General features: G+C 41.3%; 1 protein-coding gene across 1 annotated transcript; it reads left to right on the top strand.

Moving 5' to 3' along the window:
* The first annotated feature begins 34,871 nt into the window (after positions 1-34,871).
* ABCC2 (ATP binding cassette subfamily C member 2) lies at positions 34,872-111,780 on the top strand. Its single transcript, XM_060100904.1, has 32 exons — positions 34,872-34,904; positions 36,513-36,686; positions 44,811-44,936; positions 46,517-46,651; positions 46,858-46,965; positions 47,377-47,432; positions 48,632-48,866; positions 50,801-50,964; positions 51,791-51,968; positions 55,009-55,263; positions 56,316-56,381; positions 58,371-58,508; positions 59,044-59,190; positions 60,593-60,677; positions 61,442-61,508; positions 62,985-63,111; positions 64,616-64,792; positions 87,056-87,223; positions 89,765-89,945; positions 95,368-95,488; positions 95,768-95,900; positions 96,590-96,809; positions 96,959-97,113; positions 98,761-98,916; positions 100,408-100,607; positions 102,097-102,223; positions 103,821-103,922; positions 104,368-104,511; positions 105,582-105,740; positions 107,158-107,324; positions 109,740-109,934; positions 111,258-111,780. Exons 1-32 carry the CDS (start codon positions 34,872-34,874, stop codon positions 111,385-111,387), a joined length of 4,629 nt encoding a protein of 1,542 aa, XP_059956887.1. The 3' UTR covers positions 111,388-111,780.
* Positions 111,781-114,149: the final 2,369 nt, after the last annotated feature.

Raw genomic sequence — 114,149 nt, 5'->3', positions numbered from 1 at the left:
CACTTTGTTCTATAAACTGAGTCCAGCAACATAAAAAAAATTACAGTAAGTCCCCTACATATACGAGTTGTAGGTCCAGTTTGTTCATACGTCCAACAAAGTTAGCCTAGGTACCCAACTAACACAATCGGCTATATAGTACTATACTGTAATAGGTTTATAACACTTTTCATACAAATAATACATTAAAAAAATACAAAAAATAAAGAGAACATTTTTAATCTTACAGTACAGTACCTTGAAAAGTACAGTTGTACAGTACAACAGCTGGCATACAGGGGCTGGCATCAAGTGAACACCAGACAAGAAGAGTTACTGACTGGAGGAAGGAGAGGAGGTGGGAGATGGTAGAGCTGAAGGATCGTCAGCAATAGGAGACAGAGGGCAAGCTGCCATTTCACTCATGCCTGATGTTCATGGCACAGGTTCTGGTTCCTTGCTGGATTCAATTTTATCTACCCTCCTGAAAAAACAATCCAGTTATGTCTGGGTAGTAGCTCTTTTTTTCTCATCATACCAGTACCAGCTACATCACCACTGCTTTTATGCTTGCTTCCGGACATCCTGGGCTTGAAATAAAGATACTGTACTACTATACTCTAAACAGAACTGTACGGTAAAGTACACAAAAGCACAAGCACTTGTAGAGGGTGCACACATGTGACAACGTACACCAGACAGGTAAACTAATTTACATGATTAGACATGGGAATGCGTGTTCACATGTTTGAAAGTTTGCAACTTGAAGGTTTATATATAGGGGACTTACTGTGTACTCTATGACCAAATAGGATTTATACCAGGAATGCAAGGCTGGTTCAATATCCAAAAATCAATCAATGTAATACACCATATTGATAGAATAAAGCACAAAAGTCACATGGTCATCTCAACACTTAAAAAGCATTTGACAAAATCTAACACCCTTTCATAATAAAAACACTCAGCAAACTTGGAATAGAAAGGAACTTCCTCAACCTGATAAAGATCATCTGTAAGAAAACAGAACATATAGCTAACATCAAACTTAATATTTTCTCCCTAAGATCAGGAATAAGACAGGATGTCCACTCTTACCACTTCTACTCAACATTGTACTAGAGGTCCTAGCCAGGGCAATTAGGCAAGAAAAAGAAATAAAAAGCATCCAGATTATAAAGAAAGAAGTAAAACGTCATCTATTTATAGGTGACAAGATCTTATATATGGAAAATACTTCTGTGTGGAAAAGAATCCACACAAAAATTTTTTAAAGTTGAGCAAGTTTGCAGGATATAAAAATCAATTCACAAAATCAGTTGTATTGCTATGCTAGCAATTAACAATCCTAAAATGCAATTAAGAAAATAGTTTCATTTATGATAGCATCAAAAATGACAAAATGCTTAGGAAAAAATTTAATCAAGTGCAAGACCGTACATTGAAAGCTACAAAGCTTTTCTTTTTTTTTTTTTTTTAAGTTTTTTGGCTGCACCCAATGGCATGTCAGATCCTAGTTCCCCAAACAGGGATTGTACCCACACCTTCTGCATTGGAAGGCACAGTTTTAACCACTGAACCACCGGGGAAGTCCCTACAAAGCATTTTTTAAAGAAATTTTTAAAGATCTAACAAATAAATAGATGGAATGACATCCCATGTTCATAGATTGGAAGACTTAATATTGTTAAGGTAGCAGTATTCTCCCATTGGTCTACGGATTCAAGGCAATCCCTACCAGCATCCTAACTGCCTTTGTGGCAGAAATTAACAAGCCAATCCTAAAATTCATCTGGAAATGCAAGGAACCCAAAATAGCCAAACAGTCTTAAAAAGGAACAAAGTTGGAGGACTTACACTTCCTGATTTCAAAACTTACTACAAAGCTACAATAATTGAGACCATGTGTTACTGGCATAGAGATGAATATATAGCTCAATGCAATAGAATTGAGAGTCCAGAAATAAACCCTTTTACTATAGGCAATTGATTCTTGACCAGGGTGGCAAGATAATTCCCTGGGGAAAGAATAGTCTTTTTAACAAATGGTGCTGGACCACTGGATATACACTTGCAAAGGAATGAAGTGGGACCTTACATCATGTACAAGTTAATTCAAATGCATCATAGACCTAAGTAAAAGAGCTAAAACATAAAATTCTTAGAAGAAAACTAATAAATCTTTGTGAGCTTGGGTTAGGCAAAGCCTTAGATACGACAAGAAAAGCACAAGTCACGAAAGAAAAAATAATGCTTCAAAGGGTAACATCAAGAAAGTGAAAAGACAACCTACAGAATGGGAGAAAATATTTGCAAATCATATATCTGATTAGGGGCTTGTATCTAGAATGTATAAAAAATACTTAGAATTCAACAATAACAAGACAACCCAGTTTTAAAATGGACAAGGATTTTTGTAGACATTTCTCCAAAGAAGGTGTACAGTTGGCCAACAAGCACATGGAAAGATGCTCAAAATCATTAGTCATTAGGGAAATGCAAATGAAAACCCCACTGAGCTGCCACTTCCCACCCACTAGAATTACTATACACCCCAAAAGACTGACCGTTATCAAGTGCTGGCAAGGATGTGTAGCAAGTAGAACTTTTGTGTGATGCTGGTGGGATTGTAAAATGGTGGAGCTGCTTTGTAAAATAGTCTGAGAGTTACTCAAATGTTAAACCTAGAGCATAGAGTTTTATGTTACATGGCCCAGCAATTCCATTCTTAGGTTAATATAATATTATATAATATAATATAGCATAATATAATATTTTATATATATGTATATATATATATATCTCCAAGAGAATTGAAAATATGTCCACGCAAAAATTTGTACATGAATATTCCCAGCAACATTACTCATCTTTCACGAATTAGAGAATAACCATTTTGCAACCTCTAATGAAATAAATCAGTCAGAGACTATTAATGTTGAAACCATTAGGTAAAAGGTTGATTGGGGACTGAATATCCAAATGGTGCCAAAGTATCACCCTATGGGTTATTTGCTAGTCATGAAAGTAGAAACTTGACATTATAATGGAGCTATATGGTTGTTACCATCTTAACCCAGTAATCAAATTTAACATTACCAGCAATGGAAGAGTATACTGCTGAAAGACAGGATTTGAGAGGGGTAGAGGTCAGCCAGTGCGTATAACCTGTGTTAGGAAATTGCAGTTGGGAAGTCACCCAGGTGCCTTAAAGAAGAGCTAAGGGTTGGACCACCTGGAAAGTGGCAGTAACAAAGTGTGATGGTTAGCTATTGATCAAACAAGGGTGAACTATAAACAGCACCAGCTCAATACGGTGACTAACCATCCCAGTTTTCTTGGAACTTTTTCAATTTTACCATTGAAAGTCCCATATCGTAGGAAATTCCTCTGTGCCAGGCAAACTGGGCAAGTTTGGTCATCCTACCAGATCAGTAAAATTACCTTTGCCTCTTTTCCCCGGGTCCTCACCTCCCTGCCCCAATCCTGGAATTTGTAGGGAAGAAATTGAATAACAAGGAAAAATGATAAAAAGAATGACACTTCCCTCCCCAGCGGTAGCTGGTCCCTGAGCCAAGAAAGGGGAGGGACTTTAAATTGGGTGTGAGTTTCTTTTGTGGGTGGTAAAAATGTTCTAAAATTGATTGTAGTGATGGTTGCACAACTCTGTGAATACGCTAAAAACCACTGAATTGTAAACTTTAAGTGGGTGAATTGTATGTAATTTATATCTTAATAAAGCTGCTTTTTAAAGGGAGGGGATATGGGAACATATGTATATGTATAACTGATTAAATTTGTTAAATAAAAAAAAAGTAAATGTGAGAGAGTTTTAAATTAGATTAAATTAGCTTAGACCTTTTAAACCTGAAAGAGACCAAAAAGCTATAGGATCTGCCTGAGATGTGGTCAAGGGCAGAGAAAGAGTTTTGATACAGCATGGTTGAAGACAATGGTAGAAGCAATATATCGTTTCTTATTTGTTTTGTATTTAGTTTACAGCTCTCAGTAAGATGGCTACACTGGTTGAATGGATTTCTGTTCCCTGCAACTGAGAGTTGTGACTAAGACACCTGAAGAATATTCATTCCATCTGTTCCTGTATAGATGATAAATTTTATCCTTGGATAAAATCACAAAGAGCTCTTTGTTTGGATTGCATTGCTCTAGTCCCTCATAGAATTAAAAAAAAAAAAAAGAACCACATTGGCATTATGCCACTGGTCTATATTGGAAATGTAATAGAAGACAGTTGTACAAAATACAACTGTGTTGTTGAGGTCCTAGAGGAGACATTTTTTCTTAAGTGTTCGTCTGGGGAGTAGCTGGGCTTCTGAACAATTGGTTTGTTTATATCTTATGTATATGGAATTACGTTGTTATCAAGACATTTTGTTTGCCTATCTTTTCCTTTCTGAAGCTTCCACTGAAAGATAATGCTTTCCTGATAGGATTGTCAATCATATAGCTCTCCCTGCTCATGGGAGAGGGCACATTTACCCAGGCTAACAAGTTAGAATGCCTCATTCCTTTGTCCACATTGTTTAGTCTGGAGATGGGAACACAACACAAAGAGGGCCAAACAGAATCCAACCAAGGATTTTCTTCTGGTGCTCTCTTTTCACTAGAATCACCACTGGCTGTAAGACCTGTGAAACCATAGAGCTTTTGAGGCCATCTTTGCCAGCAAGTGAAAAGAGACTACTTGAGAATGAAACCAACACAGAAGTAAATGTCCTGAGAACCTTGTTTGAGTTTCTGGACCCATCTGTGCCTAAAGCTAGTTCCATTCACAGAGTGTTCTATTAAATGAGCCAATAAGTTTCCTTTTTGTATTTATGCCTGTTTGATTTGGATCTTTGACACTTGCAACCAGAAGAGGCCTGACTGATACAGCTACTGATTCAGAGTTCCTCTTTCAACTGACGGAAGCTCAGAGTCAAACTTGTATCCCACAGGTAAGCAGGATCATATTGAATAAATTTTGTGTAGTGGCTTGTCCCTTGTTTTATCTTTTTCTATCCTTTTTTTTCTTTACTCATTTTATCTTGTTATATTTTGTGTATTTTTGTAAGTTGCTTAAAATCCTTTTTATAATAAGACACTAAATAGTAGACATTGTTTCCCATATTATCCTGAATCTGAATTGGAAAAAAACTAAGAGTTTATTCCTAGTGAACATCATTGATTTCCTACCGAAACTTTCTCTCTCATTTCTTCTAGTTCTGATTTTGTTGTAGCAATCACTCTGCATGTAGCCCATGTGATTTAGGAAAGGCCAACCTCACCCACAGCTTCAGGGATGGGCCTGAGTAATCTAAGGATAAACTTATTTTCCTTGTCAGGCATTGATTCAGAAATTTGGGCGATTGGGATGCCAGGAGAAGTTTGCTAGTGGCTTCTATTTCTAGGACACTTGCTGAAAAATGACCCTTTCTTTCTTTTCCTATATGTTATGTGTGAATATGAGTCTTGAAACTTGCAGCTGTCCCACTACCTGTTTGAGAATAAAACTGATGCCAAAAGAGAGCAAAGCCAAAAGAATGAGAGGGAAATGGAGCACAACCATTGGAATAAATCAACCCTGAGAACTGCATTATCTCTGGGCTTTTGGTTATGTGAACCAATAAATATTTTCATTCGAGCCACAGTAAGTTGGGTGTACCCTTTATAAGGGTTCTAATATAATTGGAGAATGAATTTTTGGCAGTGTTTTTTTTTGGATTTGATCAAAAGCAAAGACAACAAAAGCAAAAATAAGTGGGACTACATCAAACTAAAATCTCTATACAGCAAAGAAAAGCATCAACAAAATGAAAAGGCAACTTATGTAATGGGAGAAAATATTGACAAATCATATAACTAATAAAGGGTTAAAATCCAAAATACATAAAGAGCCCATGCAACTCAATAGAAAAAACAATTTGATTTAAAAATGGGCAGAAGAATCGATCCAAATAGACATTCCTTTGAAGAAGACAAAGCAAAGGTCAATAGGTACCTGAAAAGGTGCTCAACATCACTAATCAGGGAAATGCAAATCAGAACCACAATGAGATATCACCTCATACCTGTTAGAATGGCTATTACCAAAAAGACAAATTATTGTTGGTGGGGTATGGAGAAAAGGAAACCCTCTTGCACTGTTGGTGGGAATGTAAATTGGTGCAGCCACTAAGGAAAACAGTATGGAGGTGCCTCAAAAAATTAAAAATAGAACTACCATATGATCCAGCAATTCCACTTCTCAGTATTTATCTGAAGGAAATGAAACCACTATCAAAAAGATATCCATGTTCATTGTAGTAGTATTTGCAATAGCCAATACATGGAAAGAAGTGCCCATCAATGAATGAATGGGTAAAGAAATTGTAAGATGCTGTACACCTGAAACTAACACAACATTGTAAATCAACTAGACTCCAATAAAAATTTTTAAAAAAAAAGAGACCATTGGTAAGATGGCGGAAGAGTAAGACGCGGAGATCGCCTTCCTCCCCACGGATACACCAGAAATACAGCTACACGTGGAACAACTCCTACAGAACACCTACTGAACGCTGGCAGAAGACCCCAGACCTCCCAAAAGGCAAGAAACTCCCCACATACCTGGGTAGGGCAAAGCGGAGAGATCCCCACACAGAGGATCGGTGCCGAGCGGCACTCACCAGCCCGAGAGGCTTGTCTGCTCGCCCGCCGGGGCACGCAGCGCTGGAAGCTGAGGCTCGGGCTTCGGTCAGAGCGCAGGGAGAGGACTGGGGCTGGCGGCGAGAACTCAGCCTAAAGGGGGCTAATGTGCCACAGCTAGCCGGGAGGGAGTCCGGGAAAACTCTGGAGCTGCCGAAGAGGCAAGAGACTTTTTCTTCCCTCTTGGTTTCCTGGTGCGCGAGGAGGGGATTAAGAGCGCTGCTTAAAGGGGCTCCACAGACGGGCGTGAGTCGCGACTGAAAGCGCGGAGCCCAGTGACGGGCATGGGACGCTGGGGCTGCTGCTGCTGCCGCCAAGAAGCCTGTGTGCGAGCGCAGGTCACTGTCCACACCGCCCTTCCGGGAGCCTGTGCAGCCCGCCACTGCCGGGGTCCCGGGATCCAGGGGCGGCTTCCCTGGGAGAACGCACGGCGCGCCTCGGGCTGGTGCAACGTCACGCCGACCTCTGCCGCTGCAGGCTCGCCCCGCACTCCGTGCCCCTCCCTCCTGCCCGGCCTGAGTGAGCCAGAGTCCCCGAAGAGGCTGCTCCTTTAACCCTGTCCTGTCTGAGCGAAGAACAGACGCCCTCCGGCGACCTACACGCAGAGGCGGGGCCAAATCCAAAGCTGAGACCCAGGAGCTGTGAGAACAAAGAAGAGAAAGGGAAATCTCTCCCAGCAGCCTCAGAAGCAGCGGATTAAAGCTCCACAATCAACTTGATGTACCCTGCATCTGTGGAATACAGGAATAGACAACACATCATCCCAAATTGAGGAGCCTGGAGTCAGTGCTGTGCCTCTGAGGTGGGAGAGCCAACTTCAGGACACTGGTCCACAAGAGACCTCCCAGCTCCACATAATATCAAACGGCAGAAATCTTCCAGAGATCTCCATCTCAACACCAGCACCCACCTTCACTCAACGACCAGCAAGCTACAGTGCCGGACACCCTAAGCCAAACAACTAGCAAGACAGGAACACAACGCCACCCATTAGCAGAGAGGTGGCCTAAAATCATAAAAAGTCCGCAGACACCCCAAAACACACCACCAGACGTGGACCTGCCCACCAGAAAGACAAGATCCAGCCTCATCCACCAGAACACAGGCACTAGTCCCCTCCACCAGGAAGCCTACACAACCCACTAAACCAACCTTAGCCACTGGGGACAGACACCAAAAACAACGGGAACTACGAACCTGCAGCCTGCAAAAAGGAGACCCCAAACACAGTAACATAAGCAAAATGAGAAGACAGAAAAACACACAGCAGGAGAAGGAGCAAGATAAAAACCCACCAGATCTAACAAATGAAGAGGTAATAGGCAGTCTACCTGAAAAAGAATTCAGAATAATGATGGTAAAGATGATCCAAGATTCTATTTCCAAGATCCAAAATATTGGAAATAGAATAGACAAAATGCAAGAAACAGTTAACAAGGACCTAGAAGCACTAAAGATGAATCAAGCATCGATTAAAAACACAATACATGAAATAAAAAATACTCTAGATGGGGTCAATAGCAGAATAACTGAGGCAGAGGAACGGATAAGTGAGGTGGAAGATAAAATAGTGGAAATAACTGCTGCAGAGCAAAATAAAGAAAAAAGAATGAAAAGAACAGAGGACAGTCTCAGAGACCTCTGGGACAACATTAAACGCACCAACATTCGAATTATAGGGGTTCCAGAAGAAGAAGAGAAAAAGAAAGGGACTGAGAAAATATTTGAAGAGATTATAGTTGAAAACTTCCCTAATATGGGAAAGGAAATAGTTAATCAAGTCCAGGAGGCACAGAGAGTCCCATACAGAATAAATCCAAGGAGAAATACGCCAAGACACATATTAATCAAACTGTCAAAAATTAAACACAAAGAAATCATATTAAAAGCAGCAAGGCAAAAACAACAAATAACACACAAGGGAATCCCCATCAGGATAACAGCTGATCTCTCAGCAGAAACTCTACAAGCCAGAAGGGAGTGGCAGGACATAATTAAAGTGATGAAGGAGAAAAACCTGCAACCAAGATTACTCTACCCAGCAAGGATCTCATTCAGAGTTGATGGAGAAATTAAAACGTTTACAGACAAGCAAAAGCTGAGAGAGTTCAGCACCACCAAACCAGCTTTACAACACATGCTGAAGGAACTTCTCTAGGCAAGAAACACAACAGAAGTAAAAGACCTACAATAACGAACCCAAAACAATTAAGAAAATGGGAATAGGAACATACATATCGATAATTACCTTAAATGTAAATGGACTAAATGCTCCCACCAAAAGATACAGATTGGCTGAATGGATACAAAAACAAGACCCATATATATGCTGTCTACAAGAGACCCACTTCAGACCTAGAGACACATACAGACTGAAAGTAAGGGGATGGAAAAAGATATTCCATGCAAATGGAAACCAAAAGAAAGCTGGAGTAGCAATTCTCATATCAGACAAAATAGACTTTAAAATAAAGACTATTACAAAAGACAAAGAAGGACACTACATAATGATCAAGGGATCGATCCAAGAAGAAGATATAACAATTGTAAATATTTTGCACCCAACATAGGAGCACCTCAATACATAAGGCAAATACTAACAGCCATAAAAGGGGAAATCGACAGTAACACACTCATAGTAGGGGACTTTAACACCCCACTTTCACCAATGGACAGATCATCCAAAATGAAAATAAATAAGGAAACACAAGCTTTAAATGATACATTAAACAAGATGGACTTAATTGATATTTATAGGACATTCCATCCGAAAACAACAGAATACACATTTTTCTCAAGTGCTCATGGAACATTCTCCAGGATAGATCATATCTTGGGTCACAAATCAAGCCTTGGTAAATTTAAGAAACTTGAAATTGTATCAAGTATCTTTTCCGACCACAATGCTATGAGACTAGATATCAATTACAGGAAAAGAGCTGTAAAAAATACAAACACATGGAGGCTAAACAATACACTACTTAATAACGAAGTGATCACTGAAGAAATCAAAGAGGAAATTTAAAAATACCTAGAAACAAATGACAATGGAGACACGATGACCCAAAACCTATGGGATGCAGCAAAAGCAGTTCTAAGAGGGAAGTTTATAGCAATACAATCCCACCTTAAGAAACAGGAAACATCTCGAATAAACAACCTAACCTTGCACCTAAAGCAATTAGAGAAAGAAGAACAAAAACATCCCAAAGTTAGCAGAAGGAAAGAAATCATAAAAATCAGATCAGAAATAAATGAAAAAGAAATGAAGGAAACGATAGCCAAGATCAATAAAACTAAAAGCTGGTTCTTTGAGAAGATAAACAAAATTGATAAACCATTAGCCAGACTCATCAAGAAAAAAAGGGAGAAGACTCAAATCAATAGAATTAGAAATGAAAAAGGAGAAGTAACAACTGACACTGCAGAAATACAAAAGATCATGAGAGATTACTATAAGCAACTCTATGCCAATAAAATGGACAACCTGGAAGAAATGGACAAATTCTTAGAAATGCACAACCTGGGCCTCCCTGGTGGTGCAGTGGTTAAGAGTCCGCCTGCCGATGCAGGGGATACGGGTTCGTGCCCCGGTCTGGGAGGATCCCATATGCCGCGGAGCGGCTGGGCCCGTGAGCCATGGCCGCTGGGCCTGCGCATCCGGAGCCTGTGCTCCGCAACGGGAGAGGCCACAACAGTGAGAGGCCCGCATACCACAAAAAGAAAAAAAAAAAAAAAAAGAAATGCACAACCTGCCAAGACTGAATCAGGAAGAAATAGAAAATATGAACAGACCAATCACAAGCACTGAAATTGAAACTGTGATAAAAAATCTTCCAACAAACAAAAGCCCAGGACCAGATGGCTTCACAGGTGAATTCTATCAAGCATTTAGAGAAGAGCTAACACCTATCCTTCTGAAACTCTTCCAAAATATAGCAGAGGGAGGAACACTCCCAAACTCATTCTACGAGGCCACCATCACCTTGATACCAAAACCAGACAAGGATGTCACAAAGAAAGAAAACTACAGGCCAATATCACTGATGAACATAGATGCAAAAATCCTCAACAAAATACTAGCAAACAGAATCCAACAGCACATTAAAAGGATCATACACCATGATCAAGTGGGGTTTATTCCAGGAATGCAAGGATTCTTCAATATACGCAAATCAATCAACGTGATACACCATATTAACAAACTGAAGGAGAAAAACCATATGATCATCTCAATAGATGCAGAGAAAGCTTTCGACAAAATTCAACACCCATTTATGATAAAAACCCTGCAGAAAGTAGGCATAGAGGGAACTTTCCTCAACATAATAAAGGCCATATATGACAAACCCACAGCCAGCATCGTCCTCAATGGTGAAAAACTGAAACTATTTCCACTAAGATCAGGAACAAGACAAGGTTGCCCACTATCACCACTAGTATTCAACATAGTTTTGGAAGTTTTAGCCACAGCAATCAGAGAAGAAAAGGAAATAAAAGGAATCCAAATTGGAAAAGAAGAAGTAAAGCTGTCACTGTTTGCAGATGACATGATACTATACATAGAGAATCCTAAAGATTCTACCAGAAAACTACTAGAGTTAATAAATGAATCTGGTAAAGTTGCAGGATACAAAATTAATGCACAGAAATCTCTGGCATTCCTATATACTAATGATGAAAAATCTGAAAGTGAAATCAAGGAAACACTCCCATTTACCATTGCAACAAAAAGAATAAAATATCTAGGAATAAACCTACCTAAGGAGACAAAAGACCTGTATGCAGAAAATTATAAGACACTGATGAAAGAAATTAAAGATGATACAAATAGATGGAGAGATGTACCATGTTCTTGGATTGGAAGAATCAACATTGTGAAAATGACTGTACTACCCAAAGCAATCTACAGATTCAATGCAATCCCTATCAAACGACCACTGGCATTTTTCACAGAACTAGAACAAAAAATTCCACAATTTGTATGGAAACACAAAAGACCCCGAATAGCCAAAGCAATCTTGAGAACGAAAAATGGAGCTGGAGGAATCAGGCTCCCTGACTTCAGACTATACTACAAAGCTACAGTAATCAAGACAGTATGGTACTGGCACAAAAACAGAAAGATAGATCAATGGAACAGGATAGAAAGCCCAGAGTTAAACCCACGGACATATGGTCACCTTATCTTTGATAAAGGAGGCAGGAATGTACAGTGGAGAAAGGACAGTCTCTTCAATAAGTGGTGCTGGGAAAACTGGATAGGGACATGTAAAAGTATGAGATTAGATCACTCCCTAACACCATACACAAAAATAAGCTCAAAATGGATTAAAGACCTAAATGTAAGGCCAGACACTATCAAACTCTTAGAGGAAAACATAGGCAGAACACTCTATGACATAAATCACAGCAAGATCCTTTTTGACCCACCTCCTAGAGAAATGGAAATAAAGACAAAAATAAACACATGGGACCTAATGAAACTTAAAAGCTTTTGCACAGCAAAGGAAACCATAAACAAGACCAAAAGACAACCCTCAGAATGGGAGAAAATATTTGCAAATGAAGCAACTGACAAAGGATTAATCTCCAACATTTATAAGCAGCTCATGCAGCTCAATAGCAAAAAAACAAACAACCCAATCCAAAAATGGGCAGAAGACCTAAATAGACATTTCTCCACAGAAGATATACAGACTGCCAACAAACACATGAAAGGATGCTCAACATCTTTACTCATTAGAGAAATGCAAATCAAAACTACAATGAGATATCATCTCACACCAGTCAGAATGGCCATCATCAAAAAATCTAGAAACAATAAATGCTGGAGAGGGTGTGGAGAAAAGGGAACACTCTTGCACTGCTGGTGGGAATGTGAATTGGTACAGCCACTATGGAGAACAGTATGGAGGTTCCTTAAAAAACTACAAATAGAACTACCATATGACCCAGCAATCCCACTACTGGGCATATACCCTGAGAAAACCATAATTCAAAAAGAGACATGTACCAAAATGTTCATAGCAGCCCTATTTACAATAGCCCGGAGATGGAAACAACCTAAGTGTCCATCATCGGATGAATGGATAAAGAAGATGTGGCACATATATACAATGGAATATTACTCAGCCATAAAAAGAAATGAAATTGAGCTATTTGTAATGAGGTGGATAGACCTAGAGTCTGTCATACAGAGTGAAGTAAGTCAGAAAGAGAAAGACAAATACTGTATGCTAACACATATATATGGAATTTAAGGAAAAAAATGTCATGAAGAACATAGGGGTAAGACAGGAATAAAGACACAGACCTACTAGAGAATGGACTTGAGGATATGGGGAGGGGGAAGGGTAAGCTGTGACAAATTGAAAGAGCGGCATGGACATATATACACTACCAAACGTAAGGTAGATAGCTAGTGGGAAGCAGCCGCATAGCACAGAGAGATCAGCTCGGTGCTTTGTGACCGCCTGGAGGGGTGGGATAGGGAGGGTGGGAGGGAGATGCAAAAGGGAGGGGATATGGAAACATATGTATATGTATAACTGATTAAATTTGTTATAAAGCAAAAAAAAAGAAATCATAAGGTACATACACACATACATACACATAGACACAATGAAATATTATTCAGTTATAAAAAAGATGGAAAGAAATCCTGCCATTTGCAGCAATATGGTGGGATGGATGGACCTTGAGGGAATCATGCTAAGTGAAATAAGTCAGAGAAAGACAAATAGTGTATGATCTCACATGTGGAATCTAAATCAAAAAAGCAAACTCATAGACAACAGATTGGTGGTTGCTAGAGGTGGGGGTGGAAAAAATGGGTAAAGGTGGTTAAAAGAAAAAAAAATTGGAGAGTGAGTTTCCCCTCCAGCAGTTGCTATGAAGGTTTCATAGCAACCTTCTTGCATAGGGTTAAGAACTTTCCAAATCTCTATACAGTTTGAAAATTGCAAGGGAAATCCTATCTTTAGAAAAACAACCTTACTGGTAACCACTGGCTTGACTGAGCTCAAAGTCCTCTAAACCTCTTTATAGCTTAATTAAAACAGTCAGAGTTTGGGACTTCCCTGATGGTGCAATGGTTAAGAATCAGCTTGCCAATGCAGGGGACATGGGTTCGATTCCTGGTCCGGGAAGATCCCACATTCCTTGGAGCAACTAAGCCCGCATACCACAACTACTGAGCCTGCGTGCTGCACCTACTGAAGCCTGCATGCCTAGAGCCCGTGCTCTGCCACAAGAGAAGCTACAACAAGGAGAAGCCTGCGCACCACAATGAGTAGCCCCCGCTCGCCACAACTAGAGAAAGCCCGCGCACAGCAACAAAGACCCAAAGCAGCCAAAAATAAATAAAATTAAATCTTAAAAAAAAGACAGAGTTCAATGAAGTTCAGACACCTATCTTAGAGAATGCACTTTATACTTCAAAATTGCTCTGAAGTCAATTACAGTTTATGTGTTTGAAGATAGGAAGGACACCCATAAATAAGTCATCCTATTTGGAGATCTTTCAACCCATTCACAGGGGTCCACTCACAAGATGCAAAAGAGATGGCCCTTCCCTTTACAGATCAAACCCAGGTCAAAAGTAATGATTATGAGAATAGCACATCTTATTTATATAGCTCATATCCATATGCCTAGCACTGTACTTGCTGCTCTGTGGATACAACCTCCATAGTAAAAGAATTTAAAGTTGAAATTATATGATTGAAATTACAGATTTTTCCTTTAAATAAAATATGGGGCTCTTCAAACTCCTTTTGCAAATACCACTTGGTAATCTCTCTCATATATGTCCCCCAAATAAGTAAAGAAACTAAGTGCTATTTAAAGCACTCCCCAGATCTCTACATATATGTGTGAACAAACATGAACATACAGAGAAATGCATTTTTTACAGTCTTGGCAGTAGGTTTAAAGATATTGTCCAGCAAATTTTCACTAATTTGGCCATTTTCATGTTCTCAATTCACAAAACTGTCTATAATAATAATAATAGTACTAGCCCAATCATAAATTATAAGAATTCATTTGGTATTATGAATTTAAATAACTTCCTAGTAAAAAGGCCAGTGTATGTTAAGGTAGTGCTATCTCTTACTGTGATAAGAATAAACTCAGCTCTGTCTTAACAGGTTGTTTTGGTACTGTTTTGGGGGAACCAGTATTCCAAAGAATTCAACACCTTATGTGTACTTTCTTTTAGCTTATTTTATTCATTCCTCCAGTTCTTCTGAAAGCAGCCACCATTAACAATTTCTTTTGTATCCTTCCAGAAATTTTTATAATTTACTCGTATTTAATTGCTGGTAAAGCTATGTGGCTTTCCATGTGATAATTACTATTTATATTGCCCCTCCATGTTATTTTTATCAGATGTATTTCCTGTTTGGTTGCTTTTGTATTAGTACAGGTTTCCCTCAGTATCTAGGGAGGATTAGTTCCAAGACCTCTCTGGTCTGGATACCAAAATCTGCAGATGCTCAAATCCCATGTATAAAGTAGTGTAGTATTTTCCTGTAACCTACCCACATCCTCTTGTATACTTTAAATCATCTCTAGATTATCTATAATACCTAATACAATGTAAATACAAATAGTTGTAAATACAATGTAAATGCTATGTAAATAGCTGCCAGTGAATGGCAAATTCAAGTTTTGCTTTTTGGAACCTTCTGGAATTTTTTTTCTCAAATATTTTTGATCCGTGATTGGTTGAATCTGTGAATGTGGAACCCAAGGATACAGAGGCCTGGCTGACTGTATTTGTTTTCTAAAAGTCTCTTGAAAATTAAAAAAAAAAATTGTGTAGACATTTTCTGTTTTCTGATATCACTTTTTTTTTTTTCCAGGACTCAGAAGAGTATTATTCTCTCCAGTGCACATCTTTTTATGCTAGCCCATTTTCTTCTCTTGTTTTATGACCTATCAAAAATATATTTTATGGGCTTCCCTGGTGGCACAGTGGTTAAGAATCCATCTGCCAATGCAGGGGACACGGGTTCAAGCCCTGGTCCGGGAAGATCCCACATGCATGGAGCACCTAAGCCCGTGTACCACAACTACTGAGCCTGCATGCCGCAACTACTGAAGCCCGTGTGCTGGGAGCCTGTGCTCCACAACAAGAGAAGCCACCACAGTGAGAAGCCCGTGCACTGCAATGAAGAGTAGTCTCCGCTCGCTGCAACTAGAGAAAGCCTGTGCACAGCAACAAAGACCCAATGCAGCCCAAAATAAAACAAACAAATAAATAAATTTATGGGAAAAAAAGATCCCATGTCTTCCTTGAAGACATTTTAAATTTATTTATTTATTTATTTAATGGGATGATGTGAAGTAAAGATCTAAATTATTTACTTTTTTTTTTGGCCGCTCCACGTGGTTTGTAGGATCTTCATTCCCCAACCAGGGATTGAACCCAGGCCAGGGCAATGAAAGCACCAAGTCCTAACCACTGGACCACCAGAGAATTCTCAATTACTTCTTTTTTATTCTAATACGCTTCTGTCTAAAAAACATCGAACTGCTCATCCAATTCTCTCTAGTTTGTCGACAATTAAAAGCTTATTCTTTGACTCTACCAGGAACATTATTCTGTACTGTCAATAACTTTTACTATTTTTTAAAGTACATGTTCTTTTTAAAAACTACATCTTTTAGTAGTTGACTCTTTTTCTGGTAGGCTTTAAATCTAGTTCAATGAGTTTATTAATTATTTAAATCTATGCTTTGCAATTTGTTTATTCTTCCAGAAGAATTTCAATATATTTCAGGTTTTAATATTAAAAAAATAGGTTTACCATAAGTAAAAATATTTTAAAAATTAATTACTTGTACATCCTTTTTGGTCTCTGGTTATTCTAAATTGTTTTGTTTCAGCAGCGCAAAAATGTACAGATTATCTTGGGAGAGTTTGGAAGTAATTATTTGATTAATTCATATTATAGTTTTTAGTTTATGCTATAGGAGATGAATGTTAGACCCAATTAAAAAATACAAAGGGAAAAAAATATTTTTACTGTTACCACTGGATATCTATTTTAAGATATTGCACAAGAAAGAACCTTTCTTAAGTTCATATGCAATCATTAACTAAAAGTATGCAACTCTTTGTTTATCTTGAACACTGAACTTTTGTAGATTCTTCAAAGTTACTTAAATGCAACCACTTATTAATCAACATTTGCTTACTAAGTAGAAGTGATAGAGCATATTTTTCCCTGAGTCACTATGATCAAATGTTCCCTCCTACTGAATTACCTCTATGCAATCAATTATTTACAGAACACACACATTGAGCCATTAAGAAGAGATTTTTGGAAATCATTAAGAAGAGATCTGGGAGAAATCATTTTACCTAAGACCATCAGAGCTAAAGCCAGAATCCAGCCAGGTTTCCTGACTCCTTTACCTGCTGCAGTCTTTCTTAGTACAGTCTTTAAATATCAATTATTACACTTTAAAAGAGAGAATTCACAGAACACCTCATCTGACAGAATAGGAGCTTTCCTGAAAATGTGCATGTATTTGACATATTCAGATTACATCTTCAGGGCAGTAAGAGAGCTTGTGATTTAAAGAAATCCTGTGGTGTATCCTTTTGTAAAGGGAATCATCACACTATTTTTGTCTTTGTGTAAAATTTTATATACATTAAATCGTAAAATCTTGGAGATCTTCTAGTTGGACTTTCTCCCCAGAGCATATTTTCTCCAGTCTTTTCTACCTTGTAAAGGTGTGGGAGGACATCTGTTGATGTTTTTCTGTACCAATATGGAGCATTATTCTTTGTAAGTTGTGGAATGTAGGACAATTTTCTTAACCTTTCTGAACCTCAGTTTTCTAATTGGTAAAATTGGAGTAAAAATACCTACCTCATAAGATTATTGTGAGGATTAAATTAGATAAAAATTTTAGAGTGCCTAACATAGAAATGTATTTGTTATTTAAGAAACCCATGTGAGGTTGACATATAAGATGTCCATTAAATGTGAATTCTCTTAATGCCTGTAGATCATTGATAAAAATGTTGAAGGTGCTGAAGCCACTGCAGACCCTTTTGGAATGCCAGTAAAGATCTTCCTCCGGTTATATCATTTATATCATTCTGTTAATTTCTTTGAATATACAGTGGTTCAAGCAATTAAAGGTCCATGTAAATATGCTCTCATTCAGTCCATAGAAAACATGATGTATCTTGTCAGGTGCCTTGCTGAGTTCAAGATACACTACACTTGCTGCCAAAAAAGGAAATTAAATTATGTCAAAGAGTGTCCTGCCTATGTTTTCCTCTAGGAGTTTTATAGTATCTGGTCTTACATTTAGGTCTTTAATCTATTTTGAGTTTATTTTTGTGCATGGTGTTAGAGAATGTTCTAATTTCATTCTTTTTATGTAGCTGTCCAGTTTTCCCAGCACATATTGAAGAGACTGTTTTTTCTTCATTGTATATTCTTGCCTCCTTTGTTGTAGATTAATTGACCATAGGTGCGTACGTTTATTACTGGGCTTTCTATCTTGTTCTGTTGATCTATAGTTCTGTTTTTGTGCCAGTACCATACTGTTTTGATTACTGTAGCTTTGTAATATAGCATGAAGTCAGGGTGCCTGATTCCTCCAGCTAACAGTGTCTTTTGCAGAGCAGAAATTTTTAATTTCAATAAAGTCCAGCTTATTAATTTTTGTTTTCTTTCATGGGTCATGCCTTTGGTGTTGTATCTAAAAAGTCATTGCCAAACCCAAGGTCATCTAGATTTTCTCCTCTGTTGTTTTCTAGGATTTTATGGTTTTGTGTTTTATACATTTAGATCTTTGATCAATTTTGAGTTAATTTTTGGGAAGGGTGTAAGTTATGTACCTAGATTTTTTTTTTGGCATGTGGATTTCCAGTTGTTCCAACATCATTTATTGAAAATACTGTATTTTCTCCATTGTATTGCTTTTGTTCCTTTGTCTATATTTATAAGGATCTATTACTGGAATTGCTTTCTGTTCCATTGATCTATTTGTCAGTTTTTTCCATCATACTCCTGAAGTCAGATAGTGTTAGTCCTCCAACTTGGTTTTTCTCCTTGAATGTTGTTTGGCTATTTTGTGTCTTTTGCCTTTCCATATAAACTTTAGGATCAGTTTGTTGATATCCACAAAATAAGTTGTTGGGATTTTGATTGGGATTACATTAAATCTACAGATCAAGTTACAAAGAACTGATATCTTGACAATAGTGAGATTTCCTAACCATGAACATGAAATATTTCTTCTTTGGATTTTTTCATCAGGGTTTTATAGTTTTCCTCATATAGACCTGGTACATATTTTGTTAGATTTATTCCAAGGTATTTCTTTTTTGGGGTGCTAATATAAATAGTATTGTGTTTTTAATTTCAAAATTGACTTGTACATTGCTGGTATATAGGAAAGTGATTGACTTTTGTATGTTAAATCTGTATTCTGCTACACTGCTATAATCACTTATGAGTTCCAGGAGCTCTTTTTCAATTCTTTTGGATTTTTTACATAGACAATCATGCCATCTGAGAACAAAGACAGTTTTATATCTTCCTTCCCAATCAGTGTATCTTTTCTTTCCTTTTCTTGTTTTTTTCATTAGCTATGAATTCTAGTTCAGTGTTGAAAAGATGTAGTGAGAGGGTTATCCTTGCCTTGTTCCTGATCTTAGTGGGAAAGCTTCTAATTTCTCACCATAAGCGTAATGTTAACTACAGGTCTTTTGTGGTTACTCTTTATCAAGTGAGGAAATTCCCCTCTATTCCTAGTTTCTGAAAGTTTTTTCATGAGTGCATATTGGGTTTTTTCAAATACTTTCTCTACATCTATCTATTGATATGATCATGTGATTATTTTCTTCTTTAGCCTGATGTGATGGATGACATTAATTGATTCTTTTCTAAGAAATTTTTTTAACTGTACAGGCCAAACACAACACTTATAAAGGCTGAATTCAGCCCACGGACCTCCAGTTTGCAACCACTATTTCAAATATTTACTTATTTATTTGGCTGCTCCAGGTCTTATTTGCAGCACATGGGATCTTTAGTTGCAGCATGTGGGCTCTTAGTTGTGGCATGTGAGATCCAGTTCCCTGACCAGGAATCGAACCCAGGTCCCCTGCATTGCGAGCACAGAGTCTTAACCATGGGGTCACCAGGGAAGTCCCGACATTAATTGATTTTTGAATGTTGAACCAGCCTTGCATACCTGGGATAAATCCCACTTGTTTCTGGTGTGTAATTCTTTTTATACATTTTTTGATTTGACTTGCTAATATTTTGTTGAGAATGTCTGTATCTATGTTCCTGAGAGATATTAGTCTGTAGTTTTCTTGTAATGTCTTTGTCTGGTTTTGATATTTGGGAAATGTTGACTTCATAGAATGAGTTAGGAAATATTCCCTCTGCTTGTATGTTATGAAAGAGACTATAGAGAATTGGTATATTTTCTTCTTTAAATGTTTGGTAGAACCCATCTGGGCCTGGCGATTTCTGTTTTGGAAGGTTACAAGTTATTGGTTCAATTTCTTTAATAGATACAGTCCTATTTAGATTGTCTCTTCCTTCCTGCATGTTTTGGCCCACTGTGTCTTTCAAAAGTGGTCCATTTCATCTAGGTTATCAAATTGGTGGGCATAGCATTGTTGATAGAATTCCTTTATTATCCTTTTAAAGTCCATGAGATCTGTAGTGATGTCCTCGCTATTCATTTTGTTGATGTTGTTGTTAAATATTTATTTATCTGTCTGGCTATGCCAGGTCTTAGTTGCAGCACACAGGATCTTTCAGTTGCGGCATGTGGGATCTTTTAGTTGTTTCATGTGGGATCTAGTTCCCTGACCAGGGATCGAACCCAGGCCCCCTCACATTGGGAGCGCAGAGTCTTAACCACTGGGCCACCAGGGAAGTGCCTCTATTCATTTTTGATATTAGTAATTTGTGTCCTCTCATTCTTCATTATTAGTTTGGCCAGAGGCTTACCAATTTTTAAAAAATCTTTTCAAAGAACTAGCTTTTGGTTTCATTGATTTTCTATTTTGGTTTCCTGTTTTCAATTTTATTGATTTCTGCTTTAATTTTTATTATTTTTTTTTCTCCTGCTTACTTTGGCTTTAATTTGCTCTTCTTTTTTCTATTTTTCTAAGGGGGAAACTTAAGATGATTGATTTTAGGTTTCTTCCTTTCTCATACATGCATTCAATGCTATAAATTTCTCTCTAAGGACTGTTTTTGCTACATCCTACAAACTTTGATAATTTGTGTTTTCATTTTCATTCCATTCAAAATATTTTAAAATTTCTCTTGAGATTTCTTCTTTGACCCATGTGTAATTTAGTATAATGTTGTTTAATCTACAAATATTTTGGCATTTTCTAGCTACCTTTCTGTAATTGATTTCTAGTTTAATTCCATTGTGGTCTGAGAGCAGTACTGTATGATTCCTATTTTTTGAAATTTATTAAAGTGTGTTTTATGGCCCAGAATGTGGTATATCTTGGTGAATGTTCCTGTGAGCTTGAAAAGAATGTGCAACCTGCTGTTGTTGGATGAAGTAGTCTATAGATGTCCACTATATGTAGTGATTGATGGGATTGTTGAGTTCAACTTTGTCCTTATTGATTTTCTGCCTGCTGGATCTGTCTATTTCTGATAGAGGGGTGTTGAATTCTACAACTATAATAGTGGATTCATCTATTTCTCCTTGCAGTTCTATCAGTTTTTGTCTCTCTCTCTTTTTTTTTTTTTTTTTTTTTTGTGGTACACGGGCCTCTCACTGTTGTGGCCTCTCCCGTTGCAGAGCACAGGCTCTGGACGCACAGGCTCAGCGGCCATGGCTCACGGACCTAGCCGCTCTGTGGCATGTGGGATCTTCCCGGACCAGGGCACGAACCCGTGTCCCCTGCATTGGCAGGTGGACTCTTAACCACTGCGCCACCAGGGAAGCCCCTGTCTCATGTATTTTGATGTTCTGTTAGGTGCATACACATTAAGGATTGTTATGTCTTTGTGAAAAATTGACCCCTTTATAATTATGTAATGTCTCTCTTTATCCCACATAACTTTCTTTCTTCTGAAGTTGTTCTGAAATTAATATAGCTATTCTCACTTCCTTTTGATTAGTGTTAGCATGGCACATCTTTTTCCATCCATTTACTTTTAATCTATATGTGTCTTTATATTTAAAGTGGGTTTCTTATAGACATAGTTGGGTCTTGTTTTTTACTGACTCTGACAATCTCTATTTTAATTTGTATATTTAGACCATTGATACTTAAAGTGATTACTGATATAGTTGGATTAATATCTACCATATTTGTTATTGTTTTATACTTGTTGCTCTTATTCTTTGTTCTTATTTTTGTCTTCTACTCTTTTTGTCTTTTTTTTTTGGCCATGCTGTGCAGCTTGTGGGATCTTAGTTCCCTGACCAGGGATCGAACCCTTCCCCCCTGCAGTGCAAATGCAGAATCCTTACCACTGGACCAAAGAATCAGAGATTCTTTCCTTAGCTGTGTCCAGTCTACTAATAAGCCTATTACATGCATTCTTTATTTCTACTCATTTCTATTACAGTGCTTTTGACTCTAGCATTTCATTTTGATTCTTTCTTAGAATTTCTGTCTCTTTGCCTACGTGGCACATCTGCTCTTGCATGCTGTCTACTTCATCTCTTAGAGACCCTAACATATTAATCATAGTTGTTTAAAATTCCTAGTCGGATAATCCCAACATCCCTGCCATATTTGAGGCTTGCTCTGTCTCTTCAAACTGTGTTTTTTGCCTTTTAGTATGCCCTGTAATCTTTTCTTTATAGCTGGACATGACATTCTGGGTAAAAGGAACAGCTGAAAATAGGCCTTTAGTAATGTGGTGGTAAGGAGTGGAGGGAGAGGAAATGTTTTATGGTCCAGTGATTAGATCTCAGCCTTTTTAGTGAGACTGTGCCTCTGGACTGTGAACTTCACAAGTGCTTCTCAGCTCCCTCCCTTAGGTGGGACAAGAAGGCTAGAGTGGGCTGGAGTTGGGTATTTCTCTTCCCCCCAGGTTGGTTAGGCTTAACCCAGTAGATTAAGCTCTGGTTAAATAGTTTCTTCTGAGGGCAGACTTTAAGAAGAATAAAATGCTCTGGTATATTTCAAATGGTTAATTTTCCCCTCCCCCTGCCAGAAGCATTAGGAGATTTTTCTCCGATATTCACTGTGAGAACCTCCTCAAGGTAAAACTCACAAAAGTGTGCAGTGTTCCCCTATAACTGAGTCCCCGTGGATCTTTTTGATATCTCGGACTTGACTGAGACTCAGTCATCAAGTGGAGATTTGTGAACAAGATCCAGAAGCAAATGAATGCCATCTTGGAGGGATTCACAGAACTGCATCCTACTGATCTGATTAAAAATGCTGATGAAAGTAAGCTGGAGTTGCTGATGTGCAGCCTTGGCAATGTGGACGTGAAAGACTGGAGACAACATTTATATACAAGAAGGACTACTACCCAGACCACCCTGTCATTCAGTGGTTCTGGAAGGCTGTGCTGCTGATGGACACTGAGAAGCATATCCAGTTTTACTGCAGTCTGTCACGGAAACATCCTGAGTACCCAGGAATGGATTGGCCTAATTTTATGGTTCCAGTGGTCCCCAGCTGTTTACAATATAACAATGGAGAAGTCCTGAAAAACTTCCCAGAGCTCACACATTCTTTAATTGCCTTGACTTATCTCCAACTGAAACCTTTGAAGATTTATGAGAGAAACTTGTGGTTGTGGAAGATACACAAGGATTTGAAGGTGTGAATTAAGTGCCCCTTGCCTTGGGATGGTTGTTTGTGGAGCAAGTCCTGCTTGCGCTTTTGTATTTGCCTAACAGACTTGGCAGAGGCAATGGCAGAATAGCAGTTGCAGGGAGTGGCTCCTGGAGCAGAGCCTTTGCTCATGCACTTGTGTAACAGAAAGTGGGGTCCAGCTGCTCACAGCTCAAAAGCCAATAAAGAGGTAAGGTTCGTGGAAAGGAAAGTTTGCTTTATTTTGGTTGCCAGCAACCGGGGCAGGGGGTGGACGCCTGTCCAAAGGCCAACTCCCCCCCACTGACAATCAGTGGGCAAGAACCTTTATAGACAGAGGGAGGGGGCTACATGCAGAAGCAGCACAGTCAGCTCTGACAGTCATGTTGAAATTGGCCATCAGTGGTCTGATCAGTGTCATCTTGATTGTTTTAAGTACAGTTAGTCTTTAGTTCCAGGGTCGGTTTGTTCCCATTTCTTCGAGGCCAGTTCTCGGAACTGTGGCAGCTTAAGTCATGGCTACAGTCTGGTCATCATGTAGTTAACTTCTTCCACCTGGTAGGGGTTTCAGTATCTACAAGACAGCTCACAGGATATGGCTTGGAATTATTATCTATAGCCCTTGAGAGGAACTAAAAGTCCTTGACTATGCTTAATGACTAAATTATTATTATTTGGTCTCCCTTGACTGTTTCTGTATTTTCTCACTTCTCTGATTAAGCTTCTTTTTTGGCTAAAGTTTTTCCACAGACAAAAGTCAGGCTGAGAACATAGGGGGCAAGGACCATAGGGTCCTTCTCTGTTTCACTTACCCAAGTTCAGATGTGGGAACCTAGTCCCAGGTCTTGCATTTTCCACCACAAATTATCAACTGGATGATATCAACTGGCTACACTAATTACATTTCAGGAGAATTTATTGTATTTATGTCGTGCCTCTGTAGGCAAAGCCCTTAATAAGTATTTTACATACTTAAAAAAACAAAAACAAAAACCTCTCAGTGACCCTGACTCTCCGACACTGAGCTTCTATCAATTAGTCAATTATAGTTCAGCTTTTCCTACCCTGGCACTGGTTCCACAGAAATATTAGTTCATGGATTTTTGTTCTGGTAAATAGTGATTCTCTGCATTTGCCTGTCTCTCTGATTTGGGGGACAGCAGTTTGCCCTGTGACCTCACTTCTCTTATCCATCTGAGAAAAAATTTTGGCTTTTCAGTTTGTTTAGCTTTATACTTGTTAGAATGGAATAGTAACTTTCACGGCCCTTCATGCCAGAACCACACACTTCTTTTTCCATTTAATATTATATGTATATTCCACCTGTGTCAGTATGTATTCTATAATCTAAGCATTTGTTTTAATGAAATTTAGATCCTCCACTTTCTCTTTTTTTTGGCTACACAAAATGTTTAAGCACAAACAAGTACAAATCCTGCTTCCTTTTTTTTGAAAAAATATATTTATTTATTTAGCTGCACCGGGTTTTAGTTGTGGCACATGGGATCTTGGTTGCCACATGCGGGATCTTTAGTTGTGGCATGCAGGATCTAGTTCCCTGACCAGGGGGTTGAACCCGGGCCCCCTGCATTGGGAGTGCGGAGTCTTAACCACTGGACCACCAGGGAAGTCCCCTGCTTGTTTTAAAATATGATTATAATCTCTATTAGTCACCTCTGGTTCCTCTTACTTGCAAGAGACATCATGGGGGTTTCATTTTATTTTTAGAATACCACTCCTCAGGTCCTCTCCTAAATCTCGATGAACATTACCAAGCATAGCTAATTTGCTCTCACAACTTACTTGCTACACAAATGCAGTCAATAAATCCTCCTCCATTTGCTTGAGAAATAGAGGTCTAACATCATTGTCAGAGAATAACAGGTATTTTGTTAGAATTGCAATACTGGTGTTGCTTTTCAATGTTTTTTGAAAGAATAGAACTTGCTTAGAGTTTGGCAATTTATAAATCTTGATTTATATAATGGGTCCTCATTTAAATTTTTTAATTGCCTAAATTTTAATAACAGTTTCTTCTCACTCTCTTGAGCTTATTTAAAGAGTCCTGAAGGGACATGAATTGGAATTGTGTTAATTTAGAAGCTTTAGTATGCTAATCAAAGAAAGCTGACTCCTGCATGCTAGAGACTTTCTAAGGCCCCTTAGATATTGTCCTTTATTAAAGTCAAAAGTTCCTATAGAAGTTTTTGCATACTTTTATCATCCCTGGTAAAGGAATTCCATTTTGCAGATATTGACAACTAATGGGTAAACATGAAAAAAGCTAATGGTTTAGAGGAAATAAGAAGGCTCTGAGCCTTAGAATTACACACTGGTGTATAATATACACAGTGTATTCTAACTCTGATCAGAAGCACATGAAAATAACAACTTCTCAAACATAAAATTTTAAATGCCAGTAAATGTAACCCCACAGGACCCTGTGGGGCCTTCCTAGGACAGACCCCTCCCCCATATCCTCTGCTTTAGCTCCTCTCTGAAGTACCCAGATAATAGCCTTTATGCACATTTCCTGAGCTTTTTTTACAGATGCTAAAACCACCACCAAATGGAAGAAATTAACTACTTGATGATCATGAGCACGTAGCCCCCAGACCTACTGGCGCCTAAGGATTGATAATGTTAACCCCTCTGACACCGCCCTGTTACCTCACAATCAACCAATCAGAGAATTGTGCATGAGCTGATTGCATACCCTGGGAAGCCCCTCCCTCACCTAGCCTTTAAAAATGCTTTTTGAAGCCTATCGAGGAGTTCTGGTGTTTTGAGCAGCAGCGCTCCTTGCTGACGCGCTGCAATAAACGCTGCACCTTCCTTTACCACAACCCAGTGTCAGTAGATTGGCTTTACTGCGCGCGGGCCAGTAGACCCAAGTTTAGTTCGGTAACAGAAATACCAGAATTATGACAGACAAAAGCAAGCAAGCAAGGTTAACAAATGAAGATTTCCTGTTGTCTGCTACCTGCCACGGAATGGTTTCCTGTTGAATGCCACCTGACAGAAATTGCCACTGATGAATGGTCAGACAGCCAAAATCCCACATTACTGACACCAGAGGGGAAGAATAATTTGATAAATGCAAATCTGAAAAGCGACTTGGCTGGTGAGAGCCAGAAAGCTCAATCGCTATCTACACCACTCACCAGAAGATCCAGGAAAGGTGAGCTGTGGGCCTATGGGTTCAACATTGGAATGAGGTTTACCTTCAGGCTGTATACTTCTCTTGGCTCTGATGATAGATCTCAGGTGGGAAAGTCTCGGTAAACCTCTCTGGGTTGATCACCTCCATTGCTGCTTCCTGCTTTCTGTTTTCTTGGGAGATCTCATTCAGCCCTGCTGCTGCTGCCCTCCTTGCCCATTTCAAGCATGATTGGGGTGGCCTTACTCTCTGTGAAGGTGGAATTGCATTGGAGGGGTTTCTCTCAGCTCTTCTGCCTCTGCCCTAACTTTCTGTTGGTGAAAGATTAGAACATCGCGGTGTTTACTCTCAGCTCTCCTAACCGCTTTCTCCAATTTTGTTGTACTGTTCTCAGCACTTGGTAAGACCAGTGTGGCAAAGAATTGGGGACAGTGCAGTCTTGAAACCGCACAACTGAGATGGGACTTGAACCCAGCCAAAACCCAGATTGGGATTTGAACCCATGGGCTGAAACTCGAATCCACTGTCTTTTTTAATTATGGTTTTTTTTTTTTTTTTTTTTTTTTGGCTGCACTGGGTCTTCGTTGCTGCACACGGGCTTTCGCTAGTTGTGGAGAGCGGGGGCTGCTCTTCATTGCGGTAGGCAGGCTTCTCATTGCGGTGGCCCCTCTTGTTGCGGAGTGTGGGCTCCTGGCGCGCGGGCTTCAATAGTTGTGACACGTGACACGCAGGCTCAGTAGTTGTAGCGCATGGGTTTAGTTGCTCCACGGCATGTGGGATCTTCCTGGACCAGGGATCGAACCCTTGTCCCCTGCATTGGCAGGCAGATTCTTAACCACTGTGCCACCAGGGAAGTTCCTGAATCCACTGTCTTTTAATTAAGGTTGCACACCTGGTCTCAGGGCTTAATGAAGCTCAGGTTCTTTATGTCTCAGCGCAGAGGAATTCAGTGAGAGACAGAGTAATAGGTACGAAGTGCGTTTATTTAGAGAGATACACATTTCATAGACAGAATGCAGTCCGTCTCAAAAGGTGAGAGGCCCCGAAATATGGGGTGGTTAGTTTTTATGGACTGGGTAATCTCACAGATTAATGGGTGGGAGGGTTATTCCAACTATTTGGGGGAAGGGGCAGGGATTTCCAGGAATTGGGCCACTGCCCACTTTTAGCCTCTTATGGTCAGCCTTGGAACTGTCATGGCGCCTGTGGCACTGTCATTTAGCATGCTGCTGTATTACAGTGAGCATAACGAGGCTCAAGTTCTACCGGAAGTTGAGTCTTCTGCCATCTTGGACCTAATCGGTTCTAACCAGTTTATGTCGTATCCACAACGGCTATGTCATGCTTAAAGGGTTGTGCCCTGCCCCCTTCCCTCCTGTTTCATTCTGACTGTTTCTCTGGCTCCTCTAGAGTATAATCTGTCAGCCCCACACATGGCCTGGAAAAGTTTTTTAGAAGATAGTGATTTCTGCTGAACCCCCTTTATGGTAGACTACTCCCTACTCCATTCCAGGCAGAGATGAAAGCTGCTGTGACCCTCTTCTGTCTTATAAAGGTCTTGTCGTTTCTGGAGTTTAGTTGGCAAACTTTTCTTTAAAGGGTCAAATAGGAAATATTTGGGACTGTGTGACCCAAGAGGCAAAATTGAGCAGTTCTTACTGGAAGGCTGTTCATATTGAATAGTCTTTTTCACATTTTATAATTAAAAATGTAAAAACCAATCTTAGTTCCGAGACCAGACAAAAATAGGGGCAGATGAATTTGGCTCATGGGGCAAATCAACCTCTCGTTTGGTTCATTTAGATTTCTTTGTATCCTCATTGGTGGATTTTTAAAAATCTATGATTATATCATCTTTCCAGCTTGTTCCTGTTTGTACGGTCAGAGGTCTGTTCCAAAGCCACTATAATAATGTCATGCCTTTATCTGATCCTGGATCTGATCTCATGTCAAGGCCTAAATCATTTTCTGCTGTTAGAAACACACAGAGAAGTATGGAAGTCCATCTTTTTTTTTTTTTTGAGTCTTTTATTTTTTAACATCTTTATTGGAGTATAATTGCTTTACAATGGTGTGTTAGTTTCTGCTTTATAACAAAGTGAATCAGCTATACATAGATCCCCATATCTCCTCCCTCTTGTGTCTCCCTCTCACCCTCCCTATCCCACCCCACTAGGTGGTCAGAAAGCACTGAGCTGATCTCCCTGTGCTATGCGACTGCTTCCCACTAGCTATCTATTTTACATTTGGTACTGTATATAAGTCCATGCCACTCTCACTTCATCCCAGCTTTCCCTTCCCACTCCCAGTGTCCTCAAGTCCATTCTCTACATCTGCGTCTTTATTCCTGTCCTGACCCTAGGTTCTTCATGACCAATTTTTTTTTTTAGATTCCATAAACATGTGTTAGCATACGGTATTTGTTTTTCTCTTTCTGACTTACTTCACTCTGTATGACACACTCTAGGTCCATCCACCTCACTACAAATAACTCAATTTCGTTTCTTTTTATGGCTGAGTAATATTCCATTGTATATATGTGCCACATCTTCTTTATCCACTCATCTGTTGATGGACACTCAAATTGCTTCCATGTCCTGGCTATTGTAAATAGAGCTGCAATGAACATTGTGGTACATGACTCATTTTGAATTACAGTGTTCTCAGGGTATATGCCCAGTAGTGGGATTGCTGGGTCATATGGTAGTTCTATTTTTAGGCTTTTTTTTTGCGGTACGCGGGCCTCTCACTGTTGTGGCCTCTCCCGTTGTGGAACACAGGCTCTGGACGCGCAGGCTCAGTGGCCATGGCTCGCGGGCCCAGCCGCTCCGCAGCATGTGGGATCTTCTCGGACCGGGGCACAAACCCGTGTCCCCTGCATCGGCAGGGGGACTGTCAACCACTGCGCCACCAGGGAAGCCCTATTTTTAGTTTTTTTTTTTTTTTTTTTTTTTGCGGTACGCGGGCCTCTCACTGCTGTGGCCTCTCCCTCTGCGGAGCACAGGCTCCGGACGCGCAGGCTCAGCGGCCACGGCTCAAGGGCCCAGCCGCTCCGCGGCACGTGGGATCCTCCCGGACCGGAGCACGAACCCGTGTCCCCTGCATTGACAGGCGGACTCCCAACCACTGCGCCACCAGGGAAGCCCCTATTTTTAGTTTTTTAAGGAACCTCCATACTGTTCTCCATAGTGGCTGTATCAATTTACATTCCCACCAACAGTGCAAGAGGGTTCCCTTTTCTCCACACCCTCTCCAGCATTTATTATTTGTAGATTTTTTGATGATGACCATTCTGACTGGTGTGAGGTAATATCTTATTGCAGTTTTGATTTGCATTTCTCTAATGATTAATGATGTCAAGCATTCTTTCATGTGTTGGTTGGCAATCTGTATATCTTCTTTGGAGAAATGTCTATTTAGGTCTTTTACCCATTTTTGGATTGGATTGTTTGTTTTTTTGATATTGAGCTGCTTGTAAGTTTTGGAGATTAATCCTTTGTCAGTTCCTTCATTTGCAAATATTTTCTCCCATTCTGAGGGTTGTCTTTTGGTCTTGTTTATGGTTTCCTTTGCTGTGCAAAAGCTTTTAAGTTTCATTAGGTCCCATTTGTTTATTTTTGTTTTTATTTCCATTTCTCTAGGGGGTGGGTCAAAAAGGATCTTGCTGTGATTTATGTCATCGAGTGTTCTTCCTATGTTTTCCTCTAAGAGTTTTACAGTGTCTGGCCTCACATTTAGGTCTTTAATCCGTTTTGAGTTTATTTTTGTGTATGGTGTTAGGGAGTGTTCTAATTTCATTCTCTTACACCTAGCTGTCCAGTTTCCCCAGCACCACTTATTGAAGAGGCTGTCTTTTCTCCACTGTATATTCTTGCCTCCTTTATAAAAAATAAGGTGACCGTATGTGTGTGGGTTTATCTCTGTGCTTTCTATCCTGTTCCATTGATCTATATTTCTGTTTTTGTGTCAGTACCATACTGTCTTGATTACTGTAGCCTTGTAGTATAGTCTGAAGTCCGGGAGCCTGATTTCCTCCAGCTCTGTTCTTCTTTCTCAAGATTGCTTTCGGTATTTGGGGTCTTTTGTGTTTCCATACAAATTGTGAAATTTTTTCTTCTAATTCTGTGAAAACTGCCAGTGGTAGTTTGATAGGGATTGCATTGAATCTGTAGATTGCTTTGGGTAGTATAGTCATTTTCACAGTGTTGATTCTTCCAATCTAAGAACATCATATATCTCTCCATCTATTTGTATCATCTTTAATTTGTTTCATCAGTGTCTTATAGTTTTCTGCATAAAGGTCTTTTGTCTGCTTAAGTAGGTTTATTCCTAGCTATTTTATTCTTTTTGTTGCAGTGGTAAATGGGAGTGTTTCCTTAATATCTCTTTCCTATTTTTCATCATTAGTGTATAGGAATGCAAGAGATTTCTGTGCATTAATTTTGTATCCTGTTACTTTACCAAAGTCATTGATTAGCTCTAGTAGTTTTCTGGTATCATCTTTAGGATTCTCTATGTATAGTATCTTGTCATCTGCAAACAGTGACAGCTTTACTTCTTCTTTTCTGATTTGGATTCCTTTTATTTCTTTTTCTTCTCTGATTGCTGTGGCTAAAACTTCTAAAACTATGTTGAATAATAGTGCTGAGAATGGACAACCTTATCTTGTTCCTGATCTTAGAGGAAATGGTTTCAGTTTTTCACCATTGAGAATGATGTTCCCTGTGGGTTTGTCATATATGGCCTTTATTATGTTGAGGTAAGTTCCCTTTATGCCTACTTTCTGCAGGGTTTTTATCATAAATGGGTGTTGAATTTTGTTGAAAGCTTTTTCTGCATCTATTGAGATGATCGTATGGTTTTTCTCCTTCAATTTGTTAATATGGTTTATCACATTGATTGATTTGCATATATTGAAGAATCCTTGCATTCCTGGGATAAACCCCACTTGATCATGGTGTATGATCCTTTTAATGTGCTTTTGGGTTCTGTTTGCTAGTATTTTGTTGAGGATCTTTGTATCTATGTTCATCAGTGTTATTGGCCTGTAGTTTTCTTTCTTTGTGACATCTTTGTCTGGTTTTGGTATCAGGGTGATGGTGGCCTCGTAGAATGAGTTGGGGAGTGTTCCTCCCTCTGCTATATTTTGGAAGAGTTTGTGAAGGATAGGTGTTAGTGCTTCTCTAAATGTTTGATAGAATTCACCTGTGAAACCATCTGGTCCTGGGCTTCTGTTTGTTGGAAGATTTTTAATCACAGTTTTAATTTCAGTGCTTGTGATTTGTCTGTTTAAATTTTCTGTTTCTTCCTGGTTCAGTCTCAGAAGGTTGTGCTTTTCTAAGATTTTGTCCATTTCTTCCAGGTTGCCCGTTTAATGGCATATAGTTGCTTGTAGTAATCTCTCATGATCCTTTGTATTTCTGCAGTGTCAGTTGTTACTTCTCCTTTTTCATTTCTGATTCTATTGATTTGAGTCTTCTTTTTTTTCTTGATGATTCTGGCTAATGGTTTATCAATTTCGTTTATCTTCTCAAAAAACCAGCTTTTAGTTTTATTGATCTTGGCTATCGTTTCCTTCATTTCTTTTTCATTTATTTCTGATCTGATCTTTATGATTTCTTTCCTTCTGCTAACTTTGGGGTTTTTTTGTTCTTCTTTCCCTAATTGCTTTAGGTATAAGGTTAAGTTGTTTATTTGAGGTGTTTCTTGAGGTAGGATTGTATTGCTATAAACTTTCCTCTTAGAAATGCTTTTGCTGCATCCCATAGGTTTTGGGTTGTTGTGTTTTCATTGTCATTTGTTTCTAGGTATTTTTTGATTTCCTCTTGGATTTCTTCAGTGATCTCTTGATTATTTAGTAGTGTATTGTTTAGCCTCCATGTGTTTGTGTTTTTTACAGATTTTTTTCCTGTAATTGATATCTAGTCTCATAGCACTGAGGATGGAAAAGATACTTGATATGATTTCAATTTTCTTAAATTTACCAAGGCTTGATTTGTGACCCAAGATATGATCTATCCTGGAGAATGTTCCATGAGCACTTGAGAAGAAAGTTTATTCTTTTGTTTTTGGATGGAAAGTCCTATAAATATCAATTAAGTCCATCTTGTTTAATGTATCATTTAAAGCGTGTGTTTCCTTATTTATTTTCATTTTGGATGATCTGTCCATTGGTGAAAGTGGGGTGTTAAAGTCCCCTACTATGATTGTGTTTCTGTCAATTTCCCCTTTTATGGCTGTTAGCATTTGCCTTATGTATTGAGGTTCTCCTATGTTAGGTGCATAAATATTTACAATTGTTACATCTTCTTCTTGGATTGACCCCTTGGTCATTATGCAGTGTCCTTCTTTGTCTCGTGTAATAGTGTTTATTTCAAAGTCTATTTTGTCTGATATGAGAATTGTTATTCCAGCTTTCTTTTGATATCCATTTGCATGGAATATCTTTTTCCATCCCCTCACTTTCAGTCTGTATGTGTCCCTAGGTCTGAAGTGGGTCTCTTGTAGACAGCAAATATACGGGTCTTGTTTTTGTATCCAGTCAGCCAGTCTGCTTCTTTTGGTTGGAGCATTTAATCCATTACATTTAAGGTAGTTATTGGTATGTATGTTCCTATTACTATTTTCTTAACTCTTTTGAGTTTGTTATTGTAGGTCTTTTCCTTCTCTTGTGTTTCCTGCCTAGAGAAGTTCCTTTAGCATTTGTTGTAAAGCTGCTTTGGTGGTGCTGAATTCTGTTAGCTTTTGCTTGTCTACAAAGCTTTTAATTTCTCCATCAAATCTGAATGCAATCCTTGCTGCATAGAGTAATCTTGGTTGCAGGTTTTTCCCTTTCATCACTTTAAATATGTCCTGCCACTACCTTCTGGCTTGCAGAGTTTCTGCTGAAAGATCAGCTGTTAACCTTCTGGGGAGTCCCTTGCTGTTTTTAATATGTTTTCTTTGTATTTAATTTTTGATAGTTTGATTAATATGTGTCTTAATCTCTGTAGGTAGTCTGTATATACCCATAGAGCAAAGTGGGGTTTTTTTGTGTTGACAACCAAAATGGCTCTGCGTGATCCTCCAAATGATGGTGTTTACACTTTAAGATGTTGACAAGCATGTCTGGATGCTATTATTTTAGGGTGCCCTGATTTTAAAAGAACATATGCTTTATTAGGGGAAGTGGGTAATGGGGAGTGGTTATCTAATGGCTATAGAGTTTCAGTTTAGAAACACTTAGAAATGGTTAGCACGGTAAATTTTACATTATGCATTTTTTACCACAATACAAAAATTTGCTTTAAAAATATTATTACACAAATAATACCTGATAATTATGGAAACATCAGTAAATACAGATAAGCAAAAAGGAAAATAAAATCACCAACAATCCTAACAGCTGAGATTTCTTTTTTTTTTTTTTTTTTTTTGCGGTACGCGGGCCTCTCACTGTTGTGGCCTCTCCCGTTGCAGAGCACAGGTTCCGGACGCGCAGGCTCAGTGGCCATGGCTCACGGGCCAGCTGCTCCGCGGCATGTGGGAGATCCCAGACCGGGGCATGAACCCGTGTCCCCTGCATCGGCAGGCGGACTCTCAACCACTGCGCCAGCAGGGAAGCCCCAGCTGAGATTTCTTATTGCATAAATATATAAATGCATAAATTATATGTAGGTTCACATTTGGATTTGCTGCTTAATAACCTGACTTTTTCAAACAAAGTTTACACTATTTTTAACCATGTTTTAAGTTCTATGTTCTTAATTGAAAATGCAGAGAAGTAGGATGTTTCACATTTCTGTAAACTCTAAGGCCTCAAGACAGAAGTGCAGTGGCACTTTTAGGGGTACATGCTCCTCCATTGATGCTTCTCTGTTTAGGTCATGTGTCTGCAGGAGAAAGAAAGGCTCCCCACTCCTGATTTGTCAGCCAGCTCTACTGACATCTTTCGGTAGTTCCTTTAAGTATGAACCCATCTACAGAGGCTTCTGGTACTTTGGGAACTGGTGTGTCTACCTGTCCCTGGGGCTCTTCAGTCACATGTCTGTCCACTGGGGTAATGTAAATATGTGTCTCAGCAAGGTTAACGATTAAATTGTTGGGATGAAAGGTCAGAAGGCCTGCCTTTGGAACATCAGAACATCAGAATGGGAGATAACATGTTGCTACTTGCCTTCCACCTTCTCTGAGGAAAAGAGTGAATAAGAAACTACACAGTAATAGAAGAGTCTTCATTCCAGAAGTGATCTAGGAATCATGCTGGAGAAGTTCTGCAACTCTACTTTTTGGGTAAGAAATTTCACTTGTCCTCACTGTTGACTCTTCTCAACTTGGAACAAGTAGTAGATTAGTTTAGAGTGACTACTAATAAGACCTAGAAAAGTTAGATGTGCAGTTGGTCTAAAGTTCAGGGTTTCTTTCTTTCTTTCTTTTTTTTTTAAGATAAGTCATAGTATCTCCCTAGGATATTCTATGTGGGAGAGATAATACATTTCTACTCTAAAATATGTTTCTCACTCTTTTCTCTTTTCTCAGACTAGGTAGCTGTAAAATTGCCTTCTCTAAAGAGAAATACGGGAAGGGCTTCCAATTTCATCAATGTTAAGAGGGGGAATTGTTGTTTGTGGAGTATGAGGACAAAGAGAAGGTCTATGATTGAGTCTTGCTGAGAAATGTTGATGTTGAAATAATACTGATATGTTCTAGAGGAACTGGCAGTTAGTGATGTGACTAGAAGTTGAGGCTAGGGATGCAAATTTGGGCATCCTGAACACTGAAACAATTTTTGAACCATTAAAGCAGAGAATTCAAAACAGCGAGCATCAGTATCAAATGGTTTAGTGGAATAGAAATTTAGGGGTTTTGAGGAAGTGTGGTCTGCAGACTCCTAGGATCAGAATCATCTGGAGTGCTTGTTAAACTGGTTTAACTATCTTAGGTAATTCTTCTGAATTCTAAGGTTAGATAATTTTATGGAGAGAGGAGAAGAGCAGGAATGAGATAGCAGAACATGTGGACAGCACTTCCCATCCTAGAAAGAACCTGAAACCCAAGGCCCTCGAGGCCAGGACATGTATACCACGGGAAGGTAGGGCTTAACGTGCCCCAGGATCTCACCAGGCCATCTCAAGAGAATTCTTTCTGAGAATCATCTGACAGATTATCTTGGTCAGGGCACCTCTATCTTTAAAGAGTCTGTGCAAACAGCTGAACAAAGCAAAAAATATTTGTAAGAAGAGAATAATCTACCCTCACATGACTCAGATGTAAGAACTGGTGCCCCACCTTCACCTCACAAGATACTTCTATTTATTGCAGAATGCAAAGACCAGTAGAAAACCTGCTGGGAATAAGCCTTCCCTCCAATGTGCCACTGCTGCTCCTGTACCTAAGGCCTCTTCACGATCCAACATAAGCCCCTAGGGCTATAGGAGATTAATTGCCAAAGTGTGACTAAGCATTCTGCTACCTGCAGGTTAGGTTTGAGTGTCTGCCAGTGAGTTCAATCAATACTAAAAACTAGAATAAGAAGTATATATCCCAGGACTGTTCTCCCCTTTGGGTTGAGGAATGGTCCCTCTTCTTCCCACAACTTGGCAAATGTGGTGGTGAAATTAAATCATAATAGATAGTGGAGAAATTCACTTAGAATCACAGAAAGAAAGGTTTTTAGAGGATGGATTGGTCAGAAAAGTCACTAAATGACACTTAATTGTGAATTTATATCAATGGAGTTGGATAGGAAAATACAGCTAGTTAAAGGGTCAGGCTAAATATGGATATAGAACTGGGTTAAAATTGTTTGGAAGCAAGGGTAGAGATGGGTGTGGGCTGGGGGCTGGTATTCTCTTCTTTAAAATGCATGCATCCAACAATCATTCCATTTTGGTCCCCCAGAATTCCTCATTCCTGGATAGCCCGGAGGTGGACCTGCCACTTTGTTTTGAGCAAACTGTTCTGGTGTGGATTCCCTTGGGCTTCCTTTGGCTCCTGGCCCCTTGGCAGCTTCTCTATGTGTATAGATCCAGGACAAAGAAATCTTCTATAACCAAACTCTACCTTGCTAAGCAGGTATGGGAACCCTACTATTTTCTAATTAATTTTGTGGTACACAACAGAAACATTTTCTTGGTGGTTCAAAAGTCTTCTTCCCTGTCTTTAACCAGCTTTTCCAGGTAGAGCCATGCTCTGGATGTCCCTGTCTCCACCTGTCCTATGCTTCATTGGCACCCTGCCGTACTTCTTAGTTAAGTTACTTTGATTTTTGCATAAGAATAATGACTCTTTTTTTTTTTTTCTTCTTTTTTTGTGGTTTGCGGGCCTCTCACGGCTGTGGCCTCTCCCGTTGCGGAGCACAGACTCCGGACGCGCAGGCTCAGCGGCCATGGCTCACGGGCCCAGCCACTCCGCGGCATGTGGGATCTTCCTGGACTGGGGCACGAACCCGTGTCCCCTGCATCAGTAGGCAGACTCTCAACCACTGCACCACCAGGGAAGCCCAAGAATAATGACTCTTAAATCTTATGGATATTGGACTCTGGAAACACTAATGATGAGTAATCAGTCAGTTGAACAGTTATGGTCTTTTCAGCATTTGAGAAGCAAATGCTGGATTATCTATCTTCACGCTGTTCTAAGTAATCAGGAGACTATAATGCAGTTGGCATCTACCATGAGGTAAAAATGAACTATCTAATGGGTCCTCTGCTTCACTCAGCCAATCCAAACATTGCTCTTCTCCCCAGGCTTAGATCTGAAATAGGGCTTCCATTTTCCCAAAGTCAACCCTGAGTCTGGATGGTCGCTCAGAGTAGAGGGAGGAAGGGTGTGTGCTCACGGTGACATGCCTGAGTAGGGAAATAATGGAAAGAACGGGCTGCAGGAGGAATGAGGGTAGGAGCCTCTCAGCCAGCTGCACTGATTAATGCAGAGAAAGCCTTGTGAGAACCGGAAGATCCTCAACTGAGGTTGTAAAACTACCTCTTAAAATCTATCATCTGCTTCTTTTCACTAGGTTTTTTTCTAGCTGTCCTGATTATTAAACAGGGCTTTAGAGAGGCAAATTAGATTCGGTGTTCTTTAAGCATACAGGCCTATGACCTCAGGTTACTGCAGTCTAAAAAGAAGGAAGGAAGAAATTTGGCCAAAGGAAGTTGGATTTGCATTGACACTCTGAGGTGGGGTGGTGGTGTGTTTTGTCTACTCTGGATAGAAGAACAGTCTGCGAGAGCTTGGAGCAGGGCTGTTGTCTCCCTCCCTGACCTGAGTGCCCAGCACAGAGCCTACCACTTGGTACACATTTGTTGAATGTCGGTATTAAATGCACTCTAGGAAGAGGGATTGAGTCAAGAGTGTGTTAGACTGAACATTGAACAGCATGCTTCAGTACCCTTGGAGATGTGACAGAGCTTTTGGTTAGTCAGTCAAGTTAGAGGGCTTCTATCATTTTCTGGAGCTTCCAAGAAAAGGTTGGGTAATGAGTAAATTAGTATCCCATTTTTCTCATAGCTATTAATTAACTTTTAATAAACAACTTTATTGAGAAATAATTCACATATTATACAATTTCACCCATTTAAATACAATTCTTTTTTTTAAGTATTTTCATGATATGTGTAACCATCACCACAGTCACTTTTAGAACATTTTTTTCCCTCAAAAAGAAATCTTTTATCAACCCCTATCTCCCCATCTCCCCTAGCCCTAAGCAACCACTAGTATACTCTTTGTTGCTATAGTTTCCCTATTCTAAACATTTCATACGAATGGAATCATATAATACATGATCTTTTGTTATTGGCTTCTTTTACGTAGCATAAGGTTTTCAAGGTTCATGCATGTTGTTTAAGGCTCATCCATCATATTCCAATGTATGGATATATCATGTTTTGTTTAACTTTTATAAACACAAATCTCTATAGATAAAACTCTGTAGATTAAAAGAAATGTATTAGCTTTTTTTCCCCTGTAGCTAATAATCCGCTCACTCTTGCTCATAGTTTCAGGAGCTTCGTTTATAATTTATACTTTTTTTTGTCCTCCTCCCTGAGAGTGACAGGCACAGAGTAGCATCCTCTTAAAAATTTCAGAATAATTGGTTTCTCTTCTGAAACAGAAGTATAATTCCTCAGAAAGTAAATATTCACTTCTTCTATGAGAACCTTCTTCTTGGATCACTCCTCAACTTGACTTCATTTCTTCACTTCCTGTTCTACCCGCCTTTGGGCTGTTTGTTCCTCTCTGATTCTCTTGAACTATCATTGCTGTTTGGTCATTAGTGCAGTGTTTACCTCATCTGGACTAAGTCAATTTGCTTGACTAAGCTAGTGAGAGACTCTACCAGTTTGTTTAAAGGTACACCCTTACCCGAAGGACCCTGTGCATAGTAGGTAATTGAATGAATTGAATTAAAAAAGGAATGAATGAATGAGCTCATTTAGTCCCAGGGTAACAAAAGAGGAGTATTGTTCTGGAGGTTGTGGATCTGCTGAGGTCAGATGTGCAGCAAAAGTGGACTTACTGTTGAGCTAGTGAGACATGGGAATCATCTTCAAGTATTTGTAGGAGTATAGCATAGAAGACTGCCTAGCTTATTCTGAAAAGTTTCAGAGAGCAAGATCAAGGTAAGTCAGTGTAGGTTGTTCCAGGGGAGCTGACTTTAGCCAAACATACAGAAGAACTTTCTTTCTTTCTTTCCTTTTTTATGGATGATTTACCTTTTTTATCCCTTACTCTTACATAAACTTAAAAAAGACAGAAAATCAAAGATAAGTAAATTATTTTCAGCTGTACCAAAGTTTAAGAACTTAAATTTGAGACAGCTTTATCAGTTGAATTTTCTTTGAGCCGGTTTTAAATAAGTTCAGTTGTAAAGACCATTACAAAGGTGGAAGAACTTTCTTATAGTAATAACTGTCTGATAGTAGAATGGTCTGCTGGGGGATGTAGTTCCTGAAAATACTGAAACTGAAGTTAGACGTTTGTCTGCCAGGGAAGTGATGGAACTAGACACCCTCTGTAATGGGTCGAAGGTTCAACCAGAGTGCTTTCATAAAGCACTGGGAAAAGGAGGACTGTGCAGAGGTGGAAAGATATTAAATATGGCCAAACCACTTTACTTTCTTTTTTTTTTTTTTTTTTTTTTGGCTGCACCGCATGATTTGAAGGATCTTAGTTCCCGGACCAAGAATCGAAGCCACGCCCTCGGCAGTGAAAGCACCGGGCCCTTGGACTGCCAGGGAATTCCTTTTTTTAAAAAAAATTTTTTTTATTTATTTATCTATTTATTTATTTATTTGTGGCTGCATCGGGTCTTAGTTGCAGCATGTGGGATCTTTTTTTTCTTTTTTAATATTTATTTATTTTGGGCTGCATTGGGTCTTCCTTGCCGTGGGCGGGCTTTCTCTAGTTGTGATGAACGGGGGCTACTCTTCGTTGCAGTGCACTGGCTTCTTATTGTGGTGGCTTCTCTTGTTGTGGAGCTCGGGCTATAGGCACGTGGGCTTCAGTGGTTGTGGCTCACGGGCTTAGTTGCTCCATGGCATGTGGGATCCTCCTGGACCGGGGCACGAACCCGTGTACTGTGAATCCACAGGCGGACTCTCAACCACTGCGCCACCAGGGAAGCCCGGAAGGTGGATTCTTAACCACTGCACCACCAGAGAAGTCCCTGTACTTTCTTTTTTAATACCAATGATATTGTGTCTCTTTAGGAAGTTGAGTTCAATAAACTCCACGTGCACTTGAAACTCCTCCAGTGATTCAGAGATCAAGGGCAATGACTATTTATGGACTTGGTAATCATTAAACAACCACAATATTTCCCTGATTGTGATTAAGAAAAGCGTATGTATGTTTCTGATTATAAAAAGAATGCATTATTGTAGAAAGTTTATTTGATTATTGTAGAAAGTTTGTCGACTCTAGGGAAATAGGAAATCATTGATAATTGTATCACTCTGACATACTCCTGTTAACATTTTGAGATGTTTCCTTTTACTCTTTTTTATTTTTTTTTTTCTTTTTGCGGTATGTGGGCCTCTCACTGTTGTGGCCTCTCCCGTTGCGGAGCACAGGCTCCGGATGCGCAGGCCCAGCGGCCATGGCTCACGGGCCCAGCCGCTCCGTGGCATATGGGATCCTCCCAGACCGGGGCACGAACCCGTATCCCCTGCATCGGCAGGCGGACTCTTAACCACTTGCGCCACCAGGGAGGCCCTACTCTTTTTTAAAAACTAAACAAACAGAAAAACAAAATGAAAAAGACTCATTCTCACCCCTCTACCTTCTAGTCCTGTTCTCCAGAGGCCGCCATTTAAAATTATTTTGATGGTTACCTCCATATCTGCAAATAATGTGTTTATACCTGTGTTTCTTTTTTTTTTTTTTTAAGATGTTGGGGGTAGGAGTTTATTAATTTATTTATTTATGTTTGCTGTGTTGGGTCTTCGTTTCTGTGCGAGGGCTTCCTCTAGTTGTGGCAAGCGGGGGCCACTCATCGCAGTGCGCGGGCCTCTCACTATCGCGGCCTCTCTTGTTGCGGAGCACAGGCTCCAGACGCGCAGGCTCAGTAGTTGTGGCTCACGGGCCCAGCTTCTCCGCGGCATGTGGGATCCTCCCAGACCAGGGCTCGAACCCGTGTCCCCTGCATCGGCAGGCAGACTTCCAACCACTGCGCCACCAGGGAAGCCCTGTATTTCTTGATCCATCAACTTCAAAAAATATCTATTCCTGTCCTCTGTGAAAGACAAAGATTTAGCTCATTGACCCAACTCCCTAGCTTCCTTTTTCTCTATCCCTCTTTCTCTCAGCCTTTTAATTTTGTGTGATTATGTTCTGTTCTTCTGTAGGTTACCTTTATACCTAAAAATAATCTGCCATCAATTTTATTTTATTTATTTATTTGGCTGTGCCACACAGCTTGCAGTACCTTAGTTCCCCAACCAGGGATTGAGACCAGGGTTTGTACCTGAGGCCATGACAGTGATAGCCCTGAATTCTAACCACTGGATCGTCAGAGAACTCCCCCTCCCCCCCCCTTTTTTTTTGGCCATCAATTTTAGGCTCTAGTTCTTCCTTTCTTTTTCCTTAATCCACATATAACATTGTATAAGTTGAAGGTGTACAGTGTGTTGATTAGATACGTTTATATATTGCAATATGATTACCACCGTACTGTTAGCTAACACTTCTATCATGTCACATAATTATCTTTTTTGTGTGTGTGTGAAAACATTTAAGATCTAGTCTCTTAGCAACTTTGAAGTATGTGATACAGTATTATGACTATAATCACAAGTGCATGACAAACTTGCAGTTAGAAGATAAAAAGTTCTGGAGATCAAATGAGATTTTTTTTTCAGTTTATAGTCTTTTTTAAAACTGAGGCATAATTGACATATAACATTATATTAGTTTCAGCTGTACAGCATAAGAATTTGAAATGATCACTACAATAAGTCCAGTTAACATCCATCACCATACATAGTTACATAATTTTTGTTCTTGTAATGAGAATTTTCAATGTCTACTTTCTTTTTTTTATAAATTTATTTATTTTATTTATTTTTATTTTTGGCTACATTAGGTCTTCTTTGCTGCAGGCGGGCTTTCTCTAGTTGCGGCGAGCGGGGGCTGCTCTTTGTTGTGGTATGGGGGCTTCTCATTGTAGTGGCTTCTCTTATTGCAGAGCACGGGCCCTAGGCATGCAGGCTTCAGTAGTTGTGGCGTGTGGGATCTTCGCGGACCAGGGCTGGAACCCATGTCCCCTGTATTGGCAAGTGGATTCTTAACCTTGCGCCACCAGGGAAGCCCTCAATATCTACTTTCTTAACAGTACTGTATTGTATATTTGAAAGTTCTAAACTATAGTCACCATGCTGTACATTACATCCTCATCTCGATGCCCCTTTGTGTAAGACGAGATTTAGTGCTCCCAATAAAATTTTCAGAAAGAGCAATAGTAAACAAAGTCTCTAGGTTCTTGCTTTCTGAAAATGTTGATCTGACTATGGAATGCTAGGTTCAAAAAAACTTTTTTTTAAGTTTGAAGATGTTGCTATGTTGTTCCCCCAAATCCTGTGCTACCAAGTTAGAATTCTTCTCATTCCTTGTTATCCTCTCTAGAAGCTTTATCCTCTTTATTCTTGATGTCCTGAAATTTCATAAGAGTGTCTACTTGGGTCTTTTTTCATTCAATGAGTTCTATACTTTTAACCTAAAGACTCATGTCTTATCTCTGAGAAATTTTTATATTATTCTTTTCATTTCCTTTCCTCTAATTTTAAAATTCCATATCTCTAGAACTTCTTGTTAGATAGATGTTGGACTCGCTGAATTGATCCTCCTTCTCAACTCTTTAGAATTTCTTTTTCTCTTTTCCCCTCTGTTCTGAGAGATTTTCCTAATTTTTTCTTTTAATCATCCTAAAGAGCCTTTATTTTAGCAATAATGGGATTGATTATGAAGAATTCTTTGCTAAATAATAGCACGTATCTTATTAGTTAAAGGTGCTTTCTTTGCTGGTTTTCATTATAAAGGGCCCAATATATCTGCCTGAGCCATTCTGGATGAATGAGGCTTATGGAATGAGTAGCATAGATGGATGGGAGTAGGGAGGGGTGAAGGTAGGGGAGCCGATACTAAAGATCTTCATCTTGAGGGATAAGGTACTGGTGGACCTCCTCAGTGGAGGTAACAATTCTCCCTCCTGATGGGTGGGCGGTAGTCCTTTAGAACAAAAAGATGTGTATCATGTCTTATGAGCTCATAGTACAAATATTTGACAGACTTGGAGTCATCTTTGGGTCACAGAGTTGCAGTCATTAACTTCAAAGTTTATATGGGGAGAAGGCTGGGAATAATGACCAAGGAAAGGGAATAGTGCCATTCCAATCGGGTTGGAGGAATTCCCCCTTTAAATCTATTTTATTAGTTATCTATTGCTATGTAACAAATTACTCCAAAACTTAGTGGCTTAAAAATAAACTTTTTTTTTTTTAAATCTCAGTTTCCATGGGTCAGAGATTTGGGAGCAGCTTACCTGACTTCAGGGTCTGTCATGAGGTTGCTGTTATTAATATGCAGGCTCTGCCTAAGGTCACCTGAAGGCTTGACTGGGGTTAGAAGATCTGCTTCTAAATTGACACACCCGCATGGCTTTTGGCAGGAGGTCTCAGTTCCTTACCAAGTGGACCTCTCCATAGAGCTACTTGAGTGTCCTCACGATGAGGCTGGAAGTTTACCTTGCTGTGAGTGATCTGAAAGAGAGAACAAAGAGGAAGCCACATTGTTTTCTATGACCTAATCTTGGAAGTTGCACACTCACTTCTGCCATATTCTATTTATTTCAAGTGAGTTAGGGTTCAGCCCATACTCAAGGGAAGGGGAACTAAGCTATCTTTTGAAGGGAGGAGTATTGGAGGATTTGTGGATGTATTTTAAAACCATGAAAATCAACATTCCTTAACAACACTTAGCATACTTTGAACTTTATTCCATTACTTGAACTATATATATATCCATTGATTCCATAATTATTGAGTGTGTTATCTGAATCATTGCCTACCATTTTTATTGAAGTATAGTTGATGTACAATATTATATAAGTTACAGATGTACATACAGTGATTCACAATTTTAAAGGTGAATACTCCATTTATAGTTATTATAAAATATCAGCTATATTCCCCATGTTGTACAATATATCCTTGTAGCTTATTTTATACTTAATAGTTTGTTCCTCTTAATCCCCTACCCTTACATTGCCCCTTCCCTCTCCCCACTGGTAACCAACTCATCTGTTCTCTGTGAGTCTGCTTCGTTTTTGATAACAAGAAGAATATAATATAAATATAAATTCTCTAGTTTGTTATATTTTTTAGATTCTACATATAAGTGATGTCATACAGTATATGTCCTTCTCTGACTTATTTCACTAAGCATAATGCCCTCCAGGTCTATCCATGTTGCTGCAAATGGCAAAATTTCATTCTTTATTATGGCTGAGTAGTATTCAATTGTGCGTGTGCGTGTGTGTGTGTGTATCACATCTTCTTTATCCATTCATCTGTTGATGGAGACTTAGGTTGCTTCCATATCTTGCACTACCTACCATTTTTATCATCCATTACTGGGAACCATTCTATTCTTAAGAGTGATGTCTTCCTAACAGTGTTTTTTTTTTTGCCTTCTCAGGTGCTTGTTGGGTTTCTTCTTATTCTGGCAGCCATAGATCTGGCCCTTGCACTCACAGAAGACACTGGACAAGCCACAGTCCCTGCCGTTAGATATACCAATCCAAGCCTCTACCTGGGCACATGGGTGAGGCCCATCATCACTTCTATCCTGTTTATCTTCTCTCTACTCATAGCCATCCTGCTGAAATTTGCTCTTGTGGAATGAAATAAAGTCCAATTTCATCTACCTTTTTCAAGGGACCTATGATGAAGCAAAGCTTGGTTGTAATAGGGTGAAACCAATTTTAGCTTTTCATTTGCTTTTAAACACTACTTTTAATGCCTTCTTCCTAAGGTAAGTATTAGCTTTAATGATTAACATGTGTAACTTATGCCCTTGTATCTTGCCATCTAAGGATCACAGATGAAATCCAAGTTTCTTGATGTAAAAGAATTTTCTACATGCTGTAAACATTATTTTTAAATTGATTGGTGACTCTAATCAATGGATCACTGAGTCTAGACTTGTTTGTGTAAATTTGATGACAGAAACTTATGTCTCTCCTACAGGCAGGGTTTTTTGTGGGGGGAGGGAGAGCTGTACAGTGTTTAAAAAAACAATTGAATTCATTACCATCATTTTATTTTATTTATTTATTTATTTTTTTTGGCCGTGTCGAGCAGCTTGTGGGATCCTAGTTCCCCAACCAGGGATCAAACTCAGGCCCCCAGCAGTGAAAGTGCCAAGTCCTAACCACTGGACCGCCAGGGAATTCCCGTTACCATCATTTTGAAAGAGGAACATACAACCTAATTATTTTGATTCCTAAACTTTCTTGAAAAATCAGAATGCCTGGCAACTTTGGGCCGACATTCCCACAGGGCGGTGGTCAGCTAGGACTGAGTAGCAGTTGGTTGCATTAGACCAGGTATGTGCTCAGTACTGTCCTCCACCCTCACTTCACTCAGTAACATGCTCTGCTTGGCCCCTGTAAGGACTTCATTTTGTCACCGTTGTTATAAAGCAGAGAAGAGTCTAGACAGCGGTGCGCTGGAGCCAGCTCACAGAGCTGACTGCGCCTCTCTTCCCAATCCTGCGTTTGGTGACATCATGTTGGAGATTGAAATCCACCACGGTGGGAGTATTTATACCATGGTAATTCACACATGCCACAAATCATGGCTTTGTTTTCAGAATGCCAGTTTACTAGCACAGCACTGGGTCTGGGAAAACAACATTTAATTAATTATAACTAAGTGAATAATGCGAGGCAAAGTTTTTTGTTGTTGCTAATTGCTTAGTCTAATATTATTAGAAAATATTGTGATACAGACACCTTGCACCTATTCAGCAGAATCTGCCTCCCCAACCTGATTACTGTAGTGACTGAAATTATTTTCTTGGGCCTTAGAAAGATTTTTCTGGCTCCCATCTGGCTTCCATTCAGATGCAGGTGGTGACCCTCTGCGTTCTTGTCTGACTCCCTCCCCAAGTGTGGTGAATAGAGATGGGATAGGGAAGGGAGTTCCAGAGAGAGCGCTGGGGTCCTGAAAGAAAAAGTCGGATGGTATCAGGGAGGAAATGTACTATTTGGCATCAGATTAGTTGCAACAATCTCCCCCTTCAGCCCCCGTTTCTTCCCCTGTTCTCTGACATCCTTCTTGCTTCTTGTCCTTGGTGTTAGCGACAATATTTTTCGAAACATGATGTGAATTTCTCTCTAGATCCTGGTTTTGCTGATCCAACACAGCAGGCGATGGTGTATACAGAAGGACTCTTGGTTCCTGTCCCTATTCTGGATTCTCTCAATACTCTGTAGCACTTTCCAGTTTCAGACTCTGATCCGGACACTCTTAAGGGTAAGGAGGAAAGAGATGGTGTTATGAGGAGGTACCGCTGGGCAACTTCTAAGTTGGAGTAAATGACATAAGGTAAATTGAGTTGCAGGGTAGGATTGTATTTAGGGGATTTGATAATAGACTTTAATCACAAGCATTGATACATAGGGGCTGTTTAGACTTAATTCAGATAAAAGGCTCATTTTCTTTGTCCCCTCCCCCCATAGGGCAGCAGTTCTAATCTGGCCTACTCCTGCGTGTTCTTCATCTGCTATGCATTCCAGATCCTGGTCCTGATCCTTTCAGCATTTTCAGAAAAAAATGACTCATCAAAAGTGAGACTCTAAATATGACCACTTCATGTATTATTTAATTGGATGGTATCTTGACAGATGTAACTTTGAGATGTCTAGGTCTCATGAAGGTCCCACACGCCCAGAATATAGTAGTATAGTCCATTTTGTGATGTAAGGAAACAAAGTGACTAGAATTTGGAAACACTTTTATATTGACCCACCAAGCTTCAGCATAGACAGTTAATTCATACATCTATGCCAAAAAGTCTGGTTATCATTCTACTGGTGACCTTAGGGTCTCCAAACAAACACACTGACCAGCCTACTTCAGTGTCATATCTAGTTTCTAGCACAACATCATATTTAGAAAACTCAGCTTCTGATTTTAGAGTTCCATAGAATTCCTGTTTCTAATTGATTTACTGTCTGATTTTTTTGTGTGTCTTGCAGCATCCTTCAACCACAGCTTCATTTCTGAGTGGCATCACCTTTAGTTGGTATGACAGGTAGGAAATACCTGGAGTGTGGCTTGTCTATATCCCTCCCCCCTCACTCTCCTGAAAGTGATGGAAATCTTAATTTTAGAAGTGCCTGCCATGGCTTCCATTTCTCCTCTACTTAGAGTCAGAGAATGTTAAAACATCCAGATCAGTTTACTGCAGTCCCTTCACTGGGCAGATGGGGAAGCTGAGGAGAGGAAGGAGGGGGATGTGCTCTTGGTAGCCTGGGGAGTTCCATGAAAAAAAAGGAGAGGAGGAAAAGGAGGCAGTAGGACAGGAAGAGGGAAATTTGGGGGCAAGGAGTGCGGCACAGACTCGGGTAAGGGATGAAATAGCTGTTCCGGGCTTCCAGAGGATCTGGAGCAGCCATCCTTGGCCTTTGTAGTTCCATGGACCCCTTTGGCAGCCTGGTAACACCCATGAATCCCTTCTCAGATGATGTTTTAAATGTGTACAATAAAAGACATGGGATTATAAAGGGAAACAAATATATTGAAATGTAGTTACCAAATTTGTGATATAGTAATACATGTGCTTCTTTATTAATGCATTAAATATCAAGACCTAATGCTAGCTGGGTTTAATAGTTTCAAAGCAGTGATGAGTGTAAATGAGCCATGAAAACATCTGTGACTTTTGTTACCTGGTAACAAAGGCACAAGTACTCTGTTTTAGAACTGTGGTGGGTTGACTACATTCATATTAGAAGGAAAGGCTAAATTTCAGTTAGAAGCTAATAAAAGTAAAGATGTAATTTATTTTCCATCCATGTTCTAAAATCCCAGGTTGAGGAGCCCTGATCTAGAGAGAGAGAGTATTAGAGGTGGCCTCCAGGTCTGCTCAGTTCCTTAAGGGCACCGTGGAGGCTCCTCAGGGAGATGCCAGGGCAGCAGAGAGGCAGCCAGTGTTTGAGAAGGAAGGAACAGGATCGGGGGAGGTGATGCTCTTTTGGCTCTCAATTCAGTAGGACTCCTTCCCCTTCTCTTGTTTTATCCCACCTTCCATCACCCCCACCCACTCCCTTTTCTGCTCTCCCCGCTCCTCTTTCAAGTTCCAAGAGCTGGGAGCTGGGCTAGTGGAGCAAGGGAGAAGCCCCATTCTTCTATCCCTCCATCCTGGGACTGGATGGTTTTGACAGAGGCAGAGAGGAGACAGCCTCTGGCCCCACCCGCAGGGCCTCAGCCTGTGGGTCACTCTTATTCCAGCACTGTTCTGAAAGGCTTCAAGAAACCTCTGACGCTCGAAGATATCTGGGATATTGATGAAGAGACTAAAACAAAGACACTCGTCAGCAGTTTTGAAAAGTACATGGCAGGAGAGCTGCAGAAGGCCAGGCAGGCATTCCAGAAACGGCAGCAGAAGAACACCCAGCGGGACCCAGGAGCCAGGCTGCATGGTTTGGACAAGAACCAGAGTCAAAGCCAAGATGTCCTTGTCCTGGTAACTCTCCCATGAGTGTCTGTCCAAATGTGCTGTCTGTCTTAGGCAAGAGGACACCAATGTCCTGGTGAATCTGTCCTTACATTTTGACAGCACTCTATACTTTACAGTGCATTTTATATTATTAGTAATATTCGCAATACTAATAGTACCTTAGTGATGGATACATGGGAGTATAATGTAGTACTGATCTCTCTCCTTTGAGGTATATTTGAAATTTTCCACAATAAAATGATTTTTAAAATAGAAAAATAAAAGAATACCTTAGCATTACTAGAATCTGCACGTCGGTGGGATTTAGCATTAGCAGCTAATTTATTTTTTTATTCACTTGAAAATATTTATTGAGTACCACTGTGTGTCAGAGACCATTCTGGGCACAGGTATAAGGATCAGCCTGAAAGAGTCCTCACCTTTAGTGAGCTGGAAAATAAATAATAAACAAATACATACATTACTCTGAAAGAGTAGTAAGTGCTATTAAGAAAACATGTTAATGTATCTGGGGTGAAGTGCTTCCTTAGACAGTAACAGGAGAGGCTTCTCAGAGGAGATGATATTTGGGCAAAGATCCAAGCGATGAAAAGAGCCCTTCAGAAGGAAGCGTATTTCACTCAGAGGCGCAGGAGGGGGAAGCTGAGTGGGGAACATGGTTGGCTTGTTTGGAGAAGAGAAAGAGGATGTGAGAGCATGGAGAGAGAGCCTGAGTGAGGGGTGAGGTGAGCTCAGGGAAAGGGGCAGGGACTAAGTCGTGTAGACCCTCATGGGCCCTGGTGAGGAGTCTGGATTTTATTTTAACTCTGATGGAAAGCCGGTGGAAAGTTTTGAGCAGAGGAGTAATGCAATCAGATTTACATTTTTAAAAGCCCACTGAAGCAGCTGCCAGGAGAACGGATGGTTGGGAGGCAAAAGTGGAAGCTGGCAAGCAGGTTGAGGCAGTTGTTCAGGCAAGAGACCGATCAGATGGGATCCCAGTGAGAGAAATTACAAGAGGATGTCACTGAGGCTGAGAAGCTGGAACTGGGGGCCTGGTGGGGACTCCTGAGACAGGAAAAGGAAGAGGCGGGAGAGTGGGTGGTGATATCCCATGTAGTAGATTCCCGGGGTCGCTGAAACAAAGCACCATGAACCGTGTGGCTTAAAACAACAGAAATGTATTGTCTCACAACTCAGGAGGCCAGAAGTCTGAAATCAAAGGATCGGCAGGGCCATGCTCCCTCTAAAACCTGTAGGGAAGAAACCTTCCTTGCCTCTTCTACCTTCTGGGTTTTACCAGCAGTCCTTGGTGTTCCTTGGGTTGTGGATGTTTTCACTCCACTCTCTGCCTCTGTCATCATGTGGCCTCTTCCCCCATGTCTGTGTCTCTTCTTACAAGGACACCAGTCATATTGGAGTAGGACCCATTCCATGACACACTCTAATGACCTCATCTTAACTTGATTACGTCTGCAAAGGCCCTATTTCCAAACAAGGGCACGTTCTAAGGCACTGGGGGTTAGGACTTCAACATAACTTTTCAGGGGATTCTATTCAACCCATAACATCCCACAATAACCGTGAGCAAGAAGAGAATGAAAAGGCTTTTAAGCATCCGAAATATATATATATATAAAATCATGCCCGTGCCCTTCCCTCCCACGATGCCCCACAGTCCCCCAGTCGGAGGCTGTTCTTTGTTTTTACATGGTATTCTCACCAGGTTTGTTGCCTGTTTTCCTAATCCAAAATAGATCTGAAGTATCAGTTAGGAGGGGGGAGGGCAACAGTGATAGCAGCTCAAAGGGTGAATGGGACCAGGCAGTGGACAGAAGACCGAAACCTGTACAAAGAAGGCAGCAGGGCTCAGGGGCTAACACTTGGGAACTGTTCAGTAAAGACAAAGTCTTACACCATGCAGCTCTGCAAGCACTGATGTTGTTTGGTTTTGTACCCAGGAAGAAACTAAAAAGAATAAAAAGAAGTCTGAGACCACAAAAGACTTTCCCAAGTCCTGGTTGTTGAAAGCCCTCTTCAAAACTTTCTACGTCATCCTCCTGAAATCATTCCTGCTGAAGCTGGTGTATGACATCCTTGTGTTTCTGAATCCTCAGCTGCTGAAGTGAGTCCCCAGGCCCTGGGTTGTCCTTTCAGGGCCTCCTCTGCCACTCTGCTTTTTGCCCCTTGTATATGCAGGCAGGAGGCTATTATTAAGTTTCCATTTTTTTAAATGCTCATAATTTTCTTCAACCTTACAGCATTGTGTTCATGAAAAGCACAAGGCATTTTTCAAGATCTAAAATGATCTGAAAAATCACTTAGATCCTTTAGCCTCCCTCTTTTCCATGTCCTTCTCCTCATAGGAAGCCAGATGCTTCTTAGGGGTGCTTTCTTCTTAAACAGAACTTCTGTGAGCTGAGTCATGTCCAAAAGGTGGGCCTCATACCCCAGGAGAGGCTTGTACATAGTCTCTGTAACCTCATTGCTCCACAGTCAGGCATTCAGTGGGTGGTTTGGGTTAATCATGACAGGACTTCAGTCTGCCAGGATCTATGGAATGAACTATCCTCCAGGGGAAACCCTTCTAACTCACGCTGGATACATGTCCTAATTCCTTTCCAGGAATCAATCAACTTGCTACATAACAGCCTCTTTTACCAGAGGGTAGGGAAAGAGAGCATCAAAGAAAGCACTGCAGTGGCAGCTTTGTGGAGCACACGTTTTCCCGTCTCACGGTCATGGGTCCTCAACCCTTAGCCCTTGCTGCTCATCTCCAAAAAAGGCAAGAGCGCTGGCATGGCTGTGGAGCTCAGTCTTCCAAGAACATTGAACAATTCTGGTCACTTTTGTTACCAACAGGGTAGGATAGCGTAGCTGGCTGTGCACAAGCAGGGTGAAGAGCCCTCGGAGGCTTGATGGGCACCACTTACTTGGTTTTGCTCTGGCAGATTGCTGATCTCCTTTGCAAATGACCATGATATATATCTGTGGACTGGGTATCTCTATTCAATCCTCTTCTTCGCCGTGGCCTTCATCCAGTCTGTCTGCCTTCAGTATTACTTTAAACTGTGCTTTATGCTGGGCATGAAAGTACGGACCACCATCATGGCTTCTGTATATAAGAAGGTAAGTGGAATATGCCAGGCATCACCAAAGAAAATCCTCTTTGTAAACATGAGCATTTCTTCCAAGATTGAGGAAAATTTGGTGGAAATGATAACTGACCTCAACACTGGATTTTGGCTAAACATACAGCCTTCTTTAGATATTTCTTTGGAGACGAAAATGAAAAGTGTGTGTACAGACATAGAGCGTCTGTGTGTGGGGGGTGAGGTGCACTCCAGGGGAAAGCCGGCAAGCTGTTCTCTGTCCGGGATCTGCCTTTCAGCTTTGAAGGCTTGCATGCCATCCCTCTCTTCCTTCCTCTCTCCACAAGGTGACAACACCTTGGGACAGAATGTAAAGTCAGAAAAGAAGCTGGCCAAGGGCAGACTCTTAAAATCACCAACATTTAAACCAAATACTGCATGAAACTTGGCTCATAAGACCTGGTGTGTCTATCTCAAATCACAACTTTGCCATAGACTAGAACGCTCTGTGAACCAGGACTCCATCTCCCTGGACTGACTTTTGCCTAGCGACTTCTTTTTCTCAGTCTTGAGTAACGACCAACACTTCCTCTGCCTGATTCCTTTTTTGGATTTGTAAATACCTCACACTTGTTACTAAGCTCTGCAGACTTGGGAGCTATTCCATTTCCTTAAGATGATTTTGCCCATCTTCCCTCTGACACGTTGCTTTTAATATTTAACTTTCTCAGAGCAACTTTATTTCCCTCTGTCCTAGACACCAAGGTGAATTCTCATTTTTTCCCTTAAGAAATGAAAGTAGAGTCAAGTATATCTCAATTTAAAAAATAAATAAAAAGAAATGAAAATAGCGACTACAAGCCTGAGGAGAAAATTCATCCATTAGGAGATGATAATTTTTATAGGTCAGAACATCAGTCGGTTGCCTTTTCTTCCTCTTTTTCATCCACAACTGGAGTGTTCCATCATAGTGATTTCTCTGTTACAGTTCCTGATTTTATCCTTTGCTTTCCTCTCTTAAAACTCCAGTGTGTCTTTTGTCTTTCCTGAGTAGATGTTGACTCGTCGAGAGACCCAGAGAGGTGATCCAAATGTCTTTAGATCAGAAGTCTGGTCAAGTTCTTTGAACTCCCAGATACCCTCACACTGGAATTTGTCTTCACCAAAATTAAAATTTTAATCCCCTTATTCCTTCTGGAGATACTGTATTTCTGCTGGTTTGCAGGATATGAGGTCACTAACCAGGCTGTCTCAGACATTTCTATGAACATACACTTTTACAGTTGTGATGATTCATTTCCACTACTTTGATTCTTAATATTGATATATTCCAGGTTTTGCAACTGTTACAATCCATAAGGAATGTGTAAAATAGAGCCCTTAATGAGACCTTCATTCAAATAAATATTGCCACTAAAATAGAATTTTTTTAAAAGATTTTGTTTGATGTGGACCATTTTTAAAGTCTTTGTTGAATTTGTTACAGTATTGCTTCTGTTTTATGTTTTGTTTTTTTGGCCCCAAGGCATGTGGGATCTTAGCTCCCTGACCAGGGATTGAACCTGCACCCCGGGCATTGGAAGGCAGAGTCTTAACCACTGGACCACCAGGGAAGTCCCTAAAATAGAATTTAAAATTGACTAATTTTATATGTTTAGATTATGCTTCATTTATGAAACATTATGAAGCATTTTTTACATCCATTATCAATTCTTAGCCCTGGGAAGTAACTGCATTACCCCTATTTTACAGAGAAGTGGGGCTTAGATCATTTCAATGCCTAGAATCACATAGACAGGACCTGCCTCTAGACAAGGGCTATTGGGACTAAATTAATGACTTTTCCACTTTACAAAGATTTATTGAAAAAAGAAAAGTATAGTGATTACCTTGAAGGGTAATTAGATGTTACTTTTTGTTTTTGTTTTTCAATACCAAAGGGGAGACATAGCAGTGAAATGATGTCTCTAGAACCTTGGTAGCCTAATATTTTAGGAAATTTCCTTCTTTTTACTGTACAACCAAGAATCCTGATATATTCTAAAGACTTTATTGATGGATTAAGATGACAGTAGAGCTTCTAGGAGGAGGAAGAAGGTGATCTCTAGGGCCACTCATAGCCCATACACTGCCTTGTGGGAATTAGAAGAAGGCTTTCATTCCTCTGGAAAGATGTAGCCCACACCAGAGGGTGGCTTGGTGAGCGTAGTACAAGCTGGTTTCATGCAGCCACCCCCCACCCCCCAGCCCCTTGTCTGGGAGCATTTGTACAAGGCACTGCTGTAAGTGACAGACTGTGTGTCTCAGCCTTCTGATCTCTCTAACATGAGAACAAGAGGCTCATGCTGCAAGATTCAGGCATCTAGATATTGCCCTCAAATTCCTGACAATAAGTCATTTTGCTTCCAGTGTGTGAACCCCGCAGTTTTCCTCACCATTCTAAGATCTCTGTCCTCCTTGGGAATGGTTGCAACCTCCTCACAGTATGGCTCCAAATAACATTGCCACATTAAAGTCTGCAAGGCAAGAATGAATACGTGCTTCTTCCTTTCATCCCTCCATTCCTTCCATCTTTCAGTATTTGATTTCCCTACTGTGTGCATGTGAAAGCGGTAGTGAATTGGACAGATGTAGCCCTTGTCCTTACAGAGCTTACAACTGGTGGAGAAATAGAAAAACAAAATTACACAGTGCAGTGTGGTGAATGTAAGGGCAGAGGGGTGTTAGGGGCATACACAGGAGAAACATCTAAACTAAACTTGGGAGTCAGGGAAGTCTTCTGAGAAGAAGTTCCATCTAAGTTGACACTAAGAGATAAATAGGACTTTTCTGAGCAAAAAAAGTGTGTGTGGAGGAACAGATGTTGGGGAAGGTAGGAATAGCAGGAAAGAGTGGTCAAGAATGAGAGAACGCTGCGTGTAAGATTAAGTGACAAGAAGATCACAGCTCCTTGGAAAAATTGTGTCCATATGGAGCCCATCCTTCTACTGTCTTTCACTTCCTTCCTGAATTTCCCCTCTCACTCCCCAGTATCCTTGGCCCTGTCCAGGTGTCCCAATTCCAATCTTTGTTTTCAGGCGCTGACTCTATCCAACCAGGCCAGGAAGCAGTACACCATTGGAGAAACGGTGAACCTGATGTCTGTGGATGCCCAGAAGCTCATGGACGTGACCAGCTTCATCCACCTGCTGTGGTCAAATGTTCTACAGATTTCCTTGTCCATCTACTTCCTGTGGGCAGAGTTGGGACCCTCAGTCTTAGCAGGTGTCGGGGTGATGGTGCTCCTAATCCCAATTAATGGGGTAATTGCCACCAAGAATAGGGCTATTCAGGTAAAGAAACAGTCACTGGGGACATGTTTATGTTCTTCAAAGTCTAAAGTCTTTTACTTCCTCTATTCTGACTTGTGATTGGAGTTTGAGCAACGCAAAGCTGGTAGAAGACTTGCCACTGTCCCAGATGAACTTGGCTTTATCTTCCCTTTTCATCTTCTGACCACTCTTAGGGTTTATATACTCTGTCTTGATTCACATTCCTCATTGGAAAGAGAAGAGCCGCCCAGGGACCCTGCATATAACTCTTACACCCTGCTCCACTGGGCTGTTCTTAGCACAGGGATTATTGACCCTGTTTCTCCATCATAGCAATGCAAACCAACCACACAGAGCAGTCACATGAGCGACCCAAACTTTAGGCCTAAATCCTGGCAACCAACCCTGCTACCACCAGGCAGCAGGGCTCCATGTGGACAGTTGTTAGCTATGCCAGCAACCATATTTTGGATGGGTGAACTCAATGGTGTATGTCATTTAGTCCTTCATTTGTTTTGCATTCAGTTAATTGCAAATATTTAAAAAATATTGTTTGCATATCCTATTTTGGGGGGAACACAGAAGCAAATTAGACAAGGCTCTTGCTCTTGTGGAACTTAGGTTCTACTTGGGGTGGAGATTCAGGCCATAAACAAGTAAAAGCAAAGAAGGAAAATGTCAGTTATGATAAGTACTATGCAGAGAATTAAACAGGGTGATATGCTAGTGAGTGGGTGGGTGGCAGTTTTCGATTAGGGGATCAGGAAAGACCTCTGTGAGGAGGGGACATCGAGCTGAGCTCTGGACAGCAACAATCTGAATGTGAAGGAGGAAGCCATGGAAAAAACAACCTAGGAGGAGGGCACAGTCAGGCCAAGGCTGTTTGGGTTCAGAAAGAAGGTGGGTGTGGCAGGGGCGGGGAGGCAAGGAGGAGAGTGGGAGAGACACAGCCCATCACTGGGCACCTCAAGTGCTCACCAAGCGACAGCCACAGCACCACTGAGATTTAGTATCTGCAGCAAATCTGGACCCTCACGTGGAAGTGTGTTCTGTGTCTCACTTTTTCCTGGCAGGTTCAAAATATGAAGTATAAGGACAAACGTTTAAAGATCATGAATGAGGTTCTCAGTGGGATCAAGGTGAGTAGCTGAGTGTAGGTGACTCTCTGGGCACAATGACAGCAACAGTGGGTTCTTGGGCTTAACAAACCTGCTAGAGGTTGTGGACTCCTGCTTCTGGGCCTGTGATGTGTCCCGTGACTTCTGATTCATTAACCCAGAAGTCTCCTGTTTCTTCCCCTGGTACTCCTCTCAGGACGTCTTTTGATCATGATTTCTATTTAATTATGTTAAATGGCTTGTTTTGTTTTTGTATTTTACTGTAGAGATGGTCAAATGTGCACAAAAGTAAAGAGAATGGTTTAATGAAGCCCCATGTATTTATCATCCAGCTCCAGCAATTATCAGCATGACCTAACTTGTTTCATCTATATCCCCACTCCCCACTTCATGCCCTGCTAGATTATTTAAAATCAAATCTCAGATATTTTGTCATTTCATTTGTAAATACTGGGTATGTATTTCTAAAATAAGAACTTCATTTTTTAACATAACCACAATACCAATAGCATACCTGAAAAAAAAAAACCAACAGTCCTTTGATACCATTAAATGTCCCCAATTACCTCATACATGTCTTTTTAATTTAATTTTATTTTACCATTGGTTAGTTTGAATAAGGATCCAAAAACTGTCCACACATGGCAATTAGTTGATAGTGCTTTTAATCTACAGTAGTCATTTGGTCATTTTAGAGAAAACAAGTTGTCTTGTTCCAGTGTTTCTTGTAAATTGGTGGTTAGATCTAGAGGCTTGAGTATAGTTTGGCTTGTTTGTTTTTTGTGTTTGTTTGTTTGGGGTGGGGTTGAGGGGCAAGGATACTTTCAGAGAGTGCTTGCTTCCTAACTTAGCGATGATGAGTGTTTATGGGGTCCAGGCGTTGTCAGCCTGACTCATCCCTTATTGTGTTTCCTGCTGTTCTTTCACCCAGGGCAGTGATTTGTGGCCCTGGAAGCACATTTCAATCCCCTGGGAAGTTTGTAAACCCACTGAGGCTTGGGGCCTACTTCAAACCATTTTAATTGGACTCTCTGGGGGTGAGGCTCAGGCATATATATATGTGTGTGTGTGTGTGTGTGTGTGTATATATATATATATATATATAATTTTTTTTAAAGCTCGCTAAGTGATTCTAATATGCAGCCAAGGTTGAAAACCACTGTCATAAAAGTTTTAGCAGCCACTGATGATCATTGCCTTGTTCTATTATTTCATTAGTAGTTGCAAAATGGTGATGTTTTAATTCCATTATTCCTTTGGCATTGCTTAGCTGGAATTGTGTAATGAAGAATGATCTTTAATCACCTAGTTGGTTACCCTAAAATAAAGTTTGTACAGGATAGGCAGGATAAATACAAGCTCCTTTCCTCTATTTACTAGTTTTCAAAATAATGCATTTTCATCCTTCAAAGGTGACCAATAAATTTTTTTTAATATATACATTGTTTTTGAATTCATGGACTTTAATATTCCCCTAAACCTCTTGAAAATGAAAAAGAGGCCCCTTTGAACATCCTGATATTTCTCCACACAGAGCTCTATATGTCTTCTTGCCAATGTGGCAAAATGAAAGCATAGACCTGGTTTCGGGTCTCAGCTCTACCACTCGCTAGGGTGGTGGCTTTGGGCAAGTTACTTAGTCTCTCTCAACCTGTTTCCTTATTGTTAAAATGGATGCAGTAATTCTGTTAGAGTAGGTGGCTACCTCTTCCTGGTTTTCCCAGAACTTTCTGGGTTTAGCACTGAAAGCCCCATATCCTGGGCAACCTTTAATCCCAAGCAAAGTGGGACAGTTGGTCACACTTAGGACTGAGTAAGATAATGTATATAAAACGTTGTATACCTAGTAGTTGTCAACAAATACAAGTTACCTTTCTGTAATCACACTTTATAATCTGAATTTCTACTTCCCCAATTTTGGGGAGCATATCCTAAAACATGGGTGGATGTTATGCACCTGATGTCCTTTTGGGGCAACAGTGTAAGCTGTGCTCTTTTCTATCCCATTAGATCCTGAAATATTTTGCCTGGGAACCTTCATTCCAAAACCAAGTCCACGACCTTCGTAAGAAAGAACTCAGGAACCTGCTGACATTTGGGCAGTTGCAGTCTGTGATGATATTTCTCTTATACTTAACTCCGGTGCTGGTGAGTGACAGGAGTCAGTGGGCTGGGTCAGCTTCCTGGAGAAGAAGGTCTGTTTAGATAGACTGCCCGCACCTGTAGGCCTGACCCTGAAATCCAGGGGCTCATCAAGTCCTCATGCTGCTATTCCTACCTCATGTCCCCAAATCTAGTTTCACCCTTGTGCACAATTTGGTGGTCTTGTCGCCCAGAGCAAGTTTCCAGGGGGTTCAGCATGAATGTGGTATCCAGGCATGGTCTGCGTGGGAAGGCTTCTTATCTTCTTGGGGAGGCCACGTGGGTCTGTAGCGGAAGGAACACTGATAACAGGAGCCAGGAGACTCGAGCTCTGGTCCCAGCAATGCCATTAGTTGACTTTATGACCTCAGGCAATATATTTCCTCCTCTTCTGGGCTCAGGCTTCTCATCTGTAACATGGGAGGGTTGAGATAATCCCTAAGACTCCTTCAACCCTGGTACAGTACTGTGTTCCTGAGACTTAGAACAAGGCTGCTTGATCCCTTTTAGGAATAAATCACAGATGGCTTTGCTTTTCCAGGTGTCTGTGATCACATTTTCCGTTTACGTCCTGGTGGACAGCAATAATATTCTGGATGCAGAAAAGGCCTTCACCTCCATCACCCTCTTCAATATCCTGCGCTTCCCCATGAGCATGCTTCCCATGATGGTCTCCTCCATGCTCCAGGTGGGTAGGAACTCTCACTGCTAACTGATTAGCTCTGGTTAAAAGCCTTAGAGTCCAGAATGACTGGTCTGTCATATCTCATTTCTAGCTTCTGCTGGTGAACCTTCAATTAGAGAGATTTTTTTGGTCTCTGGAGACCAGAAGTTTGATTTAGTAAAATCACAAGCTCATTGAGCCCCAGTTTTTCTGACTATAAACTGAGGATAATCATCTCAGTCTCATCCGTCTCCTTGGGAGGTATTTATGTAGCATTAGGGAAATATGGCACAAAAGGAGAGAAAAGACTTCTCTTTGGATGAAGCCACATACATGGTGGTAAAACCAAATGCAATCTGGGAGCCTCAAGCTGTCAGAAAATGGGCCATAGGGAGTGTTTGGGTCCTGAAAACTGAGCACAGTCACTGAGATAGACCAGGTACTAGACCTCAGGAGGACGTGCATGGGGCAGGTGGCAGACTGGTGAGGCAGCCAGGATGACAAAGTGTGGCGACCTGCATTCATCCTGGAGGTGGCTGGCTTCAGACAGCTCAGGCCGTAGGAAGGACTGGGGTTTAGGAAAAGACCTCTCCCGGTACTGGAGGGTGTTAAGGAAGGCTGATAGATTCGGCTGATAAAGAAATAACATGCTCTTTTTAGATTCAGATAGTTCATCGCATAGAGAGCAAAAGCAGGATCAGCAGAGGTGACAGCTCCCTGCATAACAAAGGGGCCCGATGACCATGGCATGTGGGCAGTGAGGCACTGTATGGGTCATGGACTCAGTTAAAGAAGAACATGCCAGGGGCCTCCCTGGTGGCGCAGTGGTTGAGAGTCCGCCTGCCGATGCAGGGGATACGGGTTCGTGCCCCGGTCTGGGAGGATCCCATATGCCGCGGAGCGGCTGGGCCCGTGAGCCATGGCCGCTGGGCCTGCGCGTCCGGAGCCTGCGCGTCCGGAGCCTGTGCTCCGCAACGGGAGAGGCCACAACAGTGAGAGGCCCGCGTACCGCAAAAAAAAAAAAAAAAAAAAAGAAGAACATGCCAGGGGCCCAGTTACCAGAATCAGACAGAAGTTTTGTCTTAGAAGAAGGCAGAAGACAGTTTCTGGAACTAGGTCCAAAGAGCAGTAGAATTGACCTCCCCCCACTCACCACAGTGAGTTTTCTGAGGGGCTGAAATAGAGCATCTTAATTTCCCTCTGTTCAGAGTGGACTGGCCCCCAGGGCTGAGGTGTGGCTTAATCACACTGGGGAGGGGGGCCAAGGGTTGGGGGCCAGAGGTTCCAGGTGTGGCAAATAGCAAATCATGGGCAAGAAGCCTGGCAGGTTGACTATCTGCTTCCACATTCAAGGTTGATGACGAAGTCAAGCTCCTCTACTTGTGCTTGTCATTGAGGTTTTTTAATCTTTTATGTCCTTCTCTAGGCCAGTGTTTCCGTAGAACGGCTAGAGAAATATTTGGGAGGGGATGACTTGGACACATCTGCCATTCGACATGACTGCAATTTTGGTAAGTGAATTTGGAAGTTGCATCCCATATATATTCACAGTGCTGGCACCAGTACTCTGCAGCAAGAAACTGATGGAAAGGGAAAGCTAGGGGACTTACCTTGCACCTATATTTGCACAGTATGCGTACCGTTATTACTTAAATTATGCTTTCATTTAGAACAGATTGCTTAGCCAGATTGCCAAGCTAAGCTGGGGCAGCTATTCTGAGGATAAGCAGGGAATCCTGCAAAGGATCTAGAAAACAGAAGTCCGGATGGAGCCAAGCATGTGGAATTGGGAAGATAGGCTGGAGTGAAAGAACACACAAGTTCTAAAGGTTTAAGGATTGGGGGGCATCCATAGCCAGAAGGAGCAGTGGGTCTGGAATCCAGGGCAGGGAATGGCTGAGTTTATATTTGGAAGTGGAATTTATACAAGAGACTAGGCAACAGAGGGGCTGAGTTTATATTTGGAAGTGGAATTTATACAAGAGACTAGGCAACAGAGGGCCTGGGAATGTACCCAGACTGTCTGTAGATCAAGAATCTGGGCTACCAACAGGCTTGGGACTCCTAAGTAAAAAAAGGACATTGTATGCAGGCAACTCTTGGTCTCATCCCAGGAGCTTTCATTTGCCTCTTGTCAGCTCAGGAGTCAGCACCTGACAGAGGCAATCTTGGGCTCTGCTGGAGGAAGCAGTGAGGGACACCTGAAGGCTAAGAAAGGGCAGACAGACATGTGGGGACCTACATCTGACTTAAAGAGGGGACTTTTTCCCAACAGACAAAGCTGTGCAGTTTTCTGAGGCATCCTTTACCTGGGACCACGATTTGGAAGTCACAATCCAAGAGTGAGTTGCCTCCTTTTCCTCTTGCTGTTTTTTAGGATTCTCCTTGCTAGTCTTGTTATTGAAAAATTCCATGTAATATAATACATGGGGAAACGAGCTATGTGCATGTGTTCAGTTAGAGACTAGGGCAGGCTAAACTCCTGGAGGGATGAACTGACAGCAAAGATCCTGAGCCCCTGTCCCTGTAACTACATCTGCTACCCTGCTTTCCTACTGTGGGACAGTGCACATCCAGCTGAGAGCCTATGAAGACATTTATTCTCCAGACTGTGGATGGAGGTAGTGCAGGGTTGGCAGGTAGCCTAGGTCGCTGGGTATGGTAGTGGATACACACAAGAACCTGAACTCAATTTAAGTTCATTTATTCACTTAAAAATAGTAATCAAGAAAAATCTGCCTTCTTTGCCCAGAGTGGTTGTTGGGAGCTGCCTCTATAATCAACTTCAGATCTGGAATTTTTCATCTACATAACCCATTCTCACATTCCCCTGCCTTAAGCCAACCCTTTCTTGCCACATTGCTGCGTGTAATGTGTTCCTTAAGCACTGCATGTACTGGTACACCCAACTCAGCCACTGAGCACAGCACCACAGAGTACAGCAGGAGCCCAAGCAGGCCAGATTTTTTCTTCACAACTGAGTATACCTGATCATCTCCCTGCTACAACCAGAACTTTCCACATTTCTCTCCTATTCCTAGATCCTTTAACATGGACTCTGGAGCTTGCCCCAGCATGTGTCAGGCCAGAAGCCCCACCTCTGAACCCTCCCAACCTGAAAGCCTCACTTTGCAGAGAGCAGAGTGGACATAGCTCCCACTTCATTAGTAGTATAAGTCTGGAAGGAGTCCAGCTCAAGGGGCAGGTTCAGAAAGCCTGTGAACAGGTTCCCCATGTTCCTAATGTTCTAGGGACTCAAATAATAGGGCCAGAACAGAGAGTTTCCAGGAGCCTGGCCCAGTGTGGGCCCCTCCCCAGCCAGACTCAGCCAGATCTCCAGGGGGAGGGGAGCAGGGAATCTGTGCTTTCAGCAAGTGTTTTACTGAATGGTTATTCTCACTGAATGGCCAACTTGGGGATACATTAATCTGGTCCAGCCCCATTAGTTTAGAAATGAGAGTCCAGGAGAAGTGACCCTCCAAGATCACGCAGCTCGGCAGTGGCAGACTTGGGACTTGAACCAATAAGGTCTTGTTCAGTGGTACCACGTTGGTTCTAAAATAATTTTTCCAGTGAAAACTCACATTTGGCACAAACAACTTATATATGAGGGCTTACTCTCAAAACTCTTAGAGCAGAAAAAAAATCATTAGAGAAATACTTTGGAGTATTGTATATGCAAGACAAATTTTCCAATCTTAAGGGAAAATCTCCTAATAATCAGACTTCCTGTGGAGCGTCTGAGAAGTGGCTTGAACTTCTCCCGAACAACACCCCTCCACACACCCATCTCCTTCAAGTGCACTTCTCTCTTTCAGCGTGAACCTAGACATTATGCCAGGCCAACTGGTGGCTGTGCTGGGCACTGTGGGCTCTGGGAAATCCTCCTTGATGTCAGCCATGCTGGGAGAAATGGAAAATGTCCATGGGCACATCACAGTCAAGGTGAGAAGGAATGCCAAGAAGAAGACTTCTGACACTCAGATGTGGTCTCTTGGCGCTGCCTTCTCATTGGGAGAATGAACTAGAATCTGATAACTACTCCTGTCATGTTGCTGTAGGTGAGGTCGTGGAGACATCTGGGAGACTTGTAAATGGTAGATTCTTTGCCCCACCCCACATATATAATCATTTTCTGGGGTAGATTCTAAAAACCTGCATTTTTAATGAGCTCCCCAGGTGATTCTCATATGCATACTAAAGTTTGAAAACTTGAATAGAGATGTCTTCTATCAAAGTATAGGTAATTCTACTATATCTGTGTTTCTGAAAACCTCACGTTCTGCAAAACTGTACAATAAAAATAATAGACCTGGGGGAAAGAGTTGGAACAGATCATTAAAAACATATGTAACTTTGTAAACAGGGTAGCAACAAAAACAACAACAGCAATAACAATAAAAACAGTAGCACTGTAAAATCTCCACTGACAATTACACCCAGCTTCACAATTAGTTCTGGGCCTCTCACCTCTTCCTTTGAGAGCTGGGTGTTTGAGGGCACTTGCTTCCAGTGCAAAAACATGACATAGAGTATAGATGTCATCAATTATAATTTTTTTAAATAGAGAGGAAATGTTTTCATGGCATCTCCATCAGTACTGTCAGCTTCCCCAGAGAGCTAAATTTAGGGGAAATTATAGGTATCTGGAATCATTTAACCAGCCACTACTCGCACCAAAAAGAGGCACGTCTATAGATTTTTAGCTTTTCTTAAGATCTTCATATATTGCTAAGCCTTTCTTCTTAATTATAAGAAAGCTTGCCCCTAATTGCTTTACACTGACATGCTTGGAAAAATTTTAAGAACCAACACTTCTTCCACATTATACTGACATTATTCCCTGATTTACTGATTACTAATGAGATAATTTGCATTAAATAAACATGCAGTGTAGCAGAGCAGACTCTACAGATTGAACTCTGCCTCCTAACTCCTTTCAGGAAGCGTTTTCTTGCTAACTCATAACTGAGTTTGTCCTCAAACACAGGCATTTATCAGGCTCCATCTCTCATTTGACACGATCTGTTTCGTGCATCAGCCTGGAACCCAAATTTCAATCTCTTAGTTGTTGCTTCCTAAGATGTTGTCTATACCATTCCCCCATCAGTGTTAGCCCTCTGTTGGTCCTAGTCAACTCTCTGGGGTCTGACTAAAACCCTGTTCTAGAAGCAGCACGTGCAGTCATCCTCCATTTTGGGGATCATGGCTAGAGAGTGATAGTCCAAAAAAGGAGACTTTAAATGATGCATAGGATATTGAATCTTTCTTCCTGGATGGTGCAATAAATACATGCACCTTTATAAATATCAATTGCTCGGTCAGCCTGACATACATTTTTTAAAAATCTACATTCCATTTGTTCCTCCCAACTCCTGCCACCCCCTCCTTCAACACTGCATTCCCAGAGGAACAAAACTGTCATATGGTCTGACCCTTCCCATCCTAGGGCACTGTAGCCTATGTCCCGCAGCAGTCCTGGATCCAGAACGGCACTATAAAGGACAACATCCTTTTTGGGTCGGAGTTGGATGAAAAGAAATACCAGCAAGTTCTGGAGGCCTGTGCTCTCTTCCCCGACTTGGAAGTGCTGCCTGGGGGAGACCTGGCTGAGATTGGAGAGAAGGTACTTGTGACACCAAGGGGCCTTGAAGGGTGAAGAAATAGTGAAGGAAAAGAGTAAGGGTGGTGAAGAAGTACATGACAGTAAAATAGTTGATCAATTTTGATGGTCAAGCCTGGAACAAACACCAGAAAACATGAGTTTGCACAATATTTTGTGCAAATAACTCAGAAATTTAAAATTTTGTACCTAGAAGCAAATATAGGAACTGTGTAATCTAAAGGAGAGATGACGAGGCTAGGACCTGAGAGGTTAACTAAGAAGCAGCTGACCCAAATTTGACCTCACAGGTGGAGGGCCAGAGGCAGACCAGAGCCTAGTTGTCCTGACTCTACTTCTGTATACCATTGAGGACCAGAGTATTGTTCTAATAATCTGCTTTGAACACATAGACATTTAGAGTATATTATTTTCTCATGTTGTCAAATGCCTTTCTTAAAAATTAATTTTTAATGACTGTTTTGAATTATATGAATATAGTATAATTTGTTTAGAAGTCCCTGATTACTACATATTTGGGATGTTTTTATACTCTTTCCCCATTACTAAACATGAATATAGTAGTTTTTTGGGGAAAGATCTTGAGATGTTAGAAGACTAGTGAAGATATAGCTCTAGAATGATTTTGTTCATTAATTCAGCATATTTTTATTGAGTACCTACTATGTGCCACACACTATTTTAAGTGCTGGAGTTACATCCACGAACAGACAAAAATCTACCCTGATATAGCTCTACATTCTCATGAGGAGGAAGCAACAACAAGAAAATAAGTAAATTATATGATATAAAATGGTAAGTTGGCCATGCTTTTAATTATTGGGCCTAAAGTTATTTATTTGAATCAAAGATATTTATTTGTATAAAGGAACTTGTGTTACTGAACTGCACTTGGGTCTGGCTGCCCACCACACAGCACAGCCAATCTACTGACGTTGGGTTGTGGTGAAGGAAAGTACAGTGTTTATTGCAGGGCCCAGCAAGGAGAATGGTCAGCTCATGCTCAAAAGACCCAAACTCCTCAATGGCTTTCAGGGAATGTTTTTTTTATTATCATTATTTTAAAATATTTATTTATTTATTGGCTGTGTTGGGTGTTAGTTGTGGCATGCGTGATCTTTCGTTGTGGCGCGTGTGCAGGCTTCTCTCTAGTTGTGGCACGTGGGCTCCAGAGCATATGAGCTCTGTAATTGTGGCACATGGGCGCTTTAGTTGTGGCCCGTGGGCTTAGTTCCCCTGCAGCATGTGGGATCTTAGTTCCCCAACCAGGGATCGAACTGGTGTCCCCTGCATTGCAATAGAGACTTTTTTTTCTTTTAACATCTTTATTGCAGTATAATTGCTTTACAATGGTGTGTTACTTTCTGCTTCATAACAAAGAGAATCAGCTATACATATACATATATCCCCATATCTCCTCCCTCATGCATCACCCTCCCACCCTCCCTATCCCAGCCCTCTAGGTGGTCAAAAAGCACTGAGCTGATGTGCGTGTTTCCTACTAGCTATCTATTTTACATTTGGTAGTGTATATATGTCCATACCACTCTCTAACTTCGTCCCAGCTTACCTTCACCCTCCCCGTATCCTCAAGTTCATTCTCTCTGTCTGCGTCTTTATTCCTATCCTGCCCCTACGTTCTTCAGAACCATTTGTTTTAGATACCATATATATGTGTTACCGTACGGTATTTGTTTTTCTCTTTCTGACTTACTTCACACTGTATGACAAACTCTAGGTCCATCCACCTCACTACAAATAACTCAGTTTTGTTTCTTTTTATGGCTGAGTAATATTCCATTGTACATATGTGCCACATCTTCTTTATCCATTCATCTGTCAGTGGACACTTAGGTTGCTTCCACGTCCTGGCTATTGTAAATAGAGCTGCAATGAACATTGTGGTACATGACTCTTTTTGAATTATGGTTTTCTCAGGGTATATGTCCAGTAGTGGGATTCCTGGGTCGTATGGTAGTTCTATTTTTAGTTTTTTAGGAACCTCCATACTGTTCTCCATAGTGGTTGTATCAATTTACATTCGCACCAACAGTGCAAGAGGGTTCCCTTTTCTCCACACCCTCTACGGCATTTATTGTTTGTAGATTTTTTTTCTTTTTTTTTAAAACATCTTTATTGGAGTATAATTGCTTTACAATGGTGTGTTACTGTTTCATAATAAAGTGAATCAGTTATACATATACATATGTTCCCATATCGCTTCCCTCTTGCATCTCCTTCCTTCCCACCCTCTCTATCCCCCCCTCTAGGTGGTCACAAAGCACCGAGCTGATCTCCCTGTGCTATGTGGCTACTTCCCACTAGCTATCTATTTTACGTTTGGTAGTGTATATATGTCCATGCCACTCTCTCACTTTGTCACAGCTTACCCTTCCCCTCCCCATATCATCAAGTCCATTTTCTAGTAGGTCTGTGTCTTTATTCCTGTCTTACCCCTAGGTTCTTCATGACATTTTTTTTCTTAGATTCCATATATATGTGTTAGCATACGGTATTTGTCTTTCTCTTTCTGACTTACTTCACTCTGTATGACAGACTCTAGGTCCATCCACCTCACTACAAATAACTCAATTTCATTTCTTTTTATGGCTGAGTAATATTCCATTTTATATATGCACCACATCTTCTTTATTCATTCATCCGATGATGGACACTTAGGTTGCTTCCATCTCCTGGCTATTGTAAATAGAGCTGCAATGAACATTTTGGAACATGACTCTTTTTGAATTATGGTTTTCTCAGGGTATATGCCCAGTAGTGGGATTGCTGGGTCATATGGTAGTTCTATTTTTAGTTTTTTAAGGAACCTCCATACTGTTCTCCATAGTGGCTGTACCAATTCACATTCCCACCAGCAGTGCAAGAGTGTTCCCTTTTCTCCACACCCTCTCCAACATTTATTGTTTCTAGATTTTTTGATGATGGCCATTCTGACCTGTGTGAGATATCTCATTGTAGTTTTTTTTTTTTTTTTACTTTCTGCTTTATAACAAAGTGAATCAGTTATACATATACACATGTTCCCATATACCTTCCCTCTTGCGTCTCCCTCCCTCCCACCCTCCCTATCCCATCGCTCCAGGAGGTCACAAAGCACCGAGCTGATCTCCCTGTGCTCTGCGGCTGCTTCCCACTAGCTATCTACCTTACGTTTGGTAGTGTATATATGTCCATGCCTCTCTCTCACTTCGTCACAGCTTACTCTGCCCCCTCCCCATATCCTCAAATCCATTTTCTAGTAGGTCTGTGTCTTTATTTCTGTCTTACCACTAGGTTCTTCATGACATTTTTTTTCTTAAATTCCATATATATGTGTTAGCATACAGTATTTGTCTTTCTCTTTCTGACTTACTTCACTCTGTATGACAGACTCTAGGTCCATCCACCTCATTACAAATAGCTCAATTTCGTTTCTTTTTATGGCTGAGTAATATTCCATTGTATTTATGTGCCACATCTTCTTTATCCATTCATCTGACGATGGACACTTAGGTTGTTTCCATCTCCTGGCTATTGTAAATAGAGCTGCAATGAACATTTTGGTACATGACTCTTTTTGAATTATGGTTTTCTCAGGGCGTATGCCCAGTAGTGGGATTGCTGGGTCGTATGGTAGTTCTATTTGTAGTTTTTTAAAGGAATCTCCATACTGTTCTCCATAGTGGCTGTACCAATTCACATTCACACCAGCAGTGCAAGAGTGTTCGCTTTTCTCCACACCCTCTCCAGCATTTATTGTTTCTAGATTTCTTGATGATGGCCATTCTGACTGGTGTGAGATGATATCTCATTGTAGTTTTGATTTGCATTTCTCTAATGATTAATGATGTTGAGCATTCTTTCATGTGTTTGTTGGCAGTCTGTATATCTTCTTTGGAGAAATGCCTATTTAAGTCTTCTGCCCATTTTTGGATTGGATTGTTTTTTTGCTATTGAGCTGCATGAGCTGCTTATAAATTTTGGAGATTAATCCTTTGTCAGTTGCTTCATTTGCAAATATTTTCTCCCATTCTGACGGTTCTCTTTTGGTCTTGTTTATGGTTTCCTTTGCTGTGCAAAAGCTTTGAGGTTTCATTAGGTCCCATTTGTTTATCTTTGTTTTTATTTCCATTTCTCTAGGACGTGGGTCCAAAAGGATCTTGCCGTGATTTATGTCATAGACTGTTCTGCCTATGTTTTCCTCTAAGAGTTTGATAGTTTCTGGCCTTACATTTAGGTCTTTAATCCATTTTGAGTTTATTTTGTGTATGGTGTTAGGGAATGATCTAATCTCATACTTTAACATGTCCCTGTCCAGTTTTCCCAGCACCACTTATTGAAGAGGCTGTCCTTTCTCCACTGTACATTCCTGCCTCCTTTATCAAAGATAAGTTGACCATATGTGCGTGGGTTTATCTCTGGGCTTTCTATCCTGTTCCATTGATCTATCTTTCTGTTTTTGTGCCAGTACCACACTGTCTTGATTACTGTAGCTTTGTAGTATAGTCTGAAGTCAGGGAGCCTGAATCCTCCAGCTCCGTTTTTCGTTCTCAAGATTGCTTTGGCTATTCGGGGTCTTTTGGTTTTCCAAACACATTGTGAAATTTTTTGTTCTAGTTCTGTGAAAAATGCCAGTGGTAGTTTGATAGGGATTGCATTGAATCTGTAGATTGCTTTGGGTAGTAGAGTCATTTTCACAATATTGATTCTTCCAATCCAGGAGCATGGTATATCTCGCCATCTATTTGTATCATCTTTAATTTCTTTCATCAGTGTCTTATAATTTTCTGCATACAGGTCTTTTGTCTCCTTAGGTAGGTTTATTCCTAGATATTTTATTCTTTTTGTTGCAATGGTAAATGGGAGTGTTTTCTTGATTTCATTTTCAGATTTTTCATCATTAGTGTACAGGAATGCCAGAGATTTCTGTGCATTAATTTTGTATCCTGCTACTTTACCAAATTCATTGATTAGCTCTAGTAGTTATCTAGTAGCATCTTTAGGATTCTCTATGTATAGTATCATGTCATCTGCAAACAGTGACAGCTTTACTTCTTCTTTTCCAATTTGGATTCCTTTTATTTCCTTTTCTTCTCTGATTGCTGTGGCTAAAACTTCCAAAACTATGTTGAATAAGAGTGGTGAGAGTGGGCAGCCTTGTCTTGTTCCTGATCTTAGTGGAAATGGTTTCAGTTTTTCACCATTGAGGACAATGTTGGCTGTGGGTTTGTCATATATGGCCTTTATTATGTTGAGGAAAGTTCCCTCTATGCCTACTTTCTGCAGGGTTTTTATCATAAATCGCTGTTGAATTTTGTCGAAAGCTTTCTCTGCATCTATTGAGATGATCATATGGTTTTTCTCCTTCAACTTGTTAATATGGTGTATCACATTGATTGATTTGCGTATATTGAAGAATCCTTGCATTCCTGGAATAAACCCCACTTTAATCCATTTTGAGCTTATTTTTGTGTATGGTGTTAGGAGTGCTCTAATCTCATACTTTCATATGTACCTGTCCAGTTTGCCCAGCACCACTTACTGAAGAGGCTGTCCTTTCTCCACTGTACATTCCTGCCTCCTTTATCAAAGATAAGGTGACCATATGTGCGTGGGTTTATCTCTGGGCTTTCTATCCTGTTCCATTGATCTATATTTCTGTGTTTGCGCCAGTACCATACTGTCTTGATTACTGTAGCTTTATAGTATAGTCTGAAGTCAGGGAGCCTGATTCCCCCAGCTCTGTTTTTCTTTCTCAAGATTGCTTTGGCTATTCGGGGTCTTTTGTGTTTCCATACAAATTGTGAAATCTTTTGTTCTAGTTCTGTAAAAAATGCCAGTGGTCGTTTGACAGGGATTGCATTGAATCTGTAGATTGCTTTGGGTAGTAGAGACATTTTCACAATGTTGATTCTTCCAATCCAAGAGCATGGTATATCTCTCCATCTGTTTGTATCATCTTTAATTTCTTTCATCAGTGTCTTCATAATTTTCTGCATATAGGTCTTTTGTCTCCTTAAGTAGGTTTATTCCTAGATATTTTGCTCTTTTTGTTGCAATGGTAAATGGGAGTGTTTCCTTAATTTCTCTTTCTGATTTTTCATCATTAGTGTATAGGAATGCCAGAGATTTTTGTGCATTAATTTTGTATCCTGCTAGTTTACGAAATTCAGTGATTAGCTCTAGTAGTTTTCTGGTAGCGTCTTTAGCATTTTCTATGTATAGTATCATGTCATCTGCAAACAGTGACAGCTTTACTTCTCCTTTTCCGATTTGGATTCCTTTTATTTCCTTTTTTTCTCTGATTGCTGTGGCTAAAACTTCCAAAACTATGTTGAGTAAGAGTGGTGAGAGTGGGCAACCTTGTCTTGTTCCTGATCTTAGTGGAAATGATTTCAGTTTTTCACCATTGAGCATGATGTTGGCTGTGGGTTTGTCATATATGGCCTTTATTATGTTGAGGAAAGTTCCCTCTATACCTACTTTCTGCAGGGTTTTTATCATAAATGGGTGTTGAATTTTGTCAAAAGCCTTCTCTGCATCGATTGAGATGATCATATGGTTTCTCTCCTTCAATTTCTTAATATAGTGTATCATGTTGATTGATTTGCGGATATTGAAGAATCCTTGTATTTCTGGCATAAACCCTACTTGATCATGGTGTATGATCCTTTTAATGTGCTGTTGGATTCTGTTTGCTAGTATTTTGTTGAGGACTTTTGCATCGAATTCATCAGTGATACTGGCCTGTAGTTTTCTTTCTTTGTGACATCTTTGTCTGGTTTTGGTATCAGGGTGATGGTGGCCTCTTAGAATGAGTTTGGGAGTGTTCCTCCCTCTGCTATATTTTGGAAGAGTTTCAGAAGGATAGGTGTTAGCTCTTCTCTAAATGTTTGAAAGAATTCACCTGTGAAGCCATCTGGTCCTGGGCTTTTGTTTGTTGGAAGATTTTTTTTTTTTTTTTTTTTTTTTTGCGGTATGCGGGCCTCTCACTGTTGTGGCCTCCCCCGTTGCGGAGCACAGGCTCCGGACGCGCAGGCTCAGCGGCCATGGCTCACGGGCCCAGCCGCTCCGCGGCATATGGGATCCTCCCAGACCGGGGCACGAACCCGTATCCCCTGCATCGGCAGGCGGACTCTCAACCACTTGCGCCACCAGGGAGGCCCTGTTTGTTGGAAGATTTTTAATCACAGTTTCAATTTCAGTGCTTGTGATCAGTCTGTTCATATTTTCTATTACTTCCTGATTCAGTCTTGGCAGGTTGTGCATTTCTAAGAATTTGTCCATTTCTTCCAGGTTGTCCATTTTTTTGGCATATAGTTGCTTGTAGTAATCTCTCATGATCCTTTGTATTTCTGCAGTGTCAGTTGTTACTTCTTTTTCATTTCTAATTCTATTGATTTGAGTCTTCTCCCTTTTTTTCTTGATGAGTCTGGCTAATGGTTTATCAATTTGTTTATCTTCTCAAAGAACCAACTTTTAGTTTTATTGATCTTTGCTATCGTTTCCTTCATTTTTTCATTTATTTCTGATCTGATCTTTATGATTTCTTTCCTTCTGTTAACTTTGAGGTTTTTTTTGTTCTTCTTTCCCTAATTGCTTTAGGTACAAGGTTAGGTTGTTTATTCGAGAGTTTCCTGTTTCTTAAGGTAGAATTGTATTGCTATAAAGTTCCCTGTTAGAACTGCTTTTGCTGCATCCCACAGGTTTTGGGTTGTCGTGTCTCCATTGTATTTGTTTCTAGGTATTTTTTGATTTCCTCTTTGATTTCTTCAGTGATCACTTCGTTGTTAAGTAGTGTATTGTTTAGCCTCCATGTATTTGTATTTTTTACAGATCTTATCCTGTAATTGATATCTAGTCTCATAGCATTGTGGTCAGAAAAGATACTTGATACAATTTCAATTTTCTTAAATTTACCAAGGCTTGATTTGTGACCCAAGATATGATGTATCCTGGAGAATGTTCCATGAGCACTTGAGAAAAATGTGTATTCTGTTGTTTTTGGATGGAATGTCCTATAAATATCAATTAAGTCCATCTTGTTTAATGTATCATTTAAAGCTTATGTTTCCTTATTTATTTTCATTTTGGATGATCTGTCGATTGGTGAAAGTGGGGTGTTAAAGTCCCTTACTATGAATGTGTTACTGTCGATTTCCACTTTTATGGCTGTTAGTATTCGCGTTATGTATTGAGGTGCTCCTATATTGGGTGCATAAATATTTATAATTGTTATATCTTCTTCCTGGATTGATCCCTTGATCATTATGTAGTGTCCTTCTTTGTCTTTTGTAATGTCTTTATTTTAAAGTCTGTGTTGCCTTATATGAGAATTGCTACTCCAGCTTTCTTTTGATTTCCATTTGCATGGAATATCTTTTTCCATCCCCTCACTTTCAGTCTGTATGTGTCCCTAGGTCTCAAGTGGGTCTCTTGTAGACAACATATATATGGGTCTTGTTTTTGTATCCATTCAGCCAATCTGTGCCTTTTGCTGGGAGCATTTAATCCTTTTACATTTAAGGTAATCGATATGTATGTTCCTATTCCCGTTTTCTTAATTGTTTTGGGTTTGCTATTGTAGGTCTTTTCCTTCTCTTGTGTTTCTTGCCTAGAGAAGTTCCTTTAGCATTTGTTGTAAAGCTGGTTTGGTGGTGCTGAACTCTCTCAGCTTTTGCTTGTCTGTAAACGTTTTAATTTCTCCATCAAATCTGAATGAGATCCTTGCTGGGTAGAGTAATCTTGGTTGCAGGTTTTTCTCCTTCATCACTTTAAATATGTCCTGCCACTCCCTTCTGGCTTGCAGAGTTTCTGCTGAAAGATCAGCTGTTAAACTTATGGGGATTCCCTTGTGTGTTATTTGTTTTTTCCTTGCTGCTTTTAATATGTTTTCTTTGTATTTAATTTTTGATAGTTTGATTAATATGCGTCTTGGTGTGTTTCTCCTTGGATTTATCCTGTATGGGACTCTCTGTGCCTCCTGGACTTGATTAACTATTTCCTTTCCCATATTAGGGAAGTTTTCAACTATAATCTCTTCAAATATTTTCTCAGTCCCTTTCTTTTTCTCTTCTTCTTCTGGGACCCCGATAATTCGAATGTTGGTGCATTTAATGTTGTCCCAGAGGTCTCTGAAACTGTCCTCAGTTCTTTTCATTCTTTTTTCTTTATTCTGCTCTGCAGTAGGTATTTCCACTATTTTATCTTCCAGGTCACTTACCCGTTCTTCTGCCTCAGTTATTCTGCTATTGATCCCTTCTAGAGTATTTTTAATTTCATTTTTTGTGTTGTTTATCGTTGCTGTTTCCTCTTTAGTTCTTCTAGGTCCTTGTTAAATGTTTCTTGCATTTTCTCTATTCTATTTCCAAGATTTTGGATCATCTTTACTCTCATTATTCTGAATTCTTTTTTGGGTAGACTACCTATTTCCTCTTCATTTGTTAGGTCTGGTGGGTTTTTAACTTGCTCCTTCATCTGCTGTGTGTTTTTCTGTCTTCTCATTTTGCTTATGTTACTGTGTTTGGGGTCTCCTTTTTGCAGGCTGCAGGGTCGTAGTTCCCATTGTTTTTGGTGTCTGTCCCCAGTGGCTAAAGTTGGTTCAGTGGGTTGTGTAGGTTTCCTGGTGGAGGGGACTAGTGCCTGTGTTCTGGTGGATGAGGCTGGATCTTGTCTTTCTGGTGGGCAGATCCACGTCTGGTGGTGTGTCTTGGTGTTTCTGTGGCCTTATTATGTTTTTAGGCAGCCTCTCTGCTAATGGGTGGGGTTGTGTTCCTGTCTTGCTCGTTGTTTGGCATAGGGTTTCCAGCACTGTAGCTTGCTGGTTGTTGAGTGAAGCTGGGTGTTGCTATTGAGATGGAGATCTCTGGGAGGTTTTCACCATTTGATATTATGTGGAGCTGGGAGGTCTCTTGTGGACCAGTGTCCTGAAGTTGGCTCTCCGACGTCAGAGGCACAGCACTGACTCCTGGCTGCAGAACCAACAGCCCTTCATCCACATGGCTCAGAGCTCAAAGATTTTGAAAGACGGCTTTGGCCTCCTGGGATCACCCCCTTCTAAGCTTTGTAAGTTCCATGTTAATTAGTTTGGTTTATCCATCTGTATCTGAGGCGCAGGTTCATTGCTGCTGTTCAGGAAGGTGGATGAAAACAAGAAGAGTTCATCCGAGACTTCAGATCTATGAAGTAAGCATGTTCTTCTCAGTGCGCTGGGATTTGACTTCAGGATATCTGACTCCAATTCCGGTACTCAAGGACTAAAGGATGCCACCTCTCCTTGACGTTGGAGACTTTAGGGAAATAGCTTTCTGACGTTGCATTCCAAGGTTTGGCCCCTGTAAAGCGGCATCCCCTGGAATTACTCTTATTTCTGTTACAAAGAGGGACAGCCCAATGAAAGCAATGCACAGGGCAAGGTCTGAGGAAAGGGCACAGAATTTCTGTGTTCTCTCTGAGCAAGCCACTCTCCCCCAGCCTCCAAGCCTTCATCTGTTTGTAGATTTTTTGATAATGGCCATTCTGACTGGTGTGAGGTGATATCTCATTGCAGTTTTGATTTGCATTTCTCTAATGATTAATGATGTTGAGCATTCTTTCATGTGTTTGTTGGCAATCTGTATATCTTCTTTGGAGAAATGTCTTTCTAGGTCTTCTGCCCATTTTTGGTTTGGTTTGTTTGTTTTTTTGATATCGAGCTGCATGAGCTGCTTGTAAATGTTGGAGATTAATCTTTTGTCCATTGCTTCATTTGCAAATATTTTCTCGCATTCTGAGGGTTGTCTTTTCTTCTTGTTTATGGTTTCCTTTGTTGTGAAAAAGCTTTTAAGTTTCATTACATCCCATTTTTTTATTTATGTTTTTATTTCCATTTCTCTAGGAGGTGGGTCAAAAGGGTCTTGCTGTGATTTATGTCATAGAGTGTTCTGCCTATGTTTTCCTCTAAGAGTTTTATAGTGTCTGGCCTTACATTTAGGTCTTTAATCCATTTTGAGTTTATTTTTGTGTATGGTGTTAGGAGTGCTCTAATTTCATTCTTTTACATGTAGCTGTCCAGTTTTCCCAGCCCACTTATTGAAGAGCCTATCTTTTCTCCATTGTATGTTCTTGCCTCCTTTATCAAAAATAAGGTGACCATATGTGTGTGGGTTTATCTCTGGGCTTTCTATCTTGTTCCATTGATCTATATTTCTGTTTTTGTGCCAGTACCTTACTCTCTTGATTAATGTAGATTTGTAGTATAGTTTGAACTCAGGAAGCCTGATTCCTCCAGCTCCGTTTTTCCTTCTCAAGATTGCTTTGGCTGTCTGGGGTCTTTTGAGTTTCTGTACAAATTGTGAAATTTTTTCTTCTAATTCTGTGAAAAATGCCATTGGTAGTTTGATAGGGATTGCATTGAATCTGTAGATTGCTTTGGGGAGTATAGTCATTTTCACAATGTTGATTCTTCCAATCCAAGAACATGGTATATCTCTCCATCTGTTTGTATCATCTTTAATTTCTTTCATCAGTGTCTTTTTTTTTTTTTTTTTTTTACAAATTTAATCAGTTATACATATACATATGTTCCCATATCCCCTCCCTTTTGCGTCTCCCTCCCACCCTCCCTATCCCACCCCTCCAGGCGGTCACAAAGAACCGAGCTGATCTCCCTGTGCTATGCGGCTGCTTCCCACTAGCTATCTACCTTACGTTTGGTAGTGTATATATGTCCATGCCGCTCTTTCACTTTGTCACAGCTTACCCTTCCCCCTCCCCATATCCTTAAGTCCATGCTCTAGTAGGTCTGTGTCTTTATTCCTGTCTTACCCCTATGTTCTTGATGACATTTTTTTCTTAAATTCCATATATATGTGTCAGCATACAGTATTTGTCTTTCTCTTTCTGACTTACTTCACTCTGTATGACAGACTCTAGGTCCATCCACCTCATTACAAATAGCTCAATTTCATTTCTTTTTATGGCTGAGTAATATTCCATTGTATATATGTGCCACATCTTCTTTATCCATTCATCCAATGATGGACACTTAGGTTGTTTCCATCTCCGGGCTATTGTAAATAGGGCTGCTATGAACATTTTGGTACATGTCTCTTTTTGAATTATGGTTTTCTCAGGGTATATGCCCAGTAGTGGGATTGCTGGGTCATATGGTAGTTCTATTTGTAGTTTTTTAAGGAACCTCCATACCGTTCTCCATAGTGGCTGTACCAATTCACATTCCCACCAGCAGTGCAAGAGTGTTCCCTTTTTTCCACACCCTCTCCAGCATTTATTGTTTCTAGATTTTTTGATGATGGCCATTCTGACTGGTGTGAGATGATATCTCATTGTAGTTTTGATTTGCATTTCTCTAATGAGTAAAGATGTTGAGCATCCTTTCATGTGTTTGTTAGCTGTCTGTATATCTTTTGTGGAGAAATGTCTATTTAGGTCTTCTGCCCATTTTTGGATTGGGTTGTTTGTTTTTTTGCTATTGAGCTGCATGAGCTGCTTATAAATTTTGGAGATTAATCCTTTGTCAGTTGCTTCATTTGCAAATATTTTCTCCCATTCTGAGGGTTGTCTTTTCGTCTTGTTTATGGTTTCCTTTGCTGTGCAAAAGCTTTGAAGTTTCATTAGGTCCTATGTGTTTATTTTTGTCTTTATTTCCATTTCTCTAGGAGGTGGGTCAAAAAGGATCTTGCTGTGATTTATGTCATAGAGTGTTCTGCCTATGTTTTCCTCTAGGAGTTTGATAGTGTCTGGCCTTACATTTAGGTCTTTAATCCATTTTGAGCTTATTTTTGTGTATGGTGTTAGGGAGTGATCTAATCTCATACTTTTACATGTCCCTGTCCAGTTTTCCCAGCACCACTTATTGAAGAGACTGTCCTTTCCCACTGTACATTCCTGCCTCCTTTATCAAAGATAAGGTAACCATATGTCCGTGGGTTTATCTCTGGGCTTTCTATCCTGTTCCATTGATCTATCTTTCTGTTTTTGTGCCAGTACCATACTGTCTTGATTACTGTAGCTTTGTAGTATAGTCTGAAGTCAGGGAGCCTGATTCCTCCAGCTCCGTTTTTCGTTCTCAAGATTGCTTTGGCTATTCGGGGTCTTTTGTGTTTCCATACAAATTGTGAAATTTTTTGTTCTAGTTCTGTGAAAAATGCCAGTGGTAGTTTGATAGGGATTGCATTGAATCTGTAGATTGCTTTGGGTAGTAGAGTCATTTTCACAATGTTGATTCTTCCAATCCAAGAACATGGTACATCTCTCCATCTATTTGTATCATCTTTAATTTCTTTCATCAGTGTCTTATAATTTTCTACATACAGGTCTTTTGTCTCCTTAGGTAGGTTTATTCCTAGATATTTTATTCTTTTTGTTGCAATGGTAAATGGGAGTGTTTCCTTGATTTCACTTTCAGATTTTTCATCATTAGTATATAGGAATGCCAGGGATTTCTGTGCATTAATTTTGTATCCTGCAACTTTACCAAATTCATTGATTAGCTCTAGTAGTTTTCTGGTAGCATCTTTAGGATTCTCTATGTATAGTATCATGTCATCTGCAAACAGTGACAGCTTTACTTCTTCTTTTCCAATTTGGATTCCTTTTATTTCCTTTTCTTCTCTGATTGCTGTGGCTAAAACTTCCAAAACTATGTTGAATAAGAGTGGTGAGAGTGGGCAACCTTGTCTTGTTCCTGATCTTAGTGGAAATGGTTTCAGTTTTTCACCATTGAGGACGATGCTGGCTGTGGGTTTGTCATATATGGCCTTTATTATGTTGAGGAAAGTTCCCTCTATGCCTACTTTCTGCAGGGTTTTTATCATAAATGGGTGTTGAATTTTGTCAAAAGCTTTCTCTGCATCTATTGAGATGATCATATGGTTTTTCTCCTTCAGTTTGTTAATATGGTGTATCACATTGATTGATTTGCGTATATTGAAGAATCCTTGCATTCCTGGAATAAACCCCACTTGATCATGGTGTATGATCCTTTTAATGTGCTGTTGGATTCTGTTTGCTAGTATTTTGTTGAGGATTTTTGCATCTATGTTCATCAGTGATATTGGCCTGTAGTTTTCTTTCTTTGTGACATCCTTGTCTGGTTTTGGTATCAAGGTGATGGTGGCCTCGTAGAATGAGTTTGGGAGTGTTCCTCCCTCTGCTATATTTTGGAAGAGTTTCAGAAGGATAGGTGTTAGCTCTTCTCTAAATGCTTGATAGAATTCGCCTGTGAAGCCATCTGGTCCTGGGCTTTTGTTTGTTGGAAGATTTTAAATCACAGTTTCAATTTCAGTGCTTGTGATTGGTCTGTTCATATTTTCTATTTCTTCCTGATTCAGTCTTGGCAGGTTGTGCATTTCTAAGAATTTGTCCATTTCTTCCAGGTTGTCCATTTTATTGGCATAGAGTTGCTTATAGTAATCTCTCATGATCTTTTGTATTTCTGCAGTGTCAGTTGTTATTTCTCCTTTTTCATTTCTAATTCTATTGATTTGAGTCTTCTCCCTTTTTTTCTTGATGAGTCTGGCTAATGGTTTATCAATTTTGTTTATCTTCTCAAAGAACCAGCTTTTAGTTTTCTTGATCTTTGCTATCGTTTCCTTCATTTCTTTTTCATTTATTTCTGATCTGATTTTTATTATTTCTTTCCTTCTGCTAACTTTGGGATGTTTTTGTTCTTCTTTCTCTAATTGCTTTAGGTGCAAGGTTAGGTTGTTTATTCGAGATATTTCCTGTTTCTTAAGGTGGGATTGTATTGCCATAAACTTCCCTCTTAGAACTGCTTTTGCTGCATCCCATAGGTTTTGGATCGTCGTGTCTCCATTGTCATTTGTTTCTAGGTATTTTTTAATTTCCTCTTTGATTTCTTCAGTGATCACTTCGTTATTAAGTAGTGTATTGTTTAGCCTCCATGTGTTTGTATGTTTTACAGCTCTTTTCCTGTAATTGATATCTAGTCTCATAGCATTGTGGTCAGAAAAGATACTTGATACAATTTCAATTTTCTTAAATTTACCAAGGCTTGATTTGTGACCCAAGATATGATCTATCCTGGAGAATGTTCCATGAGCACTTGAGAAAAATGTGTATTCTGTTGTTTTTGGATGGAATGTCCTATAAATATCAATTAAGTCCATCTTGTTTAATGTATCATTTAAAGCTTGTGTTTCCTTATTTATTTTCATTTTGGATGACCTGTCCATTGGTGAAAGTGGGGTGTTAAAGTCCCCTACTATGATTGTGTTACTGTCGATTTCTCCTTTTATGGCTGTTAATATTTCCCTTATGTATTGAGGTGCTCCTATGTTTGGTGCATAAATATTTACAATTGTTATATCTTCTTCTTGGATTGATCCCTTGATCATTATGTAGTGTCCTTCTTTGTCTCTTCTAGTAGTCTTTATTTTAAAGTCTATTTTGTCTGATATGAGAATTGCTACTCCAGCTTTCTTTTGGTTTCCATTTGCATGGAATATCTTTTTCCATCCCCTTACTTTCAGTCTGTATGTGTCTCTAGGTCTGAAGTGGGTCTCTTGTAGACAGCATATATATGGGTCTTGTTTTTGTATCCATTCAGTCAGTCTGTGTCTTTTGGTGGGAGCATTTAGTCCATTTACATTTAAGGTAATTATTGATATGTATGTTCCTATTCCCATTTTCTTAATTGTTTTGGGTTCGTTATTGTAGTTCTTTTCCTTCTGTTGTGTTTCTTGCCTAGAGAAGTTCCTTTAGCATTTGTTGTAAAGCTGGTTTGGTGGTGCTGAACTCTCTCAGCTTTTGCTTGTCTGTAAACGTTTTAATTTCTCCATCAAATCTGAATGAGATCCTTGCTGGGTAGAGTAATCTTGGTTGCAGGTTTTTCTCCTTCATCACTTTAAGTATGTCCTGCCACTCCCTTCTGGCTTGTAGAGTTTCTGCTGAGAGATCAGCTGTTATCCTGATGGGGATTCCCTTGTGTGTTATTTGTTGTTTTTGCCTTGCTGCTTTTAATATGATTTCTTTGTGTTTAATTTTTGACAGTTTGATTAATATGTGTCTTGGTGTATTTCTCCTTGGATTTATTCTGTATGGGACTCTCTGTGCCTCCTGGACTTGATTAACTATTTCCTTTCCCATATTAGGGAAGTTTTCAACTATAATCTCTTCAAATATTTTCTCAGTCCCTTTCTTTTTCTCTTCTTCTTCTGGAACCCCTATAATTCGAATGTTGGTGCGTTTAATGTTGTCCCAGAGGTCTCTGAGACTGTCCTCTGTTCTTTTCATTCTTTTTTCTTTATTTTGCTGTGCAGCAGTTATTTCCACTATTTTATCTTCCACCTCACTTATCCGTTCTTCTGCCTCAGTTATTCTGCTATTGATCCCATCTAGAGTATTTTTTATTTCATTTATTGTGTTTTTAATCGATGCTTGATTCGTCTTTAGTTCTTCTAGGTCCTTGTTAACTGTTTCTTGCATTTTGTCTATTCTATTTCCAAGATTTTGGATCATCTTTACTATCATTATTCTGAATTCTTTTTCAGATAGACTGCCTATTACCTCTTCATTTGTTAGATCTGGTGGGTTTTTATCTTGCTCCTTCTCCTGCTGTGTGTTTTTCTGTCTTCTCATTTTGCTTATGTTACTGTGTTTGGGGTCTCCTTTTTGCAGGCTGCAGGTTCGTAGTTCCCGTTGTTTTTGGTGTCTGTCCCCAGTGGCTAAGGTTGGATTAGTGGGTTGCGTAGGCTTCTTGGTGGAGGGGACTACTGCCTGTGTTCTGGTGGATGAGGCTGGATCTTGTCTTTCTGGTGGGCAGGTCCACGTCTGGTGGTGTGTTTTGGGGTGTTTGCGGACTTTTTATGATTTGAGGCAGCCTCTCTGCTAACGGGTGGCGTTGTGTTCCTGTCTTGCTAGTTGTTTGGCATAGGGTGTCCAGCACTGTAGCTTGCTGGTCGTTGAGTGAAGCTGGGTGCTGGTGTTGAGATGGAGATCTCTGGAAGATTTTCGCCGTTTGATATTATGTGGAGCTGGGAGTTCTCTTGTGGACCAGTGTCCTGAAGTTCGCTCTCCCACCTCAGAGGCACAGCACTGACTCCTGGTTCCTCAATTTGGGATGATTTGTTGTCTGTTCATGTATTCCACAGATGCAGGGTACATGAAGTTGATTGTGGAGCTTTAATCCGCTGCTTCTGAGGCTGCTGGGAGAGGTTTCCCTTTCTCTTCTTTGTTCTCACAGCTCCTGGGTCTCAGCTTTGGATTTGGCCCCGCCTCTGCGTGTAGGTCGCCGGAGGGCGTCTGTTCTTCGCTCAGACAGGACAGGGTTAAAGGAGCAGCCTCTTCGGGGACTCTGGCTCACTCAGGCCGGGCGGGAGGGAGGGGCACGGAGTGCGGGGCGAGCCTGCAGCGGCAGAGGTCGGCGTGACGTTGCACCAGCCCGAGGCGCGCCGTGCGTTCTCCCAGGGAAGCCGCCCCTGGATCCCCGGACCCCGGCAGTGGCAGGCTGCACAGGCTCCCGGAAGGGCGGTGTGGACAGTGACCTGCGCTCGCACACAGGCTTCTTGGCGGCGGCAGCAGCAGCCCCAGCGTCCCACGCCCGTCTCTGGGCTCCGCACTTTCAGCCGCGACTCGCGCCCGTCTCTGGAGCTCCTTTACGCGGCGCTCTTAATCCCCTCTCCTCGCGCACCAGGAAACCAAGAGGGAAGAAAAAGTCTCCTGCCTCTTCGGCAGCTCCAGAGTTTTCCCGGACTCCCTCCCGGGTAGCTGTGGCACATCGGCACCCTTCAGGCTGAGTTCTTGCCGCCAGCCCCAGTCCTCTCCCTGCGCTCTGACCGAAGCCCGAGCCTCAGCTCCAGCGCCGCCCGCCCCGGCGGGGGAGCAGACAAGCCTCTCGGGCTGGTGAGTGCCGCTCGGCACCGCTCCTCTGTGCGGGAATCTCTCTGCTTTGCCCTACCCAGGTATGTGGGGAGTTTCTTGCCTTTTGGGAGGTCTGGGGTCTTCTGCCAGCGTTCAGTAGGTGTTCTGTAGGAGTTGTTCCACGTGTAGCTGTATTTCTGGTGTATCTGTGGGGAGGAAGGTGATCTCTGCGTCTTACTCTTCCGCCATCTTACCCAGAAGTCCTCATCAGTGTCTTATAGATTTCTGCATGCAGGTGTTTTGTCTCCTTAAGTAGGTTTATTCCTAGATATTTTATTCTTTTTGTTGCAATGGTAAATGGGAGTGTTTCCTTAATTTCTGTTTCCAATTTTTCAACATCAGTGTATAGGAATGCCAGAGATTTCTGTGTATTAATTTTGTATCCTGCTACTTTACCAAATTCATTGATTAGCTCTAGTAGTTTTCTGGTATCATCTTTAGGATTCTTTATGTATAGTATGATGTCATCTGCAAGCAGTGACAGCTTCACTTCTTTTCCAATTTGGATTCCTTTTATTTCATTTTCTTCTGTGATTGCTGTGGCTAAAACTTCCAAAACTATGTTGAATAATAGTGGTGACAGTGGACAACCTTGTGTTGTTCCTGATTTTAGAGGAAATGGTTTCAGCTTTTCACCATTGAGAACGATGTTGGCTGTAGGTTTGTTATATGTGGCCTGTATTATGTTGAGGTAAGTTCCCTCGATACCTACTTTCTGCAGGGTTTTTATCATAAATGGGTGTTGAATTTTGTTGAAAGCTTTTTCTACATCTATTGAGATGATCATATGGTTTTTCTCCTTCACTTTGTTAATACAGTTTACCACATTGATTTATTTACATATATTGAAGAATCCTTGCATTCCTGGGATAAACCCCACTTGATCATGGTGTATGATCCTTTTAGTGTGCTGCTGGATTGTGTTTGCTAGTATTTTGTTGAGGATTTTCACATCTTTGTTCATCAGTGACAGCGGCCTGTAGTTTTCTTTCTTTGTGACATCTTTGTCTGGTTTTGGTATCAGGGTGATGGTAGCCTTGTAGAATGAGTTTGGGAGTGTTCCTCCCTCTGCTATATTTTGGAAGAGTTTGAGAAGGATAGGTGTTAGCTCCTTTCTAAATGTTTGATAGAATTTGCCTGTTAATCCATCTGGTCCTGGACTTCTGTCTGTTGGAAGATTTTTAATCACAGTTTCAATTTCAGTGCTTGTGATTGGTCTGTTTATATTTTCTATTTCTTCCTGGTTCAGCCTCAGAAAGTTGTGCTTTTCTAAGAATTTGTCCATTTCCAGGTTGTCCATTTTATTGGCATATAGTTGCTTGTAGCAATTTCTCATGATCCTTTGTATTTCTGCAGTGTCAGTTGTTACTTCTCCTTTTTCATTTCTCATTCTATTGATTTGAGTCTTCTCCATTTTCTTCTTGATGAGTCTGGCTAATGGTTTATCAATTTTGTTTATCTTCTCAAAGAACCAGCTTTTAGTTTTATTGATCTTTGCTATCATTTCCTTCATTTCTTTTTCATTTATTTCTGAACTGATCTTTATGATTTTTTTCCTTCTGCTAACTTTGGGTTTTTTTTGTTCTTCTTTCCCTAATTGCTTTAGGTATAAGGTTAGGTTGTTTATTTGAGTTGTTTCTTGAGGTAGGACTGTATTGCTATAAACTTCCCTTTTAGAACTGCTCTTGCTGCATCCCATAGGTTTTGAGTTATCATGTTTTCATTGTCATTTGTTTCTAGGTATTTTTAAATTTCCTCTTTGATTTCTTCAGTGATCTCTTGGTTATTTAGTAGTGTATTGTTTAGCCTCCATGTGTTTGTATTTTTACAGATTTTTTTGTGTAATTGATATGTAGTCTCATAATGTTGTGGTCAGAAAAGATACCTGATACGATTTTAATTTTCTTAAATTTACCAAGGCTTGATTTGTGACCCAAGTTATGATCTATCCTGGAGAATGTTCCATGAGCACTTGAGAAGAAAGTGTATTCTGTTGTTTTTGGATGGAAAGTCCTATAAATATCAATTAAGTCCATCTTGTTTAATGTATCATTTAAAGCTTGTGTTTCCTTATTTATTTTCATGTTGGATGATCTGTCCATTGGTGAAAGTGGGGTGTTAAAGTCCCCTACTATTTACTGTCGATTTCCCCTTTCATGGCTGTTAGCATTTGCCTTATGTATTGAGGTGCTCCTATGTTGGGTGCATAAATATTTACAATTGTTATATCTTCTTCTTGGATCAATCCCTTGATCATTATGTAGTGTTCTTCTTTGTCTTTTGTAATAGTCTTTAATTTAAAGTCTATTTGTCTGATATGAGTATTGCTACTCCAGCTTTCTTTTGGTTTCCATTTGCATGGAATATCTTTTTCCATCCCCTCACTTTTTTTTTTAACATCTTTATTGGAGTATAGTTGTTCTACAATGGTATGTTAGTTTCTGCTTTATAACAAGGTGAATCAGCTATACATATACATATATCCCCATATCTCCTCCCTCTTGCATCTCCCTCCCACCTTCCGTATCCCATCTCTCTATGTGGTCACAATGCACCGAGCTGATCTCCCTGTGCTATGTGGCTGCTTTCCACTAGCTATCGATTTTACATTTGGTAGTGTATATATGTCCATGCCACTCTCTCACTTTGTCACAGCTTACTCTTCCCCCTCCCCCTCCCTGTGTCCTCAAGTCCATTCTCTACATCTGCATCTTTGTGTTCTGCCCCTAGGTTCTTCAGAACAATTTTTTTTAGATTCCATATATGTTAGCATACGGTATTTGTTTTTCGCTTTCTGACTTATTTCACTCTGTATGAGAGACTCTAGGTCCATCCACCTCACCACAAATAACTCAGTTTCGTTTCTTTTTATGGCTGAGTAATATTCCATTGTATATATGTGCCACATCTTCTTTATCCATTCGTCTGTCGATGGACACTGGTTGCTTCCATGTCCTGGTTATTGTAAATAGTGCTGCAATGAACATTGTCATCCCCTCACTTTCAGTCTCTATGTGTCCCTAGGTCTGCAGTGGGTCTCTTGTAGATAGCATATATATGGGTCTTGTTTTTGTGTCCATTCAGCCAGTCTGTGTCTTTTGGTGGGAGCATTTAATCCATTTACATTTAAGGTAGTTATCGATATGTATGTTTCTATTACCATTTACTTGTTTTGGGTTTGTTGTTGTAGGTCTTTTCCTTCTCTTGTGTTTCCTGCCTAGAGAAGTTCCTTTAGAATTTGTTGTAAAGCTGGTTTGGTGGTGCTAAATTCTCCTAGCTTTTGCTTGTCTGTAAAGGTTTCTTTTTCTCTGTCGAATCTGAATGTGATCCTTGCCAGGTAGAGTAATCTTGGTTTTAGGTTTTTTCCCTTTCATCACTTTAAATATGTCCTGCCACTCCCTTCTGGCTTGCAGAATTTCTGCTGAAAGATCAGCTGTTAACCTTATGGGGATTCCCTTGTATGTTATTTGTTGCTTTTCCCTTGCTGCTTTTAATATTTTTTCTTTGTATTTAATTTTTGATAGTTTGATTAATATGTGTCTTGGCATGTTTCTCCTTGGATTTATCCTATATGGGACTCTCTGTGCTTCCTGGACTTGATTGACTATTTCCTTCCCATATTAGGGAAGTTTTCAACTATAATCTCTTCATATATTTTTCGGTCCCTTTTTTTTCTTTTCTTCTTCTGAGACCCCTATAATTCGAATGTTGGTGTGTTTAATGTTGGCAAGACAGATTCTTAACCACTGGACCACCAGGGAATGGTTTAAAAAGGCAACATTTGGCATGAGGGTTGCAGCTTGTAGACTTCCTTCTGATCCGTTGGTGGTAAAGTGGCAGGGTGATATTTCAGGAATCTTAATTATCAACCTTCTCGTTCCAACCAGTCTGGGGCTAAGTGCTTGTGGTCAACATGCAGTGACCATCCTCAACCTGGGTTAGAATCTTAGTTTCTGCAGAACAATTCAAAGATATGCATCTAATTGTTATATATACCCCTTGAAGAGGAGCTAGGACTCTGTTTTATAGTTGAACCATTGTTTCTTGACTGCTTTTCCTTTGTTTCTGCATTCCCTCACTTCCCTAGTTAGTAACTGCTTGAGTCTGTTCCTTGGAACTCAGGGAAGGCCTAGGAGACCAAAGTTTTTTTTCTACAAACAAGAAAAGGGGGACACAGAGTGGTTTTTGTACACAGGAGGGCCCCGCATTGTCCTGCTTGGTTTCAATCCCCCCTTTTCTTTTATACTCCCTTGAGGGGAACCGGTATGGGACAAGAAAGGGCATGAAGTTTTGGATAGAGATGTTAATCATAAATTCAGCAGAGGAACTCAGTTTTAGTGGGACTCAGTTTCAGTACTTAATAGAAATTATTTTCTTCTTCAGGGTATAAATCTCAGTGGGGGTCAGAAGCAGCGGATCAGCCTGGCCAGAGCTACCTATCAAAATTCAGACATCTATATTCTGGATGACCCCCTGTCAGCCGTGGATGCTCATGTGGGAAAACATATTTTTAATAAGGTCTTGGGTCCCAATGGCCTGTTGAAAGGCAAGGTGAGAAATTATTTAAAGTGATGAAGACGTGAGGAGGGGCACACATCTCCTAAGACTGCTGGGTAGTGAAGCAGATTTCCTTATTTACCTGCCCCCTGGGCTGCTGAGGAGATACAGTGTCAGACTGGTCTCCCAGGAGATGATTTGGTGAGGGCTCTCATCTTGAGATCATAGCTTATGTGGGAACTGGCTAATTTGAGCCTTATTCTCTGGCTCCAACATTGAGCCTTTTAGGATGATTAATTATGATAAAAAGTCCTTTGAGATCTGTGGTATACTAAGAAATATATTTGGTCTTTTTCACTAGGTCCTGGCACAGAGCTCCTAACCCTTAGAATTTCCTGAGTGATACTAAGAATGTCTTTTGTTATTCACAATGAGCCCCTTTAGATCACACCTGAGTTTATGCTAATAAGTGACTTATGGAGGGGCCCCTAGATAGCCTCTGGACAAGGCTGTTCCTCGGAAAGACCAAGTGATGGGAGGATTGGAACTTTCAGCCCCTCATACCAATTTCTGGGGAGAGGAGGATGGGCTGGAGATTGTGTTATAAAAAATTCTTGAATAAGGAGATTCAGAGAGCTTCTAGATTGCTGAGAACATTAAGGTGCTGGGAAGGTGGCACACCTGGTGAGAGACGGAAATTCTGCACAAGCACCCCACCCCCGAAACCTTACCCTATGCATCTCTTCCATTTCACTGTTCCTGAGTTGTATCCTTTGTAATAAACTGGTAAACAGTAAGTAAAGTATTTTCCTGGCGTCTATGAGCCATTCTGACAAATTATCAGACCTGAGGAGGGGGCCATGGAAATCCTCAATTTATAGCTAGTTGGTCAGAAGTATTGGTGGGATCCAAGACTTTTGGCTAGCATTAGAAGTCAGGGCAGTCTTGTGGGCTCTGGGTAGCTGTGGGTTTCTGGGTAGCTGGTGTCAGAATTGAACTGTTGGACACTCAAAATTGGTTGGTGTCAGAAAATATGCCAGAGGACCCAACAATTTACCTTGCTGGGACACAGGTCATCCTGCAGGTATTAGAGCTCTACTCTAAGAAGGCACTTTCCTGGAACTCTTGCAGGATGTAGGAGCACTATGCCTGGAAATGATGACTCAATCTGAATATAGAAATAAAGCCTATATGTTTTGGGTATTCATTATGTCCCAGGCCTGTGCTAAGCAGTTTGATAGCATTGTCTCATTTGATTCTTGCAATGCCCCTGTGAGATAGTACAGATAAAGTGGCCAGAGTAAGTCACTGGAGCTGATCATAGGCTTTCCTTACCATAGACAAGTTAGCACAGTAGGCTGAATGGGAGAGAGGCTGACAGAGCCCCTTGAGTGTCTGAGTATGCTTCTCACCAGTAGCAAGTCTAGTGTGAGGGCTGTCAGCACTCCATCTGTGTTTGGCCTTTTCCCTTCAAGGTTTCCTGAATGCTGCCAGTCAGAGGGTGGCAGGGTTGACTGGGCTGCTGTCCCACTGAGGCCTTTTGCCTCTCTCTTGGATCCAGTGAGTCAACAGGAACTCACTCTCCCTCCTATGCCTGGTCCTGACTTCTGTCCTTAAGGCTAATTGGCTCCATTCATTCATGAACTGAATACCCACCCTGGGCCTGGTTCATTGCAAAGACTGGGCACACAGATGAAAAGGTCTCATCCCTGCTCTCAAGTAACTTACAATCGAACTGGCAGACACACCAAAAAGCAAACAATAATATTATAATACAAGAATCATTTTTAATGGCAGAATATACAAACTACCGTGGAAACACTGGAGGAATACCCAATTCTTGCCTGGGGATTCAGGAAAGGCTACCAGAAGAGCTGGCTTTGAGCTGAGACTCAAAGGATGAGCATATCCCAAGTCTTCCTGATAAGAGCAACCTAGTGTCTGTGGGGCTGTGAAGTAGAGAGCAGAGGCAGTGGGCTTGGGCTGTCTCTCTAGAGGTAGATCTCAACCCCTGGACCCTATGTGAGTCTCATTACTGATCTGTGTTTGTCTTTCTTTGAGTGGAATCCCTGTTTCAGTAGTCAATGTAGTCCATAAATAGACAAGAATACAAGGGATGCCAAGTCTTCTTTGCCAGGGAGGGCCTGGGCCAAAGACACAATTTCTTGCCCTATAATGATTCTAACATACTGAAATAATCTGGGCAGTTCCTGTTAGATCAGTTACCTGTTTAGTGAGGGGGCAGTTAGTTTTGCATGCCTCAATTATATTGACAGCCCTTGATCTCAAGTGACGTCCCTAAGCCCAACTCTTGGCTACCAGGAAGCTGGAGGAAAACGTGTGCAGGGCAAACCTCATTGTCACTACAGGAAAATAACTGTGGATATATCCATGATGACAGGAGTCTCATCTTACACATGGGGTCAGGTTTTAGGATGAGGTGCTGGGAAGTAAAGAGGAAGTAAAAGAGATCAAGCGGTCAGGACCACATTTTGAAGGAAAGCCCCAGAGTGACTCTGTTTTTCCTTTTCAATAGTTAGCTAAGGAACATGGTGGACATAGGGTAGTCAGCACAACTTACTGTTATTTTTACAGACTCGACTCTTGGTGACACACAGCATTCACTTTCTTCCCCAAGTGGATGAGATTGTGGTTTTGGGGAATGGCACCATCATGGAGAAGGGATCCTACAGCACTCTGTTGGCCAAGAAAGGATTGTTTGCTAAGAATCTGAAGACATTCATAAAACAGGCGGGTCCTAAAGATGAGCCCACAGGTATGTAAAGAGGATTGGAACAGGATAGAACGTGGGTAGGGGAGGGGCAGGAGTAGTAAACTACCACTATTTACCTCCTGAGCTGTTCAGTATCGTGAACTAAATTTGGAAATGAGTTATCCAGAGATCCAATATCTGTTCTTTCTGTGTTTTGTGTCTCTGTAAAGAAACTTTATATTTGAGCCAAACTGGGGGATAATCCTGCTCATCTGGTCTCTGCAATGCAATCAAAGGGCACTCTTTAGAGGATGACTGGAGATTTGGGGTGATTAGCCCTTGTGGAAGAGACACCAGTGGCACAAGGGGCCCCCTTTTAGGGAATGCCCTGCTTCTATTGACTCAAGTCACATATTCCACCCCATCTACCCAAATTCATGAAAACCACTTCCTGGACAGCTTTGTAATACCTGGTATTGCGAAACTGTTGATAAGCCCTAACAAAGGGATTTGACTAATACACCAAAAGCCACTGGGTGTTTTGAACCAGAAAAAAAAAATCATGGCAGTTGCATAGTCTCACAGTATGCCACAGGAATAGCCCCTACCCAATACCACCACCACTGGGGTCGCTGATTAGCCCCAGTCAGTGATGGAGCCCTGGTCTCTGGGGTCCTTCCCAAGAACCTGCCAGCAGTAGTCCTGTGCATGGTTCTGGGTATCTGCTTCAGGTAGCAATTATCAGCAGGTCAGGACTGAGAAAGCAAGATCTGGAGGGTACAGGGGCATTCCGAAAGTCAATCAGAAGAGGCAGTAACTACAGAGCCTGCAAGTGGGATCACAGTCAGGCCTTGAAGTCAGGACACGTGATGGTTTAAAACCACAAAAGTCGGAAAGAAAAGCCTAAACCATGAAGTCTGTAAGCATTGGTGGGACAGGGTGGGAACAAAGAATACGATGGTGTGGGCTATAGGGACTGGGACCCAGCCCAGGAAACTGGGGCAGGGATTCCAGCAGAAAGGAAGGGGTCAGAGCTTTCCATCAGTCTTTATGTGCTCCGGGACAGGCCTGGAGAAAACAAAAAGCACCTGCTTGGGGACTGAAGATCTCTAGCAAAGGGCAGTGTCTGATGCTGGATACCCCTGAGTTACTGCTCAGTCAGCCACATCATCATAACCTGGACAGTTTTCTCCTTCTAATTCTAAACTTTTTCTTTCTGATTTGTGTTTCTGAGTTTCTAAGTTCTGTTTATAAACCCCCATGGGTAGAGAGTCCCTTTGAAAAATCCTATCTTTTGTGTACAGAAGACAAAGTTTGCAAAACAGCACATTAAACCCTTGCTCTGGGAAACATTGATAGGCCATTTCTGAGAAGTTGTATAAGCCCCACTGCCTGACGTGCTGTTGTGTCGGTTCTGGGGCTCAAGGTACAGACTACAAGATGGTAGAATAAAGGGAAGGTCAGGAGGGCAAAGGTAACCTGTATCAATATTGGCTCTGTGTATTTCCTAATTAGCTGCCATAACAAAACACTACAAATTGGGTGTCTTAAACAACAGAAATGTATTGTCTCACAGTTCTAGAGGCTAGAAGTCCAAAATCAAGGTGTCAATAAGATTGGTTCCTTCTGAAGCAGTAGGGAAGGATCTATTCCAGGTCTTTCTCCTAGCTTCTGGTGGTTTGCTGGCATTCTTTGGCATCCTTCATATCAATCTCTGCCTTCATCTTCACATGGTGTTATGCTTTATTTGCATTTGTGTCCAAATTTCCCCTTTTTACACGGACATCAGACATATTGGATCAGGGTCCCATGCTAATGGGCCTAATAGAGATGTTCTCTATTTGGTGAGAACTTTTCTTTAGATCTTTAGACATGGTTTCCTGCTGTTCTTTTAATATATTTATCATAGCTGATTTAAGTCATTGTCTGGTAAGTCCAACATCTGTACTTCCTTGAGTACAGTTTCTTTTCACTGCTTTTTTCCTGTATACAGTCCCATACTTTCCTGATTCCTTGTATGTCTCGTAACTCATAACAGAGCGTGGGCTCTGTAGTTTGTGGCACACGGGCTCTAGCTGAGGCGCACGAGCTCAGTAGTGGTGGCATGCAGGCTTAGTTGCCCCACGGCATGTGGATCTTAGTTCCTGGACCAAACCCTGGATCAAACCCGCATCCCCTACATTGGAAGGAAGATTCTCTACCACAGGACCAACAGGGAAGTCCCAACAACACAATTTTTTTTTTAACATCTTTACTGGAGTATAATTGCTTTAAAATGGTGTGTTAGTTTCTGATTTATAACAAAGTGAATCAGCTATATATATACATATATCCCCATATCTCCTCTCTCTTGCGACTGCCTCCCACCCTCCCTATTCCCCCCTCTAGTTAGTCACAAAGCACTGAGCTGATCTGCCTGTGCTATGTGGCTGCTTCTCACTAGCTATCTATTTTACATTTGGTAGTATATATAAGTCCATGCCACTCTCTCACTTCATCCCAGCTTACCCTTCCCCTTCCCTGTGTCCTCAAGTCCATTCTCTAAGTCTGTGTCTTTATTCCTGTCCTCCCCCTAGGTTCTTCATAGCCATTTTTTCTTTTTTTTTAGATTCCATATATATGTGTTAGCATATGGTGTTTGTTTTTCTCTTTCTGACTTACTTCACTCTGTATGACAGACTCTAGGTCCATCCACCTCACTACAAATAACTCAATTTCATTTCTTTTTAGGACTGAGTAATATTGCATTGTGTATATGTGCCACATCTTCTTTATCCATTCATCTGTCAGTGGACACTTAGGTTGCTTCCATGTCCTGGCTATTGTAAACAGAGCTGCAGTGAACGTTGTGGTACATGACTCTTTTTGAATTATGGTTTTCTCAGGGTATATGCCCAGTAGTGGGATTGCTGGGTTGTATGGTAGTTCTATTTTTAGTTTTTTAAGGAACCTCCATACTGTTCTCCATAGTGGTTGTATCAATTTACATTCCCACCAACAGTGCAAGAGGGTTCTCTTTTCTCCACACCCTCTCCAGCATTTACTGTTTGTAGATTTTTTGGATGATGGCCATTCTGACTGGTGTGAGGTGATACCTCATTGTGGTTTTGATTTGTATTTCTCTAATGATTAGTGATGTTGAGCATTCTTTCATGTGTTTGTTGGCAATCTGTATATCTTCTTTGGAGAAATGTCTATCTAGGTCTTCTGCCCATTTCTGGTTTGGGTTGTTTTTTTATCGAGCTGCATGAGCTGCTTGTAAATGTTGGAGATTAATCCTTTGTCAGTTGCTTCGTTTGCAAATATTTTCTCCCATTCTGAGGGTTGTCTTTTGGTCTTGTTTATGGTTTCCTTTGCTGTGCAAAAGCTTTGAAGTTTCATTAGGTCCCATTTGTTTATTTTTGTTTTTATTTCCATTTCTCTAGGAGGTGGGTCAAAAAGGATCTTGCTGTGATTTATGTCATACAGTGTTCTGCCTATGTTTTCCTCTAAGAGTTTTATAGTGTCTGGCCTTACATTTAGGTCTTTAATCCATTTTGAGTTTATTTTTGTGTATGGTGTTTGGAAGTGTTCTAATTCTTTTACACGTAGCAGTCCAGTTTCCCCAGCACCACTTATTGAAGAGGCTGTCTTTTCTCCATTGTATATTCTTGCCTCCTTTATCAAAAATAAGGTGACCATATGTGCGTGGGTCTATCTCCTGGCTTTCTATCCTGTTCCATTGATATATATTTCTGTTTTTGTGCCAGTACCATACTGTCTTGATTACTAAAAACTGGTCATTTTAAATAGTATAACAATTCTGGAAATATGATCTCTCTCCCCTCCATCCTCAACCAGCGTTTGCTTTTGTTGTTCCTCCTGTTTAGTTTCCTGAACTAATTCTGTTAAGTCTACATTCTTTGTCTCATGTGGCCATAGAAGTCCCTGCTTGGTTGGCTTAGTGGTCAGGTAACGATTGGACAGAGATTTCCTCAAGTGCCTGGAACCGATATGTCACTCAGCCTTTGCTGAGGGGCTCTGTGGGGATGGGGGGTGGGGGTGGACATGTCTGTTTAACATGCCAGCAGGCAATTTATAGTTCTGCCTCAGCCTTTTTTCCCTGCTTGCACAGAGTCTGAAGGTAAGCCAGAGGTAAGAGAATAGGACATTCTCAAGTCTTTCTTGGGTTGGCATGTGTGCAACCCTGCACATGTGTATGACATTCTCGATTGCCAGGAATATATTGAAGATATCAAAGCTCCTTATGGATAGCTTATTCCCCAGGTTTTTTTCCTCTTAAGTTCTCGGTCAGTTTCTTCTTTGCCCCAACTGTTATCACTGCCTCAGGCAGCTGTCATGTTAAACAACTACTGCTGATTGTTAGAGCCAACTCCAAGTTAGGTTCAATAAAGACAAGCCCTGTGAATGGAGTTTTCCAGGGAACTGCCAGACACGTCAAATAATGACAATTCTCCAGCAGTGAGGTTTTGAGCATGTTCTGAACCCACTCTGTTCCTTCCAGCAGCTGCTAGGCTGGTGATTTTCATGGCTACAATGATAGTGTGGCTGTTGGTTTTCTAGGCTACAGCAGATCTAAGGAGAGGGGAATAGGAATAGGGTAAATTAAACTATTACAAAACTTACTGGGCTTCCCTGGTGGCGCAGTGGTTGAGTGCCCCCCTGCCGATGCAGGGGACACACGGGTTCATGCCCCGGTCCGGGAAGATCCCACATGCTGCGGAGTGGCTGGGCCCATGAGCCGTGGCCGCTGAGCCTGTGCGTCCGGAGCCTGTGCTTCGCAACGGGAGAGGCCACAACAGTGAGAGGCCCGCGTACCGCAAAAAAACCCAAAAAACATACAAACGAAGAAAGAAACTTACTGTTCTTTCTGAGATTTAGCCATTTTTCTTAAATAAATGCTCCTTGGATTGTTGCAAGCCTTTGGTTAATTTCAAAGTTATGGAAAATTTGATTTTGACAATTTTTGGCCAGTATGCTCACCGCTTTTACAGAGGTACCAACTTCTGGAGGTCATAACTCTACCATTTTCACAGACCAAGCTGTTTTACCTTTTATTTTCAGGATATGTTTTTTTTAAATGCTTTAAATTAATAAAATTTCTCAAATTATTTGAATTTCAAGCAGAACATTTTAAATTTACACTCACCTTTGTAGTCATTTCTGGGGATTATGACTCTTCTGTTTGTCTACTGTAATCCTTAAAAGTTCTTTCCTGCTCCAAATGAACTTACAGGCTTCTGGGAATATTCTCCTTTTTGATCGTTTCTCTTCCAGTGGAATATTAACTCACCTCTCCTTTATCCTGGTATTTTTCAATGAGATGTCCTAATAAACAGTATTTCTGGAGTAAAATATTCCAACCTTTGTGTACATCTGGGATCTCTTATTAAGACCAAAAAGATCAGAAAAGACTTCTCTTCTTGTTCATAGGGCTATGACAGCTCTATGCAGCAATCTCCCTAACCTTTGATGTGTCTCCTAGTCAATGAGGACAGTGAAGAAGATGACTATGGGCTGATGCCCAGTGTGGAGGAAATCCCTGAAGATGTGGCCTCCTTGTCCATGAAAAGAGAGAACAGTCTTCATCGAACATTTAGTCGCAGGTTGGTCATATATTCAGCTGGCAGTCCCCATCAATTCCATAGTTCCACTTGATCATTCTCTTTTTTTCTGTGGACTTTTTCTGAGTGTCCACATGGACGCTCCCAGCTCTTCTTTTGTTTCCGTGCATGTGGAGGAGGGTTGGGGTGGTGTGTTTCCCCCATGACCATCTGCTCTGAAATGCACTTTGATGTGAGCAGAGTGACTGTGACACCTGCTTGCAAGAAGACCCTCGGGACGCATCTACATGCTCAGGAAAGCTTCCCCTCTCAATCTCTCAGTTCTAGGTCCAGTAGCAGGCGTCTGAAGCCCTTAAAAGACTTGAAAACTCGGAATGTGAATATCCTGAAGGAGGAGGAAGAACCAGTGAAAGGGCAAAAACTAATTAAGAAGGAATTCATACAAACTGGAAAGGTAAACACCACAGTAAAAAGTACCATTAGAGGTGATATAAGGCTTGGGATTTGAATATTTTTAAGTTTGATGACTTGAATACATATCTACAGAGGGATATGTCTTTTGTGCTTTGCCAGTCTTTAAATTTGTCATTGAAATGTTAGCAGAGGCTCTGGGCTTTTTATCAAATTGTATTTCCATGAAGGATGACATGTTTCCTGTGAATATCCTCATACTACACTTCATGAGTGTTTGATTCCATTCTGATATGTGGTAAAAACAAAAATGCTTTGAGATACAATTCTGGAAGCCAGAGAACACCAATGTATCAAGCTCATAGCATACAATTCAAATTAATAAAACTTAAAACCAAGCTCTTAAATTTAAGATCTTAACGTAAACATTAATAAAACAAATTCCAAGGTCTGTGGTACAGCCTTATCTGTCCCACTCTGTTTTTATATCTTTTCCTCTTAATTGCATCTAGAAGCTCATTAATAATCTGATGGTTATTTACCCTGCATTATATTTCAGCATTGATTATTGTCATCCTGGCCCAGTACAGAAATGTGATCACAGACTACCAAATTTTGCCACCTGCTATCCACTTTCCGAAGGACTGTACTCCCCCTATGATTGGTATTCTAGATAATTCCTCACCAAAAGCCGCTAGGAACTCTACTAATATTGAGGTGGGGGCTTTGCAGGTGAAGTTCTCCATCTACCTGAAATACCTACAAGCAATAGGATGGTGTTCAATATTCTTCATTATCTTTGGGTTTGTGCTCCATTCCGTGTCTTTTATTGGATCGAACCTCTGGCTCAGTGCTTGGACCCGTGACTCTAAAACCTTCAATAGCACCAACTATCCAGCCTCTCAGAGGGACCTGAGAGTTGGCGTCTATGGAGCTCTGGGATTAGCACAAGGTATGTGTGACGGCTACGGCAGCCATCTCTGAGACAGTCTGTCAGGTCCACGTCCTTTGCCTGGACTCATGAAAAATTTGCTATTATGTCCTGCACAAGTCTTCAGGGATCCCTGTGCATGGTGCTGACTAAACTGGTTCCATTTCCAGGTACGTTTGTGCTCATAGCAAATCTCTGGAGTATCTATGGTTCCGTCCATGCAGCAAACATTCTTCACAAACAGCTGCTGAACAATATCCTTCGAGTACCCATGAGTTTTTTTGACACAACACCCATTGGCCGGATAGTGAACAGGTTTGCTGGTGTAAGTATCTCAAGGGCTGTAAGACGTGTTTATATGCTGAGGATCTTTTTACTTCTGACAGGGAAAGAATTCTCATGTGCCCCTAGGCAACACTGGGCAGTTCCAGTTCTTTGGTCCACTCAGCATGCAGATATTTCTTGAACACCTTGTGTGAGGTCCTAAGGATCCTGGGGTTACAGGGATGAAAAACTCTTTCCCTTTAAGTAGCTCACCATCTAGTGAGGGGGACGGCCAAGGAAGTAAAGGATTATGATAGAATATAGGATAAACCAGTAACAACGATGTGTACAGTGGCATTCTTGGAGTACAAAAGAGTGACAGAGAAAAGAGATACCAGCTGAACCTGGGTGACTGAGGGTGGGAACTGTCAGAAAAGGAGAGACTTAACTTGTAAAAGTTAGCCAGGGAGATGGTGGGGGTAGGGGATGGGTGAGTGGCAGAAGCAGGATGTGAAGAATTGTCCTGCAGAGGGAAAAACACAAGTAAAAGCACTATCACTAGTTGTGACAGTGAATAAAAAAGATAGCAGGACAACCCTTTGCTTGGTTGCTGCCTCCATCCCTGAAACTCCCATCTTTGATGCTTTAAAAATAAGTAAATGAGGTCTGGATTGTGGAATCCTATGATTTTAATGGGGTTCTCCATCGACTGCAGATTCTGGGACCCTTAGCATTCATTCATTCAACATATATTGAGTACCTTCTATGAGCCAAGGACTGTACTAGGCATTGGGATGCTCAGTAAATGCTAAGATCATATAGATGGCTCTCTTCCATAGGCCAGACCAAAGTCATTGATTCTTAATGAACATAAGGTGGAAATTTCAGGAACAGAGGAAACCAGACAATTCTGAATAATATTCAACTATCACCAACAGACTTTTCAGTCTTCTGTTTGTAGAAGAGGGTGCACATTAAAAAAAAAAAAAAGTCTGAGGAGCTCTGAGCCCTTATTTGTTTGGTCTTGGAGCAGACACAGAAAGTCTAGCTCCCAGCCCACAGGCAGGTTCTGGGGACATGGTGACTGCTTCAAAAGTGGGCAGGCCCCCACTTGTCACCTTCCTCTGGAACAAAGATGGTGGGCATGATGTCACTGGAGACAACTTAAATGGGCTTTCTGCTCTTAAATAGAACCTAAAAAAGTACACAATTTTGGATGGGGAGATTTCTCACAGGAATTTTGCAAATGTTGCACACTCTTTTCCGCTGTTGTTTTATATATATATAATTAATCTTCCGAAAAAGAGAACACAGAGATCTTACTGTGACTTACTTAGGCAACAGTAATATTTTGCTGCTTTTGCATGAAAAAGGAAACTGACGTTAATTATACAGTATGTTTTGTGGAGGAGGTGGCTCAGTCCATAAAGGAGAATTAGACCTAGGGTCCTCTGGAGCCGATGACTGAGCCCTTAAGAGGAGATAAAGGAGGGGGTGGAGGAAGGAAAGATGGAGAATCTGTGCCAGGTAAGGGTCAAAATTAATCTACATAGAACTAATAGCTGGTGAGGATTTCTTTTTTTCTTTCAACCCTGGACATACAGTTTTTGCATTCTGATGTGACTGAGCAAATTCCCTGCTGGAACCGAGATGTAAAATGTCATAGGAATTCATTAGCACACCATCTCTCCTTCTTATGTGTCCCTAGGATATCTCCACGGTGGATGACACCCTCCCCACATCTTTGCGCAGCTGGATTTTGTGCTTCCTGGGCATCATCAGCACCCTGGTCATGATCTGCCTGGCCACTCCAGTCTTCATCATCGTCATCATCCCTCTTGGCATCATTTATGTGTCTGTTCAGGTAGGTTTGGAAATGGCTAGGTTTCCTTCCTTCTCTACTCATAAAAGCCCAAGCTCCTTCCTGAGACTCTTGTGTTTATTGCTAGTCACTCTCCCCTCTCCAGCATCTTCGTCATTGAGCCAGATATTAACATACCAAGGAGCCCGTAGGCCACTTTCTGAAGCTGAAGTGTCAGCACTGACGCGTGGGTGGAAGTTCACAGTCAATCTCACCTTAACTGCTGCCCTGCACCCCACAAGTATAAGTGGGGCATATTTATGTTTGGATCCAAGACTACTTTGAGGTTGGCTCTGGACAAAGTCTTGAAGCTCTGTAAGACCCTTCACAATGGTAAGGTAATTGGTTGCTTCTAGAAGAGTTGTGCTAAGGCTGCTTCCTTGGTTGGCTTAGGATTATCTACTTGGAGATGTCCCTCAGCAGGAGCCCAGTCTCTTTTCAGGGCAGGTCTCCTTTCCCTGGGGTGTCTGTGGGTGGCTTAGGCTCAATTCCAGTGTGTTCTTGAGGACACAGCTTAAGAGCCAAGCCTCACAGAAAAACTAGAGCAAGTGTAAGGGCCTCCATGACCATGATAAAAACTGATGAGGGGAGGGAAGCTGTGGAGAGAATTCTTGTTCCACCATTTACCTTTGGGATGAATTGATCACCTTGAGAAAACAATTCTGAAGCGCTTCAGTCAAGGGCAGACTTGTGGCCTGTGGTAAGTTGACACCGCCTGGTGTTTGTGTTGAGTTCCTCAGGAACATCGTCATCTTTGTCAGTAACAAACCAACAAATAAGAGGCAGGATCTTTGAGGAAATTTCCAGGTATAACATTTTGAATTCTGACTCTCAAATGCCCAGTTCTTCCCTAGTTTCAACAAATCCTCTTGGAATCTAGTAGCACCACTACCCCACCCCACTGAACCTCCCCCTCAGCCTGCGCTATTACATCCAGTTCCAGTTCTTAGACCCTCAGCATTCCATATACCTCCAAACGACCTTTACCTTCACACACTGTCAAAGCACAATTTTGGTCACTTACCTGATTCTATTCAATGTTTATCAAAACCTTGGCATACCTTTCTTGGACCATTTACTGCCTATCTCCCCTTTCCACACCCCGTGGTTCCCAGCAGCATTTATAAAATCTTTTAGGACTGTTTTTCTAACCACTACAAAACTGTCATTTAGACAATATGTGCAGATTCTTGGGACCATACGAATTAGGCTGACAGAACTCCTTACGTGGTTTGAAAACGCCAACCTCTAGGGCTGAGGTGTGGTGTCCTCACTTTCGTGCTCCTGTTCCCTCCAACCCCAGATCTTCCCAGCATCTTCTTCCTCTGAGCCTCTCTCATTTCTCCTCTAATCAGAGATGAGACCAGAGCCGCTTCTCTGTTCAGATGTGAGCTGTGGCCTCAACGTAAAGAATACTGGGCCACGGCCATGAAGGAAGAGGTACAGCATACGTGATATGATTGTATGACTGAGTCTTCATTTTTTTGGGTCCAGATATTTTATGTGGCTACTTCCCGCCAGCTGAGACGACTGGACTCTGTCACCAGGTCCCCAATCTACTCTCACTTTAGCGAGACTGTGTCAGGTTTGTCTGTTATCCGTGCTTTTGAGCACCAGGAGCGATTTCTAAAGCACAATGAGATGGTGACGGACGCCAACCAGAAATGTGTCTTTTCCTGGATTATCTCCAACAGGTGAGGCTGCCCCTGGATATTCACCCAAATATGTGCTTTGGGGTTCTGCACTTTTGACATTAGCTGTGGGAGGGCAGGCATGGCCAGTGTTGTGAAATTCACTCTTGCCAAACACACCTGTCATGGGAGTAGAGAGGAGAAAACATGAGCTTTGGAGTCAGAGACTGGGGGTCCCTCTGTCTGCTCTGCCACTTACCAAGCTGGGTGAACTGTCTTGACCCCTCTCAGGAAAATCTCATTTTCTTTGTTTGTACAATGGCTGGAACACAACCTACCACACAGGCTTATTGAGGAAGTCACATGACATCTGTGAGCATTTGATAACCCAGATACTGTTCACGTGCTGGGTGAACTGGATATTCTCTGTTTGCTTCCCTGAGAATGGATGTGAGATTCTCCATGGGCAGGACACTCTTTGTAGGGTGGTGAAAGAAGCAGAGGTTGGAGGGAGGAAAGCTGGGAAATTTTAGGCAAAATCAGTGATGACAGAAATGAAAAGCTCACATCCTGTGAGGTGAATCCAAAAAGGGTGAGCATTCTTCATTTCTCCAGCTTCTCCCTGGCAAGAAGTCATGTGTCCTTGGAGGAGGAAGGTCTTTTTTCAGGAAGTGAAAACTCTTGAGTGGCTTCTACACTGTCTTGCCGTGTGAAGGGCAGGCTAATGATGCTTAGTATTATCTGGAACATGGAGAGGTCAGAAATTTGATTGTAAAGATATTTTATATCTTCGATACTTTCCAAGAAGGAAACAGGCATAAGAGTCAATTTTCTGTTGGACCCCCATTATAGAATATGTATCATATTTATTTGTACACGTGCTAGAAATATTCAAATTTAGTTAAATACATTTTACTTGGAAAGTCAGTTTTCATAAATTACATCAATCTACATACTATTCAGTTTTCTACAAAGCCCAACATACCTCCCTGTCATCAGCTCACACCTAATTTCCCTCCACCTCCAGCTTCTTCTCTACCTTTTTAAAATCATGAAATCAGACAGGGTACATTGAACCTTCCTGTGGTGATTTCTTTCTAACCTTACATTTGGATTCTTCATGCCATTGTTTCCCATGCCTAATCAAAAGAACTCACTTGGAACATTTGTTAAAAGGCAGATTCCTAAAACCCATTCCCTGAATCTCCTGGGGAAGAGTCCAGGAGTTTTTTGCATGAATTTTGTGTATTATTAACAATTGCCATCAGATGATTCTTATGATTTGGCAAGTTTGGGAGACATTGAACTATATATAGGATTCCCTTAGTTTAGCAAACTCTTCTAGTACCTTTTAAAATGCAATTTATTTTCTAAAATCCAATTTAAAAGATTTTAGGAACACATGGCATAGTCAAATTGAGACACCTCCTAAGAACGCAGCCCTACCAACTCAAGCCCTCTGAGAATGTTCTAGGAACACCTAGGTTGCTGGGTAAGGTAGGGAAGTGGACACCTCTCAGTGACATCTTTCTCTGGTTCTGTTGCCCTCCAGGTGGCTTGCAGTTCGTCTGGAGCTGATTGGGAACCTGATCATCTTCTTTTCATCCTTGATGATGGTTATTTATAGAGATACCCTAAGTGGGGACACTGTGGGCTTTGTTCTGTCCAATGCACTCAATGTGAGTCTGAAGGCTGGGAGTTTGGTTGAATTAATGCATTATTCTTAAATGGAGTCTAGGGTATACCGTGGAGTCTGTGCTCTTGATTCCTTTCTAGATCCAGAGGGACCAGGGGAGACTGAGGTTCAAACCCTGGCTCCATCTCTTACTAATTGTGTAACCCATGGACAGGCTCCTTTCCCTTTCTAAGTAGGCACCAGTGTCATCTGGGTAACTGGACATAAATTTTGTTGCCCTGGGTAGTTAAGGCAGCAATCTCAGATGATTCAATCTAATAGTTTCCTGTCTCTTTGCTTGATTATAATCAAAAGAGAAAATAAATGAGTTTCTATTATAATGCAGCAGTAACCAGAAAGTCTTCTGAACAAATAACTTCTATGTTTATTTTGTTAAATCACAGAATAATTGGAGTTAATTTTAATAAAGAATATAGAGTCTAACAGAACTATATAATGCATCCCCCATTTGACTAAGGGATAGATATCAGATGTTATTTCCTACCACTCAGCCACTTTCCTACCACTGGCACTATGGTAAATGTTTAATGAATGATACTCATTTAATGAGTCATTTGGCCATCTTTTGTGGACTCTTTCTGAACTAATATATTGGGGGTCTGCATAGCTACCAGCAGGCTCTATATGGTGCTATTTTCAGTTGGCATTAATAAGGCCCAAGGCAATCATGGTGGGACACCCAAAAGGACTCTTTCATTTACCAGAATCACTGGGTTCCTTGTGCCACTGCCCTTTCATCCCCTCATTTCTAAGCTTATTAACCTAGGACAGATGGGGCAAAGAGCTGGAGAACTATTATACTGAACCAAAACAAAAACATTCAAATATCAACAATTCATATGGTCCAGCCTTCACCAAATGGTTACTTGTAGTCCCCAGCCTCCTGTGCTCTCCCTCTCTCTAATCACCATGTGCTCTACAAAGATTCCCTGTGTGTATGTGCCAGGACTACATTTTTGCCTGAAAAAAAGCTTGCACGTGAGAAGCTTGCCTCTGAGTAACCCACGGATTCCCTGGACTCTGGCCCAGATCATGACAATCATCCTCCTAGTGGTTAGATGTTATCTCTGTAATGGCAGGAAGGCACCTGGAGTTTATTGAGGTAACAGAGGACAAGGGTCCATGTGGACGTCCCACCTTGAGGGCTGGGTTCTCAGTGGAGCTGTTGTTGAGAGCAGAGGTGGCAGCTATTTGGAAGGCCTTCTCCTACCCTGTGTCTTTCCTTATGCTTTCCCCATTGGTAGAATGCCACCCCTAACCCCTAAGGGCTTACAGGCAGAGACCCGCACCAAGAGCCAGCCTCTCCAGCCTCAGCCTTGGCCCTAGGCCACTCCAAGCTAGTAGTGCCTTTCCTGTGAGCACCACACAGTTGAGCACTTGATTGTCCTCCCACCATTCAATGCACTGGCCTCATTTCCTCCCCCAAGGAGGGTGGATTGTCTCTTATACTTTTCCTTCCTCTCTTGTAGAGCCCGGCATAGTGCTGGGTGCAGAGTAGGCACTAGATTGACCTTGTGGTTTAACTGGTTGGGTTGGTTTCTAAGCCTGAGATGATCCTTAGTCTTCCAGTTTTTCTGTAGATCACACAAACCCTGAACTGGCTAGTGAGGATGACGTCAGAAATAGAGACCAACATTGTGGCTGTTGAGCGAATAAATGAGTACATAAACGTGGAAAATGAGGTAAGGAGGAATCAGAGGAAGCCAGGGACAAGGTCAAAAAAAAAAAAAAAAAAAAAGCCACCGCTTTGAGAATGCATCTTCACCTATCTAGAGATTTCACATGGGGTCATAAAGGTTCTCTGGAAGTTTCCCTTGCTCTAACTGAAAGAACCTAATTTCTTGAAACCTAAAATAGGTAATGGTTTGGGAGAAGTCAGGTCTTGGGATGCACCAAGTTAAATGGTGGCTTCATTCTGGAGATGCACAGAACAACCTCATGGGATAGGGTTTCTTTAATTGAATAAGGTAGGACCCTTCTGGAAGTACCAGTCTAGTTCAGTCTATTCAATGCAGATGTTCACGGGTGGCTGGCACACTGCTACCCTGTTCTGTGACATGAGTCCTGTGGGGACTGTTGAGCGAGCTGTCACCGTGTAAAGCACTCTTCTTCCTGTCGCCTTGCCAGGCACCATGGGTGACTGATAAGAGGCCTCCAGAAGGCTGGCCCAGCAAAGGGGAGATCCAGTTTAGCAACTACCAAGTACGGTATCGGCCTGAGCTGGATCTGGTACTGAAAGGGATCACTTGTGACATTAAGAGCACGGAGAAGGTAGGTGGAGCTGAAGAAAGGCCTGGGTGAGTCCTTGTGAACACAGAGGTGGAGAGCAGTGGACTCTGGGCTTTCATTAATCTGGTGGAAGTGAGAGGGTTGGGGTGCTTCCTCTGCCCTGGGGAGGTGTAGGGACACAGCGCCACCACCAGAGGGCAGGATATCCACACAGGGTCAAACAGACTTAAGCCTGTAAGGGCTCTCTTGCTCAGCCCTCCCCTATCTCCCTGTCCCGCATCCTCTCCTCCTGTGGCTGACTGGGCTCATTTCCTGTAAGCGCCAAGGCTTGTAGAGGGGAAGTCAGGAAGCACTGGCCTGGGGAAGGAACTGGTGGGAACAGCTGTGTGGAGGTTTGTCCCTGCAGAGACAATGGCCCAGTTCTCCCTCTGGTCTGCAAAGTCCTGGTATGGTTTTCTTGTTCTCTGAGGACTTGGGGTCTGATGCAGGGCCAAAAAAATGTCTGGGTACTGATGCTCAGGTCCAGGTCAGGGTCTGCTTCTCAGACCTGATGGCAGACCCAATCCTTCCCTTCTCCTCACTTTTATTTTTATTTTTTATTTTTATTTTTTTTGCTGTACGCGGGCCTCTCACTGCTGTGGCCTCTCCCGTTGCGGAGCACAGGCTCCGGACACACAGGTTCCGCGGCCATGGCTCGCGGGCCCAGCCGCTCCGCGGCATGTGGGATCTTCCGGGATCGGGGCACGAACCCGTGTCCCCTGCATCGGCAGGCGGACTCTCAACCACTGCGCCACCATGGAAGCCCTCTCCTCACTTTTAACAAGGATTAAAAAAAAAAAATCTATAATTTCCAAGAATAATTGCAACAGATGTGTACATTTCCAGCAGTCAATGTAGTTCTCAGCAAGCAACAAGTTAGGAGGCAGGATGGGGAAAGCCATCCTTTTCTGACATCCAGGTATGTTTTCCCCACCAAAACCAATATCAGTTTAACATCTTAGAGATGAAGTAGCCAGGCACTGTCTTTTTCCACCTGTGATTATGAATGTCCCTGGCTAAATTGTTGCCCTCAATAATTACATGGTGAACATGCAAAGGAACTGTATTTACAGATTGGCGTGGTGGGCAGGACAGGAGCTGGGAAATCATCCCTGACAAACAGCCTTTTCAGAATCCTAGAGGCTGCAGGAGGCCAGATCACCATTGATGGGGTAGATATTGCTTCCATTGGGCTACACGATCTCCGAGAGAAACTGACCATCATCCCACAGGTGAGCTGTAGGACATACTCTGTCACATGCAGCTTGTTCTACAGGAAACATGTGCATCTTCTTCTTGATGTGTGTTCATTTGGTGGCGTCATTTCTGCTGTCTACCTGGGATACCTAAGCTAGTTCCCTAAGACACACTGCTTCCAGAACTTACAAAATAAGTTTTACATTTTTTGGTAATATGCTTGTGACTGTCAGTTTCTAACCAGTAGGTGGCAGCAACACAGCAGAAGTCAAATGGAGCAGATGATTATTTAGCATTTCTATAGCCCATCAAGGTTCGCAGGACCTTTGCAATCAGCATTAGCAGTTTTGCTGCTGAAGCTTGAAACTATTAAGCTTTGTACTCCCCATTTGATATGGTTAAAAGAGAGGAGAGGGAATCTGTGGCAGTTTTTTACCAATAAGCGGAATGGTTAGTGCATCAGCAAGAAAGTCTTCCCTGCAGCTTCCTCTCCGGACCCTTCCAAACAAGGACTGCCCTGGAGGCTCTCGGGGTATGTGGGTCCTCAGAACCTGTCCTCTGCTTGCTGCAGCCAAGTCTCTGGGGTGGCTTTGGTCTGTCTGGTGTTTGCTCCCTTTGTTACACTCTTTTCTCCAGCCTCTTCAAGAGCGTAAGAAATTCTTCTCTTGTAACTATATGACCCCTTCCCCTGCCTGCCCCTGATCCCTCCACCTCCAAACCATGAGTTTGCATTTGGGGGTGTGGGACGTTACTCTCAACTTTTTAAGGGATGCTGAGGCAAATCTGGAAATCCATAAATGAATTTCAGAATGAAAAACAACAATACCAAGGACTTCTCTTAATGCTGTGTTTAGCTCCCCGTGTTTAGCTCAAAGCCTTCAGCGGGGAAATCTTGGAGAAGCTGGACTACTAACTAACCAGCTTTCCATCTCAGACCAGTCCTGCTCACTTTCTTGGCCACAAAGAATTACTGTTTCCTTTTCTTTGTTAAAAAAATTTTAAATATATATATGTGTATATGTATATATTAAAAGCCAGATGTTTATTCTTTTATTTATTAAAAAAAAATTTAATTTTATTTTTGGCTGCATTGTTGCATGGGGGCTTTCTCTAATTGTGGTGAGCGGGGGCTACTCTTCATTGCGGTGTGCAGGCTTCTCATTGCGGTGGCTTCTCTTGTTGCGGGGCACAGGCTCTAGGCGCATGGGCTGCAGTAGTTGGTGGCTCATGGGCTCACTAGTTGTGGCTCACGGGCTCTAGAGCACAGGCTCAGTAGTTTTGGCGCACGGGCTTAGTTGCTCCACAGCCATGTGGGATCTTCCCGGGCCAGGGCTCAAACCCATGTCACCTGAAGTGGCAGGCGGATTCTTAACCACTGAGCCACCAGGGAAGTCCTTACTGGTTCCTTTTCTGACATTAGCCCCAGTAACTCCCTCGTCCCTTGACTTGCAGGATCCCATCCTGTTCTCTGGGAGCCTGAGGATGAATCTAGATCCTTTTAACAACTACTCAGACGAGGAGATTTGGAAGGCCTTGGAGCTTGCTCACCTCAAATCTTTCGTGGACGGCCTGCAAGCTGGGTTGTCCTACGAAGTGACAGAGAGCGGTGACAACCTGAGGTAATGTTTCATAACCCACTTCCCCCACAGGCTGTGGAGGAGGCGAGGGGACCACTACTTTTGTTACTCATGCATGGTGGCGCCTGGCATCAAAGAATTTTCACTCTCCAGGTCTAATTCCTAATGCATAAAACGAACCTGTTGTGAAGATTAAAATAGATGTGAGTGTGCTTGGAAACTCTTGAAAAACTTTGTCAGTAAACATACCCTCACAGGACATTACACACATGAGCTTGCAGATCCCACCGTTGTGCGGGTTTTCAGCTGCACTCTGCAATCAGGCTGAAAACAATCCCCATGCCTGGTCCAGCCCCAGAGAGTCTGATGTAATTGGTATGTGGCATTGCTGGAGATGGGAGTTCTAAAGGATCCCCAGGGGTTGTTACAGGCACCTCAGTTTGAGAAGCCCTGATCTAAGGAGCACGTGGATGATGGAGATGTGCTGTCCGTAGGGTCCTTGGAACACCATAAACCAGCACAAAGACTCTTTTGGCTTCACAGTTCTTGTTACCTTTTCAAAGTGTTTCCTCATATGTTGACACTTCACATTTTCTGTCAGTTAACAAGTTGGCCTGGCATTTTCCCTACAACAACCTCTTTTTTCCCTCCACACACTGATGGTCAGCTCTCAGTCAGAGCTGGTGGCTCAGGGGCCGGCCTTGCTGCAGCCCTGGTGTCTTCAGAGTGGTGGGCAGGGCATGGGTCATTAGCAGTTGGAGCTCAGAAGGGAAGGCTCACAGTAGCTCAATTAATGGACCCGCTGCTCTGTCTTCACCTGGGAGCTTGTTATAAATGCAGAATCTCAGGCTCTATCCTACTATTCAGAATCCGCCCTTTAGCAAGAGTCCCAGGTAATTTGTGTGCACATTACAGCATGAGATGCACTGCCTAGAAGGTTGAGTCTTAAGTAGGCTGCACGTTAGAATCACTTGGGAAACTTAAAGTCCCAGTGCCCAGGCTGTACCCCAGACCGGTTGAATCAGGGCCCCGGGTGATTTCAGTGTGTAGCCCCAGGGAACACTTGTGAGCCTTGGTAGAGAACACCAGCATGTTTGTTTTCCCTCAGCGACAGATCTAGGAACTAGCAGGACTGAAGCAGGTCTTCAGGCCTATTAAAAAGGCCAAACATTCAGTCAACATATATTGAGCACCTACTGGAAATAGAGGAAAATGCTATAGACCCATCCATGCCCTCCTAGCACTTACAGTGTGATGGAGAAGACACACCTCGTGTGAGTAAATTCTGTGCAGTAAATGCTGCAGGTGTGCAGGGCCATGTGGGCAGGATGTGATAGGGGCCTAAGAACAGAATCACACCATCCTCTATGAATGCTGGGAGAAACTTACCTGGCATTACCAGCGCCTTGATTTCAGACCTGGTGGGCTGTTGAAACCTAAAATTCTCTGATCAGAGACTGGAGATCAGTCAGCTTCGGGAGAGTCAGCAGCTGAAAGCCAAATTGATGCCTCAGCAACAGCTTGTTACTATGAAGTCCAACTGAACCAGGTGGGAGTTGGGAAGCGTTAAGTAAATAGTTTTTCAGTGTCTCTGTTCTTACATTACAGAGAAAAACTGGAAGTTCATCTTGGGTGACTTCTCATCTCTTGCATAAATTTTCTTAGAATTACAGAACTTTAGCCACCCCCTGTTTAATACGTTCCCTAATGGCCACAGCAGGAAAGAGCAATTCCAAATTCACGAATATTTCCTCCACATCATTTCCCAAAGGTTCTTTATGTAAGTAAGAAGTCCAGCCTTCATTACTGGCTTTTAAGCAATTTAAAGTGATTTGCATTTTACAGGCATATTCAAATTCCACAAACATTGCATCTCCCACCAAGACATCACGTTCTTTAGACAGCAACTGTTTCTAATCAAGGGAGAAGGCCGTGAACAAATAATTAGCCTTGAGACTAGAATTACACATAACAAATGGATTTGCTAAGGCCACTAAGAAATGCCACTGGGGCATTCTCATGCGGTTTCACCCTATACTAATGGTGTCAGGTCAAATACTGCAGAAGTGGTGTACTGAGATATCATTGTAGCTAAATGCAAAGCACTATTCCGGGGCTAGTATTTTCCAAACTTGTTAAACATGAAAATCTCCTGGGGTGTATTCAAAATACAGGTTCCTAGGCTCCTCCCCATTCTGACTGAGAGCAGGGCCCAGAAATAGGAATTTTTAAATTAAGTACCTGCAGTGGGTCTTCCAACTAATTGAGAAAGTTTGGCAAACATTGCCCTTGGTAACAATAAACAGCTAGTGGAAGAGGCTAAGGCATTCTAGGGGAATTTGGAAGTGTGGGTTTTGAAAGTCTGATCTGGAACATGAAATCTGCCCCTCCAACCCCCAACCCAGGTTATTCCTTGGTCCTTAGGGGCTAATGCTTTGTTTCTTCCACTGGCTTCAGCATAGGGCAAAGGCAGCTACTGTGCCTGGCCAGGGCTCTGCTTCAGAAATCCAAGATTCTGATCATGGACGAGGCCACTGCTGCAGTGGATCTAGAGACAGATCGCCTCATCCAGACAACCATCCAAACTGAGTTCTCCCACTGCACGACCATCACCATTGCCCACAGGCTGCACACCATCATGGACAGTGACAAGTGAGTGGGGGGAGAGAGCTTGATAGTCACGGCTTAACCTGTTGTCAACAGCGATAGCCTCAGCCGTGAGGTCTCTTTACAGAAGGTTTAACTACCATCATTTTATTGATGAAAAAATGGAGGCTGAGAGATTGCAAGTAATTTGCCCAAAATTATACATCAAGCTAATGAAGGCCAATAGGGTTAAGGGAACTGTCTTGAAGGTAAAATGGGAAACACTATTAACTGAGTATGGGGGGTGGAGGCCCAAGCCAGGAGTGGTATATATATTGCTCCATAGAGCTTCCCAACTAAGCTGGGTCTCAGCTGCTTCCCCTGTAAACAGAAGCGTTCTGTTCCTTCTAACTCTGACAATCTGACAATTCAAAAAGGGGGGGGGGGTCAGTAATCTTAAAACTGAAGAGAATAGGCTCCATTTTTTGACCAAGGGGAAGGCTCCCTTTTTAAATCAATGTATCCTTAAACAATGTGTATCCTTAAAAAAAAGAAAAAAAGAAAAAAACTTACGTAAATAGTATAAGAATATACGCAGTATAAGTCTATTTTCAGTATTCCACATGGAATCCATGTTGATGCAGATAGCCGCAGTTCAGTCATTCTCGCTGCGTTGTAGCCTGGTATGAATAAACATATTGTTATCGTATTGGTCACCTGGACCCGCGCTGGTGTCCTAGCCTAGAGACCCCTTGTCTTGGCCAGGGAGCTTCTTTGTCCGCTCAGATTCGCACAGCCAATAACAAAACCGATGCTAAGACTTTCCAGCACAAGCTTTATTCAATGGCCAAAGAATGGAGAAGTGGGAATTAGTTCACAAATCAACTTTCTCAACCCGATTTGGGCGGAGACATCATTTATATAGGAGGGTTGAAGGGAAAAGGGAGGGAATTGGAAAGAGTGGGAGGAATATTTATGACTAATCTGAGAAGAGGGGTGTGGTTTGGACAGGAACTGATGCAACCCTCCTTTTCAGTCCTTGTCTGGGCTTTTCCGGTTGTTGTCGTGGCAACTGTCCATATCATGGTGCTGGTAAGCGTGTCATTTAGCATGCTAATATATTACAGTGAGCATAATGAGGCCCAAGGTCTACTGGAAATCAAACCTTCCACCACCTTGGGTCTAGTTTGTTCTAACCAGTTCTTGTTTTTCTCTTTGCAGCTTCCTCCTGAAACTTAGATGTGAGCACTTGGTTTCCATTTGAGGGAGGGGCAGGGGTATGATTCTGGGGCAACAGCCTTGGTAACAATATTGAGACTTAGTTCTGGTTATTATAAATGCCAAGGTTTGAGACACTGCTTTCTAAGACTTCTTTCTTTTTTGTTTCAGGGTAATGGTCCTAGACAATGGGAAGATTGTAGAGTATGGCAGCCCTGAAGAACTGCTGAAAAACACTGGTCCCTTTTATTTTATGGCCCAGGAAGCTGGCATTGAAAATACGAACTGCACAGCATTCTGACAGCAAGTCTTACAGGTTAGGGAAGGACTATTAGGATCATTCCTTATTTTTTGTGAAGCATATCATACATATAAAAGGGTGTGTAAAATGTATGTTTTAAATAAGGATCGTAAGTGAACACCCACGTCCCTTCCAACCAAGATTTTTTTTAATGAGTATTACCAGCTACATCAGAACCCGATCGACTTTGATTGTACCTCCTTGCTACCCACCCCCCACAAAAAGCACCACCATCCTAATTTTTGTGATAATTATTCCTTTGCTTTTTGTTTGTTTTACCACTTTCCTTAAACAACATGTACCATTTTTTTAGCTTATGTGAATGGCCTGACTCATACTGCATGTATTCTTCTATGACTTCTTTTGTTCAATATTATATTTGAGATTCATCCACGTCGATGCGTGAGACTGGTTCATTCTCACTGCTCTGTAGTACAGCAGTGTGTGAAAACGCCAATTTATCCAATTTAGGTTGGTCAGCAGTGGGGTTATTTCCAGGCTTTGTTGTTTTTCCCTGTTATGAACAGTACTGCTATGAATATTCTGGTACATAACTCCTAAGATACATGTGTAAGAGTTTCTTTAGGCATAATGTAAAGGAATGGGAGGTGTGCATATGTTTAAATGCATATAGTAGGTAACGCCAAACTGTTAATGCCAATTCAAAACATTTTTGTCAATCTGATGAGTATGAATTGGTATCTCCTTGAGGTTTTTAAATGTATAGTTCCCTGGTTACCGTTGAGGTTTCCGTATGCGGTGTCTGCTGGTTCTTGTTCACAGTGCTTTATTTCCTTGGATACCTTGTGAATGTTTACCTTAAGTTGCTCAATCTCCTTAGCATTTTTTTAAAAAACTGAAGTATAGCTGATTTGCAATACTGTGTTAGCATTTTACCTGTGGACATTCTTTGAGGACTGAGTTGAATCTGAGCTCTCTTAAGAGGAATTGTGAAAGCTTCTGCCTGCCACCTGGGGGCATTACCCAGAACCAATTTGAATTAAATACTTCACTAAGGGGTTTCAAACTTTACAGTTAGTGGGACTTCAGACCACAGTCCTGTGCGAGAGCCAGCTTGTGGTTTACAGAATCTCAAGGGAGCTTCTTCCCCTTGATCCAGCAGCAGGTTGGAGATGGATGTGTGGCCTTGTTGACTCCTTCCGCGTGGCGGGGTTTATTCTTCACTTACTTGTATGCCACAGTACAGCCCTTTCAGGCTCGGTTCGTCAGAGGGTCTCCTTGTAGCTTCTCCATCTTTGGCAAGCCTCGGCTTTCTCTCTTGCCTCAGATTCCTCTGTTGTCCACAAAGGTCAAGGTCTCCAGGTTTCAGAAGTCACCCTAAGCCTTGACCCTTCTTCTCTTTCCAGGTTTTTTTGTGTCACATCATTTTGGGTTCAGCGTATTCATTACCTCCATTTCAGTGATGCAGTTATGAATGATTTTTATTTATTCATCACTGTAGCTATTTGTTGAATCAGATGCTCAGAGACTTAAACTTCCTAAATGAGGGGCTTACACAGCTGCAAGGCAGGATGAGGAAGGGACTTGTTTCCTCCTATTTGCTCTATTCCCATCAGCATCACTCTAGCAATGTTGGTTTCCCTGAAGTGGCAGTTTTTCCAATACTCACAAAACCAGTGTGGTCTTGCCAGCACCAGCGGAGCAGCACCCCCTTCTGGGAAGTCTGGGTTTCAGTTTCAGTTTTAGTGACGCCAGCCTCTTCCCTTTTGTTCCTGTGGCCCTAACTGTGATGTTTGCTTTTGCCCTTGCTAGCTCTCTCATACTTGTTTTCCTTTGGCCCTTTCTTCAGTGCCTATTTAATGATTCTTTATATTGTTCTGTTAAAATAACCTGTGGTTTTTGTCTCCTGACTAACCGAATAGATACAACCTTGGAGATAATCCAGTTCAAGTCCCTTATTTTTCAGATAAGCACCAGACTGAGAATGGTTATATGATATCCGGAGTCAAAACATGAGTGTTTATGGCAGAGCCAGGGCCAGAAACCAACTTCCTGATTTGATCTAACGATTTCTTCTTTTTCCTATAATGGGAGAGGGTTTTCAATCTACCTTCTCCTGTGGATGCAGAAGAAGAGAGGGGAAGTGGTATCTTTTTCTCAGTAGCGATGACTCAGACATCCAGTGAAGGTGGAGGGAACCAGAAGCAGCCTGGATCCAAAACTTTGATGACTCCTCCCCTCCAGATCTTCTGTTGGCCCAGGACCCGGGTAACCCAATCCACACTATAGACCACTTACAACATGATTGCTCTTTCCTACTTTCCTTCTGAGGTCCTCTTCGCTGCTTATCCTTGAAGCATTAAGATGTCCCTATGTTTCTGTCCTTGACCCCCCAGTTCCTCTATGTTTTCTCTGTAATAGATTTCATACACCCTTGTGATTTCAACCTCTACACATACGATTCTCATTTCTAGCCTCTTCCTCTGCTCTAGTTTTGAGATTCATATATTCAGTTGTTTCTGGTATTATCACCTGGATAACCTTCAGGTGTCTGACATGCAAATCACCCTACTTTGACAGACCTGTCCTTTTTTTTTTATAGAGCAGGTTCTTATTAGTCATCAATTTTATACACATCACTGTATACATGTCAATCCCAATGGCCCAATTCATCACACCACCACTACCACCCCACCACTTTCCCTGCTTGGTGTCCATAGGGTTGTTCTCTACATCTGTATCTCAATTTTTGCCCTGCAAACCAGTTCATCTATACAATTTTTCTAGGTTCCATATCTGTG

Source organism: Mesoplodon densirostris, chromosome 1, assembly GCF_025265405.1.
Source record: "Mesoplodon densirostris isolate mMesDen1 chromosome 1, mMesDen1 primary haplotype, whole genome shotgun sequence".
Taxonomy (NCBI): Eukaryota; Metazoa; Chordata; class Mammalia; order Artiodactyla; family Ziphiidae; genus Mesoplodon; species Mesoplodon densirostris.
The sequence above is the reverse complement of the archived record's forward strand: the minus strand, read 5'-3'. Positions and strand labels throughout refer to the sequence as shown.

What these genes read in the sequence shown, in the direction of transcription:
- ABCC2 (XM_060100904.1), top strand. Translation starts at nt 34,872, where the DNA reads ATGCTGGAGAAGTTCTGCAACTCTACTTTTTGG. An exon ending in AAAAAAATGACTCATCAAAA is followed by an intron (nt 46,966 to 47,376) that starts GTGAGACTCTAA and finishes TGTGTCTTGCAG; the next exon opens with CATCCTTCAACCACAGCTTC. An exon ending in ACCTTTAGTTGGTATGACAG is followed by an intron (nt 47,433 to 48,631) that starts GTAGGAAATACC and finishes CTCTTATTCCAG; the next exon opens with CACTGTTCTGAAAGGCTTCA.